The sequence below is a fragment of the Helobdella robusta genome (genome assembly GCF_000326865.2).
Source record: "Helobdella robusta unplaced genomic scaffold HELROscaffold_1, whole genome shotgun sequence".
In the NCBI taxonomy this organism is placed as follows: Eukaryota; Metazoa; Annelida; class Clitellata; order Rhynchobdellida; family Glossiphoniidae; genus Helobdella; species Helobdella robusta.
This window is the reverse complement of record NW_008703570.1, coordinates 11,216,558-11,360,736: the sequence shown is the minus strand read 5'-3', so window position 1 is coordinate 11,360,736 and position 144,179 is coordinate 11,216,558. Positions and strand designations below refer to the sequence as shown.

The window sequence follows — 144,179 nt, the reverse complement described above, 5'->3', positions numbered from 1 at the left end:
TTCTTATCAATTTTTCTTGTTCTGAATGACTGTTTAAACTATTTTTTTGAAATGTATAACTGTTATTATTTTTGAATGAGGTTGTTGTTTAATGAATTTTTTACGTCTGCTTGCTTTTATTTTAATTTTAGCACCCACGTGTTGAACTCGTTGTTGAGATGATGTTGAAGAAAGTCAGCAGGAATGAAAATGTTAGTCTTTTTCAAACATGACCAACTGTTTAAACAAGAAAAAAAATTGTGTACCAGATAAAATAAAAATATAAATTTGTTTTGGATGAAATTAACTATTGGTAATAAATTTTGAATATAGTATGAAACTAAATATCATTGCAGTTGATTACCGGGACCAGTCACTTGCTGTTTGAAGCCGTCAAGGGAATCAAACATCAGTTCCATAGTTCTACAACCCAGGTTGTTTTGTGTTCTCTATAGTCAAAGCCAGTTGCTTTATAAAAAAAAAATGGTTTTTTAATTTATACAATATTTTAAAAAATGTTTTCAAATCTCCCTTAAGATCATGACGACATTGTTGAATTTGTTGGACAAGAAATATTTCTGCAATGAAATTGTCTTTGATTGCCTGAAGAAGATGTGGACGTTGATGCTGCAACACACCAACCAACATTTTGTGAAAAACATCATCTGCTATCCATTGGTTTGTTGATTTTTTGTTGTTGAACATTTCAAACTTTTCACAATTTGAAAACTTGATTTGTTGATAAAATCTTGCAAAATACATCATCAAATTAATTGGGACTCCAATAAGAGTCATAGCATCTTCTGTTGAAAAAATTGTTCCAGTCACATAACCGAATCTATTGACGCAATCTCAGGACAAGTTGAGCAGTATGCTTCAGCTGCCTGAACGACAAGAGGAAGATCGAAACGAAGAACAAATCAATGTCGATCAACTAACTTTCTTGTTGAAGTTGCTGCTGAAGTTTGCTTGCCTGAGACACGGCCAGCTGCTGAATGAACATGCACCTTCTATTGCTCAGGTGGGCTGATTGCGCTTTTTATTTGCTATTGTTGTTCAATGCTGCTGATGTTTTTTATTATGATGTATGTGTGTTTACAATAATAATTATTTGGTTTTTTTTGATGAGGGTGAATTGTTGTGAGTTCTTTTTGACGGAGATGTGGAGTACCACGGTGTGGATTAATAAGCAAAGTCACAACTTGAACTTGACAGGCAATGCAATTATAAATTTTATTGGTGAGATAAGTTAGCTGTTGGAAAAAACATTGTTGGAATCTCTGGTTTAAATATGGAAGTAGGCCTGTGAAAAAGAGCATGACCTATAAATGATTTCATGTTCGTTTTTAAACAGTTGAGATTAAAGTTTAGAAGCTGGGTGATTGTGTAGGGTTAGGGTGTTTATGTTTTTATGGATGGAATCTGTAGAAGTGACAGATGTGGAAATTTGATTCAAAAATTAATATTCATGACAGTTGATGGACTTTCAATTACGCAAATATTATTAAGTTTAATAATTATGGAGCAACAACTAATGTAATAACATTAAGCTATCTTAATATTTGTTTAATTTGAAAGGCAATAGGAAGAATATTTCAGAGTGGGGGTGAAAGGCTGAAAGGGAAATTTGAAAAAGTCTTGTATGATTTGCTGTCCGTGGTTCTCCTGTCAGACAATGCAGATGTTTCGTCTTTCCACAGGCCTCTACTTCTCAAGATGGTCGGTTTAGACTTGTATCACTACTCTTTTGTTGCATTCTGTTTGAAGTTTGCTATGCATTCTTGACAAATTTCTTTGCAGACAAAATGGTGATCGCAATTTTTATATTTTCATGCTTGATTGTGAAATTATTTCTAGTAATGCTGTCGTTGATGACAATTGTTGCATTGTGTATTATTGTAATGATGTCATTCAATAATGGAGTGTCATTTGTAAGAACGTTTTGAATCAACCCTCTTTAAAATGGCAAATTAATTGAGATATCGAATGGTTCTTAGTTTCTTTATTATTATTCATGTTTTGCTGGATGTTCTATCTTTGATCAGTGACATTAAACGTTAGCGAATGAAATTTTTTCCAGTTCGTTACTTTTTAATTATATTTATTTAATCCTGTAAAATGCCACTCACACAGGCTTATGGACACGAGTCGGTAAATTTTGAAACAATTTCAAAATTTTCCAGACACATCTTCCAACTGCCACTCTTTGAGAAGGTAGGTACATTATTGCTATTAATGCTCTTGGTGACTTTTTTTTAGTTTATTTATTTTAAAATTAAACTATAATAATTATAATTAAACTATCAATATTAATTTTGTCAAGGTCAATCATAACTTTCAATCAAAACGTTTAATTATTTTTTTAAATTTTATTAAGTATTTTTTATTAAATCAAAAAATTTGAAAAAAAAAAAAATCTGTCAGGATGCCCTGATTCAGATGATGAAGTATTGCAACAACTTATTCACGAGCTCACCAAGCAAATGTTTTCAGCTGCTGTCAACTCTGATTCATGTGAAATACCAGGAAGACATTCACCTGGTTGGAAATAATGTCATGTATGCCCAAGTTCTTCTTCTTCATTTTTATTTCCAATATCTAAAAATTTTTAATGGTCTTTTTTAACCGACGTTTCCATTAATTTTGTTGTTCTAAGTAAATTGAATTCGATGGAGGAGATATTTTTTAGATAAATTTCTATGTTTCAAAATGTTTATCATTCAGAAAATGGCACGTTAGAAATTGTAAGCAGTTGCATCGGCAGTTTTCACAATTTTTCAGATTTCCTCTAGATTGGAGTGATCACATCTTCAAGACCATCCAAAGTGTTGCTTCATCCTTGATTGCAACCATTGAAAAAGCGGAAGTAGTAACTACAGCGACGACACCGCTACCAACAACGACAACGGCGGCAGAAACAACACTATCACCAACCACACCTCCATCAGCTACTTTAGTTTCTGTCGACGCAACGTTATCATCTCTGTCTATTACATTCCGTGATCTCTGGACTGTTGTCCTATGCATCCCATTTGCCATGTTAGAAAAATTTTCTTTTCATTTTACAATTTTTGTAAAAAGTGATTTAATAGTAGAATTATATAATTAAAGTTGATTTAATGAATTAATAGTTAAATTAGGTAATTAAAATTACCTTAGATAATACAATTTCTCACAAATTTATATCAATTTTTTTCATTTTTTACCTGATTCTGTTTGTCATTTCTTTTCTGAAGATTCAGTGAAAGTGAGAAGCAAGAGTTGAGAGAAGGCATCATCGTTCTCATCGAGCACCTGATTGCCATTGCATCTCAAGTTGATTGCCACAGAATAAAAAGTAAGAAACATTGAAGTTACATGTCATTTCGTACTATTAAAATATTTACATTTGGTTTTGTCTAATTGATTCTTGGGGTATTTTAATTTTTTTCAATACCTTTTTTAACATTGTAACATCTTATTTGTTGTAGAAATTAAATTATAAGTTAAGACCAGCTTATTGTGTTATTTATTTTCTTGACTGTTTTAAGAAATTAAACCATTTGTTATATACTAGATAAAATTCACCCACATGGAAAAAAAACAGGAAAGTACATGTTCATGGTGAAGCAAGCAGTCCACAGTTTGATCCAGCTGATCAACACGACCAACACAACTACCGACAAACACTTCTTAACCTACAACATCTTCAAAAATTTCAACTTCAGCAACAACATGGTCATTGGTGGTGATTTCGATGATGATGATGATGTTGCCGAGGAAGTTATTGGAAAGAGGGAAACTGACGTAGGGGATGAAGTTGCTGCTGCTGATGATGTAGATGCTGATGATGATGGCATGCAGTGCGACGAAGAACGCCGTGATGGAGCAGCTAATCATCTCGTGACGTTCCTCACTTATTTATTGCAGTTAGTTTATTTTTTCCAGATCGTTTTCTTATTTTATTTTTCTCAGAGATTTTAACACACAGCGTATGTGTGTGAATATACGTGAATCCACCTTAAACACATGTTCTATGTGATAGGTGGGTAGTTTTTGCATTCAAACTCTGTCACTAAAAATAGCTATGCTAAACATATTAACCATTATACTATCACGTTATAATGTATTGTTACTATTTATTTACTGCTACTTAAATTATTTATTTTTTCAAATAGAATTGTATTTATAATGCTTTAATTAAATAATTTCACCATTTTGAACATTTCAGATTATTTAGCGAGGAAGAGTTCATCTTGCAGTCTGTGCTAGAGTGTTTGAATGAGTTGAACGATGTTCAATGTTTGCTGACACCTCTTCTATTCACGTCATGGTTAGATCTCCTGGAGTCTAATCTACTATCACCATACTCTCAGGTTGGTTGGCTAGCTGGCTGCTTAGTTGGTTGGTTGGTTAAAAGTTTGGTCAGTCGAATTTTTAGTTGAGTGGTAAATCGGTCGTTTGGTTGGTTTTTTATGTTTTTTTAACGTTATTTACATGCAAATTATGTATTTCCTTTTGTAAATTATGACTGGCAATCATAAAATAATTCAATTTGCATTCCTTTTTTTTTTAGTTGCGCCTGTTGAGTCTGAAGATTTTATGCAAATTTAAACAAACTCCATCAGAACAACTCGACAACGTTAGTTTATTTAGATTAATATTTTCACTTCGTGCACCCTTTTACATTACATATTTTTGTTACTTTAATATTCACAATGATGATGTTGAAATTGTGTGCAAATTTTGTTGACTCTGATGAATGAAAGTTGGGATTGGTTACCCACTCCTTTCTAACTTTTGAAGGAGACAACAACAGTGAGTAATGTGTTCGAGGTTTGTTTGCAAGCCGAAGAAACGCCTGCTACCCTTCAACTTTTCAGGTTGGTCTGCTAAGTTTGTTTTGCTTGTTTGTTTGCTTGTTTGTTTGTATCTTCTTGGTATGTTTGTGTCCGATTGGCTTGTCTTGTGTCTGGGTGTGTTTGTTTGCGCTTTTTGTTTCCTTTCTTCCCTATGTTTTTTGAGTTACAATAAAATGTGTGTTTCTATGTTGTTTATGTGCATTAATTTTTTACAAATATTTCTTCAATGATTAAACAGACAGAAGTTGTCATACCTTCAGAAGCTCGAATTTGAACATGTGGCGTGCAGACTTCCTAACAACTGCCCAATAACTGTTTGTATTGTTTTATTTGCAACTGAAATCTTCACGTTAAATTACCATTATTACAATTATTTTCCATTCAATAACAAAACTGATCACTCGTATTTTGATATACAACACTTCGCAGATACCCCTGAAGTATTTGATAAGCCAGTTGTTCGTGAACTTTGATCCAATGACCAAATCCCTGAGTAATCTCATTGCTTCGTATGCTACGAATTTGAAACTGGACGAATTCTGGTCAGTGTTCGGCCCTCAGATAATATTTGCCCAGCATCAAGCAGGTCTGTTGCTTTTCTTCACTTCTTTTAATAATTTCATTTTATTTCTTACATTATTCACTGAATTAATCTTCCAAACAATTAATGGTTTGACAAGTTTTTTATACTTACGTTTAAATGTTTTCTAGTGATTAGCTGCCCTGAAACAATTTTTTAAGTTCAAAATGAAGTTCCAAAATGTTTGATAAACATTTCTCGTCATGTAATTAATGGTTATTCATTTAACATGGGAGTAAATTTTTACAGAATTTTCGCCAACAACAATTTTTTGATTTATCTTTATCTCTAGCTTCAAGCGGCGAGAGGGATCAAGATGCTCCTGATGATGACGAGGATGACGACGATGATGATGAAACAAACGTAGGTGGTGAAAGCAAAAATGGCATAATCGACAACAATGAAGACGATGAAACCAAAAATTGCATCAATAATTGCAACATTGAAAAAGATGAAGACAGTGACGAAGAGTCTGTTGTTGACAGTGATATGGAAACAGATGATCCAACGCTGAATACATCTTTAACAATATCTACCTCCCAAATCAAATCATCCAAACAATACTTCCTGCAACTATTCATGAAACTTTACAAGTCTCCGTGCGAGATGAGGAAATTAGATCGATCCAACTTTTTGACGTTCAGGCAGAGGTTGTGGACTTGCATGTTGCTCTTTAGTAGGACGTGTGAAGCCAGGTCCAGGATCGTTGTGCCTGTCTTCTTCAGATTTCTCGAGTTAGACATCAGTCTTTTTGCAACTTTTTTCATATTCCATTTTGATGCTTTGATTAAAATATCCATTTCATCAGTGCTTATTTTTGAGAAGTTTTAATTTGAAATAGTTTGATTTTGTTGCTGTTAAAACCATTATAGTTTGCTAAATGTGTTTTTGTTGAATTTTTTTCATATTTTTACCAGAACATATTTTTTTGTTATTTTGTTGCAGTTAATTATTTATTTTTGTCAAATATTTAAAACTATCAACATTGAGTCTGCTTTTGCTTTTTTTAGTTGAATGACAATGAGAATTTATTTAAATGATCAATTATTATCTGATACTCCTTCTTAATCACTTCCAAATGTTACATTGTAACTACATCATATTCATATCATTACGCATTAAACACAATGTAGGAACGAGTACAGATACAATTGGGACAATCCTAAATACAAAGAGGAATCATCATGTCAGCATGATGGTACAACGAAACCCAAAGTACCTGATAGGTTCGTTGGCTCTCAGTTGTATTAATTATTATTTGTATATATTTTTTTATTCATAATATTAATTTTTAAACATTTTCTAGTTTGAAGTTTTTTTTTAACATTTTCTAGTTTAAAATTGCGTATTTATAGAGAGTCTTCTCAATTTTTCATTTTATTTTTGAACTTTATCGTGACCATAGGTTGTTAGTTATGCATCTGAAGTTGTTTGCCAAATTCACTCAGCCTAAAAGCTTGTTCCTCGGACAGAAACTGTATGATTTGTATTTGGAGGTAGGCTTCTCATTTTAAAATTTATATGTTGAAATTTTAATGTACAAATTACAGAAAATATATTGAATGAATACAACGAATATGTTAGCAAATTGTTGTTTCTATTTGTTTGTTATAAAGCTGCTGAAGCAAAGCTCATTGGAAGTTCAGAGAGTGGCATTCAGCTGTTTCATGACCTTCAAGCCCCCGTACCTCGTACCGTACAAGTATGTTTCGCTTTTTTCCGTCGATACCTTCTTGATATGAACATTTCGATGATCTAATTTTTCGTATGTCAGAGAGAATTTTGAGAGACTGTTGGATGAGAAAACATTTAAAGATGAGATTGTGCTGTTTTCATTTGAGAGTGGCGTTTCAATCGTGAAAGAGGAACATAGGAAGGATGCTGTCCCAATTCTCATGAGGTTTGTCGTAGTCTGGCAGATGATTCGCCGCATTGGGGTTGCTATTGTTGCCAGAACTAATGTCTGTCTTAGTATTGTTGCAGTTGTTGTAGTTGCTGTTGTTGCAATAGTTGTTTTTTATTCATTGTTGTTGCTGTTGCAGTCATTATTCTTGTTACTATCATAAGAGTTGTTGTGGTTAAAAGTGTTGTTTTTATAGGTGATTGTTGGATGGTGTTGTAAATATTATTCTTGACGTGTTTGTAATTTGCCTACTAACACCACCATCGATGTTATACTAAAGATAAGGAACTGATATTTTGATGTTATTACGACGAAAAAATATTTTGATGATTCGAACTTCGTGATAATTAAAAAGGTGCTATGACAAAAAATTATTTTCAATACAAAAAAACTTTCAAAAATTTAGAATTTTGTTGGGAAAGATGCGACAGAAGCTTGGTAGCGATGCGAACGGTCGAATGGTTGGCCACTCTCGGAAGAACATCGTAATGACCTTCCTGGCTAGTTTCAATCAGGATGAGGTTGTCGTACTGCTGGACCTCGTCTTCGATGGCTTCATGTTCATTGCTGATGGTACGTCACATTGCCCGTGTTGATGACGTTGTTGTACGCTGATGATTATGTGGATGAAGATGATGGGGAAGATGATGATGAAGATGATGGTGAAGATGATGATGATGAATATGTTGGAAATGTTAATAGGTGGAGCAAAGTTAAGATTTCAAAAAAGCCGTTACTGGCTCTAATATTGACCAGCTAGCTGCAACAAAAATAACATTACATTTAATTCAAACGTGACCAGATGATGTTGATACAAATGTTTCGGACATCATGTCCGGCAAACTGAATGTTGCAGTGCCGCTCAAGAAAATACAGAGGTTTGTTTTGTTCAGGTTTTTGTATTTAAGGCTTTTTTTTATCCCAACTTAAACGTACATGGCTGTATTGAGCTAGCTATGTGCACGGATCTCGTTGGGTTACATTATCAACATTTGCATTACATGCACAACTTGTATTTTGGTTGTTGTTGTGTTGTGTTGCTGGGGTGTTGAGGTATGCTGGCTCTGAGTGGTCCTAGCATATGCGATTAGCCTCAGACAGTTACAAAATTTAAATTATTTCATTTATAAAGCGTTGTTTTATTTTTACATTGTTTTTAATTGTATACGTGTTTTTGCTTTTAAATGAAGTGCTCTAACAAGTGTTGAGATGATTTTCAAGAAACTTGGCAACAAATTAGATGACTACTTGAATAAAATTTTCAACATTCTCGTTTGCGTTGGAGCATTTTGCAACAAAAAATTAAATATTGATAAGCGTTCTGAACTCAATCCAAAAATTGTCAACATGCTAAAGAACATTCGATCAACTGTGACATCATTGATCATTGAGGTTCGTTGTTGGGACTCTTGCATTCATCATTTAATGATGATTATTTATTAAATTTTTTATTAAAAATTAAAAAATTATTTATTAAATCATTTAAGGATGATTATTTGTTAAATTTTTATTTCAAATTTCATCTGTTTACAGTTTTTTGAACTGTTTGAAAGTTTCAACTTCAGAGTCAGTGATGTAGAAGCTCTTTTTACTTCCTTAATATGGCCTCAAGTTCGTTTATCTTTTGCATTTCATTTGTTCAATATGCTTCAACAAATTCATCTAAGTTTTTGTTTTGTATCGAGCCAATTATTTAAATAATGTTTCTTTTTCTATTTTGTTTGATAAATTTTTTAACATGTTATTCACGCAGTTGGACAAACTTCCACAAGATTCCCTCATGAATCCATCAAGTCTTATGAAAATATTCTTATGCTGGTCTCAAAATTCTAGGTACCTACATTTCTAAATAGTTATGTCACTTTTCTAATACATCTATGTGTGTATTTGAATAAGTTAATTGATTAATTAATTAATTTAATTAAATGTTTATAATATGTTAAATATATAGTAGTTGAAATGCTTTAATCTTTCCAGATATCATTGCTTTTTCATAAAATTAAAACCGCGTGTCGTTTTGGACTCTTCGCTGGTACAATCATCTCCACCATCGTCAACAGCATCAACAACACCAACATCATCTGCATCACCTTCATCACCAATGTCTTTAATGCTGCAACTGTTGAACCAGCCAAATGTTGATTCAAGCGTTTCAAACATGATTCTGAAGATCATTGACAACTTACTCACTATATCATGTTCATTTGAAGAAAATGATGATGACGACGACGACGATGATGACTGCTGTATGATACACAAAGGTCTTCCAATTGTTCCTGGTGAGGTTGTTGAACTTACGGCGGCATCTCCTAATGAAAGTTTGTTTCGTTCTTTCATTCGTTTCTTGTCTTATTATTTTCATGTTGCGTTTTGATCTTACAACCGCCATCATCATCACAATTGACATTATCATCATTATGACTCTACCGTTATTATTACAATCTACGCTAAGAGTACGTGGAATTTTTTTTAAATTTCATAATTTTTTACTCTGAAGGTATTTCATTTGGTGAGAGCATTGTGGTTCATTTTTGCTCACAAATACTGGCGTACATCGATCGAAGGCTTAAGAGTGGGTCTATGAAATCAAAGAACAAAAAACAAAATGTTCCAAGTCTAGAGCTTTCCATTCTTTCTAAGTTAGTATCAACTCTTTTTTAACTCCTTCGGATTTTATTCTAACATTATTTTAACATTTAACAATTTTTTAATTTGGTATTTCTTGTTGAAATATGTAATTTGAACATTTTTCATGATTGTTATATTAATTTTTTGTTATTTCAATCTAAATTAATCGTTTTTCGATAATAATTTGAATAAAAAATCAGACTAAGCCAGTATGTGAGAGAAGGGGAGGAGAGCGAGAAGGTGGTGCAGCAGTTGATGGCGATGATGTCAATGAGGGTTTGTAGGGTTTCGAATGAAAGTGAGTACGAAATGTTGCTGTCCATCAAGCATCTCCTCCGCAACCAGATGTCTCCAGTCAAGCCTCTAGTCAAGTTTGTGGCCCCTCTGTCTTTTTGTTTGTTTGTTCTGTGAAGAGCTTTTGCTTTGTTTGTCGCGGCTTTTTTGTTTGTTTATTCACGAATTCGTGTGTAGTTTTTGCTGATAGGATTATTGTTTTCATGTAAAGTTGTTTCTGCTGCGTTATGAATCATTGTTATGTGATTAAATTTTAGTTGAATTTTGGAAAATCTTATATTTTCTTGTAACTTTTATATTACAATGCAATTCATTTCAGATCCCTAGCCACGTTATTCAGTACAAGCAGCAGCATACAATCACGAAATACGCTCTGTGATATTTTGAAGGTGTTATTTCCAGACTTTTTTCTTTTACAGCAATTTAGTTTTAATTTTGCGTGTGTTGTAGCCAGCTTATAATTATTAATTTTTTTATAATTTACAATATTTCTAAATTAAACATTCTAATTTTTTCAGGTTCTCTCAGAAAAACTACCTTCTCTGAAAGTTGTCACGGATATAGTGTACAAGGTTTAATAACTCTTCTTGTAACACTTTTTAATTTACCAATTTTGGTTTACTTTATAACCACTTCAATTAGAACTGACATTCACTTATTCGCGTCATCATTTTGGCATCTTTACTCAACAAACGTCAACGCAGATGAATGCCCAAGATGCGAAGAGACTTGATGAACCAGACTTCTCGATGAGAATGGAGGCATACCTCGACGCCACAAAGTACCTCACATCCAAGAAACATCATCCTTCGAACAACAACAGCAGCAGCGACAATCGCCAGAATGTTGTTGGCGATCATCATGTTGATGATGGAGTAATTGACGGAAGTATTGATGTGATTGAAGCCATGGATGTGCATGATGATGAGGATGAAAAATTTGACGACATGCTGATTCTACTTTATAACTGCCTCTATTTCGTATCAACAGTACGTTGTTTCGTTGCCTTGTTTTATAGTGATGTTTTGATTATTGCATCCAATTACAGTTTTGTGTAATAACCTAATAACCGTGTAATGTAAAAATGTATTACAGAGTGAATTTTCACAAAAAAAATGTTCTTATAGTTTATAAGTACTTTATTATTGCTTTCGTGAGTGCATAATGTACTCATTTTAAATTTCATAGAGATTTGTCCTGAAATATTATCAGTTATTTTCTATAATTTATTTATTATCATTATTATTTATTTACTATTTGTTTTCAGTTATTTTTTTTTTTGCTTCATAATATCCAAACCTATCCCATAAATCCATCTCTCGTTACAAACTCAATTGGAAACTACTAACCAAACAACTCGCAACATCGCCCACCGTGCAGTCAGCTGACCGAGCCTTGAGAGACAAGTCGATGGCCTGCATTGAGGAAATCATCCAACTGTCCAGTGCCCACCAAGCCTACCACGTCATCATCAGCAGACATCTCCTGCCTGCCATCAAGAAAAACTTGAAACTGGCCCTAGAGGTAGGTTTGCATTTGTTTGTTCACTGGTTTCTGCCTGTGTAAATGGTTAAATGTTTGGTTACGATGCTATTTTAACATGCTTTGTATGGATTAAATCTTAATTAAATTAATAAATAAATAAATTAATTAATTAATTAATAGATGAATGAATAAATTGATATTTATTGAAACAGGTGCACAGGCATTGCTACGTTCAGTTGCTGGCTCATGTCGTCCAGCACTTCAAGACGAGTGCTCAGATACAAAGCCTGGTAGCGTTGAGAGATTTTGAGGATGAAGAGAAGGATTTCTTCCTTAATATCATTCACTTCCAGGTTCTTTCCTTGTTCGCTTATGCAAAAATATTACAAATTATTTTTTTTTTCTGGTTTTATAGTTATAATTATTATAATAATTACATATTTATGTATTGTAAAGGTTACTTGGTGAAATTGGGGTGAAATTGTAAAAAAATATTTTTATTTAAGAAATATTCCAAATGTAATGACAAGTTTAAATTTTTTTATTAAACTGTTTAGACGCACAGGAGAGGAAAAGCGCTGAGAAAGTTGTCACAATACCTCAAATCTCTGGCTGCTGAACAGCAACAACTACAACAACAGCAGAGGTACAAACGACAACCGTTTTACATTTCATATAACATTTCATTCATCAGTTACATTTTACGCAATTCAAATATCTACATCTAACATAAGCTAATCAATGTAAATTTGAATTAAATCCAGATAAATCACAGTCATAACAATCACTATAACTAACATACATTAGCAGTAGCAGCAACACGGAATCGAAACCTCCCATTTCCTCAAAAACTCTCCACTCCTACATACTCCCTATCATCCTGTCCTACTTGAAAGATCAATTGTACGCTAAGGATTCTGATTTGTTGGATGCATCCGTTGAGGCTCTGGGATCAGTTGTCCGGTTTCTCCCGTGGGAAGAGTACTACGGAGTGCTTAGGTGGGTCCTGTTAATGTCACACCTTTTTAATTATTGCTGTAATGTTACGCTTTTGTTTGTGTGTGTTGTTAATGTTATGTAAACTTGAATACTGCAGTTCTGTTGTTTTATACCAGTGTTTCCCAACCTTTTTCAGTGTTGGCCTCCCTAAAAAAGTCCTAATGGTAACTTGGCCTCCCCAAATCCCGTCGTCAATAATTGAAAAAAAATCAATTTGTTATAACAATTTTTATTCAGACAGATTTAATTAAAATTAGCATTGTTCATAATAATAAGGTTTATGTAAGGTTTTTTAATTTATTACATAAAATGTTAATGAAGCTTAATGAGATGATTGTTGCTGTTTGCCATCACAGAGAAGATGAAATCGAGGTTCTGTATTAGAAAGAGATACCCTCATATCATTCGAGGCATCCAATCTATTTCTATCTTTAGTCTTGATAGATACTAATGTAGAAAACCCTTTTACACATAAGTAGGTGGTCGAAAATGGAATCAGAGCTGCCATGGCTTTTTTAAATAAATTTGGGTATATTTCTTTCAGACTGCAACAAAAACTCTGCCAATCCTTTGGAATTGAATTCAGCTTTTACCAACTCTTTTGATCGAAGATCAATTAAATCTTCCTTTATTTCTTCTTCATCAGCAACACTATCCAAGTCAATAAAGAACGGATTTCGTATCCAAAGATTATTTTCCAAATTTTTAGTATCAAAATAACGCTCAAAAAATAGTTGGAGAGTTGTGATATGTTGTATAATTTCTTTTTTTATTTCAACAGGCATTGATTTGTTTCTACTGCTACTTATAACATCAGCTAGGTATGGAAAATTTGCAAGGTTTTCAGCTTCTACTCTTATTTTGTACAATGAAAGCTTATTTAAAAATCATACTAATTTTTCATTGGCGTCGATTATTGTCATTTCTGGTCCTTGCAAACAAAGATTAAATTCATTTAAGAGTGTGAACAGATCAGCTAAATATGCCATATTAACTATGAAATCAGTCTTCTCAAAGTCACCTGCTAACGTTTTTTCTTTTTCTTGCAAAAATGAAGACACCTCATCTTTCAGGTCCATTAGTCTTGAAAATACCTTTCCTTTGCTTAACCACCTGACTTCTGTGTAATATAGCAAGACATCGTATTCAGAACCAAGTTCTTGGCATAAAACTTTGAATAAACGATGGTTTACTGCTCTTGATCGTATAAAATTGACTATTTTGATCGCTGTAGACATGACAGACTGAAGCTTTGCTGGTAATGTCTTCACAGCTAGAGCATGGCGATGGAGCATGCAATGAGTTACAAGTGTCTGTGGAGAATTAACTTTGATTAAGGCAGCCAATCCAGATTTGTTACCCAACATACTTGGTGCTCCATCAGTACAGACTGAATGTAATTTTGTCAACTAACTAAATTCATTTCTTTCAAAGAAAGTTGCAATCATTTGAAAAACATCTGCAGCTTTACTAGTTGTCTGAAGTGGTTGGCAAAATAAAAATTCTTCTTTAATTTTAAAATTACATACATAACAAACATACACTAAAAGCTGGCAACACATTGATACATCTGTGGTTTCATCAAGTTGCATACCAAAATTAAAAGGACTACTTTTCAGTTCTGACATAACTTGGTCCAAGATATCATTTGAAAGATCTGCTATTCTGGAACAAATAACATTATTAGAAAGTGGAATTTCTTCAACCTGTTTTCTTTCTTTTTTTCCAAGAATTAACTCCACCATTTCAAGTGCACAGGGTTTTATTAAGGTTTCTCCAATTGTATGTGGTTTTTTTTTTGGCAATCAAATAGGCAACTTTGTAAGAAGCCTCAACAAGTGGTTTCTTTGGTTGAGCAAATCCAACATTTTTTAATGTTCTAGTGGCTTGAAATCTAGCTTGCTTCAGTTTGAAGGTATCCAGGTTGTAGTTGACATTTCCAGGATGTTTGGTTTCTAAGTGGTGGCATAACTTTGCTGGTCTCATTCTATCATTACAATATACTGCTCCGCATAAGAAACATTGTGGCTTTTCAGTGCCATCTTTTTCAGTAATAGTCGTGAATCCAAACGCAACGTAGGTTTCGTCATAGCAACGTTTTTCGACATTATTGAAAACTGAAAATGGTAAAAAAACACATATTTTAAAAAGAACTGAAATAATTAAAAAATCACAAATATAAATTACAAGTTATGTTAGAAACAGCAGATCAAATTTTTTAGTTAATTTATTCAATTAATTGTCTTATTTTATTAATTTTATTGAAAAAGAAACTCATGCAGGGTATCACAAAAAACGCGACAGAAAGAAAATGAGGGATTTATGAAAACAGAAATGTGCAAATCATTATTCAAATAGATACAATATGGAAAGCCGTTACGCAAAAACAATTTTCGTATAGTATTCAAAAAATCGTTTTTAGCATGATTAAAATTTTGTGATTTAACAAAACTTTATAAAATTATATAAATTTATAAAATACATGTAAATAGAACACCTTAGTTGGCCTCCCCTAAAAGATCATTTGGCCTCCCCAAGGGAGGCCGGCCCCACCGGTTGAGAAACCCTGTTTTATACGCATGCTATTTATAATCTTTTTTGAGATATTTAAAAAACGCTCTGCTAACGTCTATAACGAAATAATGTTCTTTTCAATTTATAAATGTTATTCAATCTATAAATGCCCGTACTTAAAGGCATTACTTGAAGGTCTTGGATAAAGCTCCGCCTAATCAGAAACTTATTGTCAGGTCGGTTTGGATTTTATTCCTTTCATTTTTATTGATTTTAATTTCTTAGTTTGCTTTGGGATTTTTTTTGATGATTTCATCGAGACCTTACTTTGTGTATGTGCCTCTCTTAGTTTTGTTCATTATAGTGATGATTTAGCGATGATTAAAAATTCTTCATTTGACAACACAACAACAGGTTGATAGTATCTGTACTGGATAACTTTCACTTCAACTTGAGCAAAAGCCAATTTTCATTTCAATCATTCAAAGGTTTCAGTGAATTATTTTATCAATTAAATTTTATGATTTAAAATACTTCTCAAAAGTTTAAATATTTTTTCTTTATACACTTTTTTTATAGGCGATTCGAATCTAAAAGAGGTTGAAAAGATTTCGCAATCTGAAGAAAACACGAAAGCAAAAGTTGATGGCGAAAATATTCCTTCTCCCGTTAGCGTGGCTGATGACGACGACAACGATGACGACGATGATGGGAACGAGCAGGTAGATGATGAGATGGATGTGGATGCAATAGATATGGCGGCTGTTGATGCTAATGAACGAGATGCCCAATTGATGACTGAAACTGAAGACAAGTACAAAGGTCTGCTGTAGTACCAGTAATTTGCTTCATTGATTTAAGAGTAAATGAAAGAATATGGCAAAAGTAAAAAAAGTTATTGATTATAACGACGATTCTTTTTATGTAATAATTTCCTTTTACCAACTTGAATTTTTGCTTCGATTTTATTTTTTATCTTCATTTTATATTGAAACAAAAAGGTTGGCTCTTGTGTGAACCGACGAAGGCCACGCACATCCACATGACCCTCATGAACCACGTCATGCCCAAGTTACACAAGTGCCTCACACATAAAGTAATTGCTTTTTTTTTCATATTTTATTTCTTATATTACAAATTTTTTTAACATAGTAGTGATATTATGACAAAAATCATCACATACGCGTGTGCATACGCTCAAATGCATCCATGAAAGCTCGCCCACAGTACTTACCAATACATAAAATAATACTAGGCAAAGAGTGATGACCAACACAGACTGGCTCAGGCAGGCAAGTATGCCGAGGATGAAGAAATCTTGAGGGTACCTGTTGCGCTGGCCATGGTCAAATTGCTGCAGGGACTTCCCAAGGGATCACTTGAAAGAAACATCCATAGGTTGATATTTTAATGTATATTTTTCAACAGCAATTGCATAACTTCCTCAATTTAAAATGTATCTCTTGACGGGAAGATTTTTTCTAATATAAGTATTGATGTCAATTTCAAAATTTTTCAAATGCAGCATAATTGTGAAGTTGTGCTTCTTCCTGGGATCACGTGCCGAGGACATCCGCAACATGTCGCGCGACACCCTCAAGAAAGTACTCATGAGCTTGGGACCTTCCTTCGCCCTCCTCATCTTCAAGGAGATGAAGTCACACCTGCACCGCGGCTTTCAGGTTGGAATGGTGTGGGGTCCTTGGTGATAGTGATGATGATATGGATGATGATGGTGATAATTGGGATGATGAGTGTGGTGATGATGAGTAAGACGAGTATTTTAATGAGTTCGGGTTTTGGATGTTGATCATGACGAAAACTGGTACCTGGGCTGCAGTTGCCGAATAACTTCTTCCATGTTTTTATTGGAGATATAATAAATATCATCATTAATATGTAGTTAAGATGAGTTTACGATCTAACAAATGAGAGTATGGCATACAGATTGGCGTAACGAGATTGTTTATAATACTCTAACTGAACCACAACAACAACCACAACTACACAGCTGCATGTTCTCTGCTTTTCCATCTGGTCGCTGCTAAATGAGATGAACAATCAGTGCAGGGAGGATAAGAAGGAAGGAAGGAAGGAATTCCTTCATCCAGGTGATCTCGATCCATGCATTCCATTACTTAATGAGGTTTGTTCTTTCTTCCAAGCTTGCCAGTTAGCACAGAATTAATTATCGCTGTTATTAGTTTCACCAACTTTATTTGTTCAAATTAAGGTCTTCCACAAAGAGTTATTTGGTGATGTATCGGAGGAAAAAGAAGTTGAAGCTATTTCTCAGAAACTTTTTGAGGCCAAAACGACGAAAAGTTTTGATGCTTATAAACTGCTCTCCATACACATCGGTATCGAATCTCTACCCAAAATTGTCATGCCGTTGAAAGATGTCGGTTAACATTTATTTTACGTTTTGTAAATTTTTGATTTCTTTCATTTTACTTGTTTAAATTTTTTCCACTTGAATTGTATATTTCTATATTTTATCCATATTTTATTTGCTCCAAGGTCCTTCGTGAAGCTAGGAGCCACAAAGTTGTGAACAAAGTAACAGAAGCCCTGACCAAAATATCACAAGGCATCCTTGAGAACCGGTCATTGGCAAACCACATGGACTTCATGTTGTCGTTCATCTACTCTCTGACTTCGGAATCACTTGATAACTTCTTCAGCAGCAAGTAATTAGTTGCAGATTTTCATTTGGGGATTGTTCATTTTTGTGTTACTTCAAATAAGCTGCTGCTTCTTTTATACAAATTTCAAACTGGGATGCAGTAAATTTTAACATACAAATCAAATGAAAGACAAATTAAGATTAAATTTTTCACTGTTTACATCGATGTAACAAGCACCATCAAATCTGATGAGAGCAAGTATGTCAAGCCAGATGTTCGACTTCAGCCTGAAAGTTGCCTCATCCTTCCCGCTCAACCAGCACGAGGCGGTTCCAAGCCAAAGTCCGATGCCAAAGCCAACCTGCATGTACTCATCGAGTTTGCATTGAATGTGAGGTTTTTTTCTTGATTCATTAAAAAATATGCAAAAGTTTAACTTATTTGATTGTTTGAATTCTTCTTGCAGCTCCTGCATCTTTTCTTGAAACATTCACACATTGATGGCAAGGAACAATTCCATCTGGAGAGCATCGATCCATTTGTTGGGGTGTTGCTGAAGTCTCTGTCCAGCAAGCATACCAAGGTTTGTTCATTCAGTGCTTGGTATTTGATGTTGGTAACATTATTTGGCAGCTACTCACATTGACTGAATGTTATTGAACTGATATACAACAGATCCATAACAAAAACCGATCGATTTCAATGAATAAGATAATCTATTGACCATTAACGTTGTTTATCAGGTGTGCACTGCGACTTTGAAATGTCTGACTTGGCTTCTCAGACTGCCTCTACCCTCTCTCCATCCAAATATGAACACCATAGTCAACCAGCTATTCATCATCTTTAAGAACTTTGCTTCGGTGGTCGGTGCCGGTAAAAATGAACATTCAGAGATGGCAGATTGGTGCTTCAAGGTTTGCTTGCTTATTCGCTGAATATGCTCCGTTGATGTTACGTGAAATGTTGATCGTATCTCATACGTTGATGCATGCTTCACTCAAAATGCTTGAGTAAAGCATGTATCAGCGTTAGGGCTGTCATTTTTTTATTAACTAATCTATCAACCGGTTAACAATTCATTCTTTCAATTTATTTAGCCATATCACCTATCACCAAATCAATTAATCGTTCACTCACTCATTCATTCATTCATTCATTCATTCAATCAATAAATGACTAGGTGATTCGAGTAGTAGTCCAGTTTGTTTCGTACCACAACATCACCCAAGAACAACTGCACGTTTTGTTGTCCTATGCCGAGCAGGACCTCCACGATTACTCCAAACATGCAACTGCATTCCCCCTCCTACACGTTTGTTCTCTTCAATCTGTTGTTTCATTGACTCATTATGTTGTTGGTTTTAATATGATTAGCTCAGTTTATTGACTGACTGGCTGGCGGGCTGACTGACTGACTGATTGTATTGTTGACTGATTGATTATGTTGGCTTTTATCAGAAATACATCTTCCATGTTCTCTATTATTTTTTCAAGTCTACATAGTTCAATTATTTAATTTATTTTAATTAAACGTGTCTGCACGTTGAACGCACACAGGCCATACTGTGCAGAAAGTTGGATTCAAAGGAGTTGGGAAGCATCATGGAGACAGTTGAGGAGATGATGATCAAAAGTGATGCGACTGATGTTCAGAGCAAGTGTCGCAAGGTCAGTCTGCATTCAATAATCGCAATCACCGACCTTTCGATGAATTTATTAACCTAAATAGATCGCTATGCCTGCCTGGTTGATCAGCTATGTTTAAGAACGTGGGGTACTAAAATAATTTAATAATTATTTAACCAATGAAGCAAAATCGTTGATTGATAGTTAATCGAATTGAAATTGAAAATGCAGGTGTTGATGACTTACTTGCTGGACTATCCACTGAACATGAAGACGATGGAACAGCATATGAAGTTCTTCACCAAACAGTTGCAGTACGAGTACGAATCAGGAAGACTGGCTGCAGTGGAGATGATCATCAGCATCATCACCGTCTTTCCGATGGTTCACGTTCATTTATCTTAATCTCTTAATATTTGTTGATGTTAAATTGTTTACTAATTTATCTAGAAATGTTTTAAACAAATTTTCAATATTAATTCAAATACTTATTGAACAACGACAACAACAACAGAGCTTACTGAGTGAACATGCCTCCCTGATGTTCATCCAACTGGCACAGGCCAGGCTGAATGATGAGTCCTCCAAATGCATCAGTTTGGTCAGCGATGCCATCAAACTGCTTATACAGAAAGTAAGCCACTGTCGCCATCATTTCTTAAGTCAATATATTTTGTTTCACAGAGACATTTTACATTTATAGATCTTATAAATTCAAGAATTGTTATATTAGTGTTTTAAATATTTAACGAAAGTTTATTTATTAACATTCTCCATGTCTACTCCTGCTTCCCACTGAATAAGATTAACAACGAGGTGGGAGGCAAATTACGGAACATTGCTATGGAATGGCTCAAAAGTTCAAAGGTTACAAACATTTGTCATATTTTTGTTCTTGTATATTCACGAGGTGCTATCAACTTGATTGCTAAAATTCTTATTAATAATTTATTTCATGCAAGTTTTGGTAACTGTTTAATATTTCTTGCAGAAAAATGTTCTAATGCTATCATCGATAATGTTGAGTTTGTTTGTTGAGGTTGAAAAAACAAACTTCCGGCGTCATTTAGACACCTTGCTGCCAACCCTCAAGCAACTCACTGATCCTCAACTATTTCGAGAAGTATGTTCGATTCGTTGATGTTTCATTTTTTACTACTAATCTCGTCTGAACTTTTACTTCAACGCAGTCCAATTATCTTATTTTGCCATGTTTTAGAATTTATTGTGAACATTTTCTTCATTTCTCTCTATACTTTCTTTCTTTTATAATACTTTTGATTTTGGAAAACCTTCATATGACCATCTTGAGTTTCATCTTTTTTGAAAACATTCATATGGCCATCTTGAGTCTCACGTTATTGAAACTTGGGGGCATTTCTCACTAATTTTTTCATAAAATTTCTGAAAAAATTATACTTACATGTTTTTAATAGTTGTATCATCAACAAATAATAATGAAAATAATTGTAACTGATAAAGACAAGAATGAACTTTTATGAAACAAATTGTTTTCTATCACTCAGGGGTTGTTAACAGAGGTGGAGCAGGTGACAACAGACCGATTGCTGTACCATTATCTCGATCTCTTTTTAAACATTTGGAATCACTGTGACGTTGTCAAAGATTCGAAATATCACATCCATATGAATCCTTTGTGGGGTTTGCATGCAAAGCGTTTTTAACTCATCTTTCGTTACACAGATTTTATTTCATCTTCACTTTATTCTGTAGTTTTTGAATTGAGCAATTTGATGAATTTTTTCAAGTTTTTATTTGTTTTAAATTTATTTATTCTTTTATTATATGAATCTAAATATTAATTGGGGATATATAATTTCAGCGAATGTTGAGAGGCATTTAAAATATGAGTACGAACCAGTTCGCTTGAAAGCTTCGCAACTCTTCAATCATTTACTCACGTCTTTATCACCGGATGATGTCGCAAAGTCGTTGTCATCATCATCTTCGTCGTCATCATCATCTACTTCATCATCATCTTCAAAGAACAAAAAACAATTGAAACAAAAGTCAGATAAGAATTTGGATCAACATTTTCTTTATACATTCTCTGAAGAAAAGGTAGCTTGTTGAAAATTTCTATTCTAATCGAAATCACACTTATTTTCTTAAATTTTATTATTATTCTTTGGCTATTGTTTTGTTTTATGGCTAAACTAGTTTTTTTTTATAAAAATATCTTTTTACTGTTTACATTTAAAATAATCATTTAATTTAATCATTAACTCAAATGTATAATGTTATTATGACTGCTACTACTGCTAAAATTATTATTCATGTTCATACACTAAATTAATTTATTCAAATTGATACTGCTGCTAAAATTAATATTCATATTTATACTTTAATATTAATTTATTCAAATTCATCCAGCTCTGTTCACTTATGAAAACATTTTGTTACCAACTTGCATCACCAATCATCTCGCTGGAGCTAGCTACACTGGTTGATTAATTTTTGTTATTTTTTGTTAAATTTAAAAAATTTGTAATTATTTTAATATTTAATTATTCTTCAGTCTCATTAGAATGATTAATAATAATCATAATGATAGTAGTTACAACAGTAGTTTTGATAATTTGTAATGAATAAATAATTTGGTAAATTTTGTTACACAAATTAATCCATTAACCAACTGCTCAGGTGACAGGCAACTTGTTGAGCGTCGCCCAAATTGTCATCAGATTCAATGGTGCTGTTGATGTTGGCCTGGATGATGTTAACAAGAACGCTAAAAAGACTGGTGATAAAAAATGTCTTAGGAAGATTAGAAATAAGAGGAAAAATAACGATGAAAGTGATGTAGATAATGATGAAATTGAGTTAAATGAGGATGAAGACGGTGATGAAGATGAAGATGATGGTGATATGAAAGTTGCTTCAGATGATAAGCTCAAGAACAGACTATCTCTAACGTGGTTGATCAGGAAAGTTTGCAGGGAAGTTCAGGCGGAGGTCATCAACAACAGACAGTGCTCAGTCAAGGTTTTCTATCAAACATTATCTTATTCTCATTGCATTTATCGGATTGCCGTTATTAAATATTGCATTATTTGTAACTTCTACTTTCAGTGTTGTAAAACTTATAAAACATTTAATTACAATTTAATTTAATTTATTTAATTTTGACCGACGTATCGTTTTAGTTTTAGTCTCATTATTCAATTGTCACGTTAACACAATACCTGAGAGGTATGCTGTTATTCATTTATACGCCACAATTGAAAAAATTAATTAATGATCGTTGACAGCGTAATGCCATCTTCGTTTGGTTGGGGGCTCTGTGCAAGGAGTTGGGCGCCGAGAAGATGCAACATCATCTCCCTCTCGTCCTCAAGCCACTCATTCGACAAGCGCTCGATAACTCTGAGGATGCTGGTTGGTTGATTTGTTTGGCTTGTTCAATATTTCGTCGATATTTGATAAGATGAAAATATTCATGATGTGATAAGTTGATATGATGTTGCATGGTTCGTTACTAATAAAACTTAGTGCGGTTTTTTTTAATACTAAGAGGTTTCAACTGCATTTTTAGTCTCAAAGTTGGAAAAAAGTGGATGAAGGATAAATTTGTAATTATTGACACTACTTAAACATTTTTAAATTACTGTTATTTCTTGTTTTATGGGAGTCAACCCTAGATAAGCATTTATTGCTAGGCTGACTCTCACTTTTTTGTGAATAAATGGAATTAAAAATAAAAAAAAAAATTCTCCAGATCCCGCGTTGAAGGTGTTGTGCCAGGAAGTGTTGGATTTAATTGAAGGAATATGTGGAGCAGAAATGTACACCAGGGCATACGCAACTGTCCACAATCAAATCTCAGCTAAAAAATCATCTGTTAAAGCGGCAAAAGTTCTACAGGTACGGGTGTGTTTCTTTCTTCAATTGTTAATACGCTTCAGATTTAATTTGTTTTACTAAAGCATCCTTCAAATTTTGAGGATTTATTTTTACTTTAAATAATAATTAAATTTAAAAAATTATTTAGTTTTTCAACTATTTTTTTTAATTTTCCTATTTTTAACATTCCGATGTAAACATTTTTATCAGCTCAATTATATTTTCACCATCAATCAATCCAACAGGCTGCCACAAATCCAGAAATTTTTGCTAAAAGAAAAATGAAGAAGAACATCACCAAGAAAGAAGCAAAAAAGAGAAAAATTAAGGAGATGAAACCTGGGTCTCGTCCAGTTAAGAAGAGGAAGAGGGACGATTTATGATGGATGGATGGATTGATAAATGAATGAATGAACGAATGAATAAATTGATACACTAATGAATGAATCTATAGATTGATGAATGGCAGGCTCTTGGAACACTTGATTGTCTTTGAAGCTAATTGGTGTGACGGAGTTTCTTTATTAAGCAACTACTTTTTTTGTTTAATTATGTTATGTTGGCTAATGAAATTAATTATATTGTACAGGTACATAAGCATTCAATTATTTAGTAATAAAATCTTTCACCGCACCGTTTTATAAGTTTGTAATTCAAAATTATTTGATCACAATCGATTCAGCCTTTCAAAGTCATTTTTTTTCGTTAGCGTCGATTGTGTGGTGTGATACGTTTATTCTCGTTATAATTTCGAAAATCGTAAAGAAACAGCTAAATGACGGGTGGCATTTGAATTCTAAATTGGCGTCACAACGATATATATGCTTAGGTCTTCTAAAGAAGTGTAAGCTGTGGACATACGGAATGGTTGGATCTAATGCTTTAATAAAAACATAAAATCTATCACGCAACTTTGCCATCATTAAAATCGACGTTTCAAATTTTGAGGTGATGAAAAACGTCTTGCATTTATTAAATTATATTATTTCAACGTGGAGACGTGTAGTAATTGAAAAAACAAAGAAAACTTATAAAATTAAATTTTTATGCATGTGTGCGTACGTACGAGGAACTTTTTAATTCTTCAGCGTTTCACGCTAACAAGCTGATAGAGTTCTAAAGTATAAGACAGAGAATAGAGAAAGTTTGATATTGTTTGCTGTTACGTGTGATGAAATTTCAGACATTGAATACTTCTAGAATAAGATGAAAGTTTATTAATAAAAAAGCTAAATGGGCGAATTGTGGAATGTGAGCGTACGGCTAACCCGATTATTAAAACAAATTTTTCAAAGTTTAGCACCTCTAAAACGCAAACTCGGTAATGTAAATCATCGAAACAACCTGCCTTTTAAATCCAATTAGAACATGGCGGAACAAAAATCAACAAATGATAAAAAATAATTATGATATTAATAAATAGTAATAATATTAGAATGCGACAGAATAAAACTCAACCAGTAACAGAAAAATAATAATAAATAGTAATATTTTTCAACACCAAAAATATTAACACCATATATTAATTACAGAGGTTTTTATTAACAATTTCACAAATTGTTAAGCATTTCAGCGTGCTCATAAATATGCAATCATTATAATTTAATCATTTTTTACTAAATTTATTATATACAAATTAATTGAAGGCACTGTACAATTTATAATGAATCAAACACACTGCTCCATCCATTTAACGGCAGACAATAGAAAAAAGATTTTTAAACTAAAGACAATCTGCAAAATAAAGTTAAAATAACACCAATAACATTGAAATAACGTTATATTTACTATTTAAAACAAGGTATTAACAATTTATTGAAAATACGATAAAAACCAAACTGAATTAGACAAAGATTAAAATGAGATACAACAATACTTTTAAAGGAAAAATGCAGTCAATCAATTATCAATGAATAAACTATCAAGAACATCATCGGCCACAACGACAATTAAACATGCATCATAATGATATTAAAATAGAAAAATTAACAACTATAGTAAACTTAGCACGCCAATACGTTAACAATTGAGGCGTTTTAAAATCTACGTTAAAGCCAATGCATGTTTAATGATACCAAACAATGTAACAAAATATTACAATAAGCACAATTAATGAATAAACGAATGAGTGAAATATATGAATTAATTATTTAATAATCATCATCGTTTGTTGGCTACAAGTATTTCTTTCTCTTCATGTTCAGCATATTTCATTATTTTGCATATGACACGCGCTAAGGTCTGTTAAAATTTCAAGTTTTTATTTTAGATAATTACAATGTTAATTTAACATTACATAGACGCACATTGTAAAATGTCAATTGAGAAGGACAGAACGTGTAGAACGTAAACAGAAAGCACAGGAAATACTCAATCAATGATAAAGTAAATGATTAATTATGTGAAGACATCAAGTTTTCATGATTCAAAAAGAATTAATTCCAATTTGTAAGATAAACCACATAAAGTTTGAAATACATTGAAAACTTTTCAAGCACCTGTTTATCAGGAGTCCCAGTCATGTATTTGTACAATATCGTTTTCAGATACTAAACAAGAAACAAGTATATTAATTAAATTATTAGTTATATTAAATAAATAATCAATTAAATTACTCTTTGATTTTGAAACGAAATAAAAATAAAAAGCTAAAAAAAAACCAAAGCTGAAACTCTCTGAAATCAAATAACCCACAGCCCACTATTACGAATGAAAGAGAATAAGGACCAAATGTACGAATGCATGCACTAGTAAATAGACAAAATGGCAAATGGTTACTTCAAACTCTATGGAAACAATTTGAGAGAGTGATAACGACGATGAAGGTTGGAGTTGCTGAGAAGGAGGTGCGGCTTGATTTTCCATTTTATAGACTGCCTAATTAACCATCGAATAATAAAAATATCATCATCGTCGTCGTCATCATCGTCGTTAATGTTATAATTTCTATCGTTGTTATATTTATATATATATATATATATATATCTATATATATCGTTGTTATATTTATATATATATTTATATATATCTGAAACAGCTTATCCAATAATAATATTGACCGACTAAGAAAGAACAATTGATTACTCGCAGAGTATGAGAACCAACAGAAGGTCGGATTACCCAAGTGATAATGTGAAAGGTATTAATTAAACTATGAGTTTTTATGACAAATAACAGCTCAGCGTGCAAACAATCTTTGAATCCAAATGCGTCTGCTTAATTAACAAGCTTACTGAACGTGTATGTAGGCTACCGTTGAATTGGATTGTATTGTAAAAAGATTTTGTGTTCATTCGGATTCTGTAGAACAAATTCAAATAAAACAGCAGTGTACTTACCGTGTGAATAACTTCATCTTCTACGTTACTTGAACAATCTTGTTTCTGTTTTGAAATACAAAGTTATTTCTACTTAATTAATAAAACAGAAAGTTCTTTCTACTTTATTAATACAAACTTAAATGCATTGATACAAAATTTTGACAACAAAATTTTCTAGAAACCTGAAAATGGTTGAGTTGATGGTTCAGCATTTGGATCTCTGTTTCCAATTCATTTTCCCTTTCCTTCAAATCCTTCCACTCATCTTCCGCATGCATTCGACTCATCTTCACAAAATGTATTAAGCACATTTTATTTCATCAACAATCAAATTTTTTAATAGTTCTAAAAGCGCTTTAAAATTATGATACATCGAACCAAAATGCAACACTGATATGGAAATAATAAACAAGAAAAACCTAAAAATGAAAAAATACAAGCTATTAAAATATTATTAAGTGATTTGGCAACATTTATAAAAACTGAAACAGAAAGACAAGTGGAAAATACGTACAATTATTTTGAGGTCATCAATTTGTGAGCCCTGTTCATCAATGTACTCATCCTTCATTTTCAAGTCGTTCTTCAGTTCTTCAATTTCATCATGCAGTTCATTCAGTCTATCTCGACTTTCATCTTCAAACTTTTCTGTTCACACAGAATCAAATTTGAAAAATATTTTAAGTAAATACATAATTTATAAAAAAAAATACTACATTAACTAGTCGAACAATCGAAATTTTAAATAAATCGAATAAATGAAGAATCGACACCATCAATCATTACATGAAGATTCTTTCACCAACAAATACTTAGAAACACAACAATTGAGACCTAACGATATGGTGAAGTTATCTTGGTACTGTTTCTCCTTCTCTTCCATCTTTACTTGAAATTCTCTGAGCATCTGCTTCACTCTTACGTCATTCTCATCATCACGTTCTTTCATCTCATCTGTATACTCCCGTCTCAGTCTGAAAGTACATTTTTTAAAACAATATTCATTCAATTCGAAAATTATTCATTTGAGAAACACACATACACACCTCTCAATTTCTTTCTGTTTATCATCTTCAGCACTTTTTAAACTAGACTCCAACTCAGTTTTCAATTTTTTGACTTCCTGCTGGAGACTTTGAACTTTCCTTTTGAGATTATCTCTGTCAGTTGTAACTTCATTCAGATCTTTTTCAAGTCTCTCCAGTCTATCTTTGTTCACCTTTTCGTCATCTGAACCATTTGGTTTTGTAAGCTCAAGCAACTTGTTCTTTTCTTCAGTCAATCTGTTGATAACCTCCTTTAAAGAAACAATTTCCAATTTACGATCATTAACTTCTTTATTAAGTGAATCATTATCAGTCAACAACGATTGGTTTTTCAATTGCAAATTTGATAGTGCCTCGGAATTTTGTTTTTTCACGATTTCAACTTCTTCAATCAAGCTTTCTTTTTCGTTTCTTAACGTTAACAATTCATTATCTGCAGTCGTTTGATAATTTTTCAACTCTTTCACTTCAGACTTGACCAGTTCCATTTCTACATCAATATTCTTGACCACATTTACAGACTCTTCAACAGCGTTATTCAGTTTCTCTTGTAACTGCAATTTTTCTTCTGATTCTCTTTTAAAAGTACATTCAAGTTGAAACACTCTTTGTTCTGAATTTGTTAACTCTTGCCGAAGTAAATTGACTGTGTACATATTTTCAGTTAATTCCAATTCTTTTTTATTCAAACAATCTTCAAGTGTTTTAACATTCATTTTAACATTTGATAACTCATTCAAACAGCTGTCGTGTTCTATTATTTTCATTGAAATCTGCTCATTTAATTCATTAATCTTCATTTCAATGATAACAATTTCTTCCTTATAATTAGCAATTTCATTATTTTTAGCAACGAGTTCTTCCTTCAAATCATCAGCCATTTCTTCAAGAGTTAATATTTTATCATTAAACTGACTTTCTTTATCATCGTACCCTATTATTTTATCATTTAATTCTATTATTCTTCCTTCTTTTAGCGATAAGCTGGTATTGGCTGATGCCAATTCATCATTCAATCTGGATATCTCATCCTTGCAAGATGTCAAAGAATTTGTAAGTTCGGCAACTAATTCATCGGCATCCGTCCTCTGCTTTTTTAATTGTTTCAATTTCGCTTCCGCCTTCTTTTTCAATTCATTATTCTTTTCAATCCAATCTTGTTTTGTAGTTTTAAATGTTTCTTGCAATTTTTCATAATCTAACAATTTCTCAGAAAAACTTGTTTTTAAATTTTCAACTTCTTTTTTTAGCAGTTCATTCTCTTTTGATTTCTCATCAAGTTGTTTGTTGATGTTCAGCACAGTTAGTTTTAAATCTTCCAGCCCATCAGATCTTTCTTGCAGCAAATTTTTCTCAGAAGACCTCTGTGAAAGTTCGCTTTGGAGGTTGTCAAACTCAAGTTCGAAGCAGGACAATTTAATTTCCTTTGTGTCAAGTTCTATCTTCAAACTACCAATCATAACATCCTTATCAGAAACTTCTTTGTCCAGTTCTGAAATTTTCGAGTTTTTAGCGTCGATTTCTTTTTTTATTAAATTTAATTCATTTTCATAGTTGTCTCGTAATTCGTGGATTGATTTCAATTTTTCTTGGTTGAAAATTTCAATTTTTTCATTCAGAAGAGTTTCATTTTTAGTAAGCTCTTCAACTTTTTCACTGTGCCTAAGATTCAATTCATTGATGGCTTCATCTTTTTCGATAATTAATTGCTTCAAATTTTCTATTTCGTTTGAAAATTTTGAAACTGAAACTTCATTATCGGTTTTAAGTTGTTCAATTGAAGATTTATAATCATTCAATTCTTTCATATGTTCCATTAATTTCGTTTCATTAGCTTTTAATTCGGAATATTTTTTTTCAAAATCAATTTTCATATCTGCCAAAGTTTTATTGAGTTGGTCGATAATGATATTTTTAGCTTTAATATCCTCAATATAAGCATCGTTTGATGCTCGCAAGGCTTCAATTTCAGCTGAAAGATAGGTTCTAACATTGGACAATTCAACTTCACTTTTCTGCATCACTTCTTTCAAATGATTGCTTCTATCAAGCTCGGCTGCTTCAAATTTATCTTTTAATTCTTTAACTTCATTATTCAAATCATTTACAATCGTATCATATGTCTGCTTCTCCTCAGACAAAGAAATTTTCAAAATTTCACAAGAATCTGATTTTTCACTTAATTGTTTTCCAACCTCTTCCAAGCAAGCCAGTTGATCAGCATTTATTTTGGAACATTCACTTATAATCTTTTCACTCTCTTCTAATTTGACAGCAATTTTATTTTTTTCGCTTTTCGTTTCCAGCAGATCATTCATCAATTTAGATATTTCAACCTCCAAATTTTTGCACTTTTCAGACAGTTCACCACTGGAGGCTTTCAGGACGTCGTGTAATTTTTTAAGCTCATCTTTATACCTATCAATTTCCTGTGATGAGTTTTTCTGTTCAATTCTTCCCACATCTAATTGTTTCCTCAGTGCATCTACCTGGTCATTGAGTTCCTCAATTTTTACATTTTTTTCAACAATCAAGTTATGCATTTCTGTTGACTCTAACTGCAGCTTATTAATTTGATTGTTCAGTCGCTTATTCGAACTATCCAATTCATTAATGGAATTGGTCAACTTTTCTATTTCATTCTCTTTCAAATTTAAAACGGATTGGAATTCAGCCTTTGAAAGTTTAGCGTCATTAACTTCAGCTCTGTGCTCTAAAAGTTGGTTTTCTAACTGAGCAATTTTAAGCAAATCGATCTCTTTTTCATCAAAGATTTTGTGGTACTTTTCATCCAGTGCATCATAATCTTCGAGAGATTTCTTGCTACTGCATCTCAACATTTCCATTTCTATCTGCAACTTGTCGTAATCCTCTTCCACCTTGCTTAGTTTGTTTCTAATGTTTTCACATTCTTCAATCTTTTTGCTCAGAAGTTCGCCAGTTTCATTTTTACTTTCAAATTTTTTTAACAATTCTTTATTTGTAGTCTCTAAAATTAATAATTTCGAATTCAACTCATTTTCAGAATTTAATAAATTTTGAATCGTTTCATCCATATTAGCTTTCAAATTCTTCATTTTGTCATGGTCATCGACCAACTTTTCATAATCTTGTTTCAGGGTGTCGTAAGATGCTTTGAGTGAATTATAATCTGCATTTATTTTTTCACAATCTTTAATTAATTCAACATTTTCTATCTTTATTTTTTCAATCTCTGATCCAACTTGATCATAATGCAATTTAAGTTCATTGTATTTATCATCAGACCTGATTTCATTCTCCTTCAATTCTTGAATCTCAATTTGTAACATTTTATGGTCATCTTGTAAATGTGAATGTTCCTGCTGCAGCTTCGTCAAGCTGTCAGTAACTCTAATGAAATCAGCTTCTAAACTACTGAACAGTGTAGTTAGTTTATCATGTTCATCTTTTACATCATTGTGAACATTGTTCAGAACGTTTGTATCCAATTCAAGTTTTCTGTTATCATTGAGGGCTCTTTCGAGTTGCTCCCTGACTTCATTATAATCTCTTTGCTGCTGATCATACAAATCGTTCACGTTGGTTAGCTCCAGTTGGAGATTTATTTTCTCAGCTCTTATTTGATCCAAATTATGAACGATGTGGTCATAATTGTCCTGGATTTGTGATTTGCTGGCACTATCTGTTTCGCTAGTGGACTTCAACTTATTAATTATATCAGACATTTCAGTATTCTCTACTTTCAATATGTCGCAGGTTTGCTTCTGAATCTCGTAATCGTTTTTAATTAAAGTAAAATCATTGAATAAGTTGTCATAATCCCTAAGTAATGTGTTATATTTATCGTGATGATATGTCAGTTCGTTTTTCATTGATTCAACATCACTTTGATCGCTCATTGCTGGAATATCAATTTTTCTATCAACATCATTTTCTAAAACGTTAACAGTAGATGCACTTTTAGTTAAAAGTAATTCTACATGGTCAACACCCTGACATGAGTATCTGCTGTTAACATTATAAGAGCTCTGTTGTAATTGCTGTTGTAATAATGATACGTAAGATTGCACTTGTTCACAACTCGTTTTCCAGCCTTCCAACAACTCTTTCAATGAATCTTCACTGCTAACGCTGTTGACATCAAACTTATTTCTTCTTCCGATATTTTCTTTGACATTAGAATTAATAGTTTCATCGTCGTCGTCATCATATTTCTCAGCAACACTTTCCCACTCGTCATCATCGTCATCAGCAGAATTTACCAAAGTTTCACTTGAGAGATTACTCTGATAAGTTAGAGAGTTTTCAATAGAAGTTGAACTTGTAGTGGTGGTTGGGTAGCAATCACTACTGCTCGCATTATCAAGTGATCCCTCATCATTTTTGTTATTTTTATGAGGAGCAGCTTCTTTGGACAGCAGAGACGACGATTTTTGAAATTTATTCTTCTTATCATTCTCCATTTTAATGAGAGCTCTATTAAGTCCATCTTTCAAAATGGCGATGATGGATTGTCGAACAGTGAACGATGATTCCAGTGTGGCATTTGAGTAACCGTACCAGGGTGTGTCTGTTGGAATATTGTTGCTCGTTGTCATGTTGCAATCATAATTCAATCGAGGCTCAGAGAGATGAGCAGGACATAACACATGGCAATGGGAAATATTGTTGGTTGTTGTTGTGGCAGGTTTTGAAGAATAAAATTCTTCCTGGTCAAACAAATCATTCTTAGGAACTGGAGGTATTTCAAAACCATTAAAATTGTTGACATCTATAAGGTTTGAATTTAAAACATTTTCACTGAGAATGACGTCACCATTTTGATCAAATTCGGTCACTGCGGACTGAAAGATGCTGTTGCACAATTGTTTAAAAATTTTTGCTTTCACCTGAGATTTTGTGAGAAATTTCTTCAAAGCTCTTTTTTCACACCTCAACTTTTCTATAAGGCCCTCACTATCTTGTAAAAATTTTTGAGAAAACTTGTCATCACCTTCCTCGTGGCTATCTGTCTGAAATCCAATTGTGGCTGATCTTTTCTTATCCTCAGAAACTTTTGTGAAGTTACGCACAACCTTGTTGTATATATCATTGAATTCGTTATCAATATTACCATCTAAATTTAGTTCAGAGTGGACAGTTGTTTCAGTTGCTGATAAAGAACTTGCGGCACCACTATCGGAACTGCTACTGTTGGCAATATGTCTGTCAGTGGATGAACTGAAGTGATCAATGGATGAGATTATCTTTTCCTTCCAAGTCGCAAGAGAGGTTTCATGTTGCTTCAACAGTTTCTCCAAATACTCAGTTTTTTTTTCAAGTTCGACTTTCTCATTCAGCTCAATTTGTAATTCTTTATTTAACGCTTCAATCTTTTTCACCAGACTCCCATTTTCTTCAGCGAGATTTTCGTACTTTGATTCCAAATCAGTCTTCTGCACTATCAGAAGTCTGATATCTTCATTGAGAATATTTGTGGTCTCGTTGAATTTAGAGGTGAGAGCATCATGATCAGCCTTCAGCGCTGTCATGTTCTTCACAAGTTGCTTGTTGTTTTTGAATGTTGACTCTAAATCAGTTTCCAATGAAGAGATCTTGGAAGATAACGTCGCCTTCATTAATGAAACATCTGAAGTATCTGCGGACTAAAAAAAATATAAAAGAATTAATTATTAAATAATTCAACTGAAGAAAAAATTTTAGCCAAAAATTCAATGATTAAGAAACATTTTTCATTTGAAAGATCGTAAAAGCAGACCACCAAAAAGATGTAAAAAAAACTATAAAACGTACATTTTCTTGAAGCCTTTTGTTTTGCTCTGATAGTTCTTTGATTTCCTCTCTATGTTTCAATATAGTTGCCTTGCAATTGCCTAGCAACGACGTCATCTTCACATTCTATAAATTTTTATCATTATTATTATCAAAAGGGATACATTTATTAACTAAAATGAAAATGGTGTATGAGTTGATGGTAAAACTCTAGTAAAGGGAATAGGTGATACAATTTAAGTTCAATCATTCTCATGAGAAAACTATATCTGAAGAGCCTTTATTTCAGAAAGCATTTCACAAAAGAATAATATTAACAGCCCTGATATAATATAAAATCAACAAAAACATGCACATACACTAACAATATGAAAAAGTAAATGAAATGAAATAGAAAAATGTTTGCCTTTTCTTTTAAAGCATTGAATTCATTAAGGTCAACAGAAGCTTCCTCCTTTGAATACTTGTTTTCAGATGCTACTTTTGCCTTCCTGACATCCTCATCTTCATCATCTGCGCCAATCAATTTGTCCTTATTTTCATCAAATTTCTTCTTCAAAATGTTCACCTTTCAGAGGATTGAGAAATTGATATACGACTTCTGTTCATACAAATCTTTATGCAATATTAACACATCATAACTGCCACACAAATCTGACTTGTTGGGCAGACATGTAAAAATATAAGATGAAGTTTTACTATAAATACAATGCAACAAACAAACACTACAAAACAAATCTAAAAACAGATCACAAACAACGAACAACAAAACTCACGCGAACAAAAGCTAATATAACAGTAGCAGCAGCAACAACAACAAAAGTAAAAAAATAATGGTAATAACAATAAAAATGGAGACATCAACCGACCTGCATCTGGAGGACTTTGATGAATTCATCCTTCTCTTGCAACATCATCGTGTAGTTGACCTCAACGTCATTCAAGGCCATGTCCTTTAGGGATATCTGCTCCTTTAATTCTGTAATGCGCTGGAAGGCTTTGTCCTGGCATTTTGCCAGCACCTCCTACAAAAAATGTTTTTGTATTTAAAAATTTGAATATTTAAAAAAAATCAGTTAAAATGCATTAAAAATTAGTATTTAATAATAAATATTAACTTTATTATATATGTTACGTATGTTCTTATTTTACAAACATGCATATGATATAAGGAAGAGTGAAAAAATTTTTGAAAAAAAAAATTATTGCAGTAAATTAAAAGATGAAGAAATAAGTTTGAAAAAAAATAAATTAAATTAAATATTTAAATTAAGTCAAATTAAAATAAATAAAAATTAGAAAAAATGTGTAATACTTTTAATCTGTCTCTTTCCTTCTCCAAATCTTTATAAGCAGTATACAACTGAAAGAGGATTGAAACAAGAGCATGAATTACATGCAAACTAATATATCAAAACAATGGCATATGTAACATGCAACCAAATTATAATTAACAAAAATTTAAGAGAGATGAGACAAATGAACATCACTAGAAGGTAATAAAGAGCCAGACAACAGCATACAATCAATAAATAACATAGTAGTAAAAGAGTTGTATGGAGATCAAGTGAGTTGTGACCTAAGCTTACAATAAATTTTACGAATTCTTAATAAATCCATACACAAAATCTCTCTTAGTAACTACAATGTTGAATGATAAATAATTTAAGAAAAAAGAGGAAAAAAATTGACAAATAAATAAATTGCAAACAAATTAAACAAATTTTTAAAATAACCAACCTGTGAATACCTTCCAGAATATTTCTGATTTCTACTTTGCATTTTGTGATAAAATCTCAGCAGTTCATCTGTCGATATGAACTCCAACATTTTGTTGGTCGCAGCTGAAGGATTGCTACCGAGGGCAGCAACCGATTCATCCAGTTCACTTGTTACACTCTCAGCATCGGATGCTATGCTTAGGTGATGGTGTGGCTGGTACTGCTGCTGTGGCTGCTGTTGCAGTGAGGGGGGCACAAAACTTGAATTTGGAGAAAAATAATAACTGTCACTCATCTGCGAGCTCATCTGCATTATTATTGATTTTTTAATTTATTTAACTAAATAAATAATTAATTAATTTAATAATTAATTATTTAACAAATTGTTGATTAAGAAAATCAGTGGCTATATATGAATGTTTATTCATATATAATATAATATCACATAATATAGTATTGTATAATATAATATAATCCCTCATACATAATAAATATATATAAACAATGGTAGACTGATAATGTGGCAAAACATGATCAAGCTTAATTTGAACATAGCATGGATAAATATACTAGACAATGAAAAAAAAAACTTATATGTAACATTGTCAACAGGACAACAGATGATCGATCATCTTTGCAGTATTTTAACTTCTATACTAAGTTATACACTACTATTCCATATACTATATCACTCCACATTTTATATACGATATTATGTACAGTATTATATTACTATCTTATACTATATTATTACCATATTATTACTATACTATACAACATTACTCTAAATATTTGAAAATAAAATATTGGTGGTTGGTAACATAGTGAAATAGATATTTTAGAAGTGTTAATAATGACATAACAAACAACCGAGTCATTTCGAGGTCGATTGGCAGCAGAGGATGGTTCATTTGCAGCTTTACGAGGAGGTGCAGTTGGGTGATTGTTCGAGGCTATCGTATCCACCTCACCCTGCTAATTTATAAATAAATATTAAAAATTCAATTTATACTTAATTATTTAAATAAAATTAAAACAAATAAAGAATAAAACCATTAGCATGAAAAATAACCGTGATTTTGATCATAAATCTTCAATAAATTATAGAAAAATATTAGAAAAGCTAACAATTTTTGATAAATCTTCGTTGGAATCGTAGTTGGATAGATCCAAAACAGCAGGAGATTTATGGTCAATGATGGATGAACTATTGGGTGTTGAATGGTGAAGATGGTGATGATCATTTTCATTGAGATTGACAGTGAAAGAAACCCCACTGCTGGCAATGCTGTCATTCAAATCAATAAGTGAATTTGTTGGTGTAACGATGTCTTGAACTCTTTCATCACTGTTCGAGTTTAGCTCCTAGTAATTTAAAAAGTATTTTTAAACTAATTCTAAATATTGAACTGAAAAAAAAATTTCAAAAAAAAAAGAAATGGACAATCAATGTCCATCTTCATTTGATTTATTTATGTCACCTGTGAGTGACATTAAATAAATTAACAGGTTGATGCTAATTTTAATACAGTAATTATCATATTAAAAAAAAATTATTTAATTTTTAAAAATATTTATTGATCATTTTTGTTAATTTTTATATTTTAGAAAAGAAAACCGTTCTTGGGGAAACTCCAGCAGCTGAAAAAGATACAGAGGAGTCATCATTGTTAAGAGCTCTAACCAGCTTGCTACTGGTCTGATTGAAACTCTTTCCAAGTTTATCTTTCAATCCTCTAAACATCTCAAATTAGTGAAAATAATCGTTCTTTTTCTGGTTTATTTAGAACATATTTGATATTTCACAACAGAGCTTTTTTTTAGTTTAGTTCAATGTTTACCAATCGAGTATTTTAAAATTCGATCTATCTAATCGCTGACGGTAAGTTGTCTATTGTCTTTATTTTTTATAGCACGGAATACGACGTGGCTATCGGAGACTTTTACAAAACTAACAAGAATAAATAAAATGCTGGTGAAAATTGTAATAATTTAAAATTATTGCTACTGTTTTCTTGTTGGTTTAATTATTTTTTAAGAAATAAGTATTTTCAAAATCTGAAGAATATGGTAAGTTGGAGTAAAAAAGTTAGGTATCTTCGTTTTGAATTTAACTTTACTTTTATTTCTATATAACTTTTCGTTCGCTTTTTCAATAAAATAAAACAAAATCTGAATCATAAAATTGCGAATAGATCATGTTTTAAATTATTTATGTTTCATGGAGCAAATTTGAACATGTCTCAAAAAAGAAAAAGAAAGGAAGCGGGCATGGATTCAAATTCAATGTCTAAAAATAAAAAGGGTTTGCATCAGAATCAGATTTTTATATAAAATTTTTTTAAGGTTTAAGATTTTTTGTTAAGATTTAAGATTATAAAAGATATATCATGATATAATTATTTATTTATATCTATCTCTATTATAAGAAATTATTTTTCTATCTTTCTATTCTATTCTAATAGAAAATAATTCTATTTATCAGATAAAACTTTTATCATAAAAGTAGATTCTAAAGAATCTAATGCTAGTTTATATATTTTTTATTTATTTTATGATAATAATTGTCCAAATTATTATAGATTTATCCAGATTATTTTTCTTTCATTTCTATTTTATTTTAATTTAAGTTCTTTATTCCACATTTTGATTTCATTGATTAACTACACTGACTACAACTACTTACAATTTACTTTTTTTATTAATCTTTTCTTTATGCTATTATTATTGCCATTACTAATATTAAAAAATTTTTTTGATAAAATTGAGATGTTGGTTTTTAATAATAGATTATAAAAATTTCTTGTTATCGTGTGATTGATCATTAGAGAAGCAATCAACTGGGTTTTGGTCAGATGGTCTGAAGAAAGCAATGAATGATCCAGAACTTAAACTATTCGAGGATGACCATATCACCATCATCAAAGACAAATATCCAAAAGTTAGGCATTTGATTGAATAAGAAATTTTTAATCAGAGTTTTTCAACTCTTAAATTTTTAGTATAAGTATAATAAAGCCATCATTACACTTATATTAAGAATAATCAGCTTTTTTTTAAATTTTTGTTCATTTAATATAATTATATTCATTGCTGTTAGCTGTTTCAATGTTTTAATGAAATAATTTAATAAAAATTAAATGAAATTCTTAAATTTGCAGGCAAAACATCACTACTTAGTTCTGCCAAAGGATAATATAGCCAATTTGAAAGCATTGAATTCATCCCACATTCCTCTGTTGAAACACATGCATGACAAAGCACTTGACCTTTGTAAAAAGTACATTTCCAATTTGAGCCAATTAGTAAATAGTAAATAAGTAAACATTATCAAATAATTAATAGTTTATTTATTAATTAACTAATTTATTTATATATTTATTAAAATAAATCGGTCAATTATGTTTAATTAAATGATTAATAGATTAAATTTTAAATTATGAACAATTTATGATGATCAAAATTTTAATTTTATTTAAACAGCTCAGAATCAAAATGGTCATTTAAATTTGGTTACCATGCTATACCAAGCATGAGGTCAGTTATTTAATTATAATGGATGGTGGAATGGTGTAATGGCTGAGTTTTCTGGTCTGCTGTTTTGTTGTTATTTTGATAATGGTGATATTAATGATAAAGTTACATTAGTTTTACTTACATTATTATTTTAATTGACATTTCTTTCTCATGTATTTACAGTCACATTCACTTGCATGCCATAAGCAAAGATTTCAATTCAACTTGCCTAAAAACGAAAAAACATTGGAACTCCTTCAACACTGAGTACTTTATTGAATCATCTGGTTACTTCTTTTCGTAGTATTTTAGTTAATTTTAAGTATAGGTAAATAGTAGTAGTAGTATGTATCAGTAGCGGTAGTAGTATTGTAGAAGTGATAGTAATAGTGTCAGTAGTATTATTAATATAATTTTTGGTGGTTATACTAACAATGGTAATGTAGTAATAGTAGTAGTAGTAATAGTAATAGTAGTTAAGGCAGTAGTAGTTGTAGTGGCGGTTGGAGTAGGCGATGATGATGATAATGATAATGGATGATGATGATGATAATGATGTGACATAACATTCGTGATATAATATAATTATATAAGATCTGATTAAGAAGCTTGAGATCGAAGGATCAGTCAGTTATGACAAAGCCAAATATGACGTTCTACTGAAATCTAATTTGAAGTAATTTTTTAGTTTTTTATTCATTTATTTGTTTTATTTGATTTTTTAAATATTTTACCTTTTCAAAATTAATTATTTTATTATTTATTTATTTATTTATTCATTTTTTAAAATATTATTAATAAAAATGTTTTCGTGATATATAAAAATAAATTTTAAAACTAGAATGATGATGATGACACTAATAATAATGTTATTACGGATGATGATATTGTTGATAAAATTGCTAGTTACGATTATGAAAATGTCACCAATGAATAAATTATGTTAATATATTGCTTTGTAATTTTTTAAATATTTTTTAAGCCAAAGAGAAAACAGTAATAAAAAATACAGTTTGAATAATTTTCATTACAGATGTCATTTATGCTCAAAAGAGTTGAACACCATTCCTGCCTTAAAAGAACATTTACTAAAACATGAACCATCTTAACTTTTATTTTTTGTTATTTTTATTATTTATATTATTAATGTTTATTTATATTATAAGTAATATCTCTTAAATATTTTTGTGAGTGTGTGTGTGATAAATATGGACGGAGCGATGGTCAAACGGGAAGTTCCTGACATTGCTATTTCGGTGGTCAGAATCAATTTCAAAAATGTGATGCTCGTTTCGCGTGTATTTGCGTGCACTGTGTGTTTGTCGCTGATGCTTCCTGCCTCCGAAAACTATTGAAAAAGGATTTGTAATAGATATAAATATATACATATATGGTGCGTGTTGTTGTTCGTGTATGTACCTAGTGGTAGTGTGTATAAAAGGTATATATACGGTCTTCGTTAATACGAAGCGGCATCTCACCTTTATTTATGTCATAATTTTTTTTTGTTTTTCATGTTTCTGTTCGAGCTGATCGATATCTGTATCCGTAGACGATGTAGTATTGTTTGTATTGAATTGGGTTGTGCCACATTACGTTGAATTGATGCTGTGTTGTTTCTCTTGTATAATTTTATAAACCTTGCCTACGTTGGTTTTATTATCTTTATCGTCAACACTTGTATTTTATCTATTTGATTTGTAATAATTATTTCACTTTTTTCAGTTATAGTTATTATTTTTGCTAGGATAATTTTTAATCGTTTAACAGTTGATAATGTTGATGATGATATCGGTATGACTAATCACCTCTCTATACCTGTTCTTGTTCTGCTTGTTTGTAATCAGCGCTGCACACAGCAACAACGACAGCAGTGCGTTTTAAAAATGATAAACAACCCCCTCTTGAAATTCTTTTCGAATTACTGATCTTAAATCAATCTGATCTGATTACTGTTGAAAAAATTCCAATATCGACTATCGTTTTCGTCTCATTCATTTTTGATTAACATCTAATTAATCGCCGCATCTCTGCCCAGTTTCAAAAACATAGTTTTAATTCTGTTTAATGATTTTTAATAGATCATTTAGTTTAGTTGTACAGTTCATGGGATGATGTTCAATTTTTTTGTAGGTATGCACATTCGGATATATATATATATATATATATATATATATATAGAATGAAATACGCGCTCATGAGAAATCAAATAACCGTACATGTAAATTTTTTCAATTACTCTATCTCTCGCTCTCTCTATATATATACATATATATGTGCGTGTGTCTGCGTGTGTGGGTTTATGCGTGTGTGTGTGTGTGTCTTTATAATGTGTATTAACTACTAAAACAACAGTCGATCGTATAAGTTGGTGCTACGTGAAAAAAAGTTGAACTTTGAGTCCTTGCATTTGTGCGCGAGATGTTTTACGCGTAATGGTAATTTGAATCGGCGTGCAATTTTATCAATTTCTCTTTGCTGTCCTTCCTGTCTCTTTTTCAAAATTTCATTGAATATCGCAGAATATGAAAGTCATTGCAAACAGGTGACCTCTTAAAGGACGGAACACCGAAAATAGATTAGAAATCGTGTCATGATTGCGATAAAGTTGGGAGAAGAGTTAAATAATGGAAACAGCGTCTTTGAAGAGCTTTTAATTGAACGTGTTCAAAGTAGACGGGCTGGTAGTTAATGGTAACACCTGCTTGAGTTATACGTGATGCGCAATTCTGTTGTGTACGACACCAGCGTGTATTTGTATTTGTATCTGCTCTTCACATGTACTTATTTTCTTGATATCAATTTGCGCGCTGTGTGCGTTACAATGTTCACAAACATGTACACACAGCTTATAGGACGAATTCAGTTAATGTATCTGTGTATAAAAAGTACACATGAATTTTCATGTTTGGTTATTTTAGATGTGATTATTTGTACACAAGTGTACTTTTTCACATATCTATGTATATATGCATAATACATTTTTTGATAGATAGATAGATAGATAGATAGATAGATAGATAGATAGATAGATAGATAGATAGATAGATAGATAGATAGATAGATAGATAGATAGATAGATAGATAGATAGATAGATAGATAGATAGATAGATAGATAGATAGATAGATAGATAGATAGATAGATAGATAGATAGATAGATAGATAGATAGATAGATAGATAGATAGATAGATAGATAGATAGATAGATAGATAGATAGATAGATAGATAGATAGATAGATAGATAGATAGATAGATAGATAGATAGATAGATAGATAGATAGATAGATAGATAGATAGATAGATAGATAGATAGATAGATAGATAGATAGATAGATAGATAGATAGATAGATAGATAGATAGATAGATAGATAGATAGATAGATAGATAGATAGATAGATAGATAGATAGATAGATAGATAGATAGATAGATAGATAGATAGATAGATAGATAGATAGATAGATAGATAGATAGATAGATAGATAGATAGATAGACAGATAGACAGACAGACAGACAGACAGACAGACAGACAGATAGATAGACAGACAGATAGATAGGCGATAGATATTCATCTTCATATATTTTCTCAAATATTTGAGTAAGTATGCATGCATACAAGCTTTGTTTTTGCGTTGTCTGTTGTAGATAAGCATTATACAGGGAGGTTTGTTTGTATGTGGTTCTGTTCGCTTATACGTGTGTGCGGTGTGTTTGTGTTTGTTATTCTCAAGAATGTTGATTCAAATTTTTTCTCTAAAACTTTACATAAAATGTAACTAGATTTTTGTGTTCATGAATAAGAGATTCACATGGAAAAACTTGGAATGCATTAAATATATATTTCATAAATACTTGTCATCCGGTGAACATTTTATTAACAGAGGAGCATTTACATCCGACAGTGTTAAAAGATGAAAGATTTCTGACCACCAAGCAATAAACTGCCTAATTTAAACTGATTATGAAACATAAAGAGAATAGAAAAAACTAGAATTTTGGTTTATGATCATCGAGAAAGACCACTTTTCTTTCTTTCCCTAACATCGCCTCCCCCAAATTTGTTTAGTTGTAGGTTAGAAAGAATGGTGGGTGAGAAATGTGAACAGGAGGTTTTATGTAATTTTGTAGCATGGAAGGAAATGGAGTGAGGTTGTGGCATTGTTGTGGTTAGAAAAGTACTCAAAATATGCCGGTCCAAAAATAAAATTTTTCAAAAATATGCAAAATCTGGTTTTTCCATAGTTTTCTTTCCGGTTAGCAGTGCATCATTCGTTTGTTAGTTATGAAAGAAGCTTCTTTTAAACTTGAAAACTTTAAAATCAATAAACATATCAAATATATTAATTAATTATTTAATTAAAACGCTTACTCACGAAAACCTTTTTACCTGAATTTAATTATAATGAAGGAATCGTTAATGTTTATGGTAATGATTTGCCACCAACGATCTCAAATAATGAACTTTCAGTGTTGTTGCTGTTGCTGCTGTTACTGCTGCCGATGATTTAAGGATAAAATGAATGTCGATGACAAATCATTCTTTTCGTCTAACTACATGTGTGTGTGAGTGTGTGAATGTCTGTGTGTGAGTGAATGTCTGTGTATGATTGAATGTGTGTGTGTGTGTGTGTGTATGTGCGTGCGTGCGTGCGTGTGTGTGTGTACAATATAGAACATTGATACGCAAACCATTATATTTTACATCGGGAAAAGTTGTAAAGATTTGGGTCGTATGCATAGGCAAGCAGTGATTCTAAATTTAACTAAATTCTTTTTTCTTCAATTATCAAAGAAGAAAGCAAATAATACAAAAATGGAAGTTAAAATGAGATTCAATTACAAACGTTATCAACAAAAGTTACATAGTACCAGGTTTCTTGAAATGTCTAATTTTTTTTACAAGAATTCTGAGCATGTGAACCGTTTACAAGTATTTAAAAAACTATGTACATGTAGCCATTCATTTCACGAACAAACACACGCAAACACACACACACACACACAAACAGGCATAATCATCCACACATACACATGCATATAGCAGCATACATACATATATTTCAGCATACAAAAATATACTTCGAATAAACTTATACCCGATAACAACGATTGAAAATGTGTTTTTTGCGTTTTTTTAATGCGTACATTCACTGAGATGATTAAGAGAATATTGTGCAAAGAAGATTGTGTAAGTTGTGAACAACCATAATTCATACACATGTATATTTGTTTCATGTATCATGTATAATTTATGTTATATATGTATGTGTATATATGCGTGTTTGTGTGTGTGTGTGACTTGTATGTACAAATATACAAAGCGTACATACACTTTAATACGTGTTAGTGATGTTGTATCATGTACTTATAATAAATAAAAACCAAAGTATAGAACGCATCGCCATTAGTTAGATTGCTTGCATATAACAAACAGCCATATGAAGTGATAGCTGGAGCGTTCTACTCTTCCGAACATTCATTCATCCTTTCTTCCTTTCATACGCTCATTCATTCCCATATCACTAGGCCAGAGGTTCTTTGATGTTTCCTCTTTTAGAATATTAATGTTTCGTAATGGTTTTTAGAAATAAATTTCTGGAAAATTAATTAATCAGTAAGAATATTATTATTATTTAACAAAATTTATCTGTTTAAAATTAAATTTCAAAATTAATAAAACTTCAGAAAATTAAAGAAGAACTAGTTGTAGAAACTTGTTGCATCATTAATTTTTCAACGAGATTGTTGAAATTGCAGGAAAAGCAGCCAATCATACATCTACCTATCTGCAGTACGAACACTAATTAAACAACAAATATTTGCAACTTCTCAGTCTTCAAGCAACAAGCAACTAACCTATAATGTCTTGGGATTCATACAGAGACAGTCTTCTCAAAACTGGATGCGTAGACAAAGCGGCAGTCTGTGGCACAGATGATGGAGCTGTGTGGACCAAAAGCCCAGATTTTAACGTAATTATTTTATACGCTGTTATTAATAATTTTATTAACTAATTAAAATAAATTAATTAATAATTGTATTAAATAATTAATATTAATAGTTCGTTAGTTTTAGAATTGCGTATCCCATAATCGTCTCCAAGTTTTAATCATCTTATAAATATTTTTCACTACTTTTTTGCTAAATTATTTTATTTTAAAATCCGTAATTTTTTTGTTAAACCTTTCTAGATCACTCCCACAGAAATAAAGACGATAATTAATGGATTTCGATCTCCAGACAGCTTGTGCAGTAGTGGAATCATGTTGGGAGGCGCGAAATATCTCTACATTCGGTCGGATGACTCCCAAATTCAAGGAAAGAAGGGGTCCACCGGAGTTTCCATCGCTCGATCTAACAAGTGTAAGTCCTCCTCTTGTTTCTTCAATATTTTTTTTATTTAATTTGTTGTTGCGATTTTATCTCCCTTCGTTTCATTATAAATATAAATAATTTTCCTGTCAAATTTCGTTTACAATATTACAAATATTGAAATAACTGATAAAGTTTTTGTTTAAGTAAAAAATTTCAAATCGAAATTTAGAAATTACTTATCATATAAATGAAATAATGTTGGATAGATTGATGTAAGAGTTGAAATGACGTAAGAGTTGAAATAACGACCTACAGGCCTGATCATCGGGACGTATGTGGACGGCCAGCAGCCCGGCAACTGCCGCATGCAGGTCGAGAGGATTAGAGACTATTTATTACAAAGCAATTATTAAATCAAATTAGTTAGTTGTTTTTTTTAATTTGTATGAACATTTCTTCAAATTTTTCAAATGTTTGATCGACGTTCATTGTTGACTCAATGACATTTTTGCCTTGACTTTCGATAATAATTGAAGATATCTTATCTATAATTTTTTGCTTTATATCAGAGTTACTTTATAACCTTCTGTTTTAATTTGAGATAGAGCGGTGTATAATATCACCACTGCATGAAACACAAATACGTTGCTAATTTGTAACAATGGTGAAGCATTTGTATTGAGCGGAAAAATTAGAAACATAAAACTAGACTCCTCTCTGACATTTCAAGGATTTTCGAGCATTTATATAAAGACAAATTTCAAATAATGCAGAAATATTCATTGTATAACAACGGCAAACATTTGAAACAAAGAAGAAGTTTGAATAACGACCTTCCTTGTCTTCTGAAGGATTTTTAAACACTTATTCATTGAGAAATTTCTAGTCGGAAAAATAAAAAAATAAAGAGTATACTCATGAGTCATTATCGAATATTCATATATAATCTATACTTATACATATAACATTATCCATACAAGTGGAGACAGAAAGTGATTGTTTCCTTGCGGTGATGTAAAGATGAACAGGCAGCAGACAGACAGACATGCTCATGAATCATACACACATCTACATCTCGGTAGAAACATACATCCAAACCTGATTCATTCAGCAATAAAAAGTCTCATAAAAATCGCACCCCGTAATTTATTTCACACAATTAATAATGACAAAAAATTTCTTTAAAATTTCAATAATCTATATTACAGTTGTTCAGAAACACGCGTACGTGAACATAGAAACGTTTGAACGATACAAAAAACAATTACATTTGCATCTTAGCATACATAAATCACAATCCATATCCAAGTTTCGTCTAATCAAAACAAATGCACATCAACTTTCCATAAAACCATATATATTATATATATGTATATATAATGATATGTATGCATTTTTATACATAAATACCCATATGCATGCATACATACGTAACGTACATACCCGGCCACTGCATCATACAGCACAAAGGAAAGCTGGCTTTAATGATTGAGGAATTTAAGGCCAGGGAGCAGTTATGCATGTCTGCAACGTTGATAACAAAATTTAGTGCTGGAGCATCATTGCTAAAAATCTACTGATAACATACATACATACGTGGATATAAATTGTTTGAGAAAGAAAGAGTGTGTGCACGTAGTCAATATGCTGCATATTTATATTCTTTTTAGCAAATTAATGTATTGAAATACGTACACCGTGTTTTTATGCGCCATTACGATATATACTTTTCATGAATGCTTTACATCTGAGTTTGGCACGCACGTTTAGAATATAGTTTATGAAGACTGTAACAAACGAATTCAAGTATCTCAGGCTTAAGCTTCTCAAGTTAGACTGGAAAGGCGAATGAAAGTGATATGACGAAAGACCTCATAGCAATATTAAAATTATAAAAATAATTTTTCTTTTGCAGATATTTCCTATTTAGATCTCGGACTGCCTTACATGGTCATGCATGCCAGCGATGTATCATCCTGTCAATACTCAAATAGTTTTAACGCTGAAAATTAACTTTAATATTTTGAAGGGAAACATTTTTATAATTTAATAAACAAAATCCAAGATAATTTCAATGCTTTTGTGATTCAACGAATAAAAATGTAAACCAAACAACCGATGTAATATCGCGTATTAATTGTTCGTGTAACATCTTCTACAGAATGAAAACATGATACACCAATTACGAACCGGCAATACAAACGCTATAAATGTTTACACTTCATCAAATTATTTAAAAACCTAAGGAGTATCTAGGGTGCCATATATTGGAAGGTAGGAAAACATTCGTCCTATCAATTCCCTACGATTAGAGTAATCACTATAAAACGCACTTGACTGCGAGTGTACCAAACGGCACACACGTACATACATGCGCACACAAACGTGCGAGTTTAACCGTCCATATAAAAAAAAACCAAACAAGTGATGGATAAATTAAACTTATAGGATTTTTCTAAATGTCAACCAAATAATTAAAAAACAACGATTCGATTAGTAATGATATATATGATCAAACGAACAAAATAGTTACAGACTCAGATCGCGTGCTACAATCAAACGCAACAGGGAGGGTAATGTTAATGTGTTATATTGAAACACAAATAGCTCTTTGTACAAACGTTCTCCTCTTTGAATTCTTAATAAATTATGCTACGGTTGTCATGAAATAAACTTAATGCCAGATACAATGTCAACATTTTAAACTCTTTCAAAATATATTATCAAAAATTTATCACCATCCAATATTAGAAATTAATATTAATGATAAATCGTTATCGTGTTAGCCTCAATGACTGAATAAGTTGAATTCAATTCCTGAATGAGACAATTAAAATTGCAACAACAAAAAGTAACAGCTAGTATTAATCACTTCATTTTAATGGCAGGCAATACATCAGCCAATCAGTAAAAGATCAGCGTATGAAACAACCACAGCTGACCAATCAAGCCCATCTAGCATGTTCAACAAAACCAATCATTTAATAATTTACAAATTATAATGGACCAATCACAATTTTGCCTGAGCCTCAGTCAAATGTTTAAAGAGTTCATCTGCATTGTCTTTCGTCTTCACCCTGATGAGAATGGGAATTGGGGTGTTGGAGGGCCTTTTCTCATCGAGGGGGGGATTGGGGATGCAGATGAGATTCACATTGTTCACTCCTTGCCTACTGATAGGCATCAATTTGCCCACGTTGATGTTCAACAAAATATTGCCTTTAAAAAAGAGAGATAATTTGATTGGTTTTACAAAAAATAATACTGCTATCAAGTTTCAATGTCAATTATTATACGTTACGTAAAACAGCTACACATCAAGTTTTACAGAACCAGTTTCATTGATGAACCAACTGCAGCTGACTGATTCGTGAAACCAAATAAAAATCACCATCAAGAAACAAATATCAATAGCTTTATAAACAGCAATAGTCTATCAAACAAGAAATAAGAAATATTGTTAACATGTAAACAAATGAATGAATCCTGTCAGGCATACTGAAACACACTGCACAATAAATAACAACAAAATTGTCACAAATAGCATGAAAGGATATTTCAATGAACAATTTTAAAGAGAAACAAAATTTCTCTACCCAATGCTGTATCAGTCCTGACAATCATTTGAGTTTTGCTGCCATTTGGTTTCAGATGTAAGAAGCCAACACCTCTCTCGTCATACTTCTCCTCTTTTTTGTAGTACAATTTGCATCTGTGAACAAATTCAATTGAAACCTTCCAATTATTTCACCAGTCAATACAACATTTTGATCTGTCAGCTGATTAAACAAATAAACCAGGATCCATAAATTCTATAACCAACTAGTCTATCGATAGCCATCAATGATGAATAAATAAATAAATGAACAAATAAATAAATGAATAATAATGCAATTTTTTTAAACAAACACTGCAATCGAACATAGGAACCTGAATGAAAAAAAAAAACGTAGTACCTTATGGTGTAGAAGGAGCCTTCCTCTTTTGTCTCAACAGACTCTGGCTTAGGAGGTACGTACTCTTCCTCTTTTTCCTCTTCATTACCTTTTTAAAAGTTTCTCACAAATAATTAAAAATGAAAAAAAACATTTGTTTATCAACATTAGAGTTAACAAAGTAATGCAAATTTGAGAATATTACATAAAATGCCATGATATAAAAATGAATTTTATTAAACTTTGCTAATTTTTAATATTAGTATCTCAAAAATCTGATGTCCGAGCTACAAAGAAAAGAAGAAAAACATACCGGCACTTGTTTCAGTGTTCTGCTCGGCAGGTTTCGAAAAAAAGCCCTTGCCAAATGTGGAGGATGATGAGGAACCAAAGGAAAAAGGAGGATTGCTAGAGAAAGTCAAAGTTGGATTAGTTGGGAGTGAATCAGTTTTGTTGCCGGGCTGTTGGTCTTGTGAGGGTGTGAATGTGAAGGGGCTGATGGTAGATTTGTTGGCATCCGTGAGGAAGCTGAATGGATTTGTAGTGGCAGCTTCACTTTTACTGGAAAACAAGTTTGTAGATTTTTCCTTATTTGAGTTGAAAGATGAAACAGATTGGTTTAAGTTGTTATCTACCTTGTTGGTATCTTCTTGCTTTGACTTTGAATCATTGCTAACCTGTTTGTTGTCATCATTTGATTTGAAATTAGAAAACAGCGAAGATTGTGTGCTATTGCTTCCCCATTTGAAATTAGAACCTCCTGATGAACCACTTCCAAAGCCAAAAAAATTTGTAGAAGAGGAACTTGTAGTTGCTGTGGTTGGAGGTGAGTAAACGCCAAAACTGAATGTTTTAGTTGAGGGTGCTGCTGATGTTAATAGAGAAGTTGAACTACCGGAGGAACTAGCATCAGATGTTATCGCTGGTACATCGAATCCAACAGTTTTCTTCACCGGAGAACTTGATAATTTTGTTTTTTGACTTTCAGCCTTTGAGGAGACCACCTTATCTTCATCGGCTGACTCCTGACTGCTTGGACAGGCACACTCCATGTCAAGTTCGCTGATGTATCTGTTGTAGTCCTTGAAGACAGGCGACAGAATGCAACATGGATTCTTGTTTATGTGATGAGTTATCCAGTCAAGGAAGCTCTTGTTCAAACGCTCAATTTCCTTTTGGTAACTGAAAAAATGTTCAAAAATGTTTTCATCTGAATCAAGCTATAATATAGTAAACAATTTAAACAAATCAATAACACTTGTAACAATTGTAACTAAAGACATGAATGCAAATCGATTAGAGAAGAATAAATTATAAAAATCAATTTACATAAACAAGAAAACGATACCTTGATTCAGATTTTGCATCAGAATCAGCTTCAGTGGCAAAGGTGACTACATTGGAAAGACCAGAAGATGAGGATGAAGGTGTTGTCTTTGACGCTTCACTGGCAGATTTTGTTGATGTTGCTGCTGCAGCTACTGATGAAGTTGGAAAGAAAGAGAATGTAGGAAGAGCAGTGGTAGAGTTTGATGAGCTGGCACTAGAGGTGCTACTGGTGAAACTAAATCCTTGAAATATGTTCACTGGCTTGACTGCCTCTGGTTCCTGAATTAAATAAAAAATAAATAAAATAACACAACATACAAACAGACATTTTTACATGTGTTTGCATATAAAAATGCAAGTAGTGTAGGCATGTAGGGTTGATTCATGACAAAAAGCACAAACAACAAATGAAACAAAATTCAACTGAAACAGAAAATATATACAAAAGATAAAACCATACCGGTGAATCTGTGGGCTTGCGTCTTTTTGCTTTTAAAATGGTTCGCTTCTGGAGTATGTCTTCGGAGGCAACGGCAATTGATCCTCTCTGTGTACATGACACAACATAAAATTAAAAGAATAGAATTGCAGTTCCTTTTGCTTCATCAGTTATAATAATTTAAGTACAGTCATTTTATGTAACACAAATTTACAACAGAAAAGACTTATGTTATGATAATTATTCTTTTATAATTATTTTAATCTTGTGTTGAGTATGGTGCATATTACTCAAATGGATTATTACTAATAGTAATAAACAAATAGGAACCAGCTTATCTTAAGCCGCTAATAATAATGACCTGCCATTTAATTTTTTTTACAAAAAATAATGATAAACCATGATGATGTTATAAATCTACTATAGTTATTTATTTTAAGATCCATTCTTTTATTTAATTATCAATAATTATTTTATAAATTAATTATTCATTATTTAATGGAAACAATTACCTCCTCTTCATCGCTGTCTTCTTGATCCCAGTTATCATGATTCAGTTCTCTATTGGCCGCTCTCTTTTTAGTCATTTTCTTTTATAAATAAATGAAATTTGATTTTTTTTAAAGAACATAAATAATGACATAAAATAATAAAAACAATTTTATTATTTAAAACATAAAAACATTTAAAAAAGCTGTTAACTGAAGCTATTAGTTATTTAATAACTGTTATTGTGTATTGCAATAATATTGTTTTTGAATCTTCTAATCAATGAAATTTTGTAACAATCTTATTCTCATCTTAGCCAAAAAATTTGTCAACCTTTCAGTATAGTACAGTTACTTAGGTTTTAATCAAAATATAAACAAATTAAATGTAAAAAGCATAATATTGATGTACATTGTACATGTAAGCAAAAAAATGTTTTTAAAAAATTTAATCAATATATATATAGATCTATTTATAGCTAGCTTAGCTTCTTATATTATGGGCTAAGCTATTAGTTTCCATGGCCTACCAACTAAATTAAATTATTTTTAAAGAAAAGAATGTTTGTAGTGTAAAGTTATGAAGTATATAACTTAGATCTTATGGATAAAAATTGTAAATAACTTTTAGAAGTTAATTAATATTAATTAAGTATATGATATTTATTTTTTTAATAAAAAAAGCAACATAAAAAATAGTGTAACCACATATTTTATTAATTTTAAATATTAGATTGACTAAAAAGAAAATTAAAAAATTAATTCATTGGACCATATCTTGAATGAGTCTGCTGAAAAAGTAAAATTCTAAAATATTTTCTATGGTATTATTATACTATTTTGCAATAAACAATGATCATCTCTCAATTTATACTTCTTACAGGATTATCATCTTAACTTTTTAATTTAAAACTTAAAATAAAAAAGTTCAGTTAAAATAAAAATGTTCAATTAATTAAAAAATCATTTTTATAAAATTAAAATATATACTATTAATTTTATTTGCAGTGTTCCTATTTTCTTTTTATTCAGCCATTTTCCTATAACAATTTGAGTTTTAAATAATTTAAAATAATATATAAGTAAATAAAATTAATCATGAAAAAAAGCGCCAAAAAGTAAATTTAATTTCATTAGAAAACAAACTTAATAATACCAAGTGACTTCATTTGAAACTTTACTTTAAAAAATATTTTGAAAAAACAAACGTGAAAAAACTGAAAAATCACCCATGACACCAACCAATTCTAATGAAACTAACTTCTAAATAAAAACGCCACGAACGAACGAACGGAGAAAATTCCGATTATTACTTTCCACGCTAACTGTAGGAATTCGACAGTCGATAGATGTTCGACATTCAACTGAATTTTTTAATGTTATAAAGATAACCAGATAGCAAATGTGTTCGTAAATAGTATCTTTTATGTTTTAAAAACGAATATAAATAAACTTTTCACCGGGGACGGATCTCATACTTAACCCTTATTTTGTACCCTTCCGGGCCGAGTTTTTTTGTTTGTTTGAACACGAAAATCTGTACAATTATTACACAAAAAACATAGATGATGATGATGATGATGATGTCATAGATCAATCAATCAATCAATTAGCTCATAAAGCGCTTTTTCCGCGATGTTCAACAGCGCTCCTCAATGAATTTTGAAAACAGATGGGTCTTGAAATCCTCTCTGAACTTCGCAAGTGATGGAGAAGTAGTTAGAGAAGTAGGTAGAGAGTTCCAGAGAAAAGGACCAAAAAAGCAAAAGCAGATTTGGCAAAAGAGTGTTTAACACGAGTTAAGAAAAAGCGAGAACAAAAAGACGATCGTAAACCGGGGCGTTTAGGTTCAATTAATATATTTGATAAATACTTAGGAAATAATTTAGATTGAGATTTATACATAAACGTGCAAATTTTAAAATTTATTCTATATTTTATAGGTAGCCAGTGCAAGAAAACAAAATAAGGATATATATGAGAAAAGAAAGGGGCACGAGCAACTAGGCGAGCAGCAGAGTTAAAAGCTTTACTTAAAGGATAGAGTATAGAGTCAGGAAGACCATAGTAGAGCGAGTTACAATAATCAATCCTAGATAAGACTAACGAAGTAACAAGAAGGAGAAGAGAAGGATCATCAAGAAAAGGCAAAAGTTGTTTATTCTACGTAGATGAAAGTAAGAGCTTCTAGCAACACTATTAATCTGAAAAGAAAAAGACATAGTAAAATCAAAGATAAAGCCCAGACTACGAAACTTATGAGAGACATCAAGAGTTTTAGAATCAGCTAAGATAATAGGCGGAATAGTAATAAGAGTGTTTAGATTTATTAAAAAAAATTAATTCAAACTTAGAAGGATTAAGTTTAAGACACATAGAGTCAGACCAAGTGATAATTGAAGAAAGACATGAAGATAGATTATGAAGAACACTATTGAGATTAGATGGAGGAAAAGAAGTGCAATATTTTATATTTTATAAGTGCAATATTTTATTTTATATATAAATGCAATCATCAGCATATAGTTGACTAGAGAAAGAAAAGTTATTAATAATACGAGGTAGTTCAGAAGTATAGAGTATAAATAAAAGAGGGCCAAGGATAGAACCCTGAGGTACCCCGAAAGTAAGAGTAGAGGAGTTAGAAGTAGAATTATTGAGAACAACAGAAGAAAAACGATTACAGAGATAAGAAGAAAACCAAGATAGACAAGAATCAGTATTATTAAAAGAAAGATGTAGCAGCCTCAAGAGAATAGTATAATCAACAGTATCAAAAGCCGAGGAAAAGTCAAGAGCAAGAAGAAGAGTAAGATTACTAATGTCACTAGAGAGTAGGATATCATTGTGTATTTTGAGTAAAGAAGTTTCAGTACTGTGAGCAGGTCTGAAACAGGTAGATGATGATGATAAAACGAGATTACAGGCAAGTAGAAGTTTAACCATTCCATCATCTGACAGATCAGTGAATAACGTGATGATGTTGTTTATAAGTTTTGCGCTGAATGGCAATCTAGGTGGAGTGAATTTAATTGCCAACAAATAATAAAATGAATAATAATAATTAGCAAATTTAAACAAATAATAATCATATATAAGAGCGTTAGCGTGTATGGCATTGTTTAAAAATTTGTTAGACAAACTTATATTTTTTGTATGCTCTTAAACCAGCTCTCGATCGCTTCAATCTAATCAAATCAACCAGAAGCAGTAGAAGTAGTAGTAGCAGCTGTAGTAGCGGCAGCAGTAGTGATATTAATGGTAGTAGTAGTATGGTAGTATTTTCTTGTATTACAGTAGTTAAAACATGAAGTGTATGTTAGCCGGCTGGTTGGTTGGCATGACAACATGCACATTTACTTATACGTTTTGTGAAAAGGGATTGTCTTGAACTTGTACTTTGGCAGGCTGGTTGGTTGGCATGTCCAAATTGTACATATACACGTTTCGTGAAAAGTGATTGTCTTATTTTTTTACTTGCGCAGGAGTTAGAAATACGTTAAGCTAATAAAATTTTAAATTCATAGCACCACAAGCAAACTACCTACAGAAAGTTAGTTGGCTGGAAGAAGTTGAAATTTAAAACAATCTGCGTTATTTCGTTTTAAAGAATGGAGATGACTAACAAGAAAAGGTATTACTTCGTTGTTTTGTTTCGATAACAATTAAATTAAATACTACATTGTGGCTTGTACCTCTCGCGAGATATTTTGATTTAAAGCAGCTTAGTTAAGCTATCTATATGTTTTGATATAATAATATTCGGTGGAAGGCTTTAATTAATTAAAAGCATTTTAATATTATTATTAGCTTAACGTTTTCTTTGAAGTTGTATCGTTATGTTTTTTATACGTTAAAAAAAGCATTAAAAAACTAAATTACTAAACCTATCAACATACTAACAGCCAGAAATGTATGCAAAGAAGAGACTCTGGTGTAGCTTTCGATGCGTCTCACATGTTAGTCAACTTCAGAAAACATTTCTGAGGTAGAGTTGTTTTTTTACGTTAGCGCACTCATTTATCAATACACATACGTACATACATCCACATAAACATACATATACCCTACACACAACATTACACAGAATCAGCACAACATTACACACAAACAAACACATTACACACAATCAAACACAACATTACACACATACAAACACAACATTACACACAAACAAACACAACATTACACACAAACAAACACAACATTACACACAATCAAACACAACATTATACAGAATCAAACACAAAGCAAACATTACATGCAAACAACACATACATACACACACACATGCATAACATTCATTTGTTTGGTGTTATTGTCATGGTTTTTTCTACATTCTTCTACTTTTCTTCTCTACTGGACTGACGCCAAGAGTAAGTTGAGTTTAATTGAAAGTAGGTAAGTAAGGGCCTAAGGTGAGTTTATTAATCATAAGTAGGTGAGATTAGAGTTGAGCTAATTATTATAGATAAGCTAGGGCTTAACCGTTAATTTACTGTAAGTTGGTGGGTGACTTCTATTCTCTATAATTCTCACTTACTTCTGGTTGTGTGTTTTTGTTTCACGTCACCATTACACACAGCAAACATTACACACAGCAAACATTACACACAGCAACCATTAAGCACAGCAAACATTACACACAGCAAACATTAAGCACAGCAAACATTACTCACACCAAACATTACACACACCAAACTAATACTCACACCAAACATTACACACACCAAACATTACAATACATTACACACACCAAACAATACATTACATACAGTCAAAGTAAATTACATTCAATATTATTTTACAATTGGTAATTAATAAAATTTTAAATGTAACTTTTCCTAACACCACGGCATGCCGGAGATGATGTTGGTTCAAGAGTGATCCTTTGCCGTTCGGAAGATGATGGTGATTCATTCATTCAACCATTCATTCATTCATGGTGGCATACGAAAGCTCGTAGAGCTGTTGATTATGGAAGTTCAAAAATGAACGTGATGCAAACGATAAAAAGTTTACTCTCGCGCTGTTATTGTTCTTCCAGTGGCAACGAACGCAAGTCTGGCTGAGATGTGCAGCAGTGCATACGGCGTCGGCTTTGCTAGAGGTGTTGTTGGGTTATATACGAACGCTACTGATACGTCAAACGAAGCAGCGGTGGGCGGGACGAACTCGCCGCTGACGGTGGCTGACATGTCCCATTATATTCTTCCTCTGTCCGACAACATTGTGCCATGTATGTTTGTTACTATAGTATCAAGCATCTCTTTCTTCCTCAATATTTTATCTTGTATCTTCTTTCTCTATCCCTCAATGTTTTATCTTGGATCATTTCTCTCCCTCTCTCTTTTTCTTTCTCTCTCTATTTTATCTTGTGTCTCCCTTCATTGTCTCTTTTTCTTTCGCTCTCTCTCTCTCTCTTGTACCTTTTCTTCTGGTTTCCTTTTTTCTCTCTCTCCCCTCTCTCTCACTTTTTCTCTACATGTACGTTGTATACTCATGTATCTATCCATTCATCCATCCATCCACTATGTCTTTAAATGTTGATGTTGAAACAATTGCCGTTAGCGTTCGAATTTACTGGCGTTGTTTTACTCTACACATATTCATACGTATATAATTTGCGTTGTTGTGTGTGCGTGTGTATTTCTGTGTATTAGTGAGTTTTATGCCTAGGTACTTTCTACCATTGTTCAATGATGTTTGTGTAAGTACGTTTAATACCGGTAAATTGAAATAACGAAAATTAATCACTTGTGTTAAGGAGTCGAGTGTTTGATAAGCTTTCAAGTTTGAACGTTATGGATAGATGAAGAGATGAATGGGTGGATGAAAGAAAGACGAAACGAATAAACGAACGAATGAAATATTAAATTGTTTATAAGGGGCTGTCCGTAAAGGATGTCACGCTTTTTTAACGTTTTTTTGACTCCCCCGTGTCACAAATCGACCAACTCCCCAAAACTAAGCATGTCACAAAACTTTACCCCCCCCACCTCTTAGTGAAGAGTCATTAAACAATGTAATTGTTCTATGCATTTTTTTTATTGATATCAAAATAACGAATGTCAAATTTATATGACGATAGTTCGATATCTAAATGCTTTACCGTAGTTAAAAATAACGAATTAATATTAACCATTAGTTAATATTAACACCTACACAGCGGTAAACTTTAACGATGGCATTTAAATTTGACTCCTCCTTCATGAGCTATTTGCTCGCTTGAAAACTTTAATATTCATTTGAAAAATATATTTATTGTTTTGTTTATTTAAAAAAAAGGGATGTCACACTTGCGTTTACCCCCCTTCCCCCTCGTCTCAAAGTGTAACAAATATTTGGACCCCCTCCCACCCTGGAAGTGTGACATCCTTTATGGACGGCCCACAAGTGTACAGTCCTTTAATTACCTTTTCCCTTTCCAGTATCATGTCTGGCCCCCAACACAACAAACAGATCAATCACCTTTCCCACCAATCATTCAATTGGCAAAGTCATATCCGGCAGGTTGCGGCTTTGGTTACGCAGTCTCACGCGTTTGTAAAGCACTGCTCGTTCTCATAGATACAAAGTATTGAAAAATTATTTTTCATTCAACTGCAACCTAAAAATAACAGACGTAATGGCAATGTATTGATTGTAGTCCTAATGCAGCACAAATGTTAATTCGCCAGCAAAATTAAAATAAATGATAGAAAAAAAACAATTAAATAATAATAATTAATTAATTAATTTATCTAGTTTTCATGATTAACCAGATAACGAAAAATACAAAAGCAGCAAATAATAGGAGATAGATGTAGATATAGAAATGTCCTGATTTTGCTATCTTCTTCACTCTGGCCATAGTAGATTTCAAGAAACCAGTTGATTTATCAAAATCATCATCCTGAAAAATCCATAAATAAGATACATTATTTATAAATAAGTTTTGAAATATTGTTGTACCATTTCTTTCAGTAACTTGTTCTGTTCTCTAACTTCATGCCCAATGTCAATTGTTACCTGAATTTGAATTTACAAAAATAAGTTTCAATATAAACAAACATAAATAAATATAATGACATCAATACAATAGATACTATTTAAAAAATTAAATTCTAAATTTGTCATATATATATATATATATATATACAAATTTATATATAAAGAATATAATCTAATATGGTAATCTTCACCAAGAAGTGAAAGAAAAAATAATGTCATTCTTCTTTTCTCTTTTTAAATTCAAATAAAAGCATCTTTTTAATTATTTTGCAAATAGTTTAATATTATTCTTTCTCTCTCTCTTTTATATATACATATATATATATAAATATAAGAAATATAACCTGACCCTAATATATACATATATATATATATTATAATATATATTATATATATATCAAATAAATCATGAATAAACTAACTTTTTTCAAAAGGCCAACTTTGTTTTTCAAATCTTTTTCAAGTTGATCATTTTCTTCCTCAATAAAAGGAGAATTTGAACCGGAAGGCATTCCATAATAATTTGAATCTGTATTAAAAGTTAAAAACCTGTTTTTAAACTGCTATAATATAAATTTGTAAATTATTTAATTTTCACAATTAGTTAAGTTAGATTGATTGTACCAAATTAAAATTAAAGTATTAAACAAAAGTTTTTGAAAACGTACCATATTGAGCTCTCCGCATGTTGAAACAAAAAGCGAAACAAAAGTGGAAATTGTATAAAAATTTATTTTCACTTTAACGCTTATTACATTGAAAATTTACGAATCATTTGATTACAATTAATTGTCGGTTTCAATTAAATGATTTTTATTTAGAATAAGATTGCCGAAGTCATCTGTATCTGCTCTACATCAATTATTTATAATTTATCTGCATCGCCACATTTTAACAACCAAAAACACTAAATTTTTAATTTCCATATTCCATAAGTACACAAACGCATGAATGTAAATGAGGTGCAGATTCAAAAGAATTCCAAACTGGAACATATTTATTTGTTTGTGTATTTAGTTTATTATATATAGAATATGTATATGACAAAGTCTTAAAACCCGCGACTGGAATTTTAAGAGTTATCTTATAGCTAAATACAACCATTTTAATGAGAAATGAGCAACCAATGGGACATAAAAGTGAATACAAAAGTGTTTATTGTTGATTTTCCAAATATTGTAATAAATATCGGGAAAAAAAAGCTTATAATTCTTAATTCAAAAACATCAAATTTGGTTTTGTGTTCATCAAATTAGAATGTCACAGTATCGTTCATAAATTTGAAACAAATTACAACAATTTCCATTCATGAGTGAACGTTTAACACCGCTTATGGAAACCAAAATGTAAAATATATGAAAACGTTTCTCTGAAGTTATCATTGGCGAGTGCGTAGCAAATTGGATTGATAGTACTGCAAACGTAACAAAGGAAATAACCTTAAAATGTTCAAAAAGAAAATAAATAATATTTAAGAAAAAAATATAAATTTTCTTCAAACGAAAGATTGAATTAATTTATTTTAAGACGAAAAAATTTATTCTAGATGTTTTACCACAGTCGTAGAGTTCTTGGAAATTTTCCAAAATCCAATTGTTCCAAAAACAGTTAACTGAGCTGAGAACGTTGTACGGACCACAAGTGATTATAAAGCCTGCCATGATAGCTGTTAGAGTTTTAGCAGCTTTTTTATCCTGCCTTTTTGCAGAAGCCATTGCTGATTTCAAATCAATCTTTTTGTTATTACCGGGAATTTGTTGATCTGTTGCATTATTGGTGTTAACTATGTTTCTTGTATGATTTGGTGATGTTACTATGATCGAAATTGTCGGTTGGAAATTTCTTATATTTGTAGTGTTGTGTCCACGGTTTAGGCTATTTGTGTTGGGTTTTTTTTCATGTTTAATATCTTTACCTCTTTTTATATTCAGTCCATTTTTACTACTTTCAGCAATTAAATATATTCTCAAATACAACAGTAGCATTACTAAAAGAGGCAGAAAAAATGTAATAACGTTCGATATAATTATTATCAAAGGACTTCTTGCGTAAAATGGAACATAACACTCATTTTCTGGTATTATGAAATATTTGTTTTTATCAAAAAATGGATAAAGCCAAATCCAAGGGGCAGTAACTAAAAATGGAACCAACCAAGTAATTAAAAGTGCAAAAATAATTTTTTTCGTAGTTCTATTTACTCTATAAGTCAATGGTCTGGTGATTGAGAAGTACCTATCCAAACTAATTGCAAATAGATGTGCTACAGATGCCTGACAAACAGTGTAATCTTCAGACAGCCACAATTTACACACAGTGGGACCTAAAATCCATTTTCTTTGTAGAACATACTGCGCGAAAACTGGAATAGATATTAATCCGACAGCACAGTCAGCAACCGCCATACTCAGCAAAAAATAATTCGTTAATGTTCGTAATTTTTTCTCAATTTTGAATGATAAGAAGACCATGATGTTGCTACCTACGGTAAACAATGATATCAGACCCATTACAACAGCCAAGAAAACTTTTAACTGGTTACTTAATTGACTGACTCCATTTACACGATTTGTGGTCATATTTGAAATTGGATTGTTATTGAAACAATTGTTAAATAAAAATGATTCGTTATTATTTAGAGATACATTAAATGTAAAACAAATTTCAACCATGATCGTTGAACTGCAAATATATCTTTATTGTCAATTCGGATGACGGTAAGTGCGGACTTTTATATAAGTGGTCACAGAATGGCTTAATGGAAGATCAAACATAAAATTATTAATGAGACCGGTGCATTGTAAACATGTGGCAGCCTTCGCATGCATGCAACTTCGTTCGTGATCCAAAAACAAGATTTTTTTATATTTAATAATATTTTGGTATAATATATTAAAAACATTCGAGAAGATAGATTATCTTCTCGAATGGTTTTAATATATTGTACCAAAATATTATTAATTTACAAATTTTTAAATAAGCATATGATAGCATAAGATCAAAACATTTTCGAATAAAACATATTTATTGCAAGAGTGTCTTATAGAGTTAAGAATAAATGAATAAAACATGAGAACTACGAACTTGTTCGCAAAGGTTTTTTAACTTTGTCAGATCATAATTTAATTTACTAAAAATTATTTAATATTAAGTTAGAGACAATGAACAATTATGAATAAAGAAGTAGTATATGAAAAAATATGGGAATAACATATAAATTCAGAATCTCCAGACTACATCGAAGTATATAAAAATTTGAAATTTATCTGTATATACTACAACACAGGAGTTTTAGTAATCTGGCTAACGATTTAAATTATGAAAATTAAAAATATATGAAATAAATTAGAAAACGTGTGGCAGTAGCATGTCATTGATCAAGTTTAGCGATAGACTACTTGCAAATTTAGCCTGGGATTCCATGTATTTTACAGATTGAGTTTCACTTTTAACATAAATTAACATTATCTAAAGTTCAGTGGTCAGTTTCCATCAGTGATAAAAATTAATTAGCTCTAAAATTCTATCGTCCTGTGCAATTTTTGCGACAGAAACAATAAATCAGTTTTAAACATGCTGCCTTCATTGAATTTCTTATCGATTAGGTAGTGAGATGAAGCGTTTGGCCTGAACGTTGACCTAGATGCATGGATATATATATATATATATATATATATATATATATATATATATATCCATGCCTAGATGCAATTACGTCATTACACTGTATTTTTACTCTCTAAACTACACCCGCTGATGCTTCTCTACATCAGTTATAATGGATACGTGACGTCGTTGCTTCTTTTGTTTTCAGTAGAGCGTACGATAGGGCAATTCCAGATTGAAATTCCATAGTTGCCCCAATAAGCGCTGTGGTCATTAAGTTTTATTTAAGTTTATTTGTACATTTACGTTTAGGATCCTTGAAATAATAAATTGTAAAACTTATCTAACGCTACTATAACCATACTAATAACAACTCCTACGTGATACCATTATTTGTTACATTATTTCTGTTTATTGTATGGTCATTGTATTTCTCACGAACGCGCCCGTCCTCACTGTTTGAGCGATAATTGATTTTTTCTTTGTTGCGACGCTTTTTTGAAGTTTTGAACATTGTTTGTCAAAAAAAGAAAATGTTTAGAAATAATAAAAGTAGCGATTCGAGCACAGATTACAGTTGTTATAAGGGCATTACACCTAGGCCTCCAATTCATCCACGAACGACGAATAATGTTGGAGAACGTGGCGATGCCCGTGATGGACACACCGACGGTTCTCACCACCATCCGTCTGCTGCTTCACAATCGAATCTCACGTCTGTTGTATTATTTTGCGCTAATTTTATGTCACTTTTGAGTTTTGTTCGTTGACAATAACCTACGTTAGAATAGACTTAGTATTTGATTGAAATGCAACAATCAAAATGACCACCAATAGTAAGACCTTCCTAAGCCTTCTTAGGCTGAGGGCCTCTAATGACTAAGATCCTCCTTAACCTAACTACATTAAATCTAAAACCTTGCTGGGTTGAATATGAATGTTGATTGAATGCAAACCAGACAAACAGCCACTAAAATTTTAAAAAATATTTTTACCATATTTTACTTTAGTTTCTAGGATTTAAAATTTGATATTACAGAAAGTGCTAGCTTACATTATAAAATAATAATGCTTGTTTATTTACAATTTAAACACATTTAGTTATAAATCACATTTCAGCCATGCCATGGTATGGTTGTTAGTTAGATGTTAAAAGACTTATTTTTTTCTGTAATGTTGACTTTATTTTGACTTATCTATATAGTTTTTTATATTCCTATGAAATGAACAAAGACAATAAATAATTTAAATTAATTAATATTGAGTTTTTAATTTGCAATTTTCAGTAAACCCCACAATATATTTGTAGTTTTTCTACTCAAATTTTGTGGCTATCTGTTGCTTCTGTTATTTTTCATCATTCCAGCTGTTATAAAGATTTATCCATCGATATTGGGTCTGGTTGTTTTCTGTAATTATGGTTAGTAAAAATTTGTTGTTTATAGTTAAATTTAAACAATTTTCTTGAAGTGCAGAAGTTGTTTTTCAAATTTTTTTTAAAACATTTCAATTTGAATTTAATTTAACTGATTGTTTTTCTTCACAGTGAAATTGCCTTTTGGTTTAGTTGATTACCAGAACACAACGCTCCATGGCTTAAATAATGCCTATAATTTTCATTTACAAGTTAATGAAAAAGTTTCCCTTGGTGCTTGGTACATTTTTTTTCAATTCTATTTGAAATTCTTTGTTTTAATTTTGATTGTGATTTTTACTTATTATTCTAATCTTTATTAAAAAAAGCATTGACATAATAATTTGTTTTGCATTTAAAGTCAAAAACTGAGGTTTATTCAAAGTGCAAATGAATAAATTAATGGAAAATATAAAATAATAAATATAAAACAATAAAACATTTTTTCTTAAAAATTGAGGGTCTTTGAATGCGTTTGTTATTTTATTGGTATTAAAATCAATGTAAACTTAGCTTTTTAACATTATTTCATTCAGGCATATTCTTCCAAAAGATTTAAAAGTCCCAAAGAATGTTGAACTGAAGGCATCGAGTGTTAATGACCTGCTCGATAATGATAATGCCATTGTGTTGTATCTGCACGGCAATGCTGGAGACAGGTTACAAGCATGCATACTGCTACTACACATTTCTTTACAATAAATAATTTTATTTTGATCCTGACACTTTCATTAGTAAAATGTTGTGATTATATTTTTTAGATATCTTTTCATTTTTATTTTATAGATATGTTATTATTATTATTATTATAAATATATTTTATGTTTATTTTGGGATAAAAATGGGTTATTATTGTTATTTGTTTTTGATACAGAACCAAGTCTTTCAGAGTTAACTTGTACAAAACACTGTCATCCAGAGGCTTTCATGTCATTGCATTTGATTACAGAGGTGGTAATACTCGTTTCTCTTTTATCCATTCATCATTGTTGTCTTTTATTGTTCATTTTATATAATTTGTATACATTTTCACAATTTAACGTTTGGTAGGTTATGGTGATTCGAGCAGTTGGCCCAGCAAGTCGGGATTGGTTGAGGATGCTTCTGTAATGTTTGACTGGTTGAAAAAAACAGCCAGGAAGAAAGCCAACATTTTCATCTGGGGCCATTCCTTGGGATCAGCGTTTGTTTTTTTCATTGAGCTGCTTATTATTATCAATTATTAATAAATATAATAATAATTATTATTAATTATTATTAGTACTATTAGTAGTATTATTCAATTGTTCACTTCATGTTGCTTTACATTTTCTATAGGATTGCTGTTGAACTTGCTAAGGACCTTGGCAATAAAGGTAATTGGTGGTTATAAAAGTTGTTGTTGATTTTTATTGTTAATTTATTTTGATTTTAAATAGCGTTTTGCTGTTTGTACATTTTCAAATTTTCTCTATGTTATGATTTAAAAAATTTTTCACCTTACTCCTATAATTAGTTAAAACATGTGAAATAAAAAATTACTTTGTGTATGTATGTAACTTTAGTTTTATTGAAAAACATTTATAAGAACAAATTTGAACATAGAAATTTTACCTTTACAAGACAAATTTTTAGAATGTTGTCTAAAATTTTGTGAATTTTTGTTATTCTACTGTTATGCTGATATATAACATACAGGAATAACATTTTCTGGTCTGGTGTTGGAGACTCCATTCACAAATGCCATTGAACTTGCTGATACACATTTCATCACTACTGTAAATGTTTTTTTCTTTTAGTTTTTATTTGAATTTCAGTTTTCAAAGATTTATTGCAAATCTATTTCACTAAATTACGTTTTGAATTTTCAGTTTTTTAGATGGCTGCCATACTACAGTTGGGTTGTAGTTGATGCTGTGAAACAGGCTGACATTACATTGCCTAATGATCAAAAGTAACATATAATTTAGAAATTTTTTTTGTGGTGAAGTTTTTCATTATAATGTTTGTTTTCTTCTTGTATTTTCCTTAAGAAATGTCAACTTTTCGTTAGAGTTAGGATTCTTGAAACCTTATTCTCTATTATTACTATGAAAATCAATTTTCAAATGCAGTGTGAATTATAATATTTTTTTTGTTTTTTTAACTCCATTTTTCAAAATTTTTTCCGTAAAAGCATCTTGGATGTGAAAGAAAAAATTCTGATCTTACATGCAGAGGATGACCAAATAGTGCCATACACACATGGGAAGAAGGTAATGAGTCAAAATGAAACTCTTTTAGTTAATTCTGAATGTTATTCCTATTACACTTTTGTCAATGATAAATAAACTTCAATAAAACTTATGCAGCTCAACTTTCTAACAAAATAAGTGTAAATAGTTAATTATACATTAATATCGTCATTTCCTGTTTAATTTAATTCACAATAATAATGAACATTAACATTCTCAAAAGATAAATAATTTCAAACACAACAACACGCACAGTTGTATGAGGTTGCCAAAACTCGCACCAAGGATCCCAACATGACCAAGTTAATAACTTATGAAAGCAAATTGGGATATGGACACAAGAAGATATCAACCAACCCCAACCTCATGGATGATTTTGTTTCATTCATGGGAATTAAATAACAATTGGGTCTTCCGTTCATTTTCTCTGGCATTGATATTATTCAAGTATTTCTTTTTAAGAAATACCTTTTAATTTGTGTGCCAAGCACATATAATAAAATTTTAACAAATTCACTTACAGACCGTGTTTCATGTTTTTATTAATTATCATCGTGTATCGTGTTTATTACGTTTCAATGTATGTACAATTATAAGGATCATTGTGTCTGTTATTATATGGGTTTGTTTGTGTTTGTTTGTGAGCAGTGGCGGATCTAGACAACTTCGACGGAAGGGCGGCCGAAATTTGGAAAATGTTACAATCTTCATTGGGAGGCCGAAATTTGTGGTAGTCACTGATTGATATCGATATAAAACAGTGCTTTTTCTGTTAAATCAATGAGTTTTACCGACTTTTATTACAAATGCTGCTCACAACGGGGAGGACCAGCCAGTCTTATCTGCCGCTGTGTCGTGTGTGTGTGGTGTGTATGCGTTAATTTCGAACATTGTTAATGTCTATTTACCCTTCTGTTTGTAATTCTAGTTTTTTTAAATTTTTTGTCTTGTTTCTCTTATTTTAATTCGTTTATTGACTGTTTAGTACACTTATTTGACTGTTTAATACAGAGTTTTTTTAATGAAATGTGTGCATACGTCTGCATTTAGTTGCTACACCACATGACACGTTACTTTGCTCCGATTCTATTCAACCTCATTTGTCTTTTATATGTTGTTTGTGTTGTGTTCGATTTTTACAGTGTTTAATAAAAAACTATATGAATAAAAAGGGAGACATTGTTAACCAATGAATAACTAAGAAATAAAACAATTTTGGTTAAAGCTATAGATATAAGTACATATATTATATACACACACACACACACGATACAATAACGATAACATTTATATATTAGCATAGAAGTTTTAATGTAATTTACATATTTCATTAAATTCTTTCATTCATGACTAAACAGCAAAAATTTTGATTGACATTTCACTCCAGTGAAGATAGCATAAGCAGCTGCTTAAGAACTTTGGTTTGACTGGTTTCCCTTATTTCTCCAGCTAGAAACATTTCATCAACTATGCTGTAGACCTGGATGTTTGTAGGGTTATATAGTTTGTAGGGTTATAGGTTAAATCACGGAGATCATCATTCATATCAAACTTATTGTTTAGTTGTGCAATTCTAAATTGTTAAAATTAGATGGGAAAACTATTAGTACTAACTTTGTAGAAATTAAATACCAGATCAAGTTCACAGACGTTGTGGAAGTATTCATTGAGGACCTCAACAAAATTATGAATTGCCTCGAGGTAAACCAAGTTGTTGTCAGTTATGTCAACACATATGCAGAAATACAGGCCTGCATACCTTCTGTAGACTATCTTGAAATTTCTAAACTAGATGGGATATTGAAACAGGGATTGTTATTTAAGTTCATGTGGGTGTGCTTGTTCTGTTTATGCTCATGTTGCATTGTCAGCTTGTTAATGTACATTGAAAATTTTAAAGGTGCATCTTACTGGTGGTTGTTTCAAACGCTAAAACATATTAATAAACAAAACCAACAAAATTTTAAAATTCATAAGCTTAAAATCTTTTGCTATTCTATTAAGATTAAGTCTTTACGTGCTGATCCATAGTTTGTTATACAATGATTTTTGTGAAGAATAAAAATAATGATTGTGGAAAAGTTTATTAAAAAATTATTTTAAATTTAGCGGAAAAAGGAAATAGTTATCACAACAACACCTAACAGATTTTTATCAAAAGCAATGCAGAAACATTACAAATGTTTAAAGATTAGTTGAGTTACCTCAACAAAATTGGTGTGTTTTGCATCTCTGACAGTGACTACGGCGTGAACTTCCTCAATCAACTTTTGCTTTTCGTCGTCATCAAAATGCATGTACCATTTTGCTAGCCTGGTCTTGCCTGCCCGATTCTGAATCAGGATAAATCTAATCTGAAATTAATCAAATGTTTCATTTTCACACTAATTAAATAAATATATAATTATATATATATATATATATATATATATATATATATATATATATATATATAGTGATATTCTCAATGAAATGAATGAATAAACATGAATAAATTGATGATAATTCTTGACTAAAATTACATTATCATTTCGTTATGGTTATGAATATAAAAATACGTTACTAAAGATAAATAAGAATATAAGCCTAAAATTCTATTTTTTATTATTTTCATGATATTATTAAAATTAATAAAATTCAATAAAATTAATAATTAATTATTAAATTATTGATTAGTAATTGCAATTGTTACAACTGCAATGTACAAACAACAAATATTGTTAATTAGATTAAATGATTGTTAAGAATTTTTTAACGAATTACCATTGTCGGATTTCTTTAAAAGGCCGTCGACAATTTCGTAATAAGCGATTTTTAATTTTTAAATTATCCAGAATGGTTTTGAATCAAATTTATTTATGTATGCCAAAATAGCACGGTGTTAGTCTTCAAGAGTTGACTGTCGATAAAAAAATTATATCAAATCAGTTTTTACGTTGTTGTACGTAAACTTTTGCTAAAATAATAACAATTCAATTTAAAAATTAGAAGTTTTTTTAAAATAGTTTGAATAAATTTTTGCTTAAGATTAATTGAACTTTTTGATAATTTGACCAGTCCTGTTTTAAATAATCAATTTAAAATATAACCTAGGTTTAAAAAACTTCAGTGATTTCCTGCTCTTGTTCGGATCTTATTTTTTTAGGTAATTTAAAAGAATTGATTGGGAATGAAATGATAAAATAACATTCGTAAAAACAATGAGTCATATGTTTGAATCTAAATCTGTATCTGGCGAACTCATAAAAGTCAATATCCTTCATCATGCTGAAAAGTTGTGCAAGGAAATAATTGTTGAATCTCCCAAATTTAATACTAAAAAATGGTTTTTGTGGAGTTTGTTCATGTACCTTCTCGGTTTTTACTTTCAGCTTCATTCCCAAGTAAGTTATTACAATACTAATTTCAAAATTTTTATTTATCAACTAATCAGTGAGTGACCAGCCACACCCTGTAGTCATAAAGTAGAATAGAGTAGGTTGATAATAGATAGAATATCTAGATAGAGTTAGTTAAAGTTAAAAAGACAGTAGTTTGGCTTAGTTTTTAGTTAGATATATAAAATAAGAATGTCATACTCTCTTTCTCTCCAGATAAAGTATAGACAATAGCCTTGCCATAGCATCCATAACTCATGCATTAAAGATTAATTAAATTAATAAAAATTAAATTACGTGGGATTGTCTATGAATGATGATATAATTATATAAAATTATTTTATTTATTATTATGGCCTACATGTATTTCTTTCTTTTTTAATTGAATTGAGTAATTGCATATTGCCATATTCATGTGTTGTGCTACTCTGTTTAATGTTTGTCAAGTTTGGAAAAGTTTTGTCAAATTGGTAGTGGTTAGTTAGTTAATTTAATCTTTAATCTTAATGTTATTCAACTTCATACATTGACCAATTGTTAAATTTTCTTTCTTCTAGGATGTCAAAGTGATGGTTGCAGTAATCATTCTCCTACTTGTGATCATATTTCTAAAAATCAATGTGAAAGTCAAACAAGGTATTTCTTTTTATTTCATTCTAAATTTTCAATTGCATGAATTCTGTTAATCTAAATTTAATTATTAGTTTCATATTTTTTACTATCCTTAATGTTGGAAATAAAGTCATTAAAATATTTTGTCATGGACATACATATTTTCTTAAATTTTAAAGAGCTTTTTTATATAGACAAATGTATTTTTATATGTTTATATTTGGCTTTATTTATTGAAGTAAATTGTTAAATTGAATTCATTTTCTATTTTTCAGAATCATTATTAATCATTGCATCAGTTGGAGTACAGATGACGACTAAATTTGCCTCTGGTCGAACTTCCTCTATGTTTTATGAAGCAAAAAATATACATGACATTGTTATTAATGAAGGAATCACAATGGTTGTGTTTCAGTTACCTTACTTAATTTATTTTTATAAAAGTTTAACAGCATTTGTAACTAGCAATAATAACTTATAGACTGTAAAATATTGAAAAGTTTTTTTGTTAATGTAATATGAAAAAACTTTATTGCAGCATCAGGTAATATATTACATATGTTTGTTGCTTCATAATTGCTCGACAAGACAGCTGACAAGTGTCATTCCTCTATTCAAAGTTTGTCATTATTGTATAGCCTTCATTGCTTTTAAATTGTGGATCATTAATTTTAAGCATTGGTTTTCTGACTATTTAACAATTTATTAGTTATATTGTTTTTATGTAATAATTCAATAGTTTTTTCATTTTAAGAAATTTATTACTTTCACATTTGGTAGAAAAAAATGGATTTTCCATGATTAGGATAACGGTTGTAATTATTGATAAAGGTTTAAAATTGTTCATTTTTTAATTTAATTTCCAGTGTTCCTGGCCTTCTTTGCATTGCCTGAAAATAATAAGAAAGGAAATTCGACCCTTAATCAACCGCTCCCTTTCATTTTTTCCCGCCACAAAGACATAATAATAGTACTTCCAGCATTTTATTCTTTCTTGTTATTATTCTCTGTGGTTTTAATGAGTAATTAAATTTTGTGTATAGCGATTTTTATGCAAATCTTTGTTGTTTAAATTTTTCTTTTTTTCATCTCTTAGTTTTTGACCAATTGCAATTATTACAATTATTTATTTGGTTTGGAGCTGCAGGGGAGCTTTGTTACGTCATAATTGGTAATTCATCTCTTTGCACTTAAACTTAAATCCCAAGTATTAAAACTAATCAAATATTTTTTTTATTGCTGTCATTAGTTAATGTTTCATATAATTAAATGAAAAGATCCTGTTTGTTATGATATAAAAACTAAAATGTTCATAAATGTCTACACAAAGATAAAAAAAAACATCACATATGCATTTATTTTCATCGATTGATCTGCGATGATTAATTGACGATTGGCCATTCATTCGTTAGTGAGTACCGTGTATTTGTATTTGCTTCTTCCAGTGACGTTGTAACAGCGAAGTAACTTCATGACACAGAAGAACAAGAGGATTGTGAAAGCTAAACCGACTACGACGATCAAAATCAAACCGGCGCTTGAAACATCGAAATCTTTGTTGCACAGTGATGATCTGTGGAACCGCAAAAAAATTGAGCAGTTGATGGTGTTGTTTAGAGTGAAATTTGATGTTTCTGTAAGTTCTGATTTGTTCAAAGTTATTTTCGTTATTTCCGTAAGTTGTGATCCACTATTCATTGTACCGTTGTAGGAATCGCTTACGTTTTCATTTGCCATTTGGTTCGTAATGTGGCCTGCAGTTGTCACTGACGCATCGATAGCCAGAATTTCAGTGTCCAAACCATAAAATTCCGACAATAATTTTTTTATCTCCATAATAGCGGAAGGTGTACCTGACGTTGTTGTCCTGTTTTCCATGTCGTCAACAAAATTCCATTCTTCGTACGATTCGTTTGCATTTATTTCCGACATTTGAGAGATGACGATCGTCGTTAAATTGTCGAATATTGTAAATTTCCTTTTTTCATACGATTCGTCTGCAGCTATACTTAACAATTGGGGGGTGACGATCGTCGTTAAATTGTCGGCAAGTTTAAAATCACTCTGATTGATCGCTTGATTGTTGTCTAAGTTATTGTTTTCTTTAAATTGGTTCGCCACAAATATTGTACCAGCCTTTATCAACTGCAATAGGTCAGTTGATTTCGAAGTTGAGGACGCGTTTAATCCAGAAGTTATCAAGTTCTCACCAATATTCGCCGAAGTTTGAGTGGCAGTCGTCGCCTGTGAAAAATCTGTATTAATAAGGGTATATTCTTGCAATTCACCAGCAGAAGTAGATGAGTTAAAAAGAGCTGCAGTATCTACGACGGCACTTGGAGACAAATCTGCGAAATCATTCATTGTCGTACCACCCGTTGTTACGTTAACATCGCTGACATCTCCACCAATTACATCAATGAACTGCACTGTTTGCCCGTCTCTAGATGTGACGTTCGAATTTTCAAATAACCATTGGTCGTAATAATCTGGCTCTATTATATTACACGACACCGAGCTCAAAAAATATAATGTATAAACGTAATAAAATGCAGATAAAACGAAATACTTGGAATAAACCATTTTAATTTCGAGTAAACAATTACTGAGAAAGAAACGTAGTCGTAACTTACCGACTGCATTATAAATATAAACACTTGCCGAATGAAATAAAAACTCCAATCTGTTACAACTGTTCTGCTGATCAATAGAAATAAGATGTTCAAGCAGCGATCTTTCTATCTCATCAAATCATACAACTCTTACATCGCACACGTTCATCAGATATTATCTGCACCGTTGTGCTGCACATGTACAAACATATCTATACACATTCCTTCATACAGTTCACTTTGATCTTACTAAAAACAAACTCAAAACTTCAAAGCTAGAATGCAACTCTTCTTTTTGAGGTATTATTATGATTTAACTAATTCAATCAATCAACCAATCCTCGTTTATAGTCTCCAACCGTTATGGGTCGGACTTTGGGTCGGACTTTTTTTTTTATTCCATGCATCAGTTCAAAAGTTACGATTTAACTAATTAAAATGATACAAATTAAATCACTTTGAAAACTTATCATTTTGTGACTATCGAAATAACCGCAAGTTAAACTCGACATACTCGCTTATTAAAACTCTGTAGAAATAAATATTACGTACTCATACGACGCAAATTAAACCCATTACAATCGTTATTTATTGGATAAAGTACATATCAATGCCATTGTTGATTGAAATATCCAGAGTTACGTCAAACAAATCAATATGAAATTGTGATAAACTTGAAATTACACCTCAACGACAATATGAGTTGATTGATGAACATACAAAACAGGCATATATAATTAATGGTATACACAAATAGGAAATATATATCTTTATATCCATGGTGATATATATATTTTGTTAAAACAAACTCTTAGCACAAGTTCTAAACTCAGTATTAAATATGCAATTTAATCATTTCCTCTTTCCCTTATTCTTTTTACCACCCCCAGTTGCACTGTTAGATTGACCAGCCTGAGTTGGCTGAGAGATCAAGGAGGATGGATTCTGTGTTCTCGTTTTTAATTTTGGGATCATTTGGCAGACATGCTCAAGTACACCATATTCTATCAAATAAAAATTATTTGCTGTTAGATATAAAATAGTTTTTAGGAATGTTTAAAAAATGAATCAATGGAAAAAAATAGATCCAGAACTGTTTGTAAACTGTGGGTTTAGAGGAACATTGTTTTCATTTTTCAATTGAACCCTGACTCTTCCTTTGGCATTTCTATCTCGTTCACGCGGGTGTACTTTATCCTGATGTGTACATGACGTGAAAAAATGTATATTAAACATTTAATGTAAATGAAATAATGATGTAGGATTAAATAATAAAAGTATAGGTGAATACATAAACCTTAGCAGTTGCTTAAAAAATTAAAAATGATTTATTTATGAAAAACAAACCATTTTACCTCCATCATTATGGGCAGACCCAAAGCAGATAGAACATCTCTGATCTCTGAAGCTGTTGGGTTGTCTACAGCCTAATAAATTTTTTTAAAAATAGAAATATACATAATATGTATTACATATAATATACAATAAGTTATCAAAAAGCTGTAAAAATTTATGAACTGTACTGTCTTTATGAGTCAAAATAAAAACTTAATAGTCTATATAATAATTGTAATTCAAATGCTAACCTTAGTTTTTGGTACTCTTCTCCCCTCTGCAACAGTCTTCTTGCCATTTAAATAAACTGGATATATGCACAACCATCTAAAAAAATATAAACAAAAGTCAAAAGTGAAATAAATCAAATTAATCTTAAATTTTATGGCTTAATTTATTAAATTAATATTAAATTATTTAAAATTTGAATTTTTTTCAAAAATATTGTTGTTAATTAGCTATTTATAATAGAGTAGAGTAGTTTTAACAATAAAAACAATTAACTTTTAACTAGCGCTATAACAAAAACTACTCATATCATATTTTTTAAAATTAGTAGAACAATATAGTTAATAAAATTTTAATTAATAAATTTTATAAATAAAAAAAAAAACATATGTTCAACTTTTGCTTAATTACTGAATCAAGATACGGGAGAAAAATTTTATGAAAAAAAACGCGTCAAAAATTCAAAACAGAAAATATAAACATAAAAAATGTCACCTTTCCCTATCGGCGTGATTATAATTAGGATTCCACGGTCGTAAAGCATTGGCCGACGTCGCCATTTTTAAAATGTTTACAATAGATATCAAAATATTGTCTGCATTAATATTTTACATTCCGATATTTTTGTTCTTGAAACGTATTTCATATATCTTATCCCTTAATCTTTATATATATAAATATATATATATATATATATATATATATATATATATATATATATATATATATATATATATGATTTTATTATTTATTCAACATTTATGTAGATAAACACACTGTAATCGAAATATATGGTTATATGTAGGCATATATATAAAATATAACTATATACACTATATATATAAATATATATATATATATATATATATATGTAGTAGGCATCGAACCTACCCCGCAATTACACTATAAAAATTTAGGACTTTGATGATGTTTTTAATCCATTTGAGTGTTCCTCAATAAATCAAAACCTATTACTAACAAGTTTAATTCACGAAGATTGTTCTTACAGGTGTTTTCAGTTAAGTATTGTATTTTTTATAAATAGACACGGGTTATATTTTAAAAGCTCCAATATTAGAATATTAGCTATGCTTACATGAACCACGCTATAATAGGAAACTATCGGCATTGGCAATACTTTAAAAAATGGGTATATCGGTGTTGGTTAGGGCTTCCATTTTCAATAATCCTGTACCGTGTTTTATTCTCATACCACAATTCGACTGAAAAACTCTTTATTTTAACCTAACGCTGATGATGTTTAATTGGAAAAGTTGATTCTGCTAAACGTACTAGTTTCAAAAACTTATAAACTTGCAACCAACCACATTACCATACCATTGGTGCAAAACAAGTTTTGAATAGGTATTTAAGGAATAACGAGTGTATGATTGAAAGAAATTATGTATGTATATTTGTTAAATAATATTTTTAAAATATTTCCAAAAACATTGCATTAATGTACATTAATATAAAACTGCATTGCCTAATTTCGTTGATTTTTCAAAACTAAATATATGACTTTAGGAGCGCCATCAGCGTCAATCTACCATCTTCGAGAAAAACCGTTTGAACTGCTCGAATGTGACAAACATGGCGATGTTCCACGTGCTCAGTCGCAAGAAGGAGGGCATGAATCTTTTTAGAGTGAGTAATTTTCATCAATTTTTATATATTATTCTTTTGAATCTTTCAAAATCATTTAAACTGTATAATAGATCAATAATCGTTTTTATTTTTGGAATAGAAATAATTGAAAATAAATTTAAAAGTGTCAAAATATAACATATTCATATATAACAATTCACATATAAACTATAGAGAGAAACAGACCCTTTATAATAAGCCAGTGGCCCCCCTTCCTTCCACATAACAGCCGCACAATGGAACGCTCCCCTGTATACACCTTTCGCTGAGTTCATGTACCTTGAATTATTTGTCTAAATCCTTTTATTCCGTTCAGGTATTTAAAAGAAAAAATTATTATATCAATTATTATATCAAATGAAAAATTCTTCAAATTAAATGGTTTAAATCAAATTTTGCCACCACCTCGTTTTGACCACATCCACTGGACTAGCGATGACCGTTGTGCAGAATCCAGCCCCAAAAGCTGAGACGAAATGGCAGGGCATGTTGTCCGACATCCAGTTCCTTTTCAAGATGGCTTCTTTTATTAGGTCGTATGAGACGAGTTCTGCTGCGTTCACTATGGCGTTCCTTGTTATATTCGGTAGTACTCCTAAATATTTGTTTATTTATGTATATAATTATATAAACTTTTTAATTATTTTTATTTTTTAAAATCGATATACCAACAAAAAAGTTATTGAAACGCAGATTAAAGATGTATTAAAATTTGATTTTACGCTAACAATTTAATTTTCTTAATTAATGTGCGACAATCTAGTTCCATTTCATACAAACCTTTCCACAATCCTTTGACTCCTTCCGTTCTTGCAATTGTTCTGTAGGCATCGATGCATCCAGAATATCGGATCGCCCCCAACCTCTGCGCCTGCATTCGTACTTTGACGACATCTGTCGGCTGTGCGAAGGCTACAGCAGTGGCCCCCGTTGTTACTCCGGCACAAATTCGAAGCTCCACATTCGTTGAGCTACCACTGTAACCCCAACCTAACAGTCGAATGGTTTCAGCATACAAAATTGGTTATAAAATAATGAAAGATAACATAGTCACGTTGTTTATGAAAATCCCACAACAACAGTTCAACCGCACTATTGACATTCAACAACAGTCAACCTTTAAATGTGTCAATGTAGAAATTTTTGACGGAGTCGTACAATCCGATCCTGACCGATGCAAAGCACAACTGCCTCTGAAGACCTGCCACCATTCCATTGTAAAGAGCTCTCACTCCTTCTTCCCGACTTATGATGAACATCGTTCGGAACACGCCCTGATACTTCAGGGTGGATGCTGGTGAGGCCGCCACACCTGCTGACGTCGATACCGGAACGGCCGCCAGGGCAGCTTTTTCTCCTTGAATCTGATTTTTAATGTGTGGTTTAATACTACTTTAAACAAGAGTTTTTTGTTATTTTGTGGTTCTTTTATTTTTTTTACGTTGTACGCATATACAGTTGGACGAACCAATTTACATACATACACTATGTCTGGTTTCTTGTTTAATTAATTATTTATTGGTTGAATTGCAAAGGCGTATTCCATTTTTGATCTGCTTGTCACTGTACGTTTACGCTGAATAAACTTTGATGTTTGTACTTGCTGAGTGTACTCCTACTTGTGTTTCAGTGTACTTTTAATCCGTTGAGTGAACGTGCTAGCAGCAAAAAAACACTCCAACGTTTAAGTGGAAGCCTTTGTATGATTTCACCTCAAATATCTTAAGAGCCTATCAGTCTGAAAGATAATTTTCAGATAATTGCATATAAATCAACAATAGTGTTTTTTGATTGTCAAAATTCATCCAGTCACATGATTTGAAATATTTCAAGTGTGCCTAAATAACATGATCGAATATACGTTCGTTTGTGAAAAAACTTGCACGCGCGAGCGCGCGTGTGAGTGAGTGTAAAAACTAAGAATGACTAAATGATGATATGCCAAGATTGTAAAACGAACATGTAGACAACAGTGATAAAAAATTGTTTTTATCAGTTACATAATCAATATTATCATCGTTATCGTCATCATTATCGTCGTCATCTTCGTCATTCTCGGCCATTATCATCATCATCATCATCTTCATCATCATCATCATCTTCATCATCATTATCATCATCAACAACAACTTTTGTAGCCACTTTTGTAACATTTTGTAACCATTGATATCATTAATAATAACGTTTAACTGCATTGAATTTGTTCTTTTTATTTCTACAAATTGAAAAAAATCTTGAAAAATTAAATAAAAAAACCAAAACTGAAAATTGGCAATAAATAATAATTAAGTCTGTGCGGTAAAACACAACCCTCGCTCAAAGTCCGATAGTTTAACTGTATGTACGTACAGTCCTATTCGCAACCAGCCTAACTTTCGTTTCAATCATCGTGTTTACAGTAAATAATAATAATATCAATAATAATAATAATAATGCTACCCAAATCATTGCTACAACTGCTGTTGTTGCTGCTGCCACTACTTCTGCTGCGGCCACTACTACTGTTGCTAATAATACTGCTGCTGCTACAACAACAACAACAACAACAACTACTACTACTACTACTACTACTACTACTACTTAACAATAGCAAAACTAAAAACCTGTTATAAAATAGTATTTAGAGCTATGACAGGAAACACAAAATAATTAATCGTCATCACCATCATCATCGTCATCGTCGTCATCACCATCATCATCACTATCGTCATCATCACCGTCATCACCATCATCAAAGACAACCAGTCAAATGATTATCAACAGGTCTGTCATTGTATTTTAATGAGATCCACCAAAAGTTTAAATAGAATCTGATGTTTATTTGATCAGCTGTTGCTAAGCGTGATGAATAGACAGATAGATCTATCATATGGTCGCATTTAAAAAAATGTTTAACAAGATGTCGAATAAACAGTTTAAAAATAATTTTCTCTTCCTACCTTCTTCCATTATGCATAAACTTTTTTAACGCTGTGATCTTGTGAAATATCGATATTTAGATCCACTTCCAACCTCAAATCTAAGCAAATAAAATCAAAAACTTTCGTAAAACCAACTTTAATGATAGTTCTTCAAGCAAGTTAATCCACCTCATTGTTATAATTTTAATCTTGAATTAATGCCAAAAATAATGAAACTACCTTAATTTGAAAAAATTGTTTTAGAGCAAACCTGCAGACGAACTTTTGCCGTGTCCAGGGGTATGGTGATCATCTCGGCGACACAGGCGGCCAGCCCGGCACTGACGAATTTAACGGGAACTGATGGGGTTTTACCCGATGGGGGCTTCGATGTGACCATGATGGTGGAAGAAAGTGCGAATGAGTGAAAATTTACGGGGGAAAATGTTGACAAAATTTGATAATTTAAAAAAATAAATTTGTTTTTATAAAAAAAATTGTTATGAAATCTATTTATTTCTGTAAGATATTTCTAAAACATGATTTTCAACTTTTTTGTTTATCAAATTAAATTAAATTAAAATAAAATTTAATATTTTAAACACAATTGCTTAATTAGTTTTAAATTGTTCAAAAAGTTGAACATTTTTCAACTTGTTGTTCAAAGCATCAAAACATAGGGCATAAAATATTCAATACTTCAGAATATAAACAACCAAAAACCATAACAATAAAAGAATAATAAAAAGCTTAACAAATAAAAACAAAGATGGCGTTCGTTATTTACTGCAATGTACGATGAACAGCAGATAATAAATTAACAAGCAATTTGAATAAAACTTTAAACTTTTTATCATATCATATCGTCATAACAGTAGCTTGATAACGCTAATTATATCATACTGTATCTTATATCATCTTTTCTGATTACATTGTTGAATCTTTTAATTTTTATTTGTTTATGTATGTATGTAAGCAATAATGTTAAAAATTTTTATTTTTCAAAAAATTTCAACTATTTCATATTATATATATAAGCATACATACATACACACATATATATATATATATATATATATTATATACGTATATATTAATCGTATGAATTGAATTGAAATTGTATATATATATATATATATATATATATATATACAAAACACACACACACATATATACATACATACATATATATATATATATATATACATACATATATACATAATTTATTGATATATATATATATATATATATATATATATATACAAAAATTATTGATGAAAATCACAGCATGTTTGGCGTTCCTTCCTGTTTAACTTCCAATTTAACTTTTCGATTTTTCTAACGTTCGATCGTAAGTCATTCTCAAGTTTCTTGAGTTCAAAACCAAAATTTTGGTTAGTGTTAGAACATGCTGTGATTTTCATCAATAATTGCATTTCTGGCAGTCTTAATCAAAATAATATATATATATATATATATATATATATATATATATATATATATATATATATATATATATATACTGTGCCTCTGCCCTATTATGTTGATTCCTTGTTTGTTTAAAGTGAATACTTAGACAAACAAACAAGGAATCAAGAAAGTAGAGTAGAGACACAGTACATACATATATTTGGGCATCTGAACACAAACATAACATACCAACAACGACAATGTTATAGGTTTTAAGTTACGGTTATATGTTCATTTAATGCGAGAACATTTGCACATTTGAAAATTTTTAGTGTGGAATATAATCAGTATTCAGGGAATTCAAATGAAGGATTGTAAAATATTAAATAATATTGCTAAAAAGATGACTAAAACTGCCACTTCAGCTATCGCTACCATTGCTAGCTTCGTGATTAATTTTCAGAGGTATCAAGAAGACACTATCACAATGCTTGTAAACACATATCAACTCACACGTCACACGTTATTGCTACATTTACAAATAATAGCGGGAAATTTTTTCGGCATTTGAACAGTATAGCATACTTAGTATATTGTCGTTAAGCATGTGTATAATAGTGTTTTGTATACATCACATGAGCTTATCATTGATACGAATGATTGAAATGTTGAGAATTTATGAGTGAAAATAGTATAAATAGAAGCCTAAAAAACGTTGAAGTCAGATCAGATGTCCCTCGGCACATGGTCGGGGGCGTCTGATCTCATTTTTTACGTCCATTATACAGATTCATTTAACGTGGATATATAGAGTTTTATAGAGTTTTTTTGTGTGGTTATATAAAGTTTTTTTGCGTGGTTATATAGAGTTTTATTGTGCGGTTATATAGAGTTTTATTGTGCGGTTATATAGAGTTGGTTCACACACACACAAACACAAACATACATATGTAACATACATACATAAATACATACATACGTAAATACATACATACGTAAATACATAAATACATACATACGTAAATACATACAATACATTCGTTGTCTTATTTGCTTGGTGTTTTATCATCTTTACCTTACATTTTCCTTCGTAATCGCACAAATAGGTAGGTTTAATTCGTGAGTTGAGGTAGTGGAACATATGTAGGTAAATTAATTTAGTGAACATAGGTAAGTTAGGGACTCCGTTTTTTCTTTCTTACGTTCTAATTTATTTGTATTGTAATGTTTTGTTTTGTCTATTTTTGTTCAACACAATAACAACAACAATCAAACACGACAATCAACACAATATTATTTTGTTAAATTTTAGATAAATTTTGTTATCTAATTTTAGTCAATTTGTTTATTATTTCACACGTTACATTAAGGTTTGTTAGGTAATTTTAATTGTAGGTAGGATAGATAGAAAACATACAACATTAATGTAGTTGAATAGGTAGGCAGCGTAAGTTTTTGTCCCTTTCTTTTATACTTTCTTGCACTCGCAACACACACGTGCGTGAAAACATATCAAAAATTAATGTATATGAACGCTTAGTTCGTTGGAAAAAACGCATTAACACTACATTTTAGCTATGATTTACAAATAAAATGTAGTAACACGAGAAATGAATATTTGTATTAATTCAAAGACGTACACACACACACACACACACACACACACACACACACACACACACACACACACACACACACACACGTACACAAATAACATCCATTTTGAAAATTATACAAATATTCAAATATAAAGAAAGCTGCAACAATACACGAATAACAATAATACACTAACACAATGAAATGCTATTTATTCACCAAAAATTGGTTTGGGGTCTATCATTATGTCCTATTAATAAGCTTTAAAATTTGTTATAAAACTTGGCATATTCTTGAATTCCAGAAGTTGTTTTTTGTCTTTAAACTGACGAATGCAAAAAATTGATTTAAAAGTTATTTTTATAAATTGAAATAGTTAATTGCATTGTAAAAATTTGCCTTTAAAAACTTAATTCATTACTTTTTATACTTTGAAAATTAAAACCTTTTGAGAATTTTGTAATGAATTTTTAATGCTAATTGTAAATTATCACTATCTTCAACACGACAAAAAATCAACAACAACATAGACATCCTCAACCAAAAAAGTTTTCAACAACACTAAACAATAATACAAACAAAAACATAACTAAGCCGACACTAAAACACATCAGCAGCACCTAAAATTGACTTAAAGGGCTGTACTTTTTAAGTTCAGTAAAGATGAAAATTCTACCTAGATTAGTTGCATGTAAGTTAAATGTTGGAATTTTTTGTTATAGTAAATTATTACAATTTTCATTACCATTATCCTTGTCGTCATCTGATCATCAGTATCATTGTCAGCGTCATCATCGTCGTCGTCATCATCATCGCTACCGTCAACGTAGTAAATTTACTTACCACTTCACAGATGTTAACGTTACAACAAAAACGTTACGTTACAACGAAAACATCAACAACAACAACAACAACAACATTGATAACAACAACAACAACGATAACAACCACAACAACGATAACAACAACGATAACAACAACGATAACAACAACGATAACAACAACAGCAACAACAACAACTATAACTACAACAACAAAGACATCAACAACAAAATTGACGCCGACGATAACACACAAAAGTTTTCCAACAATTTCGAAATTAATAAATACAGTTTTGACTACCAACCCATCAATGAAAATGATGACAACAACAACAATGGTAATGTTGGAAACAATGGTAATGGAGGTAATGCAGTCAATATTAACGTCGAAGTTGGAAATCCAAATATCGCGCCAAATTCAATACTCAATCGATTTAACAACGCTGGTATCGACAACCAGACGAGAAGAAATTGGCGCAGTAAGTGTTGTCACGTGATTTCAATATTTTGTCTCTATGTGGTCTGCGGATTCTTTGGCATTGTTTTTTGATCAGTTTTGTAGTAGCAAAAATACAAGGTTTGTGGTGGTGAAATATTTTTGAAATTATTTTGCTTTTTAAAATCTAAAAACTTTTCTTCACTCTTTCCATAAATTTTCCATCAAAACTAGCGTAAATTGTTTGCCTGAAAAGCGCTTAAAGCTAGTGAATGCGATTAGCACAGAAGTACAAATACTGTTTATAGAATGATACTTTTTTTTGTAAGTTGAAGTAAAATTTTGAGGTTATACACGAAGGCGCATTATTTGAAAACTTTTACGGTGATTTTAAATTCTTCTATAACTAATTTTATAGCCAATTCATCACTTATATTTGGTCCCAATAAGAAAGCATCTAGTCCACACTACACCTGCGACAAATTTCAAGATTCTACAATTTGCTCTATTTTGACATCTCTGGCTGGTTTTTAATAATTTTTTAAAACTTTGTATTGTTATCTTTTTTTGTCTTTTTCACTTCTTCCACTTTTCTTCTCATTTTAACCTTTCCTATTCATTTAAAATTGTAATAAATTTATAAACTTAGGTTTTCTATGTTCTTCTAAATATATCTTTTTATGTTTATTTCATTTTTTTCTTATTTTAACTTATTCCACTTAAGCATGTGATCATTTTCCTCGCGTACTTCCATTCACAAATTTAATCTTTCTTGGCTGTTTTCTGAATATTTTATAAATATATCAAAAACAAATTTCTTCCAACGCTTGTTATGATTGACATTTTGTGCCAAGTCAGTTTGTGCTCCCTCTGGTGCTCATTTCTTTATTACTATTCTTTAAAAAATCAGAATCTGACAAAGGCAGAAACCGTTACAGCATGCAATAAAAAATGATAACGAAAAATAAATAACGGAGAAAAATGTTTAAACACGAAAAGTGTGGAAGATAAAACAAAGTAATGATTAAAAAGAAAAATGAATAAAATTATTATTTAATTAATAGATTAATTCATTGCTGAATTCTTCTTCAATCTCTGCTGCTTGCAATCTCAAATGTTTGCAAATTTTGAGACTTAGTTTTAAACTTACATTCTCGAGAACTCGTTTTAAGTGTTGAAAAATGGTACTGCAATTGTTTTGTAGCTGATTAATTTAACTATAGAAAATATATTTATAATATGAAGAAACTTAAATTGATTTCGCTAGGTCTTAGAACAGGGGGGAGGGTAGACAAGAAGAAGTATGTCATGTGTGGATGTATTTTTATATGCTTGACAATATTTATGGCAGTGCTTATATCATGGATTACATACTCAATAGTGACAGATATCAAAAACAATAACAACATGACTGATTTTTATGGTTAATTCGAATATTCTCATCACCACCACCATCTCCTCATCCTAATCATCGTCGTTATTTTCATCATCGTCGTCGTCGTCCTCCTCCTCCTCCTCCTCATCATCATTGTCATCATCGTCACTGTTGATTGTTTCATTGGGTTTTTAATTACAAAACACTCCATCTGACAATTAATTCTTTTGATGATAATGCTACTAATGTTAAACTTTCCATGTAGAAGGCATGATAAAAACCATGCAACAATATATATGATCATGACAATTTTGAAAAACGTTAAACAAAGCATGAAAAATGATGCAAGCGCACAATGTCTTTGCCCGAGCGGGTACAAAATGATGAAGAAGCGTTTTAAACGATTGGTAGATATGCAAAAACTCTACCTACATGTGTGCGTGTGTGTTTGTGTGTGCGTTTTGAGTGTGTTTGTGTGTGTGCGTGCGTTTTGAGTGTGGGGTGTATGTGTGTGAGTTTAGAGTGTGTGAGTTTAGAGTGTGTATGTTGTGTGTGTGTGAGGGCTTCAGTTTGGTGCATTATATTTTAAAAACTTAAAAAACACTTTTTATATATTTCTGAAAAATATGTAGTATATAAAATATTAAAAAAAATACGTATTTATTTTAAATTTTTTAAAAAGATAATTAGAGATCTATACACCCATAGAAACGTATATAGAAACAAAAACAGACATTTATTTGTTGATATTTTCAAAGATAATTACATATACATATACTCATAAAGACATATGTATATAAAAGCAATGATAAAGAGGACGGTTGATATATTGATCATTGTTGCATTTGTCAAATACTGAATGACTTCTTCAAACATTTTAGTTTAAACGATAAGAGATATGTATACAATAAAATAGCATTTCTGTTGAATAAGGTAAAATATCGTTAACTAATGGTAGTTTTGCACGAATGGATAAATTCAAAAAAGCTTTCAACTGTTCATTAATCATTTCGTTTTTGTGTTCCTAATTGGATGATGATGAGGATGAAAATGAGAAGAAGGATGATAATAATAATAATGACGCTAAAACCGTTAAACAAAGCATGACAGATGATGCCAACGCACAATGTCTAATCTTAATGGTCATCATCCTAGTCTTAATGGTCACCATCCTAATCTTAATGGTCACCATCCTAGTCTTAATGGTCACCATCCCAATCTTAATGGTCATCATCCCAATTTTAATGGTCATCATCCAAATCTTAATGGTCACCATCTTAATCTTAATAATTAGCATCCTAATCTTAATGGTCACCATCCCAATCTTAATGGTCAACATCCTAATCTTAATGGTCACCATCCTAATCTTAATGGTCACCATCCTAATCTTAATGGTCACCATCCTAATCTTAATGGTCACCATCCTAATCATAATGGTCATCATCATTCATCATCAATCGTACATGCACACACAAAATAAAAAAACTGGTAATATTTATCCAAAATAAACTTCAAAAAATTATAAAATTACCTGATAAAAAAATATAAGAAATAATTTTAAAAGTTTATTTCTACACCTAAGATATTAAAAATATGTACGTATAATATATGAAAAACAGTTATTCATTATAAATCTAAATGATAAAGTTTATTAAAACATTCATTTATTTTAGTAGTAAATAAACTAATTGGTATTCTGTATAAATAATGGCTAATTTTATGAAATAGTTTTCATTGCTAGTGTAGATTAAAAATGGAAAGTATGAGAAAATATGAAATGATATAAACGCATGCTACTTACAGACCGTACACCTCCAACTCGCAAACAGTTAGGTAATGCTCTGTATCATCAGCAGACTGCACAATAACGTACCTGTGTGCATACGGATAACTGTTGCACAATGTTATGTACCAGGTTGAAATATCCGAAGCTCTGGGATACTGTCCACAGAGGTCGTAGTCCCATCTCTTCACGACTGATCTCAAACTCCTGTTCAGTCCCACTATGTATCTGGATAGTCTGGAGCCTATAATTTATTATTAAATAACTTCAATTTGCTAACAAGCTAAAACGTTAAGTGTTTGTAACCCACATGAACCGTTTTCAAGAGCTGTCTTTATGAGGCTAAAAATTTATTTTATTTTATTTTTGACTGTTATGATTGTTTTAAAAATAATATTTCCGAAAAATTTTGACTCAAACATGAAATACTTAAATCTGTTTGCATGCATGCAGATGGTGTCAGGCTCATGTCATTTCTCTTTGATTAGTTTCTCAACAAAACTTGATATAAATGTTTTGCCAATACTAGTATATATATATATATATTGGTATATAATCTTACTATTATTTGTGTTGTAAAGAGACAGAAAAAAATAAAAATTGTTCGAATTCTGAACTTGCAAGCAATCCAACCTTCAACATCTCGACTGACCAGCATGACGTAATAAACGGCATACAAGGTCACGAGATCGACAGCCATCCAGTTTGGAGGACCCGTATCAGAATGGAAGCACCCAACGATTAGATACTGACTGCTCCGATTGCCATCCACTGCAGTTGTTGCATAGGACCAACTGGTGTTTTGATAGACTGGAGGAGAAGAGGCAGGTTTGCGGAGGGCGATGTTGGCTATTGGAACTGATTATAATGTTGTTATTGCATTGATCTTGATAAAATTTTCAAATGTTTATTTCAATTTTTGGGATGGGAAACATAATATTTTACATATCTAGAACTATAAAAGCGTAAAAATTGAAACATGTGCATTCAAACGAAACAGGAATTTACAAAAATCATTTTTTAATAAACGCAAAAACTAACTTTCAAGAAAATTATCGCTGTTCTGTTTAAATTTTAATTTAAATTTGTATTAAAAAGTTTTAAGCAACCATCATAAAAAGTGAAAATTTAATAGAAAAAAGTTAAAAACTGACTTGGAAATAATACGAGCAATTCTTAATGGCTTGCCTCTCAACAGTGAAGTGTCTTGACTGGTACGGAAAGATCTGACAACTATTTTTTCCGACGATAAAATTGAAAGATAAACATGGAGATAGGTAAGTGGCGCACATAAGAGCGCATTCTAGCAAACTCTTCCCGGGAACTGCTGTTACACTGGTTACATAATCTTGGGAGCAAACGTAGAACTCTTTGTTCCACTGTCCGGGCTGCCAGATTGAGAGATCGATTCGTGCAACTTGCTGTAAGAAAATCACCAGGATGAGGAATCTCGTCCTCAACGCTGCTCTTTTGCTTGCTGCCATGTTATAACTTAGAAGTTTTTTTTTTACAATTTTTGGTGAAATCTAATTTTTTTATCAATTTTTTAACTAACTAACCAACCAACAAAATTATATTTAAATATTTTTTTAAATTACACTAATAAATAGCATGTTGCACAGAGCACATGAATGAAAAGTGGATGTCAACATATGAACAGTTACATAAAGAAAAAAACCCAATGCAAACTCAATTACTAAGTCGAAATTTGCCATGCCCGCTTACCAGAGCTATTGTTCTTTACATGAAGACTGATGGAGCAAATATAAAACAACGCATGCATTATAAATTTCTTGTCATGAACAAACATGTTTCTCATGATGTGTGTTATGCGTGATAAAATGCTTTGAATATAACTAGTAGAATATAGTTTAGCAAATGATATGTTTATATAAATATTAACAAAAATTATATATACTGGGCTTTTCAAGGATTGTGTTTTATTGACAGATCAAATTATCAAAGTTAAATTGAAACAATTATTTTATTTCTAAATATGCCCATAACATTTATAAAACTACCATGTTTTTTTTACAACAAAATATAAAAAAGTCAGTAATTAGAAATTATTTTTATAATTAATAAATATAAAAACAAAACTGATTCCACCATTAAACTTAATGATGGCACAAATTTCAATGCGGACATTTTGTTACTCGAAGTTGTTCATATGAAATGAAACGTATATGTTGTAGTCTCTCTAACTTACTGCATTTCGGTATAAGGTGTCAATACATTGTTAAAATATTATTTAATAACGGGTAACATTAAATATTTTAATTGTTTTAATTTGAAACTTCCACAACATATTTGTTAATATCAACAGAACAAAAACATAAAAACTTTCAGTCAAACAGAGTTTTTTTTATTATGTTATATTATGTTACAAAAATAAAAACAAATAGGAGCTGCAATGTATTTAGCATCAAAAAATAAAAACAGATGACATTCTGTTGATCTAAAATAGTTTAACTGAAAGCTAAAGCTAACCGTCGAATTATTTATTTGACACTGCTTTTCAATTAATTACCGACCATACACCTCCAGTTCACAGAGAGTTAGATACTGATCAGTATCATTACCGGACCGGACAATAACGTACCTGTGTGCGTAGGAATAACTGTTGCAAAGTGTTACAAACCAGGAAGAACCTTCTGTTTCTCTAGAATACTACGACAGCCAGCAGACCAATAAACGCTGTAAGAGTTTTTTTCTCAATAGTCGCATATTCTTAAATTTTTAGAGTTAATAAATTCAAACACCAAAATTTCAAACAAATTTCAAATTAAAATTTGAGTAATTTTAAGCAAATATTATTATATTAACCAAACGTGTGCAGTGAACATGCAATAACTATCAAAAATTAAATTTATCATTCGCAAATTTCAGAGGCAAGAGAACAAAATAGAAATCCTGTTGAACAATGGAAAATTCCACGAGATCCGCTCAATATAAACGAACTATATTCCATTTCGGAAAATGTAAAGCTTGTTAGTAACGCAAACTACAAAATTACTCGACCATTCGTATTGTAATAATCGTTAGCGCCTCTGAGGTCTTTTAAAATGTTTATATGTTGGTATACTGGCAAAACAAAAATAATTTGCCGTATTGCAATACAGTGACATTTTCTCATCAAATTTTTGTTGTTTCGTTAGTTTGTCGTCATTTTCACATCCACCGGAAAACGTTTCAACGAAGTTTGTGGATGAAAATGAATAGTTATTTTTGTGTGGTTTTTTTCTCTTTCTTATAAATCAGTAACGCTATTTTCAGTGTCTCGGCGAAGCGAATCTTCTTCTTTTATGAAAATGTCCATGGTGCGCTTGACTGCACCAACTTAATACCATTGCAAGTCCGTACTACCTAGGTAGATATTTTACGCTCTGAAACTTCCAAATGCGTGCGAATCATTAGCAGGAACTCAACACAGTGTAAAGTGTTTAACTTTTGATTTGAAACAACACAAGCTAGAATAAAATTTTGAAAGTTGTTAAAAGAGGTTTATGCATTATTCTAAGATGCAAATGCGGTTAAATAGGCATCAAAAGGAAGATAGGCTAACCATTTTTATTGTATGGTATGAACTAATGTTCAACCACGTCAAACAGTAAAGTCCCATGTGAAACATTTTTTATGAGACGTTTTAAGAAAGACGATTGAAAAACATGACAGTTTTCCTACTAAAGTAATTTTTTTGTATAGATTACATTCATTCATCAGGTTTACACAAAAATAAACTATAAATTCAAGAAATAATGACAACAACAATAATAAAAAGATATTCAAGCATATATGTAGACTATATATCTATATATATATATATATATATATATATATATATATATATATATCAAATCACTTTTATTTTCAATCAAACAAAACAAAAAGCATGAATGATTCGGAGACCAAAAAAAGAAAATTAATTCTTGTGGGCTCGGCCACCGTGCAGCTCAAAATAGCTTCTCAATGATAACGCAACGAGAATAAATTAGAATAAAAATAAAATAAATTGTCAATAGGAGAAAATGTATCAATGTTAATAAAATATACACACACTTTATATATATATATATATATATATATATATATGTCATATTTTATATTATATTATTCAAATAACGACTTTAAAATCATTTCAATTACATTCACTTTTAGCTTCAGTCATTCCAAACATTGCGCAATCATTTAAAAGCCATCCACAGCTAATCTGGTACCAGCATTTTGACCGTCATCTTGTAACTATTTTCGGTTATGTTTGTAGTGCCGTTCGTGTTTCATTCAAATAAAGTTAAAAAGTTATATATATAAGAACCATTCATGAATATTTAAATTTATTATTTTTAAATATTATAAAAAAATAATTATAATTTATTAAATTGTATTTATAATTTATATTTATTATCAGGTGTTTCATTTCATGTGACAGATTTATCTGAGTTTATTATTTAGTTAGTTAATATCATGCAGCTATCTATTTTGTTGTGAAAACAAAACCTTATTCATTTCATAAGATTATCATCATGATTATGTTATGTTTTATTTAAAGTGTATATTATAGTTATATAGTATATACGATTTTTTATGATATTATTATATAAATATAGTAATATTTATTAATATTAAGTCATAGATTATGTTTGCAATCATTCTAAATAATTTAGATAAAACTGTTTGAATATTCATAAGTTATTTTGAGTCTCTGATTGTATTTTCTATGTTATATATATTTTTATTTGTATCATCTTATAGATCTATCTAAGCAAGCAAACAATGCAAACAATACCATCACTGCATTTTATTGGTTGTTACAGATATTTATTTTTATTTTATTTATTCAAGAACTTTACAATTGTTTATATATATATATATGTAATGCTATGTTTTATTTACTTGATGTTTTTAAACTATAGTTAGCTAGTGATAGGCATATTTAACATTTAATTTTTTTTATAGTAATATTAGATAATAAATAAATAAATAAATAATTAAAAATGTCAAATATTGATGAGTTAGAGAGTTATTTGGATGAGAATGGTTTTGTTGCAAAAGAAGATGATTTTAGGATCAGGTGAATTTTTTGTAATTTTATTAAAGAAAAAATTTTGCTTTTACAACATAACAAATGATAAATTAATTATCATCCATTTACACAGTGAAAGTTAATTTTTTTCTTATTCTTTATTGTTATTCACATTTATTTTCATTGCAAGTCATATGTTTTTACTTCATTGAAATTAATTTTTAATGAGTTATTCTATTTTAAGAAAATTAGCCATAGAAACTGTTCAATCACTACTCAATGGTTGGGTTGAGGAATTCTTTAAAGAAAAAGTAAATAATGTCTTTTGATTTTTTTTTAAATAAATAATTATAATGACAATATTTTCTATTTAATTTTTGTAACAATTATTTTTTCACACTATTTCATTTTTTCTGATTTTTTAAAAATATTTTCACAAATAAAATCAAACACTTTTTAGGATTTGAATCTTGATAGCAAGTCTTCAGTTTGTTATGCAAAGTTATTTGCAAGTGGATCATATGCCATGGGATGCTTTTCTAAAAGTCTTTTTTTTAATTTGTTTTTTTTTGTGTGTTAACTTAACGATATTTTATTAAATTATTATTATTTTTTATTAATAATTTTACATTTTCGATAGATTCAGATGTAGATTTAGTCTGCCTGCTATCAAAGCACTTCACACGTGATTCTTTTTTTAAGGATTTCAAAATTTACCTTCAGAGAGAACCAGCTGTTAAGTGTGTTTATGTAAGTTTCGATGGAATACGTCATGGATTTTATTCTGAATTGTCTTGTATAAATCAAATTTTTTTTGGTTTATTGTTAATTTATGGAAGCCTTAGTTATTATAGTGAATGATTTATAAAATTTTTAATTCAAATAGTAGATGGTGGAATGGTTAAGGCGCTTGGTTCTGGTTCCGTTGTTGTAGCGCTGGGTTAAAATGCTAATAGATCCCCGCATATCACATACAATGTGCGTGATATGATGCGTGGATTCAAGCGCTGCCCACAGCACGTGTATGTGTGTGTGTGTGGTGTATGTGTGGTGTGTGTGTGCTGATTTCTTTGAGAAATGATTAAGAGAGATTAAATTATAATACGAATATGTATTTTTAAGGCCGTTGAACAATCAATATGTCCGCTGATAAAGATGAATGTGAACGACGTTGATGTACGTATTTTTATAGTTTACGTAACGTATTATTTCACTTATTTCCATTTGTGGCTATATACATTCCGCGAGCAAATAATATGGCAAATAATAGTTTGGTAGGAAACCTGCTTGAAAACGGCAATGTAAATCTAAAAACTCATCTGTTGGTGTCTGCAAAATTTTGACTATTTTAAGATGATTAAAATTTGATTTAAGGCGATTTATTTGACTTGAAAATTTATTTCATTTATAATCGCTTCTTTTTGAACTTTTTATTTTATGTTGTTTTATCTTCATCTGCTTAAATTTCAACGAATTTGATTTATTTCACAAGGTTGACATATCTCTGGCCATTGTGAACAGGGAAATCCTTCCTGAAGATTATTTAGACGCAAAGTTGATGAACTCAATGGATGAAATTAGTATCAAATCTTACATCGGTATGTTTAGTTTATTTATATTTTTCATGGCTCAGTAGTTAAGAGTGCCGTGTCCTATGTTGCAGTGTCCTAACTCGAGCGCAAGTAGATCCCAGATTATTTTCAAACGCTGAAATTACTTTTTTGCATGTAGTGATTTTCTGTTAGATGTATGGTTTGATGTCTATAATTACTTAACTAGGTTAGCTGATGCGCCTATTTTTTAATGCTTTCATGAAAATATTATATGCCATGTTAGTTTAATGATTGATTTAATGTTCTCGCCAAACAGGTTTAAAAAGCGTCGACACGTTTCTGAAGTTAATTCCAAATAAGAAAAAATTTGTCACATTTCTGAACTGTATTAAACTATGGACCAAAAGTAAAGTTGAATTGATACATAATAGTTATTTTATTATTTAATTTAAAATTTTTATAAAAAATGAAATAAATATAGAAATTTTTCCAAATTAAGGAAAAGGTCTGTACTCAAATACTCTTGGTTACTTGAGTGGGACATCTTGCAGCATACTGTGCGCCTACATTTGCACGAATTTTGAAAATCTCGACGTGTTTCAAAGCATTAAAATGTTTTATAAGGTTTTCAGCGAATGGTAATGCATCATCAATTCATGCTTATCAGTTATTAAATTGAATTGAATTCAATTGAATTAGCAATAACTGGTTTTTGACCATAAATGGAGAAGCATTAAATAGATGTTATAATATTCATTTTGACAAACCAACCAGGCCTTGGCCAGAGCCTGTAACCTTGACCTACGTACAAGAAGGTTCATCTAATCACCAATCATGGAATCGCCACGTATGCCATACTTTGTACTACTTTGTTGTATTTAAATTTTACATGTGGATAGAATGTAGTATAAATATATATATATATATATATATATATATATATATATATATATATATATATATATATATATATATATATATACCACCGATGTTATAAAAAAAACTGAAACATGGTTGGGTTACAGTTGTCTTATTCGGGTCTAAAAGCGACCGTATTTTAAATATCGATAAGTTTAATAAGACTATTTCATAGTTTTTTTAAATCTAATATTAATTTTTAAATTGACGAAACTTGGTCAGATTGGCGGAGACCAAGTAATGCCCGTCATAACGCCAGACTTTCCACACAAGAACTGCACATATAATGTCACGCTAGCAACTAAAAAAGTTATTGTCAAGCATCTCAAAGATGGTTAAAATGTTTTTCACTTTTTCGTTTTTTTTTTATTTTTTTCAATTTTCTCTTTAGTATAGAAGTATAATTCAAAGGTATATATTATTTTTAATCGCGGCTAATATATTAACATGGTGATGGTTAACATTGCATTGCTTGCGTTTAGCTCTTGAAGTTGTAAAAAAAATTGAAAGAAGAGATTCTAATTGGGATACATTCTTCAAAATGTCCACATTCTCTGAAGATTTCAAGTAAATATGATTCAACTCGATCTGTCAAGAGATGTTGTTTGGGTTGGTTGAATCGGATTAATTTTTTAATAATCTATTTTCAGATTTTTCCTTGCTATAATCGTAACTTCCGATTGCCAACAAGATCAAACATTTTGGTGAGTCAGAGTAATATTTTTTAGTTTCATAAGGCAGTAATAATATTTTTATGATTATAACCTCAACTAATTATGGACGTAAATTAAAATGATTCGTTATGTTGGCAGGCAAGGATTGATCGAGTCAAAAATTCGATATTTTGTCATCGATTTAAGCAAGAACTCCATGATAAAAGAGCTGCAAGTGCATCCAACTTCATTCACGTAAGTTCAGTTTCACTTTTTTACTCATTATGAAAAGAAAAACATTATGAAAATGTTGAATGTTGTAGTAGTGATTGTTAAAATGATAATAAACGCGATGATGACGATAATAATGATATTGATGACAACTTTGTACCTAATTATCGACCATAGTTACAGAAACAAGTTTGGCGAATGCCTGACGAAATGGTTAGTTGGGCTGCAGATTGACACTTCAACAAAATCTGTACTCGACATACAAGCCGTTATTAAACATTTCAGATATTTTGGTCGGTTCACTTACATTTAATTGGGCTAATTGCATTAATTAATTAATTTGTTAATTAATGAATGAATTAATTAGTTAGTTAATTGATAGCCATTGATAAATACTCGACACTAACATCTGGTTTTGTGATTTTCCACAGTAATGAATAAGGCCAAACAGAATGAATGGTTTAAAGAGAGCATGATGATTTTTGTTGATAGCTTAAACGGCAAAGAAATGTTAGTTTCGTGTGACGATGGTGATGTCATTGTTATTTTTTGACTGTCATTAGTTGTTACTAAGGACGAGGTGGTATCTATGTCCCATTTAACACCTTTGTTCATTTGACACTTGTTCATTTAAACGAACGTCTTCGTAAGATACAAAATGAGATTTAGATCTTAAGTATCAGATATCAGATTATGTTTGTAAAAGGTGAAAGATTTATTCGTGGAATGAAGAGAAACCAGAGTTATATCAGATTAGATTTAGCATTTCTTGGATGTACGTAACTGGTATTATGGCTAATGATGACAGTTTGAATAACGATGAATACACAAGCGTAGATTTTTAAACTTCTATTGCTGTGTTACTGTTGTACTGTTGAAATTAAAAAATGATGGTGACTACGGAAACATGAAAAAAAGTGATGCTGATAAAAAATAAGAGCTGAAAAAAATAATGATAAAAATTAAACGACGACGATGATGATGGCGGTGATGAGAACGTTCTAAATAATAAATAATAATAAATAAATATAATAATAATAGTAACGATAAGAAATTATAGTAAATGCAGACTTTCTTTTATTTTCAAACAGAAATCCTGTGGATTATATTCCAAACAAATTGAAAGATTTTGAACCCACTGGCAAATAAAGATCATTGACGTGGATGGGAGAAAATAATTTTTAAAAAATTTAATTACTTTTTCGTTTTTAAAATTTTTATCTAAATCATGCAGATAATCTTTTTTTTTTATATTTCCAAAGACGGTTTCGAAATAAATTTAGCTTTTTTTGGTTTTGTTTATGTATACCTACGTTTCAAACGTGTTTTAATGAATGTCTAACAATAACAAATGATAAAATTAATACTAATTAAGTAGTCGGCCGTACGATACCAATTATAGCTAAAATAATTATGCTTCATAATAAAAACAGTTAGAATTTCATAAATAATTATAATTTGGTAATTTTGCTACGTACAAGAGAAGGGCTAGCCAGTTAAAATGAAAACTTTCTCCACTCCCGACAATTTTTACTCGAACTACGACCTGAGGGGCTACGTTTCGAGGTTGTTCGTTTATCAAATTTAAAATAATTTGCTGTCTAGACTTGTAGGAGCATTTTTCGAACATAAAATTTGACCAAATTTTCTAATGTATTAGTACCTTATTAACATTATTTTGTATTTGTAGCTTCGTAGCTCGTTGCATAACTTCATCGTCAGTATTAATTACCAAAAAGCGTGCATGCTATTCAAAGCGAATGAGCGAATCATATTAGATTCCAATCAAAAACTACCCAATATGAAGCAGAAACAAATGCCAATTCGACATTAACAAAACTTCTAATATATAGAAATAAATGGCTTTTAAATAAATATATATGCAAGATGATGCATACATGACAGTACAAATGGCTTTTTATTTTTTCCTTGCCACAGAGGGGCGAACAGTGTGGTAAGGAATTGCATTTCTAAGAAGAAATCCTCCGAGAGTTACTCGTCAAAAATAATTGATCTGACAGCTGCCGTTGCACAGGGTTCGTCCGCTGATAAGGAGCCCGCCAAAAACCACAACAATGAAGTTAACATGATGAAGATCTGCTCTGGACACGAAAATATCTGTCAGTGTCTTTTTGGAAAAATAAATTTTTCATTTCGGATGACAGAAATTAAGTTTACAGTTTGGGCTAGGGTTACTTACAACGTTACCTGCGTTTTTATCAGATAGTTGGGTTGTCTTGAATAATTAAATTTTATTTTTTATTAAATTAAGGATAATTCTTTTACAATATATATATATACTACAAATAATGTTAATAATTATTGATTATAATTAGTTATAATAATTATTATATTTTTTATTTAATTAGGATGTTATTTTATAATGGGCAGATCACAATTGATTTAACTTGATTCTTTTATCTCTAGTGAAAGTTTTGTCCGTCTTCACAACTCCATCACATTTGATCATACTCACGGAAAAGTAACAACGTTTCTGACACTTTGCAGTACCATTATCATTATTCTCACCATAATCCTCTTCTTCATTATCAGTTATCACAGCCATGTTATCACATCTCTCTTTACAAAAGTCACTAATTAATTTTTCATCATTTATACCTACGATATATTTTGTGTTTTAATTTTGTTATTTATTCTATTATTTGTTAAATAAATTTTATTATTTTATTTATATTATTTTATTTTTATTTTTCAAGATTGCCACCCCACGATTTAAACAGCTTCTTATCAAAAAAGGGAGTTCTCCATATCCAACATGTCAGGTAACGAAACGAACGCACATACTTTACAGCTTTCAATTTTTTCATGAATAAACCAAAATTATCACACCTATCCATCGTCTAAAGCTCTAAATATTTCAAAAATAAACCATAAATATTCAAACTATTTTATCACTTGTGTGTATGTTGAAATTATCCCAGAAATGGCCAACTTTTTTACATTTCATAATTCTAAAATTTATTATTTAAAAAAAATATTTTCCGTTAGTTAATCCAAACATTTTTTCTTTATATTTTAAAATACTTTTTTCTTTAAGAAAAATTATCTCCCAGCTGCTGCAGGCTTTGAATTACATTCATGACAAAATGATCGTGCATCGTAATGTTAAGGTATTCTACTCTGATATAAAAATTTACTAGTTTTATTATTAATTATATTAAACAATTTGGTTTTTTGTCAATTTAGTTTGTATTTGCTATAAATTTCAGTTAAATTGCTTTTTAAAGTTTTTTAAAATAAAATATTCGAACCTGAAATAGCTGGAATCCATTTATATGAATGATAGTTACGAGGTTGTTCTTACTGATTTCAGCTTGGCCCGTCACGTAAAGAGCGATACAGATTTGAAAGGTTGCCAGATTATTAAATTTTAAAGTAAAAAATTATATTAAAGATATTTAAATGGTGATTCAATCCAATTTTGGATAATAAAGTTATTCATTATAGCTCATTACAAAATTTTTTATTACCAAAATTGTCATTGATTCTTTATTAACTGTTTGTCACACACACACACCACCACACCACACACCCAAACACAAACACACACACACACACACACACACACAAACAGCAGCAGCAGGACTATGCGTCTTAACTATTACACTATATGTTATATTATTATTTTGAAAAAAACGTGAAGACATAACTGGCTCGTTGAGTTACATGTCTCCTGAATTGGCTGAGTTGATACTGCATAGATCAGACACTGGCCATGGAAGACCATCTGATATGTATGTTCTCTATGTTTGTGTTTCTATTTATTTATTTTAACGATTGTGCTTACTTCTTAGTTTATGTCTTTGTATGCCTTTGCCTATATATTTGTTTATGTCTACATTGCTTCTTTATGTTTTTGTTTGCCTCTGTATGTATTTATATGCTCATGTCTGTCTGTCTATTTGTCTCTGTATATGTTTGTTTAGAGGTTTATGTTTGTTTGCTTTGTTTCATATACTTTTATTGTGTTTGTTTACGTTTGTCTACTTATCCACTTTAGTACTACGTATGACGGATGTATGGATGACGTATGAATGACGTATCGTATATGACGTATGTTCCAGGTTTTATGTTTATATGTTGCTCTCGACATTGTTGCACATGTGTGAGTGAGTTATTAACGATAATTATAGAAATGATGATGACAGTATAATGATAACAACATGCTAGCAACGATGATAAGGATGGTAGTGATGACAGAACCGAAAATGTATTTCTCATTTCGGGCCTCATCATCATCATCGTCGTACCATTGGCAACTTTTTGTGTTGTTCCTCTCATATGATTCATCAGAATAAAAAATATAATGATAATATTGATTATATTATCATTATAATTGATTATAATGCATCTTTTAGATCTATTTTTAAATTTCTAACTATATTCCTTTAAAAAAATACTTTTCTTTCCCGTTAAATACACAAATGTAAAAATACGCCTATAATTGCAGTACATGCAACTATCAATGTTATACATGTAACTATCAATATTATACATACATTAAGAAATACCTACTACTATGTCGTTTTTGTGTGTTGTTAGTCACGTACGGAGTTTAGGCTGTGTTCGCTCTGCAGTTTGTTTGCTTAATTAGCAGGAACAACTTTTTGTTTAAATACCATTAGAAATGATGATTGGCTGTTGCTATTATCATTCCTGTCGTCATCATCACTACATTATCATCATCGTCACCATCAACATCATTACCACTGCATTGCAATATTATCATCATCGTCGTCACCATCAACATAACATCATTACACCACATCAGTACATTTTTATCAATTATCATCATCGTCATTATCATCATTTTCGTTTCAAATCGTCCTGTGTTTGGTATCGTTATTATCATCATCACTCATTGCTTGATGATGATGATTCTTGCTACGCACACATCATACACACACACACACACACACACACACATACACAAACACACACACAATATAAAAATGTTTCACAGTGACTGACAGTTGCTATCGCGGGTTGATGAATTGTGATGAGATTTGTAAGGCAAACTTTTCTAAGCCTTCGGTCCAAGTTGCGAAAAAATATTTTAATTTAATTTTCTTAACCTGGTTTGTTTGAATGAAATTTTATTTCGGAAATTAATGATGATAATGATGAAGATGATGATGATGAGGATGAAGAGGAGTATGAGAATGATAGTGAGGGCGGTGGGGGAAGATTATTGCTTAGATCTTTTCTGTACGGGAGAAGAAACAAACGTTATTAATTTTATTTCAGTTTTCATTTGTTTCAAAAAAAAAAAATTAAATCACGTGTTTGTAGAATAATGTCTACATATACGTACGTCTATTTTTGAAATTGAAATTGTTCATCTTGTTATTTTATCGAATCCAAAGGTGTTTATATTAAAAGTAGTTATATTTAACGATTGTATACATTTGATGGTTGTACACATCTGATGGTTGTATATATTTGATAGTTGTATATATTTGATAGTTGTATATATTTGATGGTTGTATACATCTGATGGTTGTATACATCTGATGGTTGTATATATTTGATGGTTCTATATATTTGATTGTTGTACGTCATGCTCAAAAGACTTCCTTGTTTATCCCAATGATAATAAAAATATGACATCAACACTCCCCAAAACATCATTGTCACTACCAAATAACACGGTATAGTTACTATTACCTCAGTAAACTTTTTCATCAGCAGCTGTAGTCATAATTTTTATTATAACCATCATTTTTCTTATCTTCTTCCTCATCATCTTGTCATCATCAACACAATAAATCACACCGACCATATGATCATAGAATACACTCACACTGTCATCACCAAGTATATTGCATGCAGTCAAAATTATGAATCATACTTAACTCAAGACAGCACGTACGGCAAAGATTTATTCATGACATCCGCAGCATGCAATACCTCATACCCACATGAAACATAGATACGTAACCACATTTAAACACACACATTTTTACACACACATCGTTTTACACAAATTTACGCACAAATACCTTCACACACACATACACACACTTCTTACTCACATATGACTATAATCCTCATCACTTATAAATAAGCAAATGCAAATTTCATATGATTCATTGCCAACATTGCTATTATTTAATTTCGTCCGAGATGATTAACTGACTAACGATCGATGAGTGAACAATTGAATAAGATCTGGATGCGCTAACCAAAGATGTAAAATATTCAGGGTGTGAGATGTTCGCGGTGTGAGTTTGAAGTTTTATCGTTCTTTCGCGTTGTTCTAAATATTGTAAAAACAATTGTCGTTAAGATTGAATAAAATTTACAAAATTTTCAAAAATATACTGTCAAAAATTTTTATTCATTTTTTAAAAATTTTGTTTTCAATCCATTTTTAACATTCCAAACTGAAAATGCAAAAAAGTAATTACACATACCTACTTTCATCATCCATCGCCAGCATCGGCAGCGTATGCTAAATGCCGAGCGACAGATACTCCGGAAATTGTTTTATTAACAATAAATATCCTTTTAATGAAAATATCTGAAAAATTAAAGGAATTGTATTTTATTTGTACACATAGACACAAAATTTCTGAAGAATTAAAATGTATTTCAGTGATGTTGGATAAAAAAAATCGCTTGTAGAAAATGCGCAAGCGGAGATTTCAAGAAACAGTGTTTCCATTTTTCATTAAGATAAGAATCATTGACTTGGAGTCACGTTTGTATTGGAATGTTTATCATTCGTGCAGGATACAATATGTTATGGAATGAACATTCCCTAATACATCAATAAAATTAATTGCAATTGTGTGTACGCTACACTGGCTTCACACGATATGGCATGTTGCTATTTCGAGTTCTTCGTACTGCAGTCGTGTTTGAGGAGACACGATAGATGCTGTTGGTTTTTGTCTTTTTGTATTAAATGTTTGTAAAAATAAAATATATCCTCATACCTGCTTATTCTTATTGAATTATGAAATTTAAAAATAATTATAAAACATAAGAAATGAGAACGAATGAACTGGTGAACAAATAAACGAACCAAACAGCAAGGAATGGGACGGATCCAGGAAATCTTGTATTGTAGTATCAGGATCTATTCTAAGTGATGGATTCGTACGGATCTCTGAATCCGAATCCGGAAATGTCGCATTCATAAAAACAACTAATATCCTAACTAGCTACCACTTTACACGCATAAATGAAATCATCACACTCACACACCACACATGTTTATATATACTATATTAATATTTGTTTTAATGTATGTTTTTACCTAAAATGTGTTTTACAAAATTCACATTTGTTCACAGATGGGCTGTCGGCGTTGTCATGGCGACGTTGTTAGTATTTAAAATTAAAGCTATTTTGGTTTTAAATAAGTTTTCCTTTTTTCAAAAATTTCGCGACGTTTTTATTTGAAACTTTTAAAAAAATTTAACATAGGTTAAATATTTATTTATAATAAAAGAATTTAAAACGTGTGAGACTTGTTGTCTTTCTTGAAAATTTTTTACTCTACAACCCTCCGAAAATCATTCAACCTGCTTATGCTGGGACTCCTTCATTCATCTTGCTTTGAACCTTGGTCGTTGCGCATAAATTGCACTTTTTGAACAGTTTTATAAATGTTGACCTAAATTAACAAATTAGTTAATTATAAATCGGGTGCAAATTACAAAATTAAAACGAAAGCACAAACTCGATGATTTATGGACTCGTTCATTTAGCTCCTTCCCGCTTCAATCCTCATCATTCACGTCAGCTATTTTGACGCGGTGCGCAACATCTATGCTGGCTGCTATGTCACTCATTCATTCCCACAATATTGGTACATGGCGTTTCCGTAGAGTAAACTGCGTTTCTTAAAGATTGCAAATTTAAAATAACGAAACCCCAAATGCCCAGATTAACGGGAAACTTTCCATTTTGGGACCACAACCTGCCGAAAATGATGCACCTCGTGTCCATTGGTTATGTGGATTTCAATAAGCCTGTGTGGAACGCTGTCGATAAAGATGCGAAGAATCTGGTTGTTATTTTTATCATTTTTATTACCGTTCTTTTTTTTATTTTTTTTATTAATACCATTATATATTATTTCAATTTTTATACTTTTATAAGTATTTGTAAATAAATAAAGTTGAAATAATATGATGAGGACCATGACGATGATGACAATTTGGCCAGACTGATCTGCGCAGAAATTAATAGCAACCGTTCAAATTGAATGTGATTTATGCTTCCGCTATGCGCCTGGCACATCATTAATATAATTTGTCACTACTTTTATTTTTCATTGAATGAGAATTTTCTGGAAAATAAAAACCAAAAAATTAATTAAAGATATATACAACATATTATACTGTATTGAATCAAGGATGTGCCTTCTTAAAACTTTTGCAACCTGCTTATGTTGATGCTTTAAATTTTATTAACAATGTGCCAAACAAATTGAGTCAATTTGTTTTCATAATCCAGTGGGAAGGCTGAGTAAGGAAAGCTAGACGTTTTTTTTCCTTTTAATTTTTTTTGTTGACGTTTGCAGAATGAATTATTTAGTGTCCTTCTTGCTAATGCGACAAATAAAATATGTATTGTTCATTATTTATTTACGTTAATTTGTTGAGAATTTTTCGTGCCATCAATTAATGAGTGCAGCTGTCAGAACTCTTCAATACGGACGCAGACCTAAGACCGGCTGCCAACAAATGTCTCGATCATCCTTTTTTCTCTGCAAAAGTAACTTTAACGCTTAAACAAAAAATTGTTAACACTCACTGAATTATCACTACTCACACACGCAAAATTACACACACCTACCCACCTACCCCCCCCCACCCCCCTCCACACACACACACACACACACACACACACACACACACACACACACACACACACACACTGTGCAAGCATGTGAAGTTGTGTGTGGTGTTAGATTCTTAAATTCATCTTAAATTTCATTGAACTTGGTGTTAAAAAGTTAAAAAGCAATATTTTAAAACTTCAAATATTATTATTTTTATTAATTTTGAACTTTTAAATTTTTAAGAACGAAGTCTTACGTAAGAAAATAACACTGAAGGTTTTTTTATTTTATTCCAAAAATTTAAAAATTTTTTTAAATGTTAAAATTTTTTTAAATGTTAATAAAATAATTCAAAGTATTATAACAATATTCGTGAAAGTTCTTTTTTTTTAATTTAGCCAAGGTTTAAAATTCGTTTTAATAATATTTAATGGTCTTTCCGAACGTGCGTGACTTGGAATGAACTTTTTGATGAAAATTTTCATACAAGGTTCACCCGAGTAGAACATTTTTTGAACAGAATGTTAAATCTATCGTGGAATACAAACCGCATTGACCAATGCTGACCATCGTGAAATAAAAAATCTTTATTTTATAGTTGAAAAAAAGGAAAACAAAAATTACCTTTATTTTATACTTGAGACCAGACTTTTCAGTGAAAATTTTTTATAACTTTTATTTAAAAAATTTGAAGAATAACTTTAATTTCCCAAATGAAAATTTATAAAAACGATTCGTGCGATATTACACTCAGCTAAATTCCAACTTTTAATACGTCCTAAGCCTCAAAACAATAATAACAGCCGGCAACTTGCAAAAAAATGAATAAAAATAATTGAATAGAAGATTTACACCAACAGCGATTAGCCCTATCGGCTTTAGCAATCTCTAGAATGCGCAAGTTGGTCTCGAAGCAGGCAGATGCGAGCAACACGAAGTCCATGACTAACGCAGGCAGTTCGTACTCCATCAGCTTCTTGAGGAGGATCATCGATGAATCAGCCCTGAAAATCTACAGCCACTGGACAGGTGAGCATGACAAGAACAAGAGAGTCCTACTCTTTCAAAACTCTCAGAAACAACTGATCCATAGATCTGTCAGGCTGCGCTGAGCTCAATTACATTGCTGACTGAAAATCTAATTTTTCTGTCATGATGTTGTAGGTCTATTTTCTAGATTTTTTAATTTCCCTTTTTTAGTAGATAGTCTCACGTCTCATGTTTTAGTTGAATTTTGAAATTTCAAAATAACATTTTTTGCAATTTTGATTTAAAAAGAAGACGGAATTTTTTTCATTTTAATTTAATATATAAATTGATGCTTAGAGCAATATCATTTTAAATACATATTTCTTTTCAATAAAATAAAATATTGCTAAAAACCGCGAATTTCGTTTACTTTGAAAATATATCCCCGTCTTAAATATATATTTTGCAATAATCCTTGTTCATTTATTTAAGTGGCCATAACATTTCCGAATATTTTCAAATAGATGGTACATATTAGCTGTTTTTCCAATCCCTTCCTAATCTTTACTAACTGTATCTTTAGACAAACATATATTATTAAATATTTTATTAGTCTTAAATGAACGTGGTCTCAAGAAATTTTCATCTCAGAAATACTTCTGTAGACGTGAATCTCAACTAACGTCCTTCCATTCTTCTTTAATCTTTCCAGTCTCAGGTGTCAACGCATACGATGGTGTGTGTGTGTGCGTCTCTCCGTGTGAGTGTGGGTGTCAGTGTTAGTGCTGTCCCCGAGCTATGCGTCAATTAAAAATATCCAATTCACATATACATCGTGCTTTAACTGATTTTTTAATTTAGTTTAATTATTTAAAAAAAATTTATATAATATTTTCAAAATGACTTTATTGGTGTCTAACAAAGTAACAAAGTGAAAGTCTTTCCAGACAAATGGAAAATAATTTTATTTCTAAATTTATTTCATCTTATACAAAATCTTTCTCCGGCTGAGCATGTTGGTTTTATTGAAAATTATCTTCCACATAAATGTGTTTGTTTCAAATTTCTTAATATTTTAAAACTTAAAAAACTTTTGTTTTTATTCAGCAAATTGAAAAACCAAAGCCGAAAATAATTTTCATTTATTCTTCTATAAGAGATATCAATTTAAAAATATTAAATTTAAAAGAAAAAAAAAGTACATAGCAAGAAACCGCATTAAAAAGTAATAAAAACATCAGAAAGAAATATTTAGTTTCTAATCTTTATATCTAAATTTCAGCTCTTCATCTCAAGCTTTAAAAATATTTAAAATTAAATTATTTTATTGAAATTATTTTTTCTATAATTTTATCAATAATATTTTTTCTCGTTATAAAAGCAATTGTTTGAAAGTTGGAATTTCAGTATAGGAATTGAATTATAGCACGTTGAATATGATGTTAATTGGGGAGCATATGCCTTATCTCTCCCCACAGTTGTATTAAAACCTTATGCGTTCATTATGATGAGTTAAAAATAAATCAATCTATCTATCTGTAATTAGTGCGTATCAATCATTCAATTTATTTGAAATGATTGTGTATCAATCAATCAATCAATCAATCAATCAATCAATCAATCAATCAATCAATCAATCAATCAATCAATCAATCAATCAATCAATCAATCAATCAATCAATCAATCAATCAATCAATCAATCAATCAATCAATCAATCAATCAATCAATCAATCAATCAATCAATCAATCAATCAATCAATCAATCAATCAATCAATCAATCAATCAATCAATCAATCAATCAATCAATCAATCAATCAATCAATCAATCAATCAATCAATCAATCAATCAATCAATCAATCAATCAATCAATCAATCAATCAATCAATCAATCAATCAATCAATCAATCAATCAATCAATCAATCAACCAGTCTACCCTTAATGAGTGTGTATCGATCAATCAATCAACCTACCTATAATGAGTGCATATCAATCATTCTATCTATTTCAGGATACACTGTGGAAGGTATTAAAATAAAACTATAATAAAGACATGATAAAAAACGCATCCACATTTATTAACTTACTCACGGTATATTGTTGTAAGTTTGTTAGAAATGAACGAAATGAGGCAATTTCAGCCTAGAATTCTATGACATGAATAAAAAAATGTTATTTTGCAAGAATAAAACAGTCAGATACCAATTCGTGGGAGAATAAAATCGACAGATACTGATTCAAATTGCCGAAAAAATTACTTTTGAGAATAATAAGTGAACCATTCCACAGTTGAAGCGCACATGAATAATTCGTGAACGCAAATTAACTTATTGTCAGCGAGCACTGAAATGTTGGCTGCCATGTTGCCTGCTAGAAGATTTTGTCATGGGACTGTGTGAGTGTATGTTTGTTATGAAATTATGGTTGTGATTGTATGTATGTATGATGATATGTAGATGTTTCTTCTTGTTTTTATGTTTGTTGGTCTGTGTCTGTACGTGTCAGTGTGCGTGTGTGTGCGTGTGTGTGAGTGTGTGCGTTCTTTTATTTTAGGATTAGATAAACAACACAGATATTAAGTTACAGTTTTAGTTGAAAAGTAATTTCCCGGTTGATCTTAAATTCCAAGAATTTGAATTTTGTTCACTACTTTCTCTGTTTATTTGTTAATCTTTTTAAGTAAAAATAATGAGTGAAAAATTAAAAGAAAGTTTTTCAACGTCTCATGCCCCAGCTTCAATTACATGTTCAATTTAACTCACATGAACTCTTTCTTTTTATTAACATCTATATTTTTTCCATTTCCCAGAATTGAATGTAGGGAATTTCTCTCTCTCCTCTCTCTCTCTCTCTCTCTCTCTCTCTCTCTCTACTATCTATCTATCTCTCTGTCTCTGCAAAACGATGCCACTTATGTTCGCTTGTCCTAATCATATTTAGTTTCGGAGCGCAATGCGTTCGTTGAATCGATAAATTGAATGCTCTTCCATCTTCTAAAGCAGTCGATTAATTTTAAAGAATGGATTTAAAAGATATTCCAACTATTATTATTTGAAATGTAACTGTTTATAGCGAATATTACTGCTTGCTACATTCGGAACATTTTTTTTTGCATTTTTTATAATTAATTTTTTTCAATTAATTTTTATAGAATTAATTTTTTATACAAGTTTGTGTGCCATCACGTTGGTTTGTATATGTTTTAAATTCACGAAAGGATTGGTTTTGTACTTAATTATAACTGTTCTTTTAATTTAAACGCTATGAACATTAACAAGCGTTTTCAATTTAAAAGATGGGTTATTTTAAAACGAGCTTCACAAGCGAATCAGTGCGTGTGTTTCTGTGTTTGTGTGTGTGTGTGTGTGTGTGTGTGTGTGTGTGTGTGAGTATGAGCGCGCGCGCGTGTGTGTATGGGTGTGTCGCATAGTTGTGATTAAAACCAGTCGTTTGCGTTTAATATTTTATTCATTTTTACACTTTAAAAATTATAAACTTTTTGGACAACTAAGTTTAACCAATTTGATTCTAATAAAACTAAACGTTTAAAAAAATTTTTTTTCACTTCAGCTAAATTATTAATGATAATAACTGTTCCAAAAACAGCACTGAAGCACAATGACATTGAATCACGTGACATGATATAAAAAGTTTCAACAACTTCAGGGGCTGTACAACTCACAGGGATTGGTATGAAAATCATTCGCATCCCACTCAAATCACATTCTGAATTTGTTTCTATTATTGCGACCGCGCGCTAGACGTGGACAGCATGCAAACGCATCTTTGCGGAATTTCTTGTTGAAGATGCTGTAGAGTATGAAATTCAGTGAGAACTTAACTGTTTGAAGGTATTGAGTGATGTATATGAGGACGTCCATGGTGCTGCTGCTGTCCTGCTCAGTCATGTCGCTGGTGGTTGCGTCGTTGATGATGATGATGCATTCGACGATCATCGAGGGACTGACCATGAAGAGATATGTGGTCACTATTAACCAAATGACCATTGTGACCTGTGGTGTCGTGTGATTGAGTTGTGATCTCTAGAAATGAAATGCCATGCGTTGTCATTTTTCTTCATTTGTAATTTTTTGATGTGATGTGCTATAGGTTGATGCTCGACATGTTCGCTGAATGCGATGCCATGAGTAGAAACAAGCAGGCTGACAGGAAGTAATCTGAGATTATCTGAGATGCATCGTTAGTTGTCGTTAACTGACGTGTCACTTGGTGTACATCAATTTGTTGCCACAACTTGCTTAATTATGGTAGAGTTTCCTTACACAAGATGGTTTATAGTTTTTATTTTGCGTGCTCTGAAAAAGATTTTTTTGCCATGCAAAGCGTATTGAAAATTGAATCATATACAAACAACAGTCACAATATTTTATTTGTTTATGCGCTTCCTTTCAACAGTCATTGAATAAATCCTTCGCACTTTATACAGCAATGAAAACAAATTCTTTTGGCTAACACGCACAAAAGGAATGAACTTGAAGCGGAAACAAATTCGTTTCAAAGGAAACCACATTCAAGCTCACAGCATTTTATATTACGTTCATTATTGTGTGATCACTAGGCCTAGTTTTATTTGATATATACATATATATATAAATAAATAAATAAATATATATATATATATATATATATTATTTAAATTATTTAAAATGAGTTTAGTTTAATATTTTAAAACAAGAAGAAGGAAATATTCTAACCTGAGACCTCCTGCACTTTTTAGAGTCCGTGGTCAGTTTGGCCCTGTAGACAATCCACAGCAGGTGGCTGCTGCTGTAAACGAGCAGCGTCAAAGGCAGAAGATGTCCAAACGTAATTATGAAAAAGGAATGAAGATTTTTGTAGAGCGGCACAGTGAACCAAAGTTTCGGCGTGGCCTTCTTGTGCGATTTGCCTTTTACGACGATTGTTTCAATCTCGTAACTGAAGCAGTTTGGCAGGAAGGTGATGATGGAGAAGATGAAGAGGAGTCCGCAAAGAAACGCAAATCGTATCGGTTTGGCGTTTAGACGATCGTTCCAGAAGCCAGACACGTAGGCCAACCTCTGCAGGGAAACAATGGCAACAAGCCAGGCGCTGTTCCATAGTATGATGTTCAAGCAGTCAGATCTGAAAACGCTGTAGTAATAAAGAAACAAACTTTCTTTCTCTGGAACGATGAATGTCAGGATCTGTGGAATGGAGATAACGCAGAATGCAGCATCAGAGAAGGACATGTATATCAGCCCTATTGTCGTGCACCTTTCAACGTTGTCCATGAATTTGTTGAGCCACTTGCTGAAGAAAATGTAAATGTTGTAACTGTTTCCTACCAGGCCAAACAGACACATTATTAAGAATATCAATTCGAAAGTTGATAAAATTTTGCTTCCTCTCGTGTGGTTGAGAAGGTTGTGGTCTGAGGTGAAGTTGAAGTCATCATCGTCTTCGTCATCATCGTAAATCTTTTGTCGAAATAGCAAACTGCTGTTTTTCAAGGTAACTGTTGTATTTTCAAAATTGTTCATGGCTGCTAAATTCTTTTGACAGTTATATAAAACCTTAAAACTTTCTTCAAAAACTTTCAAATAAAATCGTCAGCGCTTCAAAACTTTTTCAAACATGACACTTTTCAAACATTTTTCATAAAACAATTGAATTTAAAATAATCGGCGTAGTTAATTTTCAAGTGATTCTCTCAAAATAATGAAAACATTTAACGCAAACTTGATAACAAGTGCAATCGAACGGCCTCTGGAAATCATTTTTTAACTCCAAAGCAAGTCCTACAAAACATTTTTCAACGTGACGATAAACAACTTTTAAACCGAACTCTCATTATCAACTCCAAACATATTTTCTTCCATTTTTAACGACTATTTTAGCAAAAAGTAACAAAATCAAATTTTAAGTTGAGAATTTCAAACATATGCGACAAATGTCGCATCACACTGAGACAGTAAATGATCGGGACAAGTGCTTTTAAACGTGACCGCTTGGAGAGGATGAGTTGAGTATATGGTCTGCATAATTATGTAAAATGTAACCATGTAAATTATATGGACAAACACACACTCACACACACAGACACCTACACGCACGCTCAGACACACACACTCGCACACACGCACACGCACGTACTAAGTGGAATTGGATTGTGGTGTGCAAGAGATTTTCGACTGTTTTTTTAATTCAATTAACTTTTTATTTTATTATAACTTTCAAAATTTCACACAATCAGTATTTTATCAGACACATTTTTTTCATTTTGCAATAACTCCATAAGTTTGTATTAACCTGGAGGTAGCATCTGCACTATTTTTTTTTATAATTTCAGAATATCATTTGTCCAGTTGAACATTTGATAAAAGCCTAATCTATCTTAGTTGGCAAATGTTTAAAATTATTCAAGCCCACTTTTATAATTAAAGAACGAAAAAAAGTGTCTTCGACGGAATAAAAACAGCAGCCATTAAAAAGTACAATCACTAAAAGCGATTAACTTTTTTTGAAACGAAGTTGTTTCGGGAGAGAGTAGATAATTACATTTAACAAGGAACTTCCTACTTCACTTTATAATAATTAACACACACACTCACAAACACACACACACACCACACACACAACACACACACAAACACAAACAAACAGACACACACTTATGTACCCTATATCTTTATACATTTATACATAGCTATATACACTGCAAATACCCAGATATAAATATATATTAAATACTATACACTATACACAAAATTAATATATATTAATATTATATAATACTATATATATATATATTATTAATACTTTAAAAATATCTTTAAATAGTTATATACCAGTATAGATTAGAATCAAACGTGAGTGGCCAATGAATCTTTGAATCTGCAGTAGATTTTATATCGTTATTATAATTTACATCTGTTTTATTATATAAATATAGCAATATATTTAAGATAAAAATATCCCGATTGTAAAAATCATTTATCTGAAAGATGCTATTGAAGTTTGAAAAGTTAAATTGTTAATCTTTTTATATTTACTCAATTAAATGCAAATATAAATAATATTGAAAAAAATCCACATCCAACATTCCTTCTGTTTAACTTTACACCATGCCGACTGACAATAAGATTCACTAGATGCGTCAATACCACATCATTCTCATCATTTTTTCCTTTTATAAAAACAATTACCACTCGAAATTTTAAAAATTTATGTACATTAAAAAAAACAAATATCTCAAATGAAAGTATAAAAATAAAAATACAATCCACCAAAATAAGAAAAAAATTCAATAACACTAATCCTTCGTACAATAAAACAGCTGTCATAAATATTAGAAACGAGCTTCTTATTATTCAACCGCGTTTGTTGCACCTGCTATATGCACACATCTACACATACACACACACACACACACACACACACACACACACACACACATATATATATATATATATATACACACATACACACACACACTCATACAAACAAATACACATACTTACACACAAACATTTACTCACAGCTGCTACTTGTACATTCATTAAAACGTCCCATATATAACGGGATTGTTCGAGCGAAAATTATGTCCAGGTTTGAATTCAGCTTATCATTGAACAAAGTTTTAGTAGCACGAATAAATAACAATTTAAAATTTTAGTTTGCCATTTCAATATATTGGGCCAATAGTTCAGATAAATGAAGTTAAATATTAAGCAAAAAAAAGTGAAATAAATGTTTGGTTTATTCAAAATGAAATGTTCTTTTTAGAGGTCCTACAAAGTGTAAATGATATAAAAATTCAAACGTACGACTTGAACCTAAAAATAAAAGCATAAAAGTGATGAAATATAAAGAAAGAGTACTTACTTGTATGGAACCAGAAACGTGGCCAGAATGAATAAAAGAGCTTTTGAATCAGTAAAAATTAAGAAAGACGAAAAATCACACACTCAATGTCAACATTTTATAAGATTATATTATCATTATTAATTATTTTCTTTTAAATAATTCTCAAAAATATCAAGGACATACACAAATAAGCAGCACGTATGAATAAGCGCAAATGCATGCATCACACACATTGCATGTTAGAAGAGTGGAGAAAGCCTATAGGTTAAATCCATCTAACTCTCTTTATTCTATCTATGAATCTGAATTGATTAATTATAAATATCTACTATTCTCTAAACACTCTACTTTTCTTAGAAATTCTATAACATCTGCTTCAACATCTGAAAATAGGTGGTCTGTTCTATCTAAACTCCTACATAAAAAATCTTCTCACTCATCTTTCTCTGCTCAACAGTTTCATGACTTTTTTGTAAATAAAATTACTTCTTTAAGAACATCTAATTCTAATTTTCCTTCTCATAACTTTACTAAACTTACTACTGAATCTTTCTCTGTATTTACTCCAATAAATCTTTTAGAACTAACTAAAATTATTAATTCTATGTCGTCTACAACCTGTTCTCTAGATCTACTTCCTTCTAATTTACTTAAAGAATTCTCTTCAATATTTTATCCAATCATTCTCAAATTAGTTAATTTATCTCTTTCCACCTCTAAATTTCCTACTTCTTATAAGAATTCTATTGTTATTCCTATTCTTAAAAACACATCCCTAGATCCTACCTCTTTATCTAATTATAGACCTGTAACTAATATTACTTTCATCTCTAAAATAATAGAAAAAGTTGTTTTTAATCAACTCTCATCCTATTTAGACTTTAACTCTTTGCTACCTGTATCTCAATCTGGTTTCAGACCTGCTCACAGTACTGAAACTTCTTTACTTAAAATACACAATGATATCCTTCTCTCTAGTGACAATAGTAATCTTACTCTTCTTCTTGCTCTTGACTTTTCTTCAGCTTTTGATACTGTTGACCATACTATTCTCTTGAGACTGCTGCATCTTTCTTTTAATATTACTGATTCTTGTCTATCTTGGTTTTCTTCTTATCTCTGTAATCGTTTTTCTTCTGTTGTTCTCAATAATTCTACTTCTAACTCCTCTACTCTTACTTTCGGGGTACCTCAGGGTTCTATCCTTGGCCCTCTTCTATTTATACTCTATACTTCTGAACTACCTCGTATTATTAATAACTTTTCTTTCTCTATTCAACTATATGCTGATGATTCTTATATTTATACTTCTTTTCCTCCATCTAATCTCAATAGTGTTCTTCATAATTTATCTCTATGTCTTTCTTCGATTATCGCTTGGTCTGATTCTATGTGTCTTAAACTTAATCCTTCTAAGTTTGAATTAATTTGTTTTAATAAATCTAAACACTCAATTACTATTCCTCCTATTATCTTACCTGATTCTAAAACTCTTGATGTCTCTCATATGTTTCGTAGTCTAGGTTTTATCTTTGATTCTACTATGTCTCTCTCTTCTCAGATTAATAGTGTTGCTAGAAGCTCTTACTTTCATCTACGTAGAATAAAAAAACTTTTGCCTTTTCTTGATGATCCTACTCTTCTCCTTCTTGTTACTTCGTTAGTCTTATCTAGGATTGATTATTGTAACTCGCTTTACTATGGTCTTCCTGACTCTATACTCTATCCTTTAAGTAAAGCTTTTAACTCTGCTGCTCGTCTAGTTGCTCGTGCCCCTTTCTTTTCTCATATATCTCCATATCTTGTTCTCTTGCACTGGCTACCTATAAAATATAGAATAATTTTTAAAATTTGCACGTTCATGTATAAGTCTCAATCTAAATTATTTCCTAAGTACTTATCAGATATATTAATTGAACCTAAACGCCCCGGTTTACGATCGTCTTCTTCTTCTCGCTTTTTCTTAACTCGTGTTAAACACTCTTTTGCCAAATCTGCTTTTGCTTTTTCTGGTCCTTTTCTCTGGAACTCTCTACCTACTTCTCTAACTATTTCTCCATCACTTGCGAAGTTCAGAGCGGATCTCAAGACCCATCTGTTTTCAAAATTCATTGAGGAGCGCTGTTGAACATCGCGGAAATAGCGCTTTATAAGCTAATTGATTGATTGATTGATTGATTGTTATGGTCGGGAGGCACTTGAATTTGAACACAGTCAGTACTGAATAGTATTTGCGATTGCGTGATAGTTCGTTATTTATTAAGTTTGGCGTTGCAACTGCAAAGAGATTCCTTTATATTAAGTGTGTAATGCCAATTTGCAGTATGATATATATATACAAGTACATTGCCTGTAAACTGTGTGACAGCGTTATTCTACAACAAAAATGTAAATTTAAAAAAAACGTTTTATTGAATCGCTTTTAAATTACTATTAATAATAATTTCTATCGCGTCCTATGCATAGCTTCAGGGACGCTTGGATAAACGATGACTTTTGACTTTTCTGTCGGCCTGGATAAACAAAAAGTTTTTTAATCATTTCTTAAAAAGTTTGATAGTTGACGAATAATGGCAGGCAAACCATTCCTTTGGTAAAACATTTGTGATTAATTCCCTTAAAAAGATTTTGTTTGCGAATGTATTAAGAAGTTTTTTTGAAAGGTTTAGGCAAAATTTTGTATACGTGAAATAATAAATTGTTTTCTGCTCAGTATAAAATGGATATTTAAAATTCATAACTATCTGTTTAATGTATTTAATCAACAAACATTTCAAAAAGAATTTTACAAAAATTTTTCTATTGATGAAAGACTGCCATTGAAAGCCATAGTTATAGGATTTCAAAACGTTTAATGAAGCCACTGAATCACGTTGAATAGCGAATGCATTAGAAAGCAATAAAATATTCTTAACATCATCGTTGGATGAAATGGAAAATTTGAAATAAAAATTTGGATTAATCTTGATGATTGGATCATTTGAAAATATTAAAACTTAAACTGAAATAGCTAAAATTTTTTATGAAAATTCATAAAAATATGAGAATTTCAACCAACAAAGAGGTAAAAAATTATAGATATATTAATAATAATAATTTAATAGAATAATAATCTATGCCATCATCGTTGTCATCTTGCTCTCTGAAAATAAAAGTTCTTGCCAAATTAGGTTAAGACGAATACTCTGGTGTCTGGTTTTACCGATTTCTTTAATATCTTTAAATTCTTCTTATTTCTTTTTTTCCAATCATCTAAGGTTAGCTTATGTTAACTTTTTGCTCTTTTCTTATTAAAACAAAATGCTATCTAGTACATTGTCAGGAGTAAAAAAAAGGGAAAAAATATGTTTTTGCTAATCATAATAACATGTTCCAGCTGTTATTAAAGTTATTAAGACTGTTATTACGGTTTTAATTAATACATTTTTATTATTCTCATATTATTTTATTTTTATTTATAATAATATTATTTATTCAACAGCAAAAATGTCTGCTCATATTTTAACTTAACAGAAAAATTTATTCAAACACCGAAGAAATCTTCAAATTATGATGAAAATGAGGAAAATCTTCGAAAAAATATTTCGTGACAAGATAATCTTTACGAACGAACAACGCAACATAGTGCCTCGTCATTTCGAAGCTTCATGTTTCAAAATTGTCCGTGTTTTGATGATGATAGACAAAAATATTACAACGTCATGGGACAAAAAACGAAATTAGTTACATGTTCATGTTCACAGAACAGCTTGTTTGATTTTTCAACTGACATCTTTCAAAACGCCTTCACACTCTCATACTTGTTAAGAAAAAATATTTTTTTTCTGGTGTTTCCATGTAGTTTATTAAAAAATGGTACAGCCCGAATTTGTCTACTCAACAGTTTTAGCAGATTTAAACTGTAAAAAATAAGTTAAGCGGAAAGAATTCTAATAAAATGTACAGCTGAAGATTTACAATGTTAAGAACACGCACACATCTTACTTAATTCCAAAACTTTCAATTAATTTAAACGTAAAAAATTAATGAAAAACTGAGTGAAATGTTTATGCCATTACAGCTCACAACTAACATAATTGAATTGCCTGCCGCTGGTCACATTTGTTAAAATTTTTAAAACCCACATTGCAGTAGGTTTTATAAATAAAAACGTAAATTGCTGTGATTTATTTTCATTTGTGTTGAATTTTTTATACAACATCTGCCAGCCAATGTCAATTTGTTTTTCTCTTTTTTGTTTACCTACAAAAGTTAATTTGTAGCTGTGAAATTTAAAAAAAATCAAAATTTTTACTTTGAAAATTATTATAATTGTCATTATTTTTTAACTTTGTGTGATGTTTAGATTATATTTTCAATATATTTTTTTTACAATGAAAACGTTTACGCAGACGATGATGGTCATTTGGATATATCTAAATCACATTTAGGTAGTAATTGTAGTATTTGCTGGTGGTAAAAATCTACACAAATTTAGTACGTAGTAGACAAAATAAACGCTCGAATTTGTATATCTTTCTGCTTGGTTCGTTTCAAAAGTAATTAATCCATAGTTCTGGCTAGAAATATTGGTACTAGATTGATGATGGCGGTAATGTATTATATTGATGGCATTGTCTCAATAATTTACCAGAATAAATTCCGGTCGTCAAGTGAAATGATGGGATTGAGTGTGAAATGTGAAATATTTTGCTTATTTTTGAATATTATTAATGAAATATAATAAACATACTACTACTTCTACTACGACTACTATTACTACTACTACTACTACTACTACTACTACTACTACTACTACTACTACTACTACTACTACTACTACTACTGTTACTACTACTAATGCCACTACTGCTACTGCTAATGTTGCTGCTGCTAAAACTACTACTACTGCTGCTATATTACTACTTCTACTGCTATTGCTATTGTTTTGCTACTGCTACTACAACTGCTACTATTCAAGAAAGCAATAACAAAATAATAATGATTTAATATTACCCAAAATAATGATAACAATATTAATGCTACTAAAATTTAAAATAACGAGAAAAAACTAACAAAAGATGAACTGAACTACACAGGAAGTGGTGGTTAAGAATTTTTAAAAATACGAAATGGCGTCAACCACTCAAAAAGTGGTGCTTTAAATTTTCTATTTTTTTTCATCTGATCGACAAGCGCGATACTTTTTGACGAATTTCAATTGTAGTAAGTTGATAATTTAAAATTTTTAAAATTAACGAGCATTTTAAAAAATGGTTGATGGGTTTTTAAAGATTTAAAATTTTTAACATTTATTTTTATTATAAATAATTTTATATTTACTTGAATTTCTTTTGAAAACATTTAATAAAAATGCTAGGTTGAGGTTTTTAAATAAAAAATGTTTTTTTGTCTGAATTTTTTAGAAAATATTCAGCGTTTTTTGTCAGCGCTAATGTGAATATAAAGGGGATAAATTAAAAATTTGTCAATCATATTTTGGGGGGACGGTAGAGAGGCAGTAGCTTCCCCCCATTATCAATCAATCAACCAATCATTCAATCAATTAATTAGTTTATAATGCACTTCTTCTGCGATGTTCGACAGCGCTCCTTTATAAATTTTGCAAACAGATGGGTCTTGAGATCCGCTGTGAACTTCGTAATTGGTGGAGAAGTAGTCAGAGAAGTAGGTAGAGATTCCAGAGAAAAAGACCAGAAAAAGCAAATGCAGATTTGGCAAAAGTGTTTAAGACGAGTTTAAGAAGAAGTGAGAACAAAAAGACGATCGTGAACCGGCGCGTTTAGGTTCAATTAATATATCTGATAAGTACTTAGGAAATAATTTAGATAGAAACTTATACATAAACGTGCAAATTTTACAAACTATTCTATATTTTATAGGTAGCCAGTGCAAAAGAACAAGATATGGAGATATATGAGAAAAGAAAGGGGCACTAGCAACTAGACAAGCAGCAGAGTTAAAAGCTTTACTTAAAGGTTAGAGTGTAGAGTCAGAAACAGTCATTTTTTTGTATTTTTTGTGAAAATTTATCCAACACGAATCATTTTTATAACATTAAAACACTATTTTATGTTTTCTTGCTCAATTTCTTATAAAACAGGGTTGACTGATAAATTGGGTACGTGCATTATAAGTTGCACACTTCTTTGTGCCCTTTTCGTGTTGTTCATTTGTGATTCATTCTTTATATTTTCATGAATAAATCTGAAAGTTAAAACACGGTTATTTTTTTTACTCAAAAACATCGTCTCAAATAGGAAAATTGACAAAATCCTTGTCAAAGTTTTTTTGATAGAATGATAATTTGTGATAATTATTGATTTTTTTACCATAATTTAACTAAAATTAAATAATTTTTTTGAAAAATTTTCTTAACATTAATTATTATATTTGATAACACTAACTTGAAGTTTCATCATCATCACCATCATCGTCATCATCATTGTCGTCTTCATCATTGTAGTCATCATCGTCTTCATCATTTAAATTTTTTCCAGCTTTTTTCAATCAGAATTTGAAAAAAATATATCGCGCGAACTTTGCACGAAGAAGGATTAAGATCTAAATGCAGCGAGTTGTGATAATGAGGATTAGAATGATGACGACGACAACGAAGACGACGATGATGATGACGACAACGATGATGATGAGGTTGAGTAGAGTTATGGAGATGATTATGGACAGAGGACATTTCCGTTTTAATATGGCTTTTTTTGTTGAATGACTGACCACATACAATGTCGCAATTATATACGTTGAAAAAATTTAATTTATAATCATTATCATCATTATTCTCATCGTCATCACCATCATCAATGATTTTTTTCTTCACAGCATCGTCATCATCATGATGATGTTTGTGATGATGAGGTAGATGATGATGTTTGTGATGATTGGGTTTTATTTTAAAAATACAATATTCTTGGATCCCAACTTTACACCAAAAACGTAGCTGCAGTATAATTGTTATTTTTTTCGTATCTGGCGAATTTTTTCTTCATTCAAAGTTTTGAAATAAAAATTGTGCCTATAATGATTTGGTGTTGATAATAGTGAGGAAGACGATGACTATGATGGCGTTTTGATGTTTATAAAAATAAGATATACCATGATGATGATACAAATGATGGTGAAACAATGACATTGAGATGATAAAAAAGATCATGATACAAACGATGATGATACAAACAATGATGATAGAAATAAGGATGATACAAAGAATGATACAGTCCTCTGTACCATGAACAGGAGCTGCTAATTAAAGTATTTTATGTCTGCTGTTGGCTGAGCCAGTCGTCGTTCGTTCTCATCCACCCTGTCACGCACTTCTAATTGTTTCCGATGACGTCCTTTTTGTCTCTGAGAGTTAATCTTAGGAAAGATAGATGCGTTTAAAAATTTCTTTCATGCTTTCAACATTTTTTTTTATTATTCTTTAAAAATCAGGATCTAACAGACGCATAGAACTGTATAGAAACATTATTTTATTTTATTTTATTTTAGGCTGTTTTGTGCTCGAAATGAAATAAATTTTGCTGGTTATTCATGAAATGTATTTCATTTGATAAAATTAATAGATTTTTGTATTTTTAACGCTAAAAATATTCGGTTAAAAATTGCTTTCAGAGTGCATTTTTTGCGTTAACAAAGCAAAAATTACACGGACTCCATTAAGTGAAATGAACGAAAAAACTGTAAAATCAGTTTAATTTCTACGCGACTAATGCCCAATGCAAAAGATGGTTCCTCCAGATTTCATAATTATAATAAATAAGATTATTTCAAACATTAAAAATATTTTTATTTATGAATTAATTGCGCAACTATTAGCTAAATTATTTATTTTTTATTTCTTTATATAAATAAAAATTCCATGGGATCAAAATAATTTAGTGTGGTTTTTAAAGAAAGAAGCTTGCCATATTTTGTTCTCGTATTTCGTATGCGACTTATTTGTTTCCTGAATTATTTGCGAACTTCTCTGTCCTGTAAGTTGTTTTTGTAGTCATTGAATTAAAAAAAACATTAATTAAGAATATTTGTATTTACGAGAAATCATGGCCTCTAATTATGTGCCAGTTAGTGACATAAAATGTCTGGAGCATCAGACTTTGAAAGTTAGTAGAGGACTTGAAATGCTCTTCTAAAAAATTTAGTAGTCATGATTAGATTGGTAGAAGCAGGCAAAATGTCTATTGTCCTGCAAAATGTAGACAATGGACATTTAAGATTAATAAATTGTTTTGTTTCAGGTACCTTATGAAGTCCTGAATAAAAAGTTTCGAGTTGCGCAGAAGAGCATAGACAGGGAGGTGCAGAAAGTCCACACGGTTATTAAAGAACTTGAAAAATGTATTGATAACCCTGCCACTGACATGGAGCCAAGCAACAAAAAACAACAGATAAGTCAGGCCATTATAGGCGTTACTGAAAAGCTCATTTACCTCAAAAGAAAGGTCAATCTTTATTTAATCATTAGATTTATTATTGTGGATTTTAACTTTTTAGTGAGGTAATTTTTTAATTAAAATATAACATGTTTTAATTAATTCATCTATAAGATTTTAGTTATACTAATCCTAATTGGCCGCTAGCTCTCAAATGTTTGATACATAAATAACAATTTAACATCAGAATCCTAGTTATTGAAAAGCATATTTTTAATAGTTACTTTTAAGTAAATTTGCTATTGTTTGGAATTTTTTTTTAAACAACATTTATTTCATTTTTTTAAATATATTATAATCTTGCTTATCTTTTTGAATATTGAAAATATTTTTGTTGATTTTTAAAAATCAGGCTGAGGAAGTTGTCAAGGAAGAAATTGATGCAGCAAAAAGTTGTAAGAGACGTATAGATCACTTGAAGGAGAATGATTCAACTCCTGCCACTCCAGGTCCATCATCTTCCTTGTCGTCATCCTCTGCACTTCCTTCACCTTCCTCCTCCCAAGTCAGCATGGCGTCTACTTCAAAGTTGAATGCATGGAAAAGGAAGAGATTAGATCGGATGCTCGTCGAGTATTTCTTGAGGTCTGGCTACTACAACACAGCTCTCAAATTAGCAAAATGTTCCGGAATTGAGGTTAAACTGAATTTCAAATATTTTCAGAATTCGTATTTTTTTTATCACTTGAGATGATTTGAACAATTATTATTCAATTCCTGTGACGTGAATAACATCATGACATAATACATCATTGTATTTAAGAGTTGTGGTTTATTTTAAATTTCAACATGGAACAGATATACTTGAAAAAACAGCTCATCTTAGCTTTCAAAAATTATCCACTGTTTGAAATGATAAGTTCTTGTTTACATTCTTTCTTAGCCATTTGACATTTATCAGCGTTTTCCTTGAACACGTGAAGAGAATACGTCTGCATTAAATTCACCCACAGGAACAACCATTGCTCATATTTATTTGTTAATTCAATTATAATATCTTGTAAAATTTTATAAGGAAATAAATAATAAGAATAATATACAATGATGATTATAACTTGTTTATTTTTTTAAAAGCTAGTGCTAGATTAGCACCTTAAAATTCTAAGTTATTCTAAAAATGATGAATTGGCTAATTCTTAGAGCATGGTTTAACAGTTAGGTAATTTTCAGACAGATTTTGTCTCAAAAAGATTATGATGAAATTGATGATAAGAAGAATATTAAATATAAAGTTAACTATTATACTGACTGAATATGTGTGTGTTTAATTGTACGAAGGATTTGAAGGAATATTTAATTGTACAAAGGATTTGACAGAATGTTTAATTGTGTGCAGGATTTGACAGAATGTTTAATTGTATGCAGGATTTGACAGAATGTTTCATTGTATGCAGGATTTGAAGGAATGTTTTATTGTATGCAGGGTTTGAAGGAATGTTTAATTGTATGCAGGATTTGACAAACATTGATCTGTTCCTGGTGTCCAAAGAGGTTGAGGCAGGCTTGATGATGAAGGATACAACAAAATGTTTGGCCTGGTGCCAAGATAACAAGTCCAAACTCAAGAAATTAAAGGTTCTTTCCGTTTTATTTTTTATTCAATTAGTAATTTTTCTATTGTCTATTAGTGAGATTTCACACCAATCATTAATTTTTTATTATTTTTATACATTTTTAATGTTTATTGGTACCTTTCTTATAGTTTGTTTCATTGCAAGGATAATAAACATCACTGGCATCTGAATATGATCTAAAACAATCATTTCATTTTCAGTTATTTCAAACATTCATCACCAGTTCTTCTTTTATTTTCAAGATAAAATTGTAAGGCTTTTAAAGTAAGATCACTTGATCTGAAACATATTTGTACTACTAACTCATTAATCCTGGTGTATTAAGAACTTAATATGAACATATCTGTTTGACATGCCAGGTTTACTTAACGTTGAATGTTTGTTAAGTTGTAAGCTGTTAGTTACTATTTTAAGTTTTAGTTTTGTCATTCTTCATAAGTCTTCTAAACATTAGCTATATTTGAGGTTGAAACGTTATTATTGTGCGAAAAAATGTGTCTCTAATGTTGAAAAAAAGATTTTGTGTGAAACATGTTCTTCTGTTTTTCATTTCAGTCAACTTTGGAGTTCAAAATTCACCAGCAAGAATTTATTGAATTGGTTAAAGCGGGCAAAAGAGTTGAAGCCATCTGGTTATTATATTATTATTATATGCTATCGCACTAAATAATATATTTATTAGTAAATAAACCATCATAAATAAATGATGAACATTGGTTTTTTTTAATTCTTTCACTATTTAGTCACTAGTTTGAACTTTGAAATGCATTCTCAGTTTATATTGTTTACTAATCAGTACGCTTGTGTATGCTCCAATATTTATTTCTAACATAAAAACAGATCATTAAAAATTTATGTGTAATTTTTACAAAATTTCTTATATAAATAAACTTTCAAGTAATTATGAAAACTTATCTTTCATCTTCTCAGCATCCTGTTTGACATCTTCTCACTCATTCTTCCTCATAAATTAGGTCTTCTCAAATTTTCATTTTTAACTATTTTTAACTCAACAACACACGTTTAGACGACATTTTCCCCGAGATCGGGGGTTGCCGTTTGGCTACCTATGATGAAACCGAAATACCCCTCGACGCCATTCACATCTGTCACTCGCCTCAGTATCACCCAACCCCGCTTGCCCCATCCAACCCCGCTTGCCCAAACTCAAATTATTTTTAACTCAAACAAATCATTTATAAAATAAAATGATTTCACTAAATAAATATTGCCAAAATCTTTTCATGAATTAATAACTGTTATCAAATAATTTGACGGTCACAATTTCCTCCATTCAGCTACAAAATCTATTTTGTACAAATTTTTTAACAAACTACAGCAGCGCTAACAATTTGTTCCAAAGCTAGATACAATAAAAACCTTAAGAAACGCTGACAACATTTTTAGCAATAACAACATATCCAACATTAATGACTACAACAAGATCAGCCACACTACAAGAAAACAACATCATAAAGTATCTAGTTTATAAAAAGTAAATGCATCACATGCAACACAACGCGTGCAACAGCACAACACCACACGCAACCACACCACAGGCATGCCAGGAAATATGTATCTTCCCTTGAGGACCCCCTCTACTCTGAAATCCAGAAGACTATGGCACTGCTGGCATTTCCTCTGGACACACAAATTGCACCTTACAAGGTTCTGACTTTATGTTGAAAGATTTGTTGGGTTAGATGTGTTTAATAGATTCGATTGATATTTTGATGATTAATTGATTGATATTTTTTTTCATGGTTTATTTATCAGGCGTTTTTAAAAAAATACTTTATAAAAATTTTATCAAAAACCAAACAAAATTGTTTGCAATGGCTTCATTGAAGTTGAGTGCATGATAGCAGGAAGTTCTGCATGCCTTAAATTAATAGCAAACAGACATAAACGTTTGATGTTGCCAAGGGGAGTAGTCGTGACAATAACACATGACATCAACTGTCTCCAGTGACAACAACGTGCTTCGTTACTGTCACATGTAACGCAACGTAATGTGTGTTGTCAGTGTTGATTGATGGTTGATCGATAGATCTGTCCTCTCCTGCCGAGAAGTCATACAGATGCTAAAATACTTTTTGAATATATTTTTTTAATCTTTACGAGACCGTTTTTCAATGTTGTTTGAAGTGATGATTTTCATGGCTATCTACATGATGATGTTAGTGTTATTATCATTAAAAGTGTAATGATGATGATGACGAGTTGGTTGTTGTTGCTGATGATGATGATGAAGAGGATGAGGAAATTGTTCATTGTTTATTTACAGGAACTGCTCGACGAGAAGAGATGGCAGCTGCTGATCGATTTGTTTCGCAAGGAGAACTACAAACTCTACCAGATGAACAACGATTCCATCTTCATCCTCACTCTCCAGGCAGGCCTATCCGCTCTCAAGACGCCGTTAGCAGCTCTTTTTTTGTTTATGTTCGTTTGTTTTGTTTGTGTCCCTCTATTTTCTTGTTTATTTGGTTTGGTTTATTTGTTTATCTCACTTTTTTAATCATTTAGCAGCTCTTTTTTTGTTTATGTTCGTTTGTTTTGTTTGTGTCCCTCTATTTTCTTGTTTATTTGGTTTGGTTTATTTGTTTATCTCACTTTCTTGTTTGTCTAATTAATTTGGTTCATTTTCAGGCTGTTCGTTTAAACGATTGTTTGTACGAGCACATTAAACTATTAAATCATTAGGTGTTAATCATGACGTTATAAATAGTTAAAAATGCCTTGAACTTCTTTGTAACTTATTTTAATTGATACCATAGAATTGTTATCTAAAAAACTTTGATACATGAAACTTTTGACAACAGCCAGTGTGCAGTCACCCATAAGAATGACTCCAGCAACAACGCCAACCTAAACAACAGCATTTCCACTTCTGACAACTCTGCAACACCGACAGGCACCTCCCCCACAACTCCCACCCCATCCAACCCCCCGTCATCGGTCACCTCCCCCAACAACAACACCATCAAACCACAGACCAACTGCCCTGTTTGTTTACCCCTGTTCAACTCACTAGCCTGCAGACTCCCCTACGCTCATACTGCCCAATCGAAGCTTTTTTGTTTCATTTCCGGTTGGTTGGCTAGCTTTTTTTAAAAATAATTAATGCGTTGATGGTTTTCAAATGTAAATGATAGTTCGAATTTGTGATGTAATAAACAACAACCTGATTGCTTGTAGAGAATGCTTAACTTAACTTTAGATTTATTTCAATTAAACCGTTTGCAACTTTAAATAATGATATTTTGAATGATTGATCTCCAAGGAGAGCAGATGAATGAATACAACCAGCCAACCATGCTGCCAAATGGTTATGTCTATGGATACAACGTAGGTGTTTGTTTGTCTTGCTGTGGTGCTGCTAATGATGAAGATGATCATATTGATGATGATGATGATGATTGATCTTTGGAAAATTGTTGCTAATAGAATTTTCCTGGTGATATGATACATTATTTTCAATTAAATTTTTCTTCACTTGGGTCCATTTTTAAAATTTTTCACTATTTTATCTCAGTAAAATTAGCTGACTAATTTATTTATATTCACCAATGAAAATTTTATTTAAAATTAATTAATTTAAAATCACAAAAATGTTGAATTGTTGGGGTATAACGGTTATGTTGGTGACTTAACCTAACTTAACAGGCGCTGAAAGAGATGGCGGAGAAAAGCAACAACGTCATAACATGTCCCCGCACCAATGAAGTATTCAACTTCGCAGACGTTCAAAAAGTCTTCGTCATGTGATCAACTTTCTCTTTCTTGCTATCTATCTCTCTCTCTTTCTCTCTCCTATCCTTCTCTCTTTACTATTCTTCATAAGTTATCGTATGCATATGTATGTTTGTACGTGATTGTGTTTGTACTTCCGATGCACGCTTTTGTGTTTGTGTGTGAGTTTGCGTGTTTGTTTTTAGCCTGCATTATGCATTGATGTGCAAGCAATTAGCATTGATATTTTGTTTTGGAGGTTTTTTTTGGACCGTTTAGATAGGTTGGGAGAATGTGTAGAAGTTTTGTATGATTTTATGATAGGTTGACAGGTTTGATTCATTTAGTGCATATGTATGAATATTCATGTATATATATATATATATATATATATATATATATATATATTCATGTATGCAGTTAATTATCAAGTCTTCAATTCATTATTCATTCATTGTAATGTTAGTGTAGTGTGAAGCATAATCATAGTATTTTCATCATTTTCATCTACATTATGGACGTTGAGATGTTTGATTGCACAACTGAACAGTAGACATCCGTACTGAGAATTAAGGAGTCTTGCTGGACTCCTCGACATAGCACTCTCCTCATTGATTGATGAATCGATTGATTGATTATGAACATAGCTTTAAGCCACCATGCCAACGTTAAACTCTGCCAGTGTAATTGGTTTATCCGTCATTTAGTGAAATATTCATGTTTCGATCGATCGGTTATTTAGTTCCAGGTACTTTTTGATTTAATGGTGAATGGACATGGAGAAAGAAAAAAAAGTGTGAGTGAGATTTGAGAGAGAGAGTGAGATTTGAGGGAGAGAGAAAGAGAGACCGAAGTATGAAATATGGTCTGCCGGAAGAATACCTTAAATTTTCGATGCGATGTTTAAGTGTTGGATGTCTCTTGGAAGGTGTGCAATGTCGTACAGTAATGCGTGTACAACTGCTTTTTGTACGCGCAGTGTAAAGAATAATAAAATAATAATAATTTCTTAAGCTTTTGTTCTTGTTCTTTCAATTCAATTTAAAAAAAACAATTCAATCTTATTATCTACTGGTTTGTTTGTTCTCTGATGACTAATTCATTGTAATGAGTAATCGATTTAATTTATTTTCTCTATTGTTAATTAATGATATTATTATTATAAAATATTATTTTAATTATAGTTTACTTTGATGATTCAATATTATAAAAAAATTTTTTCGATTGTCAACAAAATATCGCTAAACGCCAAATGTTTTGTAACATGGTAGCGTTATCGGTTTTAGTCAAATAAATAATTAATTTCTACTATTATTATCGCTTTTAGTAATTTGTGTAAAAATCTAATAATTAAAAGTGATTAAATATATATTATTTATTTATACGTATATGTCATTCGAGTAATTGTTTTCTTTTTGTATGCCATCACTGATCTATGTGTTGAATATTTATTAATTAATTTATTTATTATTTATTCGGTCGATCAATTTACCCTTAGCGTAAATCATTTACTAGTTTTAACACTTATCAATCCTCTATTATAGTCTCCATCCCATTACGGGCTGGACTTTTTTATTCCAGCCATCATTTTTAGCACTTAGCTGTCGAATTCTTAATATATAGCTTTTAATTTAGTTAGCTTATTTAAGAAAATTTGCAGTTAAAATTTGACAGATGGAAAAGTGTTATTGAAAAGAAAGGGTTAAAAGTTAATATTGGTAAGACGAAGGTAATGGTGAGTGGGGAAGGTGGGGAGCGAGTGATAAGTAAAATAGACCCCTGTGGGATATGTGACAGGAGAGTGAAGGCTAACTCGGTATTGTGTATAGGATGTCAGAAATGGGTGCATAAGAGATGTAGTGGTGTGAGGGGGGCACTAAAAAAGGTGGAAGGCACGTTCAAATGTAAGAAATGTGTTCATGGTGTGATTAATAGGACGGACGCAAGGACGGGGTTGAGTGGTGGTATTGAAAGAGTGGAAAGCTTTGTTTACTTAGGGGATAAGCTGAACGCGGATGGAGGATGTTTGAGCGCAGTTACGGCTAGAGTTCGTGCAGAGGGCTGAAAGAGCTATGGTGAGGATGATGTGTGGGGTTAAAGTGAAGGATAGGAGGAGTAGTACAGAGCTGATGTCAATGATGGGACTGAATGAGGACATTGTGACATTGATAAGGAGATTGAGATTGCGGTGGTATGGACATGTGTTGAGAAGGGATGAAAGGGTCGGGATTAGGCGAGCGTTGGAGTTCGAGGTTGAAGGAGTGGTAGGAAGGGGTCGTCCGCGATTGGGATGGAGAGAGCAGGTGGAGAAGGACAGGGTGAAAGCGGGGTTGCGTGATACTGAGGCAAGTGACAGATGTGGATGGCGTCGAGGGGTATTTCGGTTTTATCATAGGTAGTCAAACGGTAACCCCCGATCTCGGGGAAAATGTCGTCTAAACGTGTGTTGTTGTTGTAGCTTATTTAAGGTAAATATTACTGTCCTTTAAGGATCGGTTAAAGCTTTTCGTTAATCAAGCCAGGTTGATTGATTGATGAATAAGATTGTTATAGTAAATGTGAAATTCGCTGTCGGGTTATAATTAAAATAAAATTGTTAAATAACGTGTAGCGCTTATTTTAAATTGTTTAGTAATTTAGTTAGTACAAAATGACTCATTGCAAAACTTTTCAAGATTTGTGATAAATTTATTATTCTTTCATTCTTATACAATCAGAAAAAAACACGCGTTCGTTCGTTCGTTTGTTTGTTTGTTTGTTTATCCGTTATTTTCATATACATTTTAACAAAATCTGAGCTGTTTGTTTCAATGCTTTCGTTTTTTGTTGTTTCCATGTAACTTAACATTTGTTATATATATATAATATATATATATATATATAAAATATATGTATATATATGTACAATATAGTAGCTGGAATAATATTTTGCAATTTATTGTTCGTTTGATTAATATTTACATGTAAAAAGGTGTTTGTTAAATAAATGAAGGAATCCAGTTCTGCTTCGTCGGGTCCAACTAACAAACAATTATATCATCATATTGATGACAAATATTTTTATTTCTCACTGCTTCTACGTGATAATGATGAAGACATTGAAAATGATAAAGATGTCACCAGAATTCATTCAGAATAATATTTGTAGTGGTTCTTTCGAAAGCCATTCTTCAGAAAAACTTAAAATGGTCGATAATGAAACTTTCGTGCCCTGACTTTTGAGAGTGTTTTGATTTGATTTGACAAGTTTATTTAAGCGCAAAAAGCGGTTTATTAAAAGGTCACCGAAGAAGAAAAATAATCTTAATTTAGCTTAGTTATGGTGCTTTCAGATTATAATTGTCCTCCATAGCGAATCTTTATGAAATATCTTACCAACGAATTATGAAAAATGTCATTGTATTAAAGTTACAAGATGAACAGGAAACAAAGCATGGAGGTAACAGTTAACACAAATTTTTACGACGATGTATAACTATTGACTAATTTTTAATATATTTTTCTAAAAACAAACTTGTTTCAAGTTTTTGATAAACTTGCAAGCATTCATGATTAAAGCTGATAATAATTACTGATTCTGAGATTCGCATAAGATAACGTTCGAATTAAACAAGGTCAGAGCGCTATAACAGGCCTTCGCTATCCTATACATGCATCCTTGTCGCGACAGAACTTAACTCTTTTCTTAATCTTTAAAAAAAAACTTTCAGTAAATAATTCGAGATATCTTAACTATTTATTAGTAAGAAAATGAACACTTGCTTTGATCAGGTGTGTTTTTACAAATTGCAACGTTCAGTTAATTGTCTCACCATATTTCGTGATAGAATTTGACTAATTACGAACGTGCAACATTAAGAAGATATCTAATGGTAATAATAATTGTGACGGTTACTGCATACTGAGCGAGTATTGTCTCTACTAACATCAAATAACTTCAAGCAGACGAGACTACTTTTGTCATGAGCTTTCCTATGTAGTTAATAGCTTTAATGATATTAACAATCACGTGTAAATAAATACTAAGTGTGAGTGCGGTATGTAGAACGTACTGACCTGCCATTTCGTGTGTGTGTGTGTGTGTGTGTGCGTGTATGTGTGTGTGTTGGTGTATGTGTGTTTGTCCGTGTATGTGTGTGTTGTTGTGTGGGCGCGTGTGGTATTTCTAGGCACTAATGATTATTCGTTTATGTTAGTTCAAGAACACCACCAATTAGTTGTCGAATGACGTATGTGCTAATGTTACGACAAATATGTACGTATGACATCATGATGCTAAGTATAAAATTTTACATTTATCGATGGGATGTGACGATGACATTAAGATTAAGGTAACGCATACTGATGTTATTTTGTTATTTAATGTTATGTATTATTATGTGATGTTATTGAATGTATGCGTTCTCCAATCTTATTTATTTTAATGTTGTGTTCATTTATTCAAGTCAGAGCTATACACAAAAACACAGTGTGTGTAAATACACGTGAGTTACTGCATCACAGGCACTTTTGCATTCGAATCCGGTGATTGCAACGCCAATGACAGGCACCCTAACCATTACACCATCGCGCTGATAGTGTTATTGATGTTGGAATATGGAATTTTTTTCTACAATATTTACTATTTATAAAATTTATTTCATCTAAATATATAATGTAAATATAAAAATGTTTCAATAAAAATTTATTAAATTATTCAAAGAAAAAAACATCAAAGAAGTCATCATGACATCAACAACAGCACCATTTCTTTCATTTTTTTTATATAATATTCTTTTATTTATTGCCTCATTCTAATGTGATAATTGCTTTAATACGTCGACTGGCTCTGCAATAAATGTTTTGTTTGCATATACTAAAGTTTGTATGTGTGCGTGTGTGTGTGCGTGTGTGTGTGTGTGTGTGTGTGTGTGTGTGTGTGTGTGTGTGTGTGTGTGTGTGTGTGTGGCCTGAATGTAGCCTTGACATTGATCGATTTCAAATGATTGATTGTGTCAGTTGCCAGCCACACATCTTGTTGTCACGTTACTCTCATGTGAAATATTTTTTGTCTAAAGAAATTTTTTACTTGCGGTTATTTTAAGATTTCGAGTCAATTGTTACTTTGGTATCAGAGCGGATGAAGCGCATTTCAAATTTTTTTTATTTTCAGATATAACAAAGTTGTTATTTTTAAAATTATTATCACCATTATAATCACACTACCATCATTGCTATTATCGCTTTTTGGTTATGACGTTTTAGATATATTGAAACTAGTTAAAACGCTACCAACGCTTGTAAATTTAGTTTAACACATTTAACACATTTTACAATGTGTGTGTGTGTGTGTGTGTGTGTGTGAGTGTGTGTGTGTGTGTGTGTGGGCAACAACAAATAAAAGATGAACGTTATTTTATTGTTGTTAGCAACAGGCAGCCGACTGACGTTTTGACCTTTCGTTGTTTCGTTTGATCTTATAATATTAATCTTAATAAAAATAAATAACAATAATAATAACAAAAATAACAATAAAATATAACAATAACGTTTGTATTCATGAATAGTAAGTAATAGAGTAAATAACACAACCGCAGTAAAGTAATAATAATAATAGTAATAATAATAATAATACTGCTATTAATACCGCTGCTATTAAACTTCTTCATCATCTGCTTTTTCTTAGTACTATTATTATTATTATTATTATTTTTATTATTTTATTATTAATATTTGGTATTTGGAGTTAGAAAATAAAAGGATGTTCCCATTATTATTATTATTATTAACATTATTAATAATATTAGTATTATTAATAACGTTAATAACAATAGTAACATGAAGAAGATGATGGAAAAGAAGAAGATGAAGTTATTGACAACGTTTATATTAATGTTATTATTTTTATTAAAATTAAGAATAAATCAGTTCAGAAAAAGCATAGTTAATAAAATCGTTAACAATATTATTTTTGGATTTAAGAGGATCTAACTATTTGTCAAAATGCTACACACGCGTAAGACAAAAATCTCAGACAGTGGACTGGTAAACACGTAAATTATTACTTTTTTATTGTCAATTTCCCGCTTTTTCAACAGCTGTCTGCAGATGAAATATTCAAGATATTTAACTATTTTCTTATACATAGGTAGCTAGCTGTAAATTATTATTTACGCACATACACACATATACACGCGCGCACACACAGACACACACACACACAACATACACACACACGCTCACACACGCGCGCGCAATATTACAAACTTAACCAATTTTCATAGAATTTTCTTTTTAATGTTATCATTTTAACATCTATAGAATTAGTAACAGAGATACTATAACATTGGTAGTGTTAACATTAGTATTAAGTAATAGTATTGATAGTAATGTATCTAGGTAGCTATAGATATAGCGGTAGCAAATAGCAGGGAAATTAGGAAAGCGATAGTGGTAACTGCAACTGCTTCTGCAGTAAAAGTAGTAGAAATAGTAATAGTAAAATAAATTGTAGTAAAAAATGCAGTACTTTAAATACTACATACAATAGTAATCAGTAGCAAATACACCAGAAATGACATTAATAATGTTATTAACATTAATAAAGTATATACTAACTATATAGTGTTAAGCAGCAGATGTTAGTATAGTAGTACCATTAGCAATGTTTTATATCGATTCAGCATTAATCACTTCATTCACGTCAGCGATTTATTAATTAATTAATATTTTAATTTATTTTGATTAATTTATTTTTTTAGTTTTAACGAGATTCAATTGCTATAAAAAACTGGTTTTACTTGTACGTACATGATGAAATCAATATCATGTTGATTAGATTATATTTAGTTTCGTGTATAAAATATGATGTTTACAACAGCAAAAATAACATTGGATGATGAAATAGTTATAAAAACGAAAGAAAAAAAGAATTATAAAAAATTATGTAGCTTTCAATTATGATTGTTGGTTATATAATGAGATTTTATGCAAACACGTTGAGTGATGTTTGAAAATTACAAAAAAAAACTTTTATATTGCACTCTCATTAATATGTTATTTTTTGTTTCTTTGTTCATCCGTTCGTTTGTTTATTTGTTCGTTCGTTCGCACATTCATTCATTCATTTATTGATTGGTTGATTCACGCATTAATTCATTCATTAGCTTATGCATTTATTAATCTATTCCTTTCATCTTTCGTTTGGTTGTTTGTTTACTAATTTGTTTGTTTGATTGTTTGTTTGATTGTTTTTTTGTTTGTCAGTTCGTTCGTTCGTTCGTTCATTCATTTATTCACCCATTTATTTTCAATTTTTTGGTTAACTAAATAACCAACTTTTATACCCGCAAAAAATTGCAAAAATTAAGATGATAAAAAAATTGTAGATAATTTGTAGAACAAAGCAATTTAGAACATTAATATATTTTCATCATTCCATTTATATGACGGTGATGAAGATGATGACGGTGATAAAGACGGTGATAATAACCAATGATGATAATTTCTGTCTAAATAACCAATTAACTAATGAAAGAAAGAATGAATGAATGAATGAATGAATTAATGAATGAACGAACGAACGAATTAATGAATTAATGAATGAACGAACGAACGAACGAATGAATAAATGAATGAATGAAGAAAAGAATAAAGGAGAGTTTTAGTGACAATGATGATGATGATGATGATGACGTTGGTAATGATAATGATACTTATGGCAATGTTGATGATGATGCTGAAGACAGTAACGACGTTAATGACGATACTGATGATGATAATAATAATAATAATAACAATGGTGATGATAATAGTGATAATATTTACGCTGATGATAATTATAATTAAAATCTTTCATTCATCTTCACAATTAAGCAGAGGGTGACGACGATTTTAGCCGAGTTTGTAAATCATCATTACACAAATTACATTAACGCATTAAGCTCACGCACGCATGTAATTTATATACAATGCATAACTACTACACAATATGTATACACGTGTGTGGGTGCGTGCATGTGTGTGTGTTTGTGTTAGTGCTTGTTTGTATGCGTGTCTGTGTGTGTAGCAATGTATGTCTATCCACTAAGAATTAAATAATATTTATATCACATAACTTGTGGTTTCATTAATAACATTGTTATAGTCACGGGTTGATAGATTTATGTTCAGTTTTAAATTTACTACAATCCAACTGTTTTCATCACTAGCCAAGGTTTTTGTCGCAAAGTTCTATCGTGTGTAGCATACATTTTAGTGTGTAGACATCTTATACAGACAGACATGTGCTAGATGTTGTTATTGTGTTGTTTTATTGTGCCGTTGTGTTATTTTGTCGTTGTTGTAAATGTTTTTTTGATGATGTCATTGTGTTGTTGGTGTTGTTTTGCTGTTGTTGTTGTTAATGCGTTTTTAATGTTTTTTGATGTCATTACGTCGGTATTGTCGCTGGTGTTATATTGATGTCATTAAAGTTGTTGTTATTGTTTAATGCGAATACGTTAAAAAAGATGACGTCATAAATGCACGTCACATTATTATATTAAAACGTTATTATATTGTGTGTAAATATCTTCAGTGCAAAGATGCTGTTACATGATGTTGGTAAGGAGGTTGTTTTGAAATGTTTTAAAAAATATATATATATAAAACTCAAACATACTCAAAGGCCTATTATGTAAGAATGATATGCCATTTATTGCATGTTACAAGTATGCGGTACTTGTTATTTTGCCAAGTCTTTTTGTGGCTCTATCCTAAATAAAACTTCATTTTATGGTGGCGTGTTTTTTGCTGCTATATATGGTAATGTATGACAGTCGTTCATTTTAGCTAAGGTTTTTATTTAGTGTTTATTATTATTTATATTGTTTCGTTGTTGTTGTTGTTGTTGTTGTATCTCATGTTACTACTGTCGTCAATGACGTTATTATTGTTTGAAGTGTAATTATTATTATTGTTGTTGTTGCTGCTGATGCTGTTGTTTTTCATGTTGTTTGAAGTGTAATTATTGTTGTTGGTGTTGTTGTCGTATTGTTTTTCTGTTTTTAATGTAATTATACTTCTTATTTGATCACCCCCATTAGAATAATAATTATTATAATATGATCATCGCTTTTATCATCTTCTTTAATTATCATTGTTGTCATCAACTTCATCATCGTCGTCATCATTACCATCTTTATCATCATCATCATTATTATCATCATTGTCATCATCATCACCATCGTCGTCATCGTCATCATCATATATTGTAGGGACGTGTGTCGTGTTGAGTCACGCAGGGTTTATTGTGGTTCGGCAAACAACAAAAATAATAATTAAATAAAAACAATAACAGTAATAACAAAATCAACAATAACAATGACTCTGTGATGTCAATGATGATGCTATTTGATTGATGATGGTGATGATGGTGACGATGATGATGGTGATAGGATGGTGATATAATGATGATGAAGATGATGGTGTGATGATTAAAATGTTTTCTACGAAATTTTCATGCTACAACCTTATTTTGGAGTTATCAGTTGACTTTGTTTCTTTTCTTCTTAAAATGATACCTAGGTCTACGTTGATGATGACGTTGATAAAAGTATTACAATGATTAAACGATGGCGAGAGTAATCTAATGATGACAATTTTAAATCCTATACAACAAGATGAACTTTGTTTTGCCCTGTAATGTTTCCAATCAGTGTTTCTGGTTTTTCTAGGTTTTGAGAATGATCCTAATGTTGAGGTACATGTGTGTGTGGGCAGACGGCCTGCAGACTGGTTTGACTGGATTGTTGTAATACCATTACTACTACTACTGTTGCTGCTGCTGCTACTACTTTTACTTCTTCTTATATTCACTGATTTTACTACTAATATTAACAGTTATAGTGACTTCACATTAATCAAACTGTGAATATTTAACGATAATAAAAAGGATAATGTTATTATTTATATTCTTATAACAGTAAAAATAGCAAAAAAACAGCAACAACAACAAAAGTAACAACAACAACAAAACAAACAAAGCCTATCTGATGTTAAAGATGGTTTACGACATCATTTCAAGACATGACATCAAGCTCTTGTCATCAATCATGTTGATGTTATGATGTGCACACGTGTGCTGCTGTTGCGTTGAGTTTGTTGATGTTCTTATTTGTTAAGTTTCAGGTTAGCTAAAGCAACAGATGTTTGATTGGTGTACATTTCTATATGTTATATATATATGTTTGTATATATATATATATATATATATATATATATATATATATATATGTGTGTGTGTGTGTGTGTGTATAAATGTGTGTGTGCGTGTATTTGTGTGTATCTTTCAATGTGTGCGTTAATGTGTATGCCAACACGTCAATCATACAATATTTATGTCGACACATTAATTATGATAATATAAAATTTCTTATCGAGAAAATTTAATTTAATTCAATTTAATTAACAGATGATCACGTTTTGCATATATTTGCATATATTTGCGTAAATTGAATGTTAGAATTTAGTACTGATTAATATAATTAGCTTCTTTAAATTTAGAATGCATTAGTTAATATGGCTAATCTAATAACACCTTAAACCATCAATAGCCTAGCAAAGTATAAATACATATGCATATCTTCACCATGTACTCAACACTTAGACTCACACAAAATATGCACACTTATTATGATATTTCAAAATTTAACACACCGAAACGAACACACAAAATATATTTGCGTGTTACACATGTTTGTTTACTCATACATATGCCAATACCACCAATATATAAATTGATGTCTTCTTCTTCTTCTTCTTGTGCCTTATCCTTTTAGGGCATTGGCAACAACCGACCTCCACAATGTAGTGTAAATTGCTATGTGTGCTTTATTCAATGCTGAACAAAGTATTAAAATGAAATATGAATGAAGTTTAAATGATGTAAGTACGTACGTCCACACACAAATATACTCTCATGCACACATACACACACACATATACACACATACATACATACATACATACATACATACATACATACATACATACATACATACATACATACATACATACATACATACATACATACATACATACATACATACATACATACATACATACATACATACATACATACATGCATGCATGCATGCATGCATGCATGCATGCATACATACATACATACATACATACATACATACATACATACATACACACATTCATACATACATATATGCATACAGACACACGCATACATACAAACACACGCATACATACATGCAACAAACAAACTTTCAAACACACATAACATCAGATCCGTTTGTGTTGTATAGTTTTCTTCAAAAAGACGATGATAGGCAGATGGGCAGTTTATCTTTTCAAAAACTTATTTCCATATTTTATAAGGTTTGTTATATGCATTTTATAAAAGTTATATATATATATATATATATAGACATAATATTTGCATACATCATGTTGCATGCATCATTTATACGCATGTATGTGATAGTTATCACATACATGTATAGAGCATTCAATGTATAAATCCCATAAACACACACATTCATAAATATTTAAGTCATACAAATTAACTCGGTTGATATTGCACGTATACACACACACACACACACACACACATACACACACACACACACATACACGCATACACGCACATACATACACCCATACATATATTATATGGTGTTATATTGTCAGTTCAGTGTGAATTATCGCGATGTTTATAAAGGCTGATCTAGTTGCATAAATGTTGTGTAATGTAAGAATGTCTATCTACTACATTTAAAGTTTGAAGATTGAACCTGTGGACTTTTGCATTAGCATCGAATTATATACGTTAAACATTAAACAGATTTTTCTGTTTTAAACTTTTTTAGTTTGTTTATTTTAAAATCGATATATACGAACTAAGGTTTATTTAAATGTTAAACATGGACAGTATTGATAACGTTGGTAAATACAACATGTATCGATACAACAAACGTTACAGCAGCATTTGCTACTCCGATTACAACAACAACAGTGATAATAAAATAAGTGATAGCAACGTTAATGATGGTAACATGATGAGTAACAAACACATTCGCGATTTGAAAATGGATTGTTGCGAAAACAGAAGAAGCAGTATTCAAATTAACATCGGCAACAACAACAACGATAACTTCAGCAGCAGCAACAACGACAACTACAAAAACTCTGTCCACAACGTTAACTGCAGCAACTTCTACTATAACAACGACAACGTCAATAGCCCTAGCCTATATTATGAAAACTCAAATTTGGCAGCTGCTAACGACAACACAAACCACAACCACACCGGCATCAACTTTAACATAAATAGCGACAACGATGGCGACAACTACAACCTACCACAGAATGTAGTTTGCTACCGTCGACACCCTCCAAAAAATCGCAACACTATTTACTATGCAAGTAACAATTCTAACAACAACCATCCCAACTACTACAGCTATTACAACAATAGTAACAATAAACGCTTCAGCAACTACATCGAAGGCTACAGCAGCGTGAAAAAATTGAAACTTCTACCACCACCACCTCCTCCGAGATCATCATCATTGTACTCCTCATCTCTCTTGCTTTTGAATAAACAAAACGCAACAACCACAGCAGCAAAAACTACTGCAACAACTACTGCAACACATATATTGCAAAAAACTGTAATCACATCACCGGCAACAACAACAGCAACACAATCAACAGCAACAACATCGGCGGCAACGTCAACTTCTCTACTCCTCCAAGATTCGTCAACATTGTTGTCAACATCACTATCGGTACTGCCGCCCCCGTCGACAACGGTCACAAAATTTTATCTGAGCAACAAAGAAAGAATGTTGAAGAAGAAAAAGAGGTTGAGTTACGTCATGAAAAAATTGGAAACATCATCAGCGTCATCGTCATCATTTTCAACTAACATTTCCAACACGTCATCTTCATTAACGAAATCGTTGACAACATTATCCTTATCTTCATCATCTTCATCTTCATCATTTATTGCATCATCATCATCATCGTATTATTCATCGTCATCATCATCATCTTCATCATCCAATTCGATGGTATTATCTGCCGGTACACGTCTGATATCAGATTCATCATTATCGTCATTATCATCGTTATCATCGTGTTGCACGTCACCGAAGCCATCATCATCACTGTCCTTGTCTCCATTCTCTTCAGCTATATCATCTTCCTATTCATCTCTGTCATCACCATCTTCGTTCGTTGCAAAAAGTTTCAACTTCACCACGTGTTACAACAACAACAACAACACTACCAATAATGATAACAACAACATAGACGACAACATTAACTACAACATTAACAGTGGTGATAACAACAACATAAACAAAAACATAAACAACAACCACATTGTTGATAATAATTGCACAAATGACAACAACAATAGTATTGACAAAGTTAGTCCTTTCAGTGACAGCAATACAACTACAACAACATATATAAACAACAACAACAATAATGATTTCACATTCAACGACAATCTCAGTAGCACTTTCGACAACATCATCTGCAACATCAACGCTATCAACGACGTCAGTATTGCAAACAACAACAACAACCGAAACACTAACAACAACAACAACAACAACAACAACAACAACAACAACAACAACAACAACAAAGACAACTGCTTTAGATTGATTGGCAATGATAATTCTAGCAGCAACAACAACCACGGCCAAAACAGCAACAGCAGCGGCAGTAGTAGCGACAAAAAAGTTAATTTCCCTTGCGCGTACGACAACTGCCAACCACGCAACGACATCCAGAACATCAGCATGGATGATCAAATCATCATACTCAATGATTTAATAAGTTTTACCAACAACAACGACGACAACTATATAAACAACAACATTAACAACGACAATGACGTGATTATTGATAGAAGTATCAAAAATAGTACAACTCACAATAAACCAGAGATAAACAGTTATTACAGTTGCGTTACATTAGGTAGACATAAGAGTCCAAAGAAAACTGCATGCAACCAAACCTACAACAACAATATCAACAACATTTGCAACAACAACAGAAGTTTTGTCGATAGAAAGTATTCAGTCGACCTCATTGATAAACTCGGAATGTCTCTACAGTCACTCAACATTCATGAGAGGTGTGTGTTGTTGTTGTTGTTGCTGATGTTGTTGTTAATGTTGTTGTAAAGTTGAAAATCATGTTGATGTAATTGTTCCGTCTGCTATTGTTGGCAACTGTCATTATTGTCACTGATTTTATCACTACTGTTAATGCTATTCCTATTGTTCGTAACAGAAAAAAAATTATTCAATTTTATTATAAATATATATATATTAATTAATTAAAATGTATTTCATTTGAACTTTACTCAACTCTGCGTTATATTTACTAATGTTAATTAATTGATGTAAACAGATGAGCAAAAATAAATTTTTATACGATCAACAAAAATAATTAATGTTTACCACCACTACTACAACCACCACTACTACAACTACCACTACTACAACCACCACTACTACAACCACCACTACTACAACCACCGCCATATATATATATATATATATATATATATATATATATATATAATACAGAAGAGAGAGTTGAAATAAATAAAATATATATATATATATATTTTCCAATCAATAATTTGTTCGATATATTATTATTTTTTTCCTTTTATGACTTCTTATTATTAATATGCCATATTTATCATCAATATTTATATTGTTAATATGCCATTACAATTTAAACATTTAATTACGACTACCGAGAAACCATTGCTAATAATAATATTTGCATAACTCAACCTCCCCTGCTACTACTACACAAACACACATTTCAAAATGTAACAACCACAAATTCGCAGAAATGATGCTGGCACGCGCACACACGCACGCACACACACACACACACACACACGCATACACACACACGCACACACACACGCACGAAAACACTCTTCATTTCATAATTACTAATTAATTAAGGATTTTGAGGGGTTTTTATTGTCATCGTTGTTGTTATTATCTTACCTAATCATCATCATTATTATCATCGTTATTTCTTACCCATCATCAATTTCATCATCGTTATTATTTTAAACGAGTGAATTGCTAGGCGAGTCAATTGGTCCAAGTGAAGCAAGTGTGATGGAGTTGTTATTTTTAAAACAATCAATGTTTTAGTGATGTAGTTCAAATTCCGACTGAGCCAAATTTGAAGGCTCTGCGTTTCATCCGTTACAAATACTGATTATGTATATATACAGTCTTTAAATGTAACCGTATATGTAGCTACCCTTTCGATGAGTGTTTAATTAAAGTCTTCTTTTGCTACAGATGAAAACGTACGTAAGTTAAGTGAGTCATACGTGAGATAAGTTGGAAACAAATGTTGAAATAATTTACATATTATATTGGGAATTCCAAAGAACAATGAGTAAGTTGATCCATCGCTGACACTATTTTAGCGCCATCCTTCTGGGTACGATCGTTAAGTATATTGATTGTAGCTACTGTCAAGTTTTCATCAATTTCATTATCACTTTAATTATCATAATGATTGTTAATGTGTCATTGTTTCCAAGTATTTATGATGATTGCATCATCATCGTCGTCGTCGTCGTCATCATCATCATTTTCGTCATCATCGACATCATTGTTGTTATTTTCACCACAGACACCATCATCATCACAATCGTCATCATCATCACCATCATCTTAACCATCTTCATCACCAAAATCTTTGCTATCACCACCCGATCTATCACCATCAAAAAAACACAGTAAATGTTTTTAACAAGACGATTTCACATGTATGGAGAGAGAGAGATAGAGAGAGGTATAAAGAATGGTTAGAAATCAGGTATACCTTTAGATATCTATGTGTTGGTATATATGTATGTATGTGTGTATATTTGTGTGTCTGTATTTATGTATGTATGTATGTATGTGTGTATGTATGTGTGTCAGGATTTATGTATGTATGTATGTTAAAACCAAATCAGCGAGTATGTAGGTATGTGTGTATGTATGTGTGTGTGTGTGTGTATATATATGTATGTGTGTGTATGTGTGTGTGTGTGTATGTATATTTTCACAAACAAGATGGCAGAATAACTTTTTTAATGATTGGCGCGGTGGGAGCGTGCAAGTCTGTCCGCTTGTTTCATGTGAATCAGACATTATTAAGTTAACTATCCTAACCTGGCTTTTGATGCTTATCTCTATGTGTCTGTGTGTCTGTGTGTGTAGAAGTATGTGTGCATGTGACTAACTTGACTACTACTTCTATTACTACTACCACTACTACTATTGCTACTACTACATCTTCATTCTTATCTAAACCTTCATAACGACGACGACGATGATGATCATAATAATCATCATCATCAACAGCAGTAACATCATCATCATTGTCATCATCATCATCATCATCATTGCCACCACCGCCATCATCATCATCAACGACAACAACATTATCAACAACAACAGCAAAGACGTCATAAATTAAAAACAAAAAAACATCAAAGAAAACATAGCACAGCGTATTAATGCGTATATATAATCACCGTATGTAACATGATGAATGTTGAAGCATCACCAAATGATGGTGACGATGATGACGATGATGATCACAATTAACATCATCTTTGTTATCATTATCGTGGTATTAACACGTTTGTTAATTACTACTGTTTATTTTCTACTACTACTACTGCTACTACTACTGCTGCTGCTGCTACTACTACTACTGTTACTACACCACCATTATCGCAACTATTACTTTTACTTCTAGTACTTCTATTAACTACTACAACTGTTTCGTGCGTTTGGGCAAATTAGTAAAAATAATCTAAAATAATATCCGGAATGTACTTTTAAAATGTGGATGATTTGATGATTTGAAACTATTTGGTGCGCGGGAACTAACACAGCTGTTGCTTGCCTATATTTTCTTTAATTTTTCATAGGTTGAGAATAAATGTTTGCCCACAAGTTGCCATTTAATGATGTAATTGGAGGGCTTCGCCATTTCACGATGCAACTTCTCGAATACAATGATTTATGTTTATACAATTTGATTGGTGTTTGTACTTAATCTGCCTAAAAGGTGCGTAGCAATGTGCGACAATGAAATAAAAATGTAAACTAACGATGGGGAACCGTATAGAAATTTTCGGCTCACCATAACCAACGATGTTTTTTTAGTTTATTGTTTTTTTTTTATTTTCCATTTCTTCATGCGGCCCATGTTAATTGAATTCACACCAAACTAAAATAATACTTAACCAATAACTGAATTAACCTTCATAAGGAAATGATCTATATTTAAAAATTGATTTTTGTGTAGAGTCACGCCTAAGCTCTGCCTTCTTGGCCACAATAGGTCTCTATCATCAAAAACAACAACAACAACTACTACTACTACTACCTACTACTACATCTACTACTACTACTTCTACTTCTACTAACAACACATCGTTATCAACTATAACAATCGCCATCACAACTCCTGCCGACTTATTAAATGCATCAAACGTCACTCAATCATTGTTCAACATGGCGATGTACGAAATGAATAAATAACTCAGCCTTACACGATAACACGCTGCTACTACTACTACTGTTACTGCAGCTGCTATTACTACCACTAAAACGACTACTGCTGCTGCTACTGCTATAACTACTACTGCATCCTCACGCTCGTGTTAACGTTCTTCATCATGTTCATCCTCATCATCACAGTTTAATTTTATTAGCATCTTTTGATCATTCGTGGCATTACTTTGCATTGTTTTCTGATGCTTGCAGTAGATAAGAATTGCGTACTCGTTAAGGTACAGACACCACACACTCACACACACATACTCACACACACATATTACACACACATACTTACACACACATATATACACAAACATACTTACACACACATACTTACACACATATACTTACACACACATATATACACACACATACTTACACACACATACTTACACACACATATATACACACACATACTTTATATCGAGTAAGACATTTGCTGGATAGATCAACTCTGGAGGATCTGGTCCATGCGTTCATAACATCACGACTGGACTACTGCAACAGTTTGTTTTACGGTTTGCCTAATAGATCAATTGACATGCTTCAGTCGGTTCAGAACAGGGCTGCAAAACTTGTAACTGGCAAATTGAAATTTGACCATGTAACTCCAATATTGAACGAGCTTCACTGGTTACAAATTAAGAAAAGAATAATTTTTAAAATTGCAGTGATTGTGTTTAAATCCTTGAATGGAATGTCACCGGCTTACATCTCAGACAGATTTTCCAGGAAGGCATCTACAACCTGTTTCCATCTAAGATCAGATAATATGAATCTTTTGGCGGTCCCAGCTAGGCATCTACGAATAGGTGCGAGAGATATTGCGGTCGCAGGTCCGACAGTCTGGAATGACCTACCAGTTTCATTAAGAAGATCTGGAATTAACTTTGTGACATTTAAAAGGGAATTAAAAACATACTTATTTTCTGTGGAAAAATAATGAATTTGAATATTTTGATTTATATCAATCATGCACAGTTATTTTGTTATTTTATTTTTGATGGCGCTTTTGAAATTATTAATTTGCGCTATACAAATGTTTCTAAATAAATAAATAAAATAAATAAATACTTACACACACATACTTACACACACATACTTACACACACATACTTACACACACATATATACACACATACGTATACACACATACACTCACACGTACATATATACACATATTTGTAAATATATACAATTTACGTACCTCATTACATCAT

General features: G+C 31.2%; 20 protein-coding genes across 20 annotated transcripts in view; 11 read left to right on the top strand and 9 right to left on the bottom strand.

Moving 5' to 3' along the window:
* The window catches only part of HELRODRAFT_188063 (hypothetical protein), a gene marked incomplete at both ends in the record, with an annotated part of 26,333 nt that extends 1,263 nt beyond the window's left edge, over nt 1-25,070 (top strand). Inside the window, 61 exons of the mRNA XM_009011452.1 lie at nt 132-191; nt 336-413; nt 517-657; nt 836-1,000; nt 1,558-1,698; nt 2,113-2,193; nt 2,404-2,537; nt 2,704-3,018; nt 3,216-3,316; nt 3,566-3,887; nt 4,190-4,253; nt 4,535-4,600; nt 4,765-4,841; nt 5,059-5,134; nt 5,250-5,406; nt 5,693-6,134; nt 6,534-6,626; nt 6,806-6,896; nt 7,017-7,102; nt 7,175-7,300; nt 7,710-7,876; nt 8,106-8,181; nt 8,494-8,695; nt 8,837-8,914; nt 9,057-9,136; nt 9,281-9,621; nt 9,801-9,942; nt 10,132-10,302; nt 10,545-10,614; nt 10,744-10,797; nt 10,930-11,214; nt 11,606-11,749; nt 11,923-12,063; nt 12,268-12,356; nt 12,518-12,709; nt 15,406-15,459; nt 15,638-15,711; nt 15,803-16,045; nt 16,225-16,319; nt 16,479-16,621; nt 16,749-16,905; nt 17,235-17,369; nt 17,457-17,624; nt 17,744-17,913; nt 18,040-18,241; nt 18,317-18,433; nt 18,594-18,767; nt 19,034-19,165; nt 19,411-19,521; nt 19,711-19,863; nt 19,994-20,113; nt 20,284-20,346; nt 20,471-20,602; nt 21,006-21,141; nt 21,323-21,561; nt 21,874-21,945; nt 22,144-22,485; nt 22,752-22,878; nt 23,219-23,364; nt 23,589-23,696; nt 25,044-25,070. Of these exons, the coding sequence (XP_009009700.1) occupies nt 132-191; nt 336-413; nt 517-657; nt 836-1,000; nt 1,558-1,698; nt 2,113-2,193; nt 2,404-2,537; nt 2,704-3,018; nt 3,216-3,316; nt 3,566-3,887; nt 4,190-4,253; nt 4,535-4,600; nt 4,765-4,841; nt 5,059-5,134; nt 5,250-5,406; nt 5,693-6,134; nt 6,534-6,626; nt 6,806-6,896; nt 7,017-7,102; nt 7,175-7,300; nt 7,710-7,876; nt 8,106-8,181; nt 8,494-8,695; nt 8,837-8,914; nt 9,057-9,136; nt 9,281-9,621; nt 9,801-9,942; nt 10,132-10,302; nt 10,545-10,614; nt 10,744-10,797; nt 10,930-11,214; nt 11,606-11,749; nt 11,923-12,063; nt 12,268-12,356; nt 12,518-12,709; nt 15,406-15,459; nt 15,638-15,711; nt 15,803-16,045; nt 16,225-16,319; nt 16,479-16,621; nt 16,749-16,905; nt 17,235-17,369; nt 17,457-17,624; nt 17,744-17,913; nt 18,040-18,241; nt 18,317-18,433; nt 18,594-18,767; nt 19,034-19,165; nt 19,411-19,521; nt 19,711-19,863; nt 19,994-20,113; nt 20,284-20,346; nt 20,471-20,602; nt 21,006-21,141; nt 21,323-21,561; nt 21,874-21,945; nt 22,144-22,485; nt 22,752-22,878; nt 23,219-23,364; nt 23,589-23,696; nt 25,044-25,070 (8,688 nt within the window). The remainder of the gene's footprint in view (nt 1-131; nt 192-335; nt 414-516; nt 658-835; nt 1,001-1,557; nt 1,699-2,112; nt 2,194-2,403; nt 2,538-2,703; nt 3,019-3,215; nt 3,317-3,565; nt 3,888-4,189; nt 4,254-4,534; nt 4,601-4,764; nt 4,842-5,058; nt 5,135-5,249; nt 5,407-5,692; nt 6,135-6,533; nt 6,627-6,805; nt 6,897-7,016; nt 7,103-7,174; nt 7,301-7,709; nt 7,877-8,105; nt 8,182-8,493; nt 8,696-8,836; nt 8,915-9,056; nt 9,137-9,280; nt 9,622-9,800; nt 9,943-10,131; nt 10,303-10,544; nt 10,615-10,743; nt 10,798-10,929; nt 11,215-11,605; nt 11,750-11,922; nt 12,064-12,267; nt 12,357-12,517; nt 12,710-15,405; nt 15,460-15,637; nt 15,712-15,802; nt 16,046-16,224; nt 16,320-16,478; nt 16,622-16,748; nt 16,906-17,234; nt 17,370-17,456; nt 17,625-17,743; nt 17,914-18,039; nt 18,242-18,316; nt 18,434-18,593; nt 18,768-19,033; nt 19,166-19,410; nt 19,522-19,710; nt 19,864-19,993; nt 20,114-20,283; nt 20,347-20,470; nt 20,603-21,005; nt 21,142-21,322; nt 21,562-21,873; nt 21,946-22,143; nt 22,486-22,751; nt 22,879-23,218; nt 23,365-23,588; nt 23,697-25,043) is intronic.
* Nucleotides 25,071-38,008: 12,938 nt separating this feature from the next.
* On the top strand, nt 38,009-39,809 carry HELRODRAFT_62577 (hypothetical protein; the record flags this gene model as incomplete). Its single annotated transcript, XM_009011451.1, has 6 exons — nt 38,009-38,125; nt 38,346-38,464; nt 38,668-38,721; nt 38,884-38,987; nt 39,295-39,376; nt 39,734-39,809. Coding segments are annotated over 6 exons (552 nt in total), but the record flags the coding sequence as incomplete, so codon positions are not given.
* A 4,416-nt stretch (nt 39,810-44,225) lies between these two features.
* HELRODRAFT_184858 (hypothetical protein) lies at nt 44,226-47,925 on the top strand. The gene is made up of 7 exons (XM_009011450.1): nt 44,226-44,317; nt 44,389-44,675; nt 44,895-45,066; nt 45,334-45,440; nt 46,934-47,565; nt 47,586-47,742; nt 47,775-47,925. Exons 2-4 carry the CDS (start codon nt 44,565-44,567, stop codon nt 45,429-45,431), a joined length of 381 nt encoding a protein of 126 aa, XP_009009698.1. The 5' UTR covers nt 44,226-44,317; nt 44,389-44,564; the 3' UTR covers nt 45,432-45,440; nt 46,934-47,565; nt 47,586-47,742; nt 47,775-47,925.
* A 103-nt stretch (nt 47,926-48,028) lies between these two features.
* Nucleotides 48,029-51,308, bottom strand: HELRODRAFT_155617 (hypothetical protein; the record flags this gene model as incomplete). The annotated part of the gene is made up of 8 exons (XM_009011449.1): nt 48,029-48,237; nt 48,615-48,730; nt 48,975-49,062; nt 49,267-49,422; nt 49,984-50,135; nt 50,302-50,561; nt 50,743-50,829; nt 51,234-51,308. 8 exons carry the CDS (start codon nt 51,306-51,308, stop codon nt 48,029-48,031), a joined length of 1,143 nt encoding a protein of 380 aa, XP_009009697.1.
* A 4,974-nt stretch (nt 51,309-56,282) lies between these two features.
* HELRODRAFT_159570 (hypothetical protein) lies at nt 56,283-57,793 on the top strand (the record flags this gene model as incomplete). The annotated part of the gene is made up of 2 exons (XM_009011448.1): nt 56,283-56,448; nt 57,498-57,793. 2 exons carry the CDS (start codon nt 56,283-56,285, stop codon nt 57,791-57,793), a joined length of 462 nt encoding a protein of 153 aa, XP_009009696.1.
* A 155-nt stretch (nt 57,794-57,948) lies between these two features.
* On the bottom strand, nt 57,949-58,714 carry HELRODRAFT_159569 (hypothetical protein; the record flags this gene model as incomplete). The annotated part of the gene is made up of 3 exons (XM_009011447.1): nt 57,949-58,104; nt 58,164-58,220; nt 58,625-58,714. The coding sequence occupies 3 exons, from the start codon at nt 58,712-58,714 to the stop codon at nt 57,949-57,951; spliced, it is 303 nt and encodes a 100-aa protein (XP_009009695.1).
* Nucleotides 58,715-59,549: 835 nt separating this feature from the next.
* Nucleotides 59,550-59,938, bottom strand: HELRODRAFT_147176 (hypothetical protein; the record flags this gene model as incomplete). The annotated part of the gene is made up of 2 exons (XM_009011446.1): nt 59,550-59,641; nt 59,761-59,938. Coding segments are annotated over 2 exons (270 nt in total), but the record flags the coding sequence as incomplete, so codon positions are not given.
* Nucleotides 59,939-60,253: 315 nt separating this feature from the next.
* On the bottom strand, nt 60,254-60,727 carry HELRODRAFT_136402 (hypothetical protein; the record flags this gene model as incomplete). Its single annotated transcript, XM_009011445.1, has 1 exon — nt 60,254-60,727. A coding segment is annotated over one exon (474 nt), but the record flags the coding sequence as incomplete, so codon positions are not given.
* A 1,570-nt stretch (nt 60,728-62,297) lies between these two features.
* On the top strand, nt 62,298-66,618 carry HELRODRAFT_184857 (hypothetical protein). Its single transcript, XM_009011444.1, has 11 exons — nt 62,298-62,523; nt 63,095-63,228; nt 63,355-63,463; nt 63,759-63,881; nt 64,097-64,173; nt 64,273-64,405; nt 64,540-64,577; nt 64,900-64,979; nt 65,073-65,155; nt 65,378-65,456; nt 65,691-66,618. Exons 1-11 carry the CDS (start codon nt 62,342-62,344, stop codon nt 65,835-65,837), a joined length of 1,185 nt encoding a protein of 394 aa, XP_009009692.1. The 5' UTR covers nt 62,298-62,341; the 3' UTR covers nt 65,838-66,618.
* Nucleotides 66,619-66,813: 195 nt separating this feature from the next.
* HELRODRAFT_159566 (hypothetical protein) lies at nt 66,814-68,201 on the bottom strand (the record flags this gene model as incomplete). Its single annotated transcript, XM_009011443.1, has 4 exons — nt 66,814-66,915; nt 67,050-67,223; nt 67,640-67,789; nt 68,199-68,201. 4 exons carry the CDS (start codon nt 68,199-68,201, stop codon nt 66,814-66,816), a joined length of 429 nt encoding a protein of 142 aa, XP_009009691.1.
* A 434-nt stretch (nt 68,202-68,635) lies between these two features.
* Nucleotides 68,636-69,905, top strand: HELRODRAFT_159565 (hypothetical protein; the record flags this gene model as incomplete). The annotated part of the gene is made up of 3 exons (XM_009011442.1): nt 68,636-68,818; nt 69,370-69,448; nt 69,700-69,905. 3 exons carry the CDS (start codon nt 68,636-68,638, stop codon nt 69,903-69,905), a joined length of 468 nt encoding a protein of 155 aa, XP_009009690.1.
* A 920-nt stretch (nt 69,906-70,825) lies between these two features.
* Nucleotides 70,826-72,007, bottom strand: HELRODRAFT_159564 (hypothetical protein; the record flags this gene model as incomplete). Its single annotated transcript, XM_009011441.1, has 1 exon — nt 70,826-72,007. The coding sequence occupies one exon, from the start codon at nt 72,005-72,007 to the stop codon at nt 70,826-70,828; it is 1,182 nt and encodes a 393-aa protein (XP_009009689.1).
* Nucleotides 72,008-72,894: 887 nt separating this feature from the next.
* On the bottom strand, nt 72,895-74,156 carry HELRODRAFT_126387 (hypothetical protein; the record flags this gene model as incomplete). The annotated part of the gene is made up of 5 exons (XM_009011440.1): nt 72,895-73,040; nt 73,131-73,233; nt 73,392-73,463; nt 73,623-73,698; nt 74,095-74,156. Coding segments are annotated over 5 exons (459 nt in total), but the record flags the coding sequence as incomplete, so codon positions are not given.
* Nucleotides 74,157-75,140: 984 nt separating this feature from the next.
* Nucleotides 75,141-78,546, bottom strand: HELRODRAFT_62433 (hypothetical protein; the record flags this gene model as incomplete). Its single annotated transcript, XM_009011439.1, has 6 exons — nt 75,141-75,237; nt 75,433-75,525; nt 75,649-75,841; nt 76,027-76,236; nt 76,364-76,610; nt 78,418-78,546. The coding sequence occupies 6 exons, from the start codon at nt 78,544-78,546 to the stop codon at nt 75,141-75,143; spliced, it is 969 nt and encodes a 322-aa protein (XP_009009687.1).
* Nucleotides 78,547-81,815: 3,269 nt separating this feature from the next.
* HELRODRAFT_159561 (hypothetical protein) lies at nt 81,816-82,943 on the top strand (the record flags this gene model as incomplete). Its single annotated transcript, XM_009011438.1, has 3 exons — nt 81,816-81,843; nt 82,006-82,452; nt 82,828-82,943. The coding sequence occupies 3 exons, from the start codon at nt 81,816-81,818 to the stop codon at nt 82,941-82,943; spliced, it is 591 nt and encodes a 196-aa protein (XP_009009686.1).
* A 7,618-nt stretch (nt 82,944-90,561) lies between these two features.
* On the top strand, nt 90,562-95,094 carry HELRODRAFT_159559 (hypothetical protein; the record flags this gene model as incomplete). The annotated part of the gene is made up of 14 exons (XM_009011437.1): nt 90,562-90,638; nt 90,835-90,901; nt 91,051-91,135; nt 91,231-91,340; nt 92,083-92,188; nt 92,460-92,549; nt 92,643-92,781; nt 92,918-92,990; nt 93,284-93,395; nt 93,544-93,628; nt 93,874-93,969; nt 94,123-94,238; nt 94,377-94,455; nt 95,037-95,094. The coding sequence occupies 14 exons, from the start codon at nt 90,562-90,564 to the stop codon at nt 95,092-95,094; spliced, it is 1,293 nt and encodes a 430-aa protein (XP_009009685.1).
* A 352-nt stretch (nt 95,095-95,446) lies between these two features.
* Nucleotides 95,447-96,172, top strand: HELRODRAFT_159558 (hypothetical protein; the record flags this gene model as incomplete). Its single annotated transcript, XM_009011436.1, has 2 exons — nt 95,447-95,511; nt 95,884-96,172. The coding sequence occupies 2 exons, from the start codon at nt 95,447-95,449 to the stop codon at nt 96,170-96,172; spliced, it is 354 nt and encodes a 117-aa protein (XP_009009684.1).
* A 5,682-nt stretch (nt 96,173-101,854) lies between these two features.
* HELRODRAFT_159557 (hypothetical protein) lies at nt 101,855-103,875 on the top strand (the record flags this gene model as incomplete). The annotated part of the gene is made up of 3 exons (XM_009011435.1): nt 101,855-101,986; nt 102,616-102,696; nt 103,624-103,875. The coding sequence occupies 3 exons, from the start codon at nt 101,855-101,857 to the stop codon at nt 103,873-103,875; spliced, it is 465 nt and encodes a 154-aa protein (XP_009009683.1).
* Nucleotides 103,876-107,051: 3,176 nt separating this feature from the next.
* On the bottom strand, nt 107,052-109,256 carry HELRODRAFT_188060 (hypothetical protein; the record flags this gene model as incomplete). The annotated part of the gene is made up of 3 exons (XM_009011434.1): nt 107,052-107,077; nt 107,486-107,747; nt 108,450-109,256. The coding sequence occupies 3 exons, from the start codon at nt 109,254-109,256 to the stop codon at nt 107,052-107,054; spliced, it is 1,095 nt and encodes a 364-aa protein (XP_009009682.1).
* Nucleotides 109,257-119,642: 10,386 nt separating this feature from the next.
* Nucleotides 119,643-125,377, top strand: HELRODRAFT_62544 (hypothetical protein; the record flags this gene model as incomplete). Its single annotated transcript, XM_009011433.1, has 11 exons — nt 119,643-119,702; nt 119,838-120,041; nt 120,385-120,481; nt 120,539-120,669; nt 121,485-121,607; nt 122,162-122,238; nt 123,166-123,274; nt 123,894-124,055; nt 124,604-124,700; nt 124,893-124,957; nt 125,276-125,377. The coding sequence occupies 11 exons, from the start codon at nt 119,643-119,645 to the stop codon at nt 125,375-125,377; spliced, it is 1,227 nt and encodes a 408-aa protein (XP_009009681.1).
* Nucleotides 125,378-144,179: the final 18,802 nt, after the last annotated feature.

Excerpts from the sequence above, each read along its gene's own strand:
- HELRODRAFT_184858 (XM_009011450.1), top strand. The coding sequence starts at position 44,565 with ATGTCTTGGGATTCATACAGAGACAGTCTTCTCAAAACTGGATGCGTA. Across the intron at positions 44,676-44,894 it reads CCAAAAGCCCAGATTTTAAC|ATCACTCCCACAGAAATAAA; the intron begins GTAATTATTTTA and ends AAACCTTTCTAG. Across the intron at positions 45,067-45,333 it reads CATCGCTCGATCTAACAAGT|GCCTGATCATCGGGACGTAT; the intron begins GTAAGTCCTCCT and ends AACGACCTACAG.
- HELRODRAFT_184857 (XM_009011444.1), top strand. The coding sequence starts at position 62,342 with ATGTTTAGAAATAATAAAAGTAGCGATTCGAGCACAGATTACAGTTGT. Across the intron at positions 63,229-63,354 it reads GGTTGTTTTCTGTAATTATG|TGAAATTGCCTTTTGGTTTA; the intron begins GTTAGTAAAAAT and ends TTTTCTTCACAG. Across the intron at positions 64,980-65,072 it reads ATACACATTTCATCACTACT|TTTTTTAGATGGCTGCCATA; the intron begins GTAAATGTTTTT and ends TTGAATTTTCAG.